This window comes from Gobius niger, assembly GCF_951799975.1.
Source record: "Gobius niger genome assembly, chromosome: 7".
NCBI lineage: Eukaryota > Metazoa > Chordata > Actinopteri > Gobiiformes > Gobiidae > Gobius > Gobius niger.
Genome location: NC_136858.1, coordinates 16,144,369 through 16,279,102, shown reverse-complemented (window position 1 = coordinate 16,279,102; position 134,734 = coordinate 16,144,369). Strand labels below are relative to the sequence as shown.

General features: G+C 41.1%; 1 protein-coding gene across 1 annotated transcript; it reads left to right on the top strand.

Moving 5' to 3' along the window:
- Positions 1-26,299: 26,299 nt before the first annotated feature.
- LOC306965778 (VPS10 domain-containing receptor SorCS1-like) lies at positions 26,300-121,477 on the top strand. The gene is made up of 27 exons (XM_079560329.1): positions 26,300-27,226; positions 55,940-56,007; positions 57,670-57,769; positions 61,442-61,600; positions 65,058-65,131; positions 75,584-75,648; positions 76,216-76,334; positions 76,640-76,729; positions 82,712-82,891; positions 89,046-89,192; positions 90,614-90,716; positions 90,896-90,972; positions 93,991-94,082; positions 94,222-94,329; positions 96,229-96,346; positions 96,508-96,641; positions 98,334-98,447; positions 99,399-99,570; positions 100,997-101,183; positions 102,340-102,473; positions 102,556-102,679; positions 105,622-105,734; positions 108,220-108,354; positions 113,714-113,813; positions 115,140-115,248; positions 117,776-117,930; positions 121,206-121,477. Exons 1-27 carry the CDS (start codon positions 26,465-26,467, stop codon positions 121,262-121,264), a joined length of 3,798 nt encoding a protein of 1,265 aa, XP_079416455.1. The 5' UTR covers positions 26,300-26,464; the 3' UTR covers positions 121,265-121,477.
- The last annotated feature ends 13,257 nt before the right edge of the window (positions 121,478-134,734 follow it).

The window sequence follows — 134,734 nt, the reverse complement described above, 5'->3', positions numbered from 1 at the left end:
TTAGATTTTTAACATGGTTTCCCACCCACTATATGTTTTTGTTGTCTTTGCAAAGGCTGATAAAACATTCATTTCCTGAGCCTCGGGCAATAGTTGAACCACGCCCCGGCGGACCATCCGTGGTCAAAAAGCACACGCGGCGAGGTCAGGAGTCATGCTTCACTGAGGAGCAGTTAGCAGAGTAAACACTTCTAACATTGAGTGTCTGGAAGTATTCCCTCAACAGCTATAACTTTCGCTTATTGATTTTTTGTTGTTGTTGTTACCACTTTGCCACACACAGTGGAAAAAAAAGCGAAAGGGTATTATAACACAGAACAGGAGAGGCTTAGAAAATTATGGTCAAATAATATTCAAGCTCATCAAACCAAAAAAAAAACCTGCGCTACACTGCCATCTAGTGAGGCCTTTATGGCATGGGCGATGACAGTGAAAGATGTCGCCTCTCCTCATGTCACAAGCCCGTGCTCCGTGTTGTGTATTCTGTTTTTAGACCAGGCTCAGCTAGCTATCAGTAAATGAGGGAAATAAGGAGCTCAGGGCAGAGGAGGCACATCATGTCATAGTATGGCGGGTAGCTGTGGGCTGGAGGTCTGGTGATTCAGAACAGGCCATAATAAGATGTCAGTGGGCAACAATATACAGGGGACAGTGGAAAGCCATTCGTAGCTTTGTTAATAGATCACGAAAACAGGGGTGGGGAGGGGGGATGTATTAGTTGCGCAGTAGGTTCTGTTAGGATTTGTTGACGTGATGCCTCTTGAAAAACAACTCATCAAATGTCATTTATATGTCAGGTTGGTGTAACAGTCAGAAACAAAATATCACACCTAAAATGTTACATAAGCTGCCAGAATGTTGTTTCCCTCTCCAAATGCAGTGGAGGATGTCAGTCAATCAAATCTAACTGTTTTTGAACCCTCTCCAACTATATACCAAAGTAGGTTGTGCTATGAATGCTGCTTTTCGTTTCTGCAAAAGAAAAAAAAAGAAAGAAACATGGCGTACAGATTCTGCAGTGCAGGCAAGACATTCCGCTGTTAGATGTGATAGAATATGATATGATTGTTACGGGAATTCAAGGTACAATGAGTCAAGTGCGGGGTACGTAGAAATGGGAAGGATTAGTAAAAGTGGCGTGTCCTATCAGCCCAAACTTGAAGAACTTCCATATGTGCTGTAACGCATCTATCTGTAAGCAGCCAAGCAATAATTTTTTCTCCTGATAGTATCTCTGTAGCAAGGCAAACGGCCCGATTAGGAGCCAGTTGTTGCAGAAACCCTGACTGTCTACTTCCAAGAGCTGTATCTACTTAGACACTCACCAGCACAAGCACCGCTATAGTGTTGGACTGTGTTCTTGTTACTTAGCGCAAACCCCAACAGTTTGTAAATAAATCAAAGCCTTTCCCAGAGGGTTGCAAAGGGCTACGGTCTTTGTATTCAGGAGCCATTGCAGTGCGCCGTTGGTGTGTTGTGCACTTGTCACTCAAAGACTTGCCAGAACATTTGCTTTGGTCATTTAGCCCCCTGTCTCCCAGCACAGATAGGATGAAATCATTAGTGGCTGGACTATTCTCTGTTCCCAGCACCTTCTTAAAGAAACTTGCCCCATGCCCTGATCACAGTGGAGGGAAAAGAGTCTGGGGTTGTGATGTAAAAAGAAAGACAGAACGAAAGCCCGAATGGGGTTTCACTCCATGCGGGATAAAGGACACATATACTGTCAGAGCGTATTTCCAAGCACTCGGAGAGGCTGTCTCGGGCGCAGAGCAATTAACTCTTGTTGTGGTCTATACTGGAGCCAAGTGGGATGCACTACGCTCTTAATTATAGATAGCCCTTCCTGTTCTTTACTGATATTATACTAAGTTATGAAATATTACTTGCCCTTCATTCTATTTTGTTTTTGCTACATGTATCACTTTAAGTCGCACAATGTCACTATCTTGTTTGCCTGATTTCATTAGCTGTCTATTTCGTGTAATATGACGGCAGATGGCTTTTCGAAATCAATAATTGTTTGCTAGAGGACACTAAAATCATCTTAATGGCAGCTATTTACTGCCACTTTGTTGCTATATAATGAAGATGAAAATAGCCTGCAATTCTTGAAAGAATTATGCCGCTGTCATTGTGAGCCATTGCAATGTACTAAGACTGTGTTCATTCGTAAGGGCACATGGCACTTTTAGTCACTCCAGCTTGCCTTTGAACTCAATAAAATAAAAAAAAACACTTCAATTTGATCGCCCACTCCACATGAGGAAAAGCCCTCAGACTCCTCTATTTCAAAGCGGACCCCACAATGCACGCTCCTAAACAAAGCAGCCCACCTCCATCTGTCTAACAGTGCCAGAGTTTCTGACTAGGGTGATGAGCCTCAATGTCTCCTGAGGTAACTCGAATGTCTTAATTACCCCTGGAAGGAGAAGCACAGGTATATCGAAGACATCTTTTCACCCGGTGACGAGCGGTTTTGCAATCCCGGTCAGGCAATTACTTCTTCTGCAAAGACCCTACGAGGCACGGCAATGGCAAGGGAAAGCAACCCTTATTAAAATGAAAAGCATTAGAAGTATATCCCCCTCCTGTGATCATCATTTTCTTGTCCTGCTGTTTCTTAAACCTGGCTGAAGCCCAGACTAGAGTTAGAGGTTGGAGACTTTTTTGAAGTATCAAACGGAGAAAGGACTTTAGAGTGTGCCAAAAAGTGTCTGCCAACAATAATATGCTCAGGCATCACTCCTATCATTTCGATGTTAATTTAATTCCACAACCCTGCAAACAGACTCACGGGGTTTGGATTCCAGCCTTTACTTTCCTCAGATAGATAAAGATTAGAAACAATAACTGGCTAATGTTAGAAATACCAATTTTGGAGCACTACCAAAATGTAATCAATTGTACTTTGGCTGATAGCCTACCTGGCTAATTCTACGGAGGTCCGCTATCGAATTTAAAAGGGTAATTTGGAAAAGAAAAAAAATCCTATTGTTGTTGATCTGAATATTTTAAAAGGTCAGAAACTTTTCTACGTCACTAAATGGTTTTTCAAGTAAATTCCATTTGAATAGTTATGTCTCGCTAAAACAAGAGAATGTTATTAAAAGTTTTAGGCTGACTTTTAATGACTGAGAGTCAGTCGTCTTGATAATCACTCTTTTGTGATCTGGGACACTTTGAAACTTAATCCCAGCAAGTAATTGCAAAAAAGTGGCACACCAAAAGAGAATAAAATATCGACGCATAAATATACATTCTGTCCCTTGGGTGTTTGGCTTGTTTGTTTGGGGCTATACTTGTGTCTGTATTATTTCAGTTACACATTAGCATGTTTATACATTCTTACAAACATCCAAATGTGTGTTTTTTTATTGAAAACAAAACAATCTGCTTATTATTTAGAATTTAATTGTAACCCTCATCATATGTCAAATCTTGATGCCTTTTTTGAACGAGTAGCCACCTGAGTTTGTGGAGTGATATCCACTCAGGCACACGCGTGTCCTTTTGGATGCACATGCCCGGCTCTCTTGCTGGTTGACTACTTGAGTCTTTTCTCTGAAGACAATGTCATTGGAGTACAAGCCTTCGGCTCTGCATTAAGTGAAGGGGGCACAGATGGCTTCGCAAAACCTCATTTAATGTTGCGTTTTGTCTTTTTTTCATCAGACAGATACTTACCAGTGAAATATGACCACATTGTGTTTGGGCGAGTTCTATCCAAGGGCAAACAATGGTGAACAAAGAATTCCATTCTTTGATCATTTTTGCAGCTTTCAGCCAAGCGATACGATACAATCTACGGTACTTTATTGATCCAGAAGGAAATTCAGTGAAGTTTGCAAAGTCAGATATGCAACATTTAGTTCTATTTATACTAATGTACATTTTGTAGCGAACTCAGTTGCTATAAATAAAGTTGCCTTGCCTTGCGGACCATGTCTTTTATGTGGTTGCTGTTAATTCTTACCCAAATCTTCAATCTCATATTATAGTGCGTGTGTTGTTTATTTATCTATTTATCATTATTTTGTCTCCTGAGAGAAATTTGACTTGGAGGACATTTCAAACGTAAATACAAATATAAAGACATGAACACATTACATTACATGAACGCTTCCTGCGTGATTAGATTAGTGTGAAGTTAGCCCCCCATAGTGTCCCATTTGCTTCAAAATGGTGTCATTCGTTTGTGCATGTTTGTACACACAAAATTAGTGTTTGTGTGCACTTTATTTTTGAGTTATTGTTGATTGGTAATTGATAAGAGATTAAAAACAGTACAAGATAAAAACATAATTTTAGGTTTTTTTAGACTTTTTTGAAAACTTGACTTTTTCATCATCAAAATATGTCCCTGGTCAGCTGCCATCTTGTTTTGTGTTTACAGAACACATTGTAGGCAAATGTGCCATTTGTGCCAACATTGATGATGATGATGATCATTTTTATTCAAGCAACTTACAAACCAGTACATTTTTCCATATGACATTATGTTTACATATGAAAAAAATCATAAATACAAGGGATTCATAATCAAACTTATTGTCTTGCTCGAATGGAAGTGGGATGAAGTACCACTTATTTATCCCCACCCCCATTTACAACATTGAGCAAATGTATGGAGAAACATCGGTGCGAATATATTTTTACTTTTTTTTTTTCAAAGAAAATGTCATCCTATGGAGAGTAAAGATGTCAGATTTTAAAGCCTTTTATGTCCAAAGAAGCATATTTTAGTGTGAAAAGGGGGGAAAATGAACACCTGGAGTATTGGTGTGATTATGATAAAAAAAATAAAAACATTTCCACAGTATCTACTTCGTCTTTATTTTCCATCTCTTGGACCAACTGGACCAACTGGATTTGTAAAACATCTGCTACGATAAACTAAATTGTTTACTTAGGGGAAGCATATTCTTTGAGAATAGCAAAAAAGACTATGAGTGAATCGGACACTATGGATGGGCTGATCAATTACCAATCAATGACAAATAAATCAAAAACGATGTACGCACAAATGCTGATGATGTGTGCACAAACGAAGCACAAACAAATGACACCATTTTGAAGCAAATCGGACACTATGGGGGCTAACTTCACACAGGTAAATGGCTGGCCATGTTATTTCTTTTGGCTTCTATAAAAGCGATTCCTCTGTGTGTTTTGACCATGGTTTTGACTGACACAGGTCCTTAAGTTAAATGTCTTTCTCATGATTGCTGATGTATCAGAAAACATTACACCTGTCTTTCTTTTCTTAGTCTTTTTGGTCCTCATTTCGTCTTTCAAACTGTAAAGCCGAAACAGTAAATAATATGGTCTGGAATGCATAATGGAGAATTTGGTCTCTTTGACTTACAAACCGCCTTGTACCGACCTGACTTCTGTTGTTGTGCCGCTTCAGTAAAAGCTTGTGTTATTTAAGTGGCATGCATTTGTTTTCATTAACACTTAATGAAATGACAGTTGTGTGACTAAAACTTATCATGGTGCACAGCAGTTTCTCAATGATTGCCCAAGTATGAAAAAATGTGGCTGGGTAAATTTTTTCTCACCAGCGCCTAAGTTCAGGGCAATACTATTGCAATACTATGCAATTGTAATCTAGATTTGAATTTTGAAAAAATGAAAACAGATGAGACAGAGTTCTGTGCATTTGTGAAGATACAGTGCCACACATGCAGTCTCTCAGGTTCAACCTTCATTTATCTGGACACTCAGCTGACAGTTCCTCTCTGGCAGCCACAGTGCACCTTCTCAAGAGGAAATGTGAGAAACGCCCTAAAGATTTTACTTTACTTTGAAAACATTGGCAAACCAAGTGTGTATCAATATCTGGAGGGTTTTCATTATTTCAAGGTGATGTTGATGATGTTAAATTGTCCATTATGGAGAAGAGCAGCTGTTAAACACACGATAAAAGGCTGGATGTGAGGTTATATCACTGCAATCGAATGGTGCTGTGTTTTACAGGACAGAGAAATAGTTGGATAATAGATCTGCAGCTTCTCAGTAAAAGAAGATGTTGCATTATGAAACAATGCTCAGTCGTCCTTTAGAGACAATCTGTCTGCCTTCTGGGACATTAGCAGGTTATTTGTATTCATCTGTGTGAGAGATGGGGTACAACAGCAGGATGCAAACTTTTACAAAGCCATTTTCTCAACTTAAAATACAATTCTGCCAAAACTATTTTCACTTTCGCTGTCAGGATCTGAATAAATATACAAATGTTTATTGGTTTGAGATGTACAAAGGCTGCAGAAAAATAGCCACACTCAAATATAGATTGGACAATTAAGCATAGTGACAAACCCATGTAAGGACAAACAGTCAGGTGAAGAAAGCAACACCTTTGTGTTTACACTCTTGCTATGTTTTTATTCTGAATAATAAGGTAGGTATGTAGTCGTCACCTGTAAGCCGATTGGAATATTTGAATTTCCTGTGGCTTTTCTCTACTTTTGTGTTACCTGTGGTTCTTTACACAAATACTGTTTGAAGGAACGTTGGAGTCACGACTTATCTGACCAATTCACTGTAAGCTCAGGAAGCACAATAACATGATAATTTCATAAACAGTGGACACTATAGAAACAAAACAAGCTCTTCATACTTTTTATTTGTTCAGTGTCTCCTGCTGCGACCTCCTTTATTTCTCTCAAGAAAGAAGTCTTGTTAAAGTGGCTGTAACCTCAGCTGATCTCCCACTAATTCAAAGTAATAAATGTTAAATATAAATTTTAAAAGACATTTTGGGCTTTTGAAATATGACCAGGGGTTGAGTGTAGTACCTGGTACTTGTCATTGTCATTATCACAGACGAGCATGGCTAAATGAAAGAATTAGGGTCGTAGCTTTGGCTCTGATTCACGTTAGCTGCTGTCCTGGGATTTGAACAGTAGCTCTTTGAAGACCAGCTTCAATCATTATAATGGCTTCATGCTATGGCTGCTGACGGAGACATCCCTGATGTCACTGCTGGGTTCGCTGGTGGAATATATTCCATTGTTGTAAGCATCGATTTTTTGATGCATTTATTTTTAATGAGTCAAGTCGGCTCTTTGCTCCAGAGTGACTTCAAATGACTCAAACAGTGGGGTCCCAATTGGAGCTCTAACACCCCATTGGGATGCGAAGGTCAAAGGAAAGGACACTCTACACCTGAATTGATCCTAAAAGAGGATTTGCTCTTTCTATATCCAATAAAAGTTCCAATAAAAGTTCTTAAAACCTTTGTGCACCCAGAAAAGTAACACCCAATCAATCTAGACTAACTGTTTAAATTATAGGCCTAAACATGTTGAATCAAGGCACATAGAATAGAGCCAAAGAATCTGTGGTTGCCATTTGTCTATATGCCGTCGATAATGTACCTTTGTTATGTTGCACATATTTTTGAAACGTGCAACAAAATTGTCTGTGTGTTTTTGGTTACATTTCCAACAGAGCAATCAAAAGACGAGTAGTTAGCATGTTGAAACTTGACTTTTGACATGGCAGCAAATCAAAGCCACTAGAAGCAATATGGTGCTGATTGTGCAAAATGGGAGAAAAAAACATATGCTACCTTAATTAAACAGAGCTATCTTAATCCCAGATGAGCCAAATTAAGTTACTGTAATTAATTAGAAAAACAGTAAGGTCATAACGTTCTTGTATTTATAATTGAAAAAAAAATAATCATGAAGAAATAGGTTGCGTTCACAAGACTTTCTTATTAGTTGCCTCTGAGGTGGAGGGGAGTACAGTCGAATCGTTTTGACTGTCAATTTGGTTTATGGTTAGTTATGGTTACTGGGCCTATCCACATTAAACTGAAACTAGCCTAGAGTTCATCATCTACACTGTTAGCACAAATCAACTATGGTTCAACTAATTGTCCATTGTCAATATTCAGCCACAGGTGCTGCTGTTTGCTGAAAGGACTTAAGATACACTGTGTATGGCAAGTTTGAGAACCCAATAAATGATGAAGTTCAGCATTTGTGGATTATATTATTTACATTAGACAAAAAGTTATTTTTGCATTTGCCTTCCACCTGATATTAGGACATATTCCAATCCCAGGATATGAACACAACGAACAAGAAGCTATGAAAAGAAAAAGAAAGATAAAGCATTGCTTGTATTTCAGGCTACGCAAGATTGCAAAAATGATCGTTATTGCACTATACAGTAAGCGGCGCAATACCTATATTGCAAGATGCCTCAATATATTGCTAAATGCCTGAGGTCTGCAGTCTGACTGAGACTGGCACAGGTTTGACTCAAACAAAACAAACTTTTAAATGTGTGCAAAGGTTGTGTGTATGTCCTGATTTTCCTAATTCTTGTTTAGGTTCCTATTTGTTCATTTGTGTAAGACATTTTCCCCTCATATCGCACTAGTTAGATAAAATATTATAAATTGAAAGAGTCACATGGTCGTATTAAAATAGAATCCTGTTTTGCACAAGCATGCAGCATATTTGCATTAGCCTTTTTAATCATCCTTCCAATATTTACTGTACAAAGTGACATCTGCTGTGAATGATAGTTTTATGAGAACAATTAATGAATGAGCCATGTTTTAATGACTTTAACAAAACCACCACAGGTCTTGAATCTAGCAAACAAATGAATCCATTTTCCGCGTGCCACAAAGCAATTAAACCATCGTTAGGGCTCTAATTTGCAGAAATAATGAGATCAGAACCCTAAGAAACTTCACTTTTGATGGATCTCTTGATGTCAGGGCATGCATATTATTACTTTGATTTTTTTGACAGCAACACCGTGTTTTGTTTTCTGTTTTCATAAAAGGCATGTCTGAAGTGATAGTAAGAACAAGGGTTTCTTTTTGTTGCTTAAACACATCCATGTGAAAGCCATCTTTTATTTATAAAACCTGAAAGTATGCCACAGAGAAGACTCGGCTCCCTACACCACGCACCAAAATACTGGATGGTTCTCATCAAAGTTTTAACTCCTTCTGAATGGAGACTTCAGACATGTTGCTTTTAATTATTTTATGTCACTTAAAAAAGATTCAACATCCTGCAATCATCAGCAAAATCAGGAATACCTTCAATGCTTTCCAATGATTGCAGAATACAACACAAATCAGATCTAGTAATACAAATGTCCAAAGCACAATTTCAAGTTCATGCTGATTTTTTTAAGGGGAAGGAAAATGTTTTATAGCACAGTATCTCCTACGTGGAGGATTGAATCTGTGTCTACCGTAAAACTGCCAAAATAAACGACAAAATTGAGAGCAAAGTAACAAATGATCAGTTTAGCGGAGACTTTGACTGAGAAATACTTAAAAGGCAGAGTTCGTCGTTCAGTGAAGTCAAGCCTAATGCACCGGAATGTTTTATTGGGGAACTGGGACACCGCGTATGAGTAGCAGATACGATAACTGGGCCAAACCAGGAACTGAACCAGATCCACTCTAACAAGGTTTATGCCCTAACAGCTTATGAATTGTTTAATAACTCATGTTTGTCTGGGCGCGCATGGTTCTATGCACACCGTAGCAAATGTTCTTTGAGGACTACAGAAATATTTGGAAACTATCAAAAGGCATAATGCTGACGCTCACTGTGGCAGTTAAATGCTGACATTTGTATGAAATTTGATTTCAGTTTAGCGCAATCATTCAGAACGTGGGTAACTGCTCTGTTCTCAGTAGATTAGGTGTTGCAAACGTACACCGCGTGGTTGTTGTTTCTGGACATTTGTTCTAATTATTTCCCTTCAATTCCTGATTTGTGAGTTTGCTCCAAAATGTGAGGCTTTGATGCCCATGGATCTTGCAAATGCTGTCACATCACAAATGTTCAGAGAAACTGCTGTGCTCTGATGGCTTCCCCTGTGAAATGCTTGTAGCCCTTTTGTGACATGTTTCCTGTTTCACTCTCCGACGATACAACTGCAAAGGATGAGGTCAAATAAAATGTTAGGGTTTTTGCACTCAACATGGAGGCTTCTATAAATATCTAGAGTATTGACGTCATTTCTCAGTTTCTCACCGCAATTAATTTGAACCTACATATGGATTGTGAATAGGTTCCTGATGGCTCTGACAAGCCAATCTTTTTTTCCTCACACCTTTGATGCAAACTCAGCTGAGAAGTCGTTCTGTGTGCTTCTTATTGAGGCAAATCTCAGAGGAGATGCTGTATCCCGCACTATGATAGTCAAGTCTGGGACATCCAAGTGTCACACTCTTTCTTTCTTTCTCTTGCCTTGTCTCCATTTCTTTGCTACAGAGAACCAGCAGCGCAATTCCAATTAACAGATTTGAGTCAAGGTGTTGTGACAGCCTCCAAATACAATTTACAGTTGTTGTAGCTCATTTAAAATCACTGTCAGGGACGGATAACCAAAATGGAGCTTAGGAATAATAATAATAATAATCTGAAAACAATGCGTGTGTGGAATAGTGACTGATAGAATATTTTAGGATCAAAGGTTCTCTAATCCTGGAGGCACATCTGTGCAAGCTGCTTAAATACCAGTCTTCAGATCTCCTCTGTTGCCATAGCTGTCCCTTGTCACACCTGCGTATTGTGATCTACAAGGACACTGCAGTTGGAGCTTAGCAGGAACAAGGCAAAATAAGACAGCATAAATTCGGCTTTGTTCTTCCAGAAACACTATGACACCATTTGTTATTAGGAAAATAGTGAAAGTACATGATCATTTTACTGAATAGGCTCGTCTCTATATCGCCTTCACTACAACACACGATAGCTGTTTACTAGAGAAATGATTTCATATTAAATGAACCCCAAACAAATGAAACAAAACCCACATTAACATAGCTTTTTAAATGTGGCAACAGATCTCAGAAATGTTTCATCTTAAAGTATTTTTTTGCATTTTACTGTCCCATCTCTTATGGGATGGTCACAATTTCCGTTGATGCACAATTGAATGATCTCAAATTCTCCAATCCACAGTAAACGCTTTCTTTCTTCCTAAGAGCTGTCGCGGACCCTGCCTGACACTATTACATATGAGATTGATCCTTGGCTTTATGGAGTGCGCTGTGGCTCAGAAAGCATCGGGTCCAGCCGGCGGAACCACAAGAGAAAAGATGTAGAAGTATCGATATCTAATGGCAACTTTAATCTTAAACGGCAGCTCTCAGTAAGTGCCATTATGTGAAAGCCGCTCAAATAACTCCATTGATTAAATTCGTCTTTTCATACAGCAGCCCTCCCTCCATCATGTACGTATATTTCTTTCATACTGAAAGGGAAGAAGTCAATATGTAGCGCTCTGTTCTGTTGTTCTCACTTCATGCTTCAACTTTTTCTTGCTCTCTGCCCGTGGGCAGAGAGTGCCTGTCAATAGAATGCACTCTGACATATTTCAATAGAGGTATGGCCTCTGCCACTCAGCTGAATAGATCCATTTCATTTTGTTTTTGTACCAGTGCCATTCGTCTCACTTACCTGCGTTCATAGACTTCCGGAGATTGGTAGCGTACAAAACGTAGATGCCAAAATATTGTGAACATGACGAGAGGTGTCGGCCGTGAGAAACACAGGCTTCCTTCATGGTTTATAAAAGTGGAAATGAGCAACTGACCTATATGGACATAAGTGAAGATTGACTGGACACTTGCCCTTAGTGCTTTGGGATTCTCGGAAAAGTGCTGCCAAACGCTGTACTCTTGTCCCACAGCGCGGTGCAGGGGCAGCTCCAGAGGTGGCCACATCAGCTGGATATAAAACGGCCAGTAAATCAGCCATGATCTGGGACGGTGGCTGTGTGCGAGCAGAAATGAGGAGACAGCCTCGTACATTTCAGTGCAGCCCTCCTGGATCTCATGACAGAACAAAGCATGCATGAGCAAGCAGGGCCTGTGCTGCCGGGCGTCTGGTGCTCTGTGGAGGGGTGGAAGTTGATGCTTGCGTGGTGCCAGCATTTGAATGTGGGAGCGTGTAGTGCGCTCAGGTCACCCTGAAGCTGCCAGGCCAGATGTGCAGGAGACTGGATTGTGTGGAGTGATGAGTGACTCCCTTGCTGACTCTGCAGACTTGGAACAATGCACACAGGTCTCTCCAACTAATGAGCTCTCTATATAGAGAGCACACTGTGAGCTCCACTCTGCTTACTGTTTCAATCAGGGCTCCATATCTGGGGAGGGAGCTTTTTATGCTTGCACTGGCGCTGGACCAAAGAACTTGATACAGTATGCAAATCAGCATCGAATACCTGAGGTGCCTCTCGTTTGTTTGTGTCACAAGGTGGAGAGTGACAGGTTCTTTGGATCAGGAATGCAGAGGCAGCAGGGCTATTTTTGCTGGGAACTTTTGTATGCTACAGGCCTTTTCCAGATTCTTACATGGGTGCTTCTTTTATTAATGCATCTGTATACAGCACACATGCTTTTATAGTTGTGCATCAACAAAAATAGAGCTCTTTTTCTGGTTTACAAGTTTGTTGTGCTGGAAAAGCTGTTCTTCCCAGTGCGCTTCTCAAATCCATGTCTGAAAAATATAGGATATGGGGGATGGAGAGTGACACAGTCTCCCTCGAGGCAAGGGTCCAGACTTTTTGCAGAGACATGACTCTACATTATTCATTTCACCTCTGCTGTTTTTGTTGAACAAAAATGCTTTAAGCAGAATACAATAGCCTTTTCTCAATGTCAAAATGCAACAGGTGTTAAAATATGAGATAAAGCATTCAGTCCAGTGGAAGATCCAAAAATAGCTGTACTGCAACGATGCTCTCACAGTTTTGTATCATCATAACAAGCTCCCAGAAGCATGACATCTTTCAATTGTCTCTGGTACTGCATAAAAGCATTGCTGTATTGAATCTGTCTCTAATGGGTCAGGGAACTCTAGTGTCCATCCAGTGTTAGCTGGCACACCTCAAAGGACACCATAGAAGCCATCATAGGTTTTGAACCTCTGGCTCCATTAGGAATTAGACACAGTTGTTAATGATGTGAATTCTGCACACTGGACAGATTGGAATGCAAATACACTTTCATGCAACCAATCATAGCCTGGTAGCAATTTCATAAAATATTCATTTTCACAGGAACCTTATTCTGTGGTGGTGCAAAATCCTCAGCCTCTGATGGAGAAGTACAAAGATAGACTCACATAGCCTACAGTGTTGCTCTGCCACATCGTGTACCTGTCAGGGAAATTACAAAGACTCATGAGTTCCTATCACATTTCAAACGCCTAACCTTTCTGTCTTCGGTTTGTGTTTCTCTGCGAGCACTAAATATAAGAGATGCCCTCTAGTGTCTTACAAGCCTGCTGTTTTGATCTACCAGCTTGTGATATAAGCTTTTGTTAATAATTGATGTCTGGAAGGATGTCTCTCCCTAACTCCTTCACAGGACTCAAAAAATGACATTCCTGAAAATAAGAGGGGTCTAGTGTGCTGAGATGAAATGCTCGACTTTGTGAATTACTGATGCTCCATGTGGGAGTTCCCACCTCCCGCCTTGCTTGTTATTGCGCAAAGTTCAGTGTTTTTAAGTTGGCCGTGGCCTTTGGAGTCGGACAGAGAGGCTGCGCTGACCTCATTAGTGGCTCCTGGCTTGCACATGAAGCTGCTGATCTGCGTCTTCAAGTTTCTGTCGTGATGCTAAACAACCGAGATGACCTTCAGTATTTCTCATGTGTGCCTATACTCATGGCTCATTAAGACTGAGGAAGAGGCACTGTGATACAAATGCTGAGTAGGTGAGACATGCAAATGCGTTTATTTTTTCCCCTAAAGCCAAAAATACCGTGGGCTTCGAGACCTGCCTTCCCTGTGTATCTGCTGTTTAACACCACAGAAAACATGAAAACGGATCGAAGCATGTTCTTTCTGTGAGCCAAACCTCTCAACTCATTAGATCAAATGGCACATCTTAGGAAAACTCTATTGTAGCTGTCAGTCAAAATCAAATATGTGATGCGCAGATGCCATACGTTAGGCAAATTTGATGGTGAACTCTCTTTTGGACTTGGACTAAACTTTCTGAACTGTCTAGGTGGAGTTCGGGGCATTGTGATGAGAACAATTCAACAATTTAATAACCTTCCTAGATATTAATGTTTACTGCTGTGGTGCTGCTGCAGAGTGCTTGCTCTGATCTAAAACCCTCCCAGGAAATTCAAATTTTTAAGAAGGCCATTGATGTTATGAAGGCCGTTTTGTGTACTGGTAAGGCAGACACAGTTTGTTCCTAGATTAACCTGTACAGTTCTGTATGTCTACTCTTGTCTATTGTGATTTAAAACTTGAGGTGCAATTGTGGTGACTTAAAAACTCAGCTGTCGCTATAACTTTGCGTGATGTCTGCTATATAGCCCTGTTCTGAATATGGATATATGAATTTGATCCTATTATTATTCCAACTGGCTTTTCCTGGTCTTACAATCCCAACAAATGAGCTAGTTGTTGCATATTTTCAATAGTTTAATTAGGCCTGAGTGAGCCACTTGAAAATCCTGGCTGATTTGTAGTGCAACAAGTATCGTTCCTGTAAATAATGAATGTCCACAATATGGGGCCATTTGGAGGCTGTTGTTGTCTGGGGTAAGTGCTTATTAGGAGCGACATTACCTGTGACTGCTCCGTGGTTCTTTAATCTTATGGGGTCTCTAATTTGGACATGTAGTGTGAGATGTAAACTTTGAGCAAAGTAAGTGTTCGATTAAACTTGGAAATATAAAAGGATTGTGTTTTCTCAGATCAACATGCTGCTTTTTAGTTCAGCGTTTCGTAACTCAAAAAGGTTGCAGTCGAATCAAAAAGGAAGAAGACTGTTATGTGGATTATTTCCTTGAGTGATGGCCATCCAGACATGAACAAACTCAGTATGGGCATTCACTCACAGCTTGATGGTTTGATGCCAGCTCCCACCAGTGAATACTGTCCATGTGTCCCAGTTTGCCACAGAGTCTACATATACGCTGAGGTACGAATATCTGTGTGAATCTGTCAGTGGCTTTATGATGTAAAAGGCTTTGATTTCTCAGCCCTGAGTTATGAGTTCAAAACTGATCTGTCTCTTCTTAACTCTTGGTTTTAGATTTCTTTTTCTTTTCTTATTCCTACATCATTTACTGTATATTTTTTTGTGTAGTACTTTGCCCCACTTTGTCTTGCAGTAGATTGCTGTACTTCTGTCACAAAAGAGAATATTTATTTATTCTCTATCCAGTTCCTACACCAGTTTTTATAGATAAGGTGGCATGGTGTTTGCATTCTCACCTGACGTCAGTATAATCCTAAAGGTTATTGTTGGAGCATTCTTGCTGTTGTTTTTCTCCTTGAAATCTAAGGCAGGGTTTCTTAAGCTTTTTAGAACAGGGGACCCTTACCAAACAAAGTTGGTAAGGTCAAAATTGTCTGTGAGAGTAAATACTACGCTGATAGAAAAGACAAAGGGAGAGAGGGATATTGTACATCCAATTACACAATGGAGTTAATTTTTTTCACTCAAACTTGGCTGTAAATACTGTTTAAGTGGCACTAGCTCCTAGTTAGCTTTGCCTGTTAGCCTGTTAGCTTCTTCTTCATGACTCCATGTGTATTGGGGCCTCCGACCCAGTGCAGGGAAAGCTGTAATTGTGGTTTTCTGGCCAGAGGCACCAGGGGGAGATGAAAAAAACCCCAATCATAACATTAACACTTGTTACCAGAGGGACAACGAAAAGGATTTATTAAGATAAACAAGTTACTTAGTACTGCTTTAGATGAAAGAAAATGTAAGACGTGTACTTATTTCTGTAACATATCTCTACTGAACCAGTTCATCAGTAACTTGTAAGAGACTGATGCAGTAATCAGCAACATGTTTAAAGGGATATTTCAGGATTTTTGACATGAGGCCTCATTTCCTAGTTATCCAGTGTGGTGTTGATTTCTGGAGATATTTTTTTTTTTTTATTCATGCAGTCCTTCTATTTGAAGAGTTTAGTGGTGCTAGGCTAGTGCTAGGCTAGTGCATATCTATGGTAACTAGTAGCCTGCATTAAAAACCTCTTCAAAATCATCGGGTAGTCCTCCAAACGTTGTCATATCTGATTTGTAGAAAGCTCCTTTGTGAATTCCACGTGTAATAATGCCGGCCACAGGTAAACAAACTACTGTAGATCCGGTAACCTGATCACTCCACTGCTGTGTAGCTTACTGCAGGCTACTAGTTACCATCATAGATATATACACTGCTCCCAAAAACTTAGGGCACACTCAAAAAACACAATGTAACTCCAAGTCAGTCAAATTTCTGGGATATCAGACTGTCCAGTTAGGAAGCCACGCTTATTGTGAATCAATTTCACTTGGTGTTGTGGAAATTAAACAGACAACAGGTGGAAATGAGAGGCAATTAGCAAGATCACTCCAAAAGAGGAATGGTTTTGCAGGTGGGGACCACAGACCATTTCCCTGTCTTCATCCTTTGTACCGTATTTTTGGAACACTTTTGCATTTGTCCAGTGTTCTCACCACTAGAGGTATCATGAGGAGCATCTACAACCCACAGAAGTCGCTCAGTGAGTGATGTTCATCCAAAATGGCACGTCCATTCGTGCTGTGGCAAGAAGGTTTGCTGTGTCTCCCAGCGCAGTGTCCAGAGCATGGAGGAGATACCAGGAGACAGGCCAGTACACCAGGAGACCTGGGGGGGTCTGACCGAGGTCAACAACCCAGCAGCAGGACCGCTATCTGCTCATTTGTGCACGGAGAAACAGGAGAAGCACTGCCCAAGCCCTACAAAATGACCTCCAGAGGGCCACAAATGTGCATGTTGGTCCTCAAACGGTCAGAAACCGACTCCATGAGGGTGGTATGAGGGCCCGACGTCCACAAGTTGGGCCGGTGCTTACTGCCCAACACCGTGCAGCCCGATTGGCATTTGCCCGAGAACACCGCGATTGGCAGATTGGCCAATGGTGCCCTGTGCTCTTCACGGATGAGGGCAGGTTCACCCTGAGCACATGTGACAGACGTGACAGAGTCTGGAGACGCCCTGGAGAACGTTCTGCTGCTGCAACATCATCCAGCATGACCGGTTTGATGGTGGGTCAGTGATGGTCTGGGGAGGCATTTCATTTGAGGGCCGCACAGCCCTCCATGTGCGAGCCAGAGGTTCCCTGACTGGCATTGGGGACCGGGATGAGATCCTCAGACCTATTGTAAGACCATATGCTGGTGCTGTGGGCCCTGGGTTCCTTCTGATGCCTGATAATGCCAGGCCACATGTGGCAAGAGTGTGTCAGCAGTTCCTGCATGATGAAGGTATTGATGTTCTGGATTGGCCTGCCCGTTCCCCAGACTTAAATCCAATAGAGCACATCTGGGACATCATGTCTCGGTCCATCCATCAACGCCACGTCGCACCACAGACTGTCCAGGACCTGACTGATGCTCTAATCCAGGTCTGGGAGGAGATCCTTCAGGAGGACATCCGTGGTCTCATCAGGAGCATGCCCAGGCGTTGTAGGGAGTGCATTCAGGCACGTGGAGGCCACACACACTACTGAGGATGATACAGACTCGTTTTGAGGAATTTCTACAGAATTTGGATCAACCAGTGACCTGATTTGTCACTTTGATTTTGACTATAATTTTGGATCCAGACCTCCAGAGGCTGAGAATTTGATTTCCATTTATCATTCTTATGTTATTTTGTTCTCAACACATTGCCCTACACCATGAATAAAGATTTTCATCCGAAAAATCGAATTGATTGACATCTAGGATGTGTTTTTTGAGTGTGCCCTAAGTTTTTGTGAGCAGTGTATATAAAGGCTAGATGTCTTAAGGCAGAGTCACTTCCGGCACGTATGAGACATCTAGCCTTTATATATATATATATATATATATATATCTATGATCTATGGTCATAGGCATGTGCTAGCCTAGCACTAGCCTAGCACCACTAAACTCTTCAAATATAGGGACTGCATGAATTAAATATATATACAGTATATATCTCCAGAAATCAACAACACTCAGGATGACCAGGAAATGAGGCCCTATGTCAAAAATCCTGAAATATCCCTTCAACACCAAAGCAACATCTCTGCTTTCTTCCCCGTTACAATGAACACAATTTAAACAAAAAAAGAGTCCTTTAACTGTATAAATGTTCAAGGCACACTGCATAACATTTTGGATTATACTGTGGTCTTCAATCCAAAACAGAATCCAAATGACCAGTATATCATATTATTAAATGACTAGTAATGTATATTATAAAAAAATGTCAGTGGGTAATCAAAGAGTGGATTTGGATGAGGACTGAACCTATTTAAATCTCTCATTTGGCTGCCTTTAGGCATCATCTCCATAGAGACGAGCTGGAGAGGTCAGGTCAAGGTTAGTTCTCAGGAGAAGCGAGCCGCTCACAGCTAAGATCATTTTATTCATTTTTTTGGGTGAAATGTTACGTGGTTTGGCTTTAAAGTGATTTTTGATTATGTTTGTGAATTAATTTTGCACCAGCTTGTTCCCAAGATTATCAAACTCCGCCTAAACCCGCCACTGTTAAGGTTATCTGAAAAACCTCAGTTTAGACAGGCATGTACCCCTTCCCCTTAGCCCTATGCCTCGCTGTAAAACAGAATCGAGAAACCCCTTCATCTGCCGTAAAACACACAGGGGAAGGGTATAAAAGCAAAGGCTAAGAGAATTCAGATTGGGCCTTAACCTGCATATTGATTGTTATCTCATTTTTCTAACTAGGAGGATTAGGAGTATATCATTACAAACATTGTTATTTAATAAATACAACTTCACAGCCTTCACAGAACCTGTGTATGCATTAGGTATAAATAAACTTTTCAAACTAATTAAACCCAAAATAAACATAGTTTTTCTGTTTTTGCAGCAAGGATCACGGACCAGGTCAGACTGTTAATGAGCCCGGACAGTCTGTACAGAAGCCATTTCTTATAGCAACAAGAAATGTAGATGGTGGTGTTACCAACCCTTTGCCTGTATGTGCACTTAATTAATTCAATAACGTACTGTAACTTAAGTCTATTCTCAAACTAGTACCCTCCAACAACTTAACACTCTATAAAGGTTGGTCAATTTATTTTTTAAGGCTGAGCAAATTGAGAAAAGCGAGTAAATTACATATTAGTCTGAATTCTTTTGGCAAAACACATCTAATTTAATTCATGTAACATGAGGACAGAGATTGGTGAAATGGAGTGGAATTTCACAGATCGATTGAAAGTTGAAATCTTCATTTATGTCAAATCTGGTGATGAAGCCTTAGATTTAGTATGCAGCAGAGCGTGTACAAGATCCCAGGGACCAAATGGATACAGCCCGCTATGCTTCACCAGGGTCACAGCACTCAACCCAGCCGCCTGTACCATCTCCCAATAATGTAATTGAAATCATTATTTGAAAAGGCGATTTTTCCTTCATGTTACCGTTAGAGGTATGTTTTGCACTAATTGAAGTGGATGATTCAGATTTAGCAGAAAATTGAGCTACACTACTGTAACCTCCAAAGCATGAGTAATCCAGAGACACATGATGTACAAATAATAAGCATCCATCTATTGCTTTCAGTGAGAAGATGCGCGGATTTGTATTCAAAGGCAAGCTGAAAGGAAACTGTCTTTTGGTGAAATTAATGTGGCATTTTCAGCTTGCTACAGAATTAAAGGAAGACATTGGTTTTTCAGTCACATAATAAACTTCAAAACTAATAGTATAAAGCATCTTTGGTCCTTTTTCACAGCGTTAATAAACAGGGTTGTTATACAAGAGTACCTGAAGGTGGTTCAAAATTATTTTGAGGCCGTATGCTTTTTTCTTCTCTTAAATTTAAATAGATAGTGTGATCAAACACATTGGTTGTATTTCCTTGATGAGTTAATTGTATAATAAGTTTATATGTTGGGCTAGCTTGGTCTCTAAAACTTTGAAAAAGCCTCACAGTTGGAATCCTAGTTTCTATGGGCTAGTTTGTTCGACTAAAAGGACTTGTAGCGCTGATGTAAGTGGCTTATTATAATTTTATCTGCAGCACTCAAATGCCACCCTCGCAAACCTAAACATTATGTCAATGACATTAAAGGCACACTGCGTAACATTTTGGATTATACTGTACCAGTACAATACAAAAGATTCTTTTAATGACCAGCTCGACACAGAAAATGCCATATTTGCATTGTGGGTAATCAAAGAATGGATTTGGATGAGGACATTACCCATTTAAGTCAACATCTCCATGGACACGAGCTGGAGACGTCCCGCTCTGAAGTTATACAGTCAGGTCTGAGGAGAGGCGAGCCGCACTCACAATTTTCAAGGATTAAAATATCTGTAATTAAATAAATGTGCTTTGTGGCTTTAAAAAGAACAATCAGTACAGGAATAAAATAGCTTATTTTAAAAAGTCTGGACTTAGACTGGAGCTTACAGTGAGCTACCTGTGTGCTGTGAACATTTGCCAGCACATATTGCATGAATATGAAGCAGTAGAAAATAGGTACGTGCTTTACATGTCATTGCGTAGATCAGATGTTTGGGTTAGTCCTGAGCCATTGCGACTGAGTCAACCTGAGCAGCCTGTTTTTGGAGTTACGGGACAGCGGAGTACCCAGAGTAAACCTTCAGTGCTCCTCTGATAAGACGCACAGCCTCCTGGGTTTGTCCCTGTTTCAGAGCGTGGTGACCCGCTCCTCCACCTCCTCCTTCCTCTTCCCCCCACTGTGCCGACTCCTCTCAATCCTTCTCATCTTCATATTCCTCCTCCTCCTAATTCACTTTTTTTTTTTTTATTCAGTTCATACTTTTTGATGTCATGCACATACTGTATCCAACACTGCAAGAATATACTTTATTTATAAACACTAAAAACAAATTTTGAATTAGTAATGTGCTCTTTTCACATTCAAAGTGTAAATGGTTTTGAATGGTCAATGCTTTATATTGCAATATTCCACCTAAATTGGGCACTCAAAGCAATAAAAAGTGTAGCCCGACTTTTTATATTTCTATTAATTGTATATGGTGCTTTGAAGTGGGAGGAGTCAGAAATGCATCCAACATCTGCTCCTCGTAGAACCAGAACACCCCACACCCCTTGACTCGCCCTCCAGGTCCTCCAGGTGCTGCTCTTTTGGCCAGTGGATGTGGGCAACGTTTTACTGATATCACTTTTTACCCTTGCATTTCCCCGTTATCCTTATTGTTCTCTTTTCCAGGTTTAATGTGAAAAAAAACTAAAAAAAATACAAACAGTAGCAGTAGTTGGAGAAGTACATCATTGAACTGTGCAAGTTCTTTTTTATTTTTCATCTTTTGACCCTTTTTTGGCAGCACAGCTAATTAAATCTCATGCAACCTAATGTGGTAGTGTCCAAGAACTTTCTCTCTCCTCAGTCTTAATATTTCCAATTTCAACAGAAATATAGCAGCCTTCTTTTGTGTGCAGAAAAACCTGACTGTATGCCATCTTTATTGGTCACAGCTGCATATCTATATCTTAATAGTGGCAGCCTTTTGAGCCGTTGCCATCATCCTAATAATCAGGGCAGTTGTGAAAGGGAACTGGGATCGAGGAAGGTCTCATTTCTGCTGTCCCGCTTTCCTCTTTTTCCTCAGTATTTTAATTAAAAAAAAGCCATTGAAGAATCCAACAGTGGCTGAAGTGAATCCACTGTGCTGTGTGCCTTTCATAGAGTCTGTTCACAAGTTCCCACCATAAAACTATGAGCTTAGGGAGCGTAATACAGTTTGTACGCGGCATGCATGACAGCCAGCAAAGCAGCAATCTCGTCTATGGAAAAAGATAATAATTCCGCTCGGCCCGCCACGTCGCACACACAGATGTTGCTATATGACACATCAGCTCGAAGTTCGTCACCTTGGAACGGGAAAATTAAAAAGGTGCAAAAAGAAAAAAAAAAAGAGGAGCAGCTCCAATCTTTTCAACTTTTCAGTAATCTTGTAGTCTCTTTGTTCTTTTCTTATAATGTGTTTTGCAATATTGATTTAGACATGTGATTCTGAAAACCAGTAAAAAAAAAAAGAAAAAGAAAATCTATAGTTCTTGGCAGAATCTTTGAAGATAAAACAGTGCTTCCTCTTCTCTCTATTGGTTTAAATATGTATAATGCTGTTCAATAAAAACAAAGGCAATATTCTTTTTCCACCTTAGAGGTTTGAAGAGGAGTCAAATAAAACAGAATCAAACTGGAGGTTTTGTCTAAAAGGACTATGTACATGAATATAAAATTGCACATAGGCATACAATGATAAGTGGCTGTTCTTACTGTATTGTGGCAGATGAACCGCCGCAAAGCGATGTTCAGCCTCTGCTTTTCACCGGTACATTATTATGAAGTCAGACTAAAATAGTCTATAATGAAAACATAATACTGTTCTGAAACATTTGTAATAGCATGCCTTAGCCGCAGATAGAAGTTTGGATGTGAACACTTAGCTGACCAACCTCCCGATTTACTAAGACACTTAATTCTCATAGAAATTCCATTTCCTCATGCTCCCCAGCCCACATTAACAGCACTGAAACCTGTCTACTTTCATTTTAAAAGGTTTATTAGACTCAAATTGCCGCAAGACTGCGGTCTCCTTTATTGGGGTAAACAAAAATTTAGAGCTCACCTTAAATTTGCATTGTTTTTGTTTAGGTGGGCCATTATTGTTGCAAGTTGAAATGTTGCGTCCTCTGTCCCAGTTTAAACACAGGAACAATGAGATGTCATGTTTTTGTTTTGCATCTTTCATTGTCTTCAGTGATCAAAAGCCTCACTAAGCACAGAGCATGTCAGACCCTGTGTTTTCTCTAAATCACAGCTTTTAAAGGTGGGACTTATTATGAACTATTGTTACAATGTTCTCTCATCAAAAAGCATACCTGGAGTATGTTTCGAGCCTCTAACATATCTTTGAGCAATCTGTGCATCTTCACCGGTGGCTATTCTTAGCAGCAAGGCGGCAGTTTCCAAAAAGCATCACCTAAAGTCCTGCATAATGTGTCTCCAGGAAATGCTTTCCTCACCTTGATCTCTTGCTAAGCTTAATCCTCTCATCGCGGAGTAAAAAATCTTGCCATAGTTTCACTACAGCCTCTCACATTTATTTTTGTACTTTATCTTATTCTCTTTATTGAAACATCTGTGCAGCGAAGGGGAGCAGAGGAGGAAATCGGAAATCACATGGAAAGCAAGATGTGAAACTATTGGATATTTTGTTTCAGCTTAGATCAATGTTGCATTTTATAACGAACAAAGTGCAAGATAGTGATAAAGATTGTTAACTATAATAATCAAATACCTGCAGAAACCACGATGATTATTATCTGATACATTTTTGCGATCTGAAGCTTTTCTTAATGTGTTTTTTAAGTGAAAATGGCTAGTGAAAATTATGTATTATACCAAAACTAAAACATTCTACTCACATTTCAAAAGGATGTGTTTGTTGTTTCTCACTAATAAAACTTATTGCACTTTTGACTTTGTCTTTTTAGTTAGACGGGCATTGCTCTTGTTTATGTCTCCAAACTTTACGCCTCAAGTAAATGACATCGTCTGACCCAAACAGGATCACATAAATCAAGGCCAGTCCAGTTACTTTGAGCCACTCATGTCTCACAGAGCGCGTATGCCGAGACATTTTGATTCTATCCCAGCTGCGCTTGTAAAAGTTCTGCAGGTGTGCGACGCATGCCACACTTTGTTTAAGGAGCACTCTGCCTTCTTAATGAAGCCACTGCTCTTTAGCTTCACATTACAGTCAAGACTGGAGCTTTTTAGCCAACGTTCCCTGTGATTGAAATTCTCAGTCAGCCATCAATCTGCATTATAGACTGGTTTCCCCTTGTCTGGTGGGGGCTAACTGAAACAGATTGAGACAGCTCTTGCTCACTGCATCACTAATGGCTGCCAATGAAAGACGTCTCTGTGCCGTTGACCCGTACGTGAAACAGGAGCAATGGGGAGAATGCAGCTCGATACAGGGAGTCTCTTCGGCATCAGTCACCAGTCAACAGCATCGTCATCCTATTGACTAAACGCTGCCCAGAAATAGAATCTAATCACAGGGTTTGGACAGGCTCTGGTTCCCCTAATGGTTTACCATTAACTGACTGGAACAAAGCCCAAAGTGTGGTGAAATATCACAATGTATTCCAGGGCGCGTGGCAATAATGGCTTCTCGATTATTGCCATGGCGATGCGGACACCTGCGGGCTTGTATTGTATGAATCATTTTGGAGATAGAGGACTTACTTTCACTTTAAATGCATCCCATTCATCTAGTGTCCAGCGGCTCCATTACTATCCAGTGGAGAGGACGGGCTCAAAGTTTGGAATGTGAATTTGCTACGCTCGGCTGCAACGGATTGATAAAACAGACTCCACGGACACAGGTACGCTTTTATCCTTTCACAAACAAACATGGAAATAAACACCCCGGGTACGAAATATAGATCACAAAGTCAGGGAATGTGTAGTGCCAATATATTTCGTCCGAATTTTATAAATCTATTACTAAAGCTAATAAATTTTTTCTAAAATTTGTATTAAATAATTGAAAGCACAGCATTTCATAAGCTAGCACAGTATAGTTTGTCTGAATAAGCTTATACTTAAAATGTGTTTCCAAAGCATACAAAATAATTACTTAACATGGTTTTCTACATTGAATCACACTGAAGCTGATAAGCTCATTAACTGAGGTCTTTACACATAAGATTAAGGTTGTCCAGGTGTTTAGTTTGTTTGCTGTTTTTTGATTATGATGTGACAATGTGACCATGGATCAATCATGAGCATGTTTTGGGTTAACTGTGCATTGTTTAAAATAGAAAATGATTAAAAATAGAATGAATAATGATAATCCTAATAATATTTGGGTGCAGCGGTACCTGGACAGGGCCTTTCTGTGTGGAGTTTGCTCGAGTTTGCAAGTTCTTCCCATGTCGTAGGTTTCCTCTGGGTACTCCGGTTTCCCCTGCCACTAAAAACATGTTAATCCTCCAGCCAGGTGTTTTGATAAATGGTAAATGGACTCAACTTATATAGCCCTTTATCAGGCCCAAAGCGCTTTCCAGTAAGGAACCAGTCACCCATTCACTCTCTCATTCATACACCAATGTACACAAACACAAGGTGGGTGAAGTGTCTTGCCCAAGGACAAAAAGACAGTGTGCATTTGTGGGAGCTGGTATTCAAACCCACGACCTTCCGACCACGAAACGACTTGCTCTGCCAACAGCCCGTCCCTCCCGACGCTGTTTGATCCTTAGCCTGGCTCCACATCTGGAGATGAGTCCCCGTGCTCCTACAGGATGCCCCAGCAGCATTGAGGATGGGTTAAATTTACCTACGGGGATAACTACTCAGTGCTTGGATTCTGCAGAGTCTTATTCTTGCCAAGCTATACATTCCTCTACATACTGTACAGTGCTCTTATGTTCACACAGAACGACAACAGATCACAAGTCACGGGGAAATTATTTTCGTAAACCATGGTGCCTATGTGTAAACCCAGCATAGACTATAGACAATTTGTTTTTACCAGACTTATTCAAACGTTACAGAATTGTTAGAGTTAAGTGCAGTATAGGCCTTCAGTGATTTAGTGATATAGTGACATTCAGCTGAGAGTGAACAAAGTCAATATAGGCTACTATATTAAAATGCGTCTGTGCCTGTGCTTTTTACACTTGGCTTGAAGTTTAGGTTTTACCGACATAAATTAACAGTTTCTGCAGAAGTCAAAGCCGGTGTTTTGGCTGAAAATCCCATTACTTCATGGCCTTCCTGATGAATGGAATATCTCCGTGACTTGAGGTGAGTCGGTCGGCTGTGAAGCCCACTCCTAGCCATCCCTCAGGTCGGCCGCAACAAAGCCATTACCTGCGTGCCATAATTGACAGTGAACACAGGCAATCCTGTTAATTGATTACCCAGGCCCCCGCTAATGGAAAATGCAAAGGCTCATTGTGCCTCCCATAAAGGCCCTGTCAGGAATATTTCTACTGGAAGACAACCAACGGGCTGCACCTTTAATGTTTCTGGAGGTCTCCCCGGTGGCCACCCTGACGAGCAGACTTCTCTAATTCGATGCATAATTACCCTCAAGATTATGATAGATTCAAATCTGTCATAATCTGTCGCGCATCACGAGTGGCTGATCAAAAAGTACTATAAGGAGCCCCAAGGGGACCACGTGTGCTCAGAAATATAAGCAGAACTTAATTAAGAGCGCGGTCAGTCGCCTTTTGATCCGCGTTGCGCTGAGGATGCGAGGGGGGCAGACTCGGGCCCCTCTCCCCCCCTCACGGGCAGGATTCAGCCTCCAGCTCCTCCTCTCGTTTGCATCAGTTCTTGGGAGCACTTGTCCGCGCGCTGCTGCCTCTTCGTTCTGCTCGCTGTTATCTTCTGCGCCACAGCGCGTTCACTTTCGCCGTGCCATGAGTGACTGACAGATGCTCCACGCGTCGAAAGATGTGCTTTTATCGCCTGTGAAGTGGGGAAGATATCGGAGAATGGAGACGCGTCCAAGTCCCTGGTTTATCTTCGTTTTTTCCGAGTGGATTTGGCTCTTCACCCTAACTTCATCCCTGGGCGTAACAAAGGCAGAAGTGAGGTGCATTCCCTCGTGTCAATCACCGTTAACCACGGCGCCACCGCAAGAGCTGTCCGCGTTGGATTTGGTTAGTTTGGACGAGTTACAAAGGGATGAAATCGATGGATCTCTGGAAGCGCGTCGCGGTGGAAGCGTGTGCGCGAACACGGGGGACGTAAACGACATCGGTGCCGATTCGAGCGGAGAAAGTTTATCCAAAGTACCTGGAGAGCTGGAGGAAAACAACTGCGCGCAAAGCGGTGTGCGAAGCAAAGAGGATACACTTCTGAAAAAAGTGGACACTGTGCTAAATGGAAGCAACTTAACCCGAAATAGCAGCGGGGACGACCGGGAAAGTAACGTGGGAGATCTGGAGCAGAGCGATGCGACTGGAAACGAGGACAAGGTTGCGGCCAGCGCGGGCCAGAGCCAGAGCCGTGGACGCGGTGCCAGGAGCGCAGAGACTTGGTCCGATTTCCGTGGAGAGGACACAGGGGGTGATGCCGGTGCAGCTGCGTCCGAGGAGCCAGAGGAGTTCCAGCTCCCTCACAGTACATTCGCGCTGACAGGAGACACGGCTCACAACCAGGCGATGGTGCACTGGTCTGGACAGAACAGTAGCGTGAGTAGTTCAGAAGATATTTTCACCTTTCATCTACAGAGCCCAGATTTACGCACGGACTTTGTTTGACGCAGTGTGGCCTCTGGAGTGATTGGGGGGGTAAATTGAACGATCCCCCGGGATTTGAGTCATTAGTAGCCCCCTCAAAGATGTCTTGACTTAATGAGATGTATAATGGAGATTGAATGTGAAAGGGCTCAAAGGTTGCTGATGAGTTAAAGGGCTGCAGTGGTGGGTCTTTGCTTTCGTTCCCCCCTCACATCTCCTCCCTCGCTTCACTCTTTCACATGCACAAGAATCAAATCTGTCCCTAACCTTGGAACAGCGCTGCAGTTTACATAAATAATAGAAACTCTCAACAACCAATATACTTCTGACCGTACCCCACTAACCCCAAAACCCAAGAATAAGGTTATCCCCAAACTGAAAAAAATAAATAGAAATTGTTTGTTAATTCTAGAATTTAAGGAAAGGCAATCATTTGTGAAGTGCCTTTCCCTGACATTGTCACAAAGCGCTTTACAAAAGTCTTTTGTTTTTTCATTCACTCCATAACCAGTTGTGGTAAGCAATATATAGCCACAGCTGTCCTTGTTGCCTACTCCCTCATGGACCCCCATCCAGATACTAACTTGGCCCATAGCTACTGAGATATAATGAGATCGGGCATTCACAAGGTGGCGTTACCACCTGCAGACCTGTAATGAAACATTTATTATTGTTATTGTTCTGCCATATTTATCCCCCTTCCAATGTGCTGAAGACCACTCATAATCCTACATTTTTGTGTTTGAGTTTAATTAAACACTTTTTCAAGTCTTGTCATGAATATTGGTCTAAATAGTAAAACGCAATACAAAGAACGCAACACTACTTATAGTATTTATGACACAAGTAAAGCTATGCCAAGAGCAGTTGGATGTTTATGAGTGTTTATTATTGCAACACTCTGACATCCTGAATGCATAATGTAGTGTATTAACATGGCCACCACAAGCACTGGATCCTCTCAACTTTAACCTCTGCTTCTCTAACCTCATCTGAACTTTAACCTGCATCTAACTCTGCAACATCTCAGTACTTTCAATTAATATTTTAGCACAGGAGGACCCACCAAGTCCCCAAGAATTCTCAGACACTTTTGAACCCACAAGAAATACATTTATTTCTAGTTAATATTTATACATATCTTTGAGGTATCCACTTGACTTTGTGTACAGTGCAACTGTATGTGCAGAGCAACACACCAGCACTAATGAACCTGGCTGTTGGCTTTCTGAACCTTACCTTGACATAACCTTACACCCTCCATACCTTCATAATTAATACATTCCATAATAAATGCACGGATATGCATACCAATATGAGGCATGAAGTCCACAACATTATAATATCCATAACCACACACTCAAATAAATATTAAGCTAATCCCAACCCTTCAATTAGTCACATTTTTCAAACCGCCAAGTTCTCACATTTTTGCTGTGTAGCCTGAGGTCCCCATTATGTATTAAAACCACACCGCACACACCAACACCACCACACAAAGTGCACTGTCCATCAATCCATCTGCAATATCTATTGGTATTCACACCAGAGGCTTTGGTTTGTGTGCATTGCTTAGAAACAGGATAGCGATGCTGAAAAGGTTAGCCCACTGTCTGCACTTTACTTTTTGACTCGCAAAAGTTTTCCCCCGATGAAAAGCGAACATACATCAAATGATCATAATTATAACTTCTAACAGCGGGAATTGAAAGCAGTAGAAGACCATAAAAGGTAGTGATTGACATTTGAAATAAAGTCAAGGTCAGTAAGAGCCAACCCACAAGTTGCAAACATATAACATACAATCTGTGGAGCATCGGATTAAATAACATTATTCATCAAAAACGTCCTGGTTTTGCAGCTTAGTGTGAACACAAAATAAATTATCTTGTTGCTACTTAAAGATACCTCTACTTTTCTATTGTTAGTTGAACTCCTCAGCTCACACCCACATCCATTGAGTTTGTTCAAAGACAAATCATCCAGGATGTCCAGCCGTCTTAATTGTTTTTCCTATCCTATATACAAAGAATTAGTCTAGGCCTTGTCGATTCAATTTGATTTCCTGCAGTTGGAACAAATAGACACAAGTTAAACACAATTACCCGTAGACTGAAAAGAAAACAAGGGGTACTACCAGCTTTCTGAGAACAAATAGTTTCCAACAACTTATTTTCTATGCACAAATGAGGCGGAAAAGCATCACCTATAACCGGGTCCATTACTTTTTGAATAGGTCTTTTTGGCCCTATTTAGCAAGAAAAACAATCCTTACAATTGCAAAAAAGAAGCGGTCAGATTTGTACAAGTCTTTTCTAAAACATTTTGTCCAATTTTAAAATAATGTCTGTCTTACATACTTCTCTTATACCACCAATTTTGTATAAGGAACAGAATGTGCCCTGACAAGTCAAATAGTCCAATTCTGATATGGGAAATGCTCAACATGATCCCAAACAGAAACTGGTGATTCATTTGAGCAAAGGTTAAAGTACGAGTTGAAGCAAAATCCGTGACCCTACTTGTGAGCGGTTCTTTTTGTCGGATATAAACCCGCTAGCCACAAAATTTTGTATCACCCGGGATTTCTCATTGGACCTGTCTGGCCGGGTGCATTAACTGTGTGAAACTGTTAAAAGCAGCATTTTTGTTACTTCAACTTAGAGTGCAGACACATTTCTTGAATGTTTGCGAGTTAGAACGGATGTAGCAGCTGAGTGATGTGTCAAAAAGTAGAAGTCGTGGTGGAGAATAACACATTTCAACTGGCGGTGTTGCCCTTTTATCCGTCACTTCTTCCAAGCATTTTAACTGCTGTAAACTCCATTGTATAAAGTCTTGCATTGCAGATATTTAACCTAAAAACTAGAAAATCATATTCACATCTATGTGGATGTGCTGTTTACTGTTGCCATTCTTAAAGGAATAGGCCACCGTTTTTACATCTATTATAGAAAACGCTATCTCAATGGCCGCCGCCTGGGCGCCGCCATGTTTATTTCCCATACCGACTTTGAAGCTAAGCAGGGACGGGCCTGGTTAGAACTGGGATGGGAGACCGTTCCTCCGAAGCTAAGCAGGGAAGGGCCTGGTTAGGACTGGGATGGGAGACCGTTTGGGAACATCAGGAAGCCTGCTGACAGTAGTGAGTTTGTGCGTGGTGCCGGCCCCCACGTTGCGGTCCCGCCGCCCGAGGGCATTGACCACGGGTCCATATGGACCGCGGTGCTGCTGTCCGAGGACAACCCGCCGTCACAACAACGCGAATGCACGCGATCTGACTGCCGTGCGTGTGCGCGCATCCAAACAGGGCGCTGTGTGTGTGTGCGCGTGTGCGCGCGTTTGTGTGTGCGTCGGTGCGTGTATGTGTGCGCGCGTGCATCAAAACAGGGCGGTGTGTGCGTGCGTGTGCGCGTGCGCGCGTGCGTGCGTGTGCGCGTGCGTGCGTGTGCGCGCGCGTATGTGTGCGCGCGCGCATCGACACCGGGCGATGTGTGTCATTTGCTTTCACGTATTGTGAGCCCAGAGGTACATTTTATTCTAAAGCAGCTTTGAACGCATTGCCAATTTCATTGTAAGGTTATAAATACTCTCTAACAACGATCATTAGGCTATTTCATTTCAAAACCAACTTCTTTTTTTTAACATTGCACACTACCGTGATGCACCAAACCACGGGTCCTGCACCGTGAACCGACCCGTTAGAGCTGAACCCCTCATATTTATCCATACTTATTCCACTGTCTCTTGAATTCTATTCCCTTTTAACGAACATATTGTCGTTGTAGTTTATAAGAAAGGAGTACGGGTGCATCAAACACTCAAATTGCAGTTTGTTTGAAATTATTTTTAGCATTAATTATTTTAAACATTTGTAGTGGCCATAGTTTTTCGAATGGGTTGGGAACCACTGGTCTACAGCTGACCTGTGTGACGGGTTGGACATTTCTTTGTAATAACTCATAATCTCAGACTATCAAATGTGCACACTAGCGAGGCCCGGCCGAAGGCCGGGTCTCAGCTAGTACTAAGATATGTTCTTACCTCACTTTAGACGTGTTAATATATCCCCATCTGGTCTTTGTCCGCGCGCTCTGTCACGCAAACGGAGCACATACGCAGCCTCTCCCACATGTCACATAGCTCCGAAAAAGCTCACGATAGAAGCTACCAAGCTCTTCCACGTGTTCCCTATTTAAATAAAGTTACGTGAAGTGTTTTCATGCGAAGTATATTTACCCAGAAATGTAGCATGTCGATTTTATAAGCAAATAAAAAGGGGGACTATATTGTGAGGCGTAATGATACGAGGAGCAAAACGTCCGCGCAGTAACTCCTAAAGACTTCCCCCGCTCACTTCCGTCAATAACCTTTAGGAGTTACTGCGCGGACGTTTTACTCCTCGTATCATTACGCCTCACAATATAGTCCCCCTTTTTATTTGCTTATAAAATCGACATGCTACATTTCTGGGTAAATATACTTCGCATGAAAACACTTCACGTAACTTTATTTAAATAGGGAACACGTGGAAGAGCTTGGTAGCTTCTATCGTGAGCTTTTTTGGAGCTATATGACATGTGGGAGAGGCTGCGTATGTGCTCCGTTTGCGTGACAGAGCGCACGGACAAAGACCAAACGGGGATATATTAACACGTCTAAACTGAGGTAAGAACATATCTTAGTATGTAAAAACGGTGGCCTATTCCTTTAAAGGGGCTAGGTGCAAGTTTGTCATTTTATGCTCGCTACTGCCACCTCAGGTCTTATGCGTAACTGCAGCTTCTATATTAAGCTTGTGCATGATGGCACTTTGACCCGAATTAACACCTTTTTGAGTGACAGTGCAGGATTTTAGAGGCAGTTGTGGTGAACAGGTCTGAGCTCATTCTACATATTAGGACATGGCTGGAACATGTAGGGGGATGAAAATACTTACTTTTAACATTTTTGAACCCTGTATAGTCCCTTTAAGTATTGTCTAATTTTGAAATCTTAATACAATCATAGCATTTACTAGAAATGGAGTACAGTGCTTTTTTTTCTATTTTTAGGGACTAGATGCAAGTTGGACATTTTTGGACTCACTACTGCCACTTCAGGTCTTTCGCGTAACTGCAGGTTCTATATTAAGCTCGTGCATGACAGCACTTCGGACCGGATTTTAGAGGCAGTTGTGGTGAATATGACTCATTCTACACATTAGGACAGTGCTGGAACATGTTGGGGGAAGAAAATACTTAATTTTAAAATTTAAACTTTGTATAGTCCCTTTAAGGCAGTTTACAAAGATGGCTGTCCACACGCAGCTAGGGTTTTGAAGGTGCTCTCTGCAACGCTCTAGGATCAATTGTTTTGTACGTTTTCTAGTATGAGGGTCCGTCAGCGGTGACAACTTTCCAAACATTTAATCCTGGAGCGTCCTAGAGCCCACCGTGATGGAAAGAAAAGGTGCCATATTGACCACTCATACAGCCACTGGGGTACTACAAGGTAAAATACTCAAAAATATCAACTTTTATTTTGCATTAAAAGTTGCATAATGCACCTTTAACCTCCAACATTTCTTGCGCCCTGTTTCTTATGCTATAGCATTGTTCAGTATGTTGCATTAATACATCTCAAAGTCAACGTCCATACACTCTTAGCACAGTGCTGTGAATAGAGCATTTAACCCTGAGCTGCAAGACCCATGACCTATATTGTTACCATTATCCTATACAGGTTAATACATAATGCAAATGTCACCTACGGATGACTGATGAAAGCACGGCGATTGTCAATAATCCATATAGCCTGCCAAATCTGTTTTCTGCTTCACCGCTCCGTGTAATACCCCTGTGATTTGTCATCGCATTTACTAACAACATGTCAACTGTTGTAATCCCACATTGTTACATTCTGCCTGATTGTACAGTTTCATCTCAGCAAAACAGAGAAAGGCATGTTGTGCTCCTGCTTCCTCCTCATGGCACGTCTCTGTCGGTGTAGGTGCCTGCCAGGTGGCTATTAAGAATCCTTGTCGCTTTTCCAGCTGGTCTACTTTCTTTAAATAGGAATATGTTTTCAAAGTTGTTTGTCAAATCCTCCTTTTTGTTCCTTTCCTATTAGAATGAACATTGCGAGCTTGTTCTGGGGAGATTTGCAGACGGCACCAGACAGTCACGCATCATTAGGCAACATTATCTTACATTGATACCAGACTGAATGATGGCGCTGAGACAATTTTGTATAATCTATAAAAGACGGATTGTTTGTGAAATAAAGTGCTAATGCGTCATGCCCCTATTGCTCTAAAAAGTCTTCCCTGACTTGTTAGAATGACTCATTGCATGTGTGAGGGGGAAAAAAACTCAGCTTTTCTCACTTTCAGAACATGTTGTGTACGTCATGGATGCATATATATAAATGTGGCCAAAGACTTGACAGCATTTAACACTAATTGTTGTTAGGAAAAGATGATCTAATGCCTTGTAACCAATTTGTCCGGAAAAGCCTGGGCTTATTGAGCACTATTGGCATTCAGTCTTCCCCAAGTCTTTTGTGAAAGGCCTGTCGGTGGATGTAACTTCCCCACTCAATCCTCTTCTTAATTGTCTTGGCCTAAAACAAAGTTGCACTGTCATTCCCGCATTGACTCATGAATAACATCTAGGAGAATGCAAAAGATGGCTCCATCAATCTGTTGCTTCAGAACTGATTTATTTACATTGGCTCTGCTACTTTTAAACAGCTCAACATTATGTCGTACTGTACTATATTAGGCTGCTTTGAAACTTAGTTATTACCCTGCCCTGCAACCTAAAGCTAAAAAAAAACTAATTTGAATAAAAATACAAAGTAGATAGATGTTTCTTCAGCGTAGCACAGCCTATAGTTGGATACTTTGCATATTCCCTTAGAATTATTGATTAAATGACTTGTTGAAATGCAACCTTTCCCACTACACAGAATCAGGGAAGAGTCACAAACTAATTTGCACAAATGTTAATTGTTGCTGGAAGACCTCCTTTTCAGCTAAACGTCAATAGTTATTTATAGATTGCGGTTCTGTACTGTTACTTTCCGTCTAATCAATTTACAGTTAAGATAATTGCTCCGTCTTTACTGAGCCAATATACATATTCAAGCAGACTCGTGTAACTCACACATGATTACTTTCATATGGAGCTTCCTCTTCATTTTGGGGTATACTGGTTATACTGTTTCAATAAAAGGGACAGTATTGTGCTATTTTAGCCATTCAAAAGTAGACTATAGAGATTTATATAATATGTTAGCTGAGACCCGGCCTCCACTAGTTTCCACATTTGATGTTCTGAAATTATGAGTTATTAAAGTTATTAAATGTCCACCCAAGTCCCTATAACCCGTCACTCACTATAGCTGTAGACCCGCACTAAGTAGACCAGTGGTTCCCAAACCTTTTACTTGAAGCCCTCCCTGCACATGCAGTAGTCATTTTAAAAACTATGGCCACATGTCAAACAAACTGCAATTGGAGTGTTTTATGCACCCGTACTCCTTTCTCAGTCATATTTGATGATTTTTACTCATGACCTGACCCTTTGACCAGACAAAGCTCTGAGCCTCTGCAATCCACTGTAATGACTATATAGCAGGGGTGGGCAATTCATTTTCATAAGGGGCCACATGAGGAGCCTGAATTGAGTCGGAGGGCCGCACCAACAATAACACAAACTTATATCGGGATATAAGTATAATATATCGGGAGTGTATCGCCGGGGTCCATGAACAAAAGCTCCAAAATAAAAAAAATGTTTTGATTGGGAAAATACATTGAGGACTTTTTTTCAATAAATCTATAATGATGAGCCTGGCAGGACTGTGGCCTCATAAAAACGGCTTACACTTATTGCACTTCACAAGCCTGTGTCACAAGTCTCTGCTACATTGTAGTCAATATTCATTCACTCCGCACTCCGTGGTAGTAAGCTACTATTGTAGCCACAGCTGCCCAGGGGCAGACTGTCCATATCCCACTTGCAAGTCACACAATGTGTTGTTTATATCCTTATATCTTATTATGCCAGTGCCCTTTGCTGGACACCTGTGGAATTCTTTACTTTTATTCTTATTTAATCTGCCCCCTAGTGGCTGGAGTGAGCATTCTGGTAATAAAAAAAAAAAAATCATAACTCCGCACAGGAATGAGCTAGAGACTTACTTTTTTTTTTTACATGCTTATGAATTTATGCCCTACAAGTTATGGGCCGGACTGAATCATCTCGCGGGCCGGATGTGGCCCGCGGGCCGTACTTTGCCCAGGTCTGCTATATAGTCTAGTGCAAAGTTGCCCACTCGCTGCAGTGTGCAGAAAGGAGTGAGGCCGTTGTCCAGAGCACCAGCAGAGTGAGCGACTACATCTACAATATGTTCGCTAAACTCAGGGAATAGAATTCAAGAGACAGTGGAGTAGCTCTCACGGTTCGGTTCACGGTGCAGGACCCGCGGTTTGGTGCATCACGGTGCAAGTACAATATAAAAAATAAGACGTTGGTTTGAAATAAAATAGCCTAATGATCGTTATTAGACAGTATTTATAATCTTACAATAAAATGGGCAATGCTTTCAAAGCTGATCTCACACTACGTGAAAGCAAATGGTAGCGCACCAAAGTAAAAAAAAAAAAAGCGCAGTGCAGGCTATGCACTCGTTAAGTGGTAGTTTCATTTTCGCTTTCCTCACACGGAGACTAAAGCACTCGGAGCAGCGTGTTTGATTAGAGGCTCGTGTTTGGACTGTTCTTTCTGCTTGTCCTTTTTTTTGGAGACAAAGCTTTTGAGACGGAATATGGCCTGGATTGGAACTTACGCATTTGTATGCGCCTCTGACATTACACAGTGCACTGGATCTATAATTAACAACAGCCACGGTCATCTGCAGGAGAAACTTAAACAAAGACGTGCAGATGTCATTTGTTTTGGAGGATGTCACTGTACAGGTGTGGAGCCTCTACAGCAGGGGTGGCCAACTAGTCAGAGACCAAGAGCCGAAATTTTCAACCTTGATCCTGTGAAGAGCCACAAAGGCACCAACCATTAGCGAGATTCCGGGGCGGTAGTTTATTGTGATTAAATAGAATGTGACCGTTTTATTTAATCACAATAAACTATAATTTTATGCCTGGCCTTTTTCTTTTTTTTTAAATAATTGTGTTAGATTGAATGGTTTTACTCCTCAACAAGATTGAAATACATGTATATTAACTGAAATTTAGTGCTTTCTGCTCTGACTGAGACAGAATAAGATTATTATTATTATTATTATTATTATTTTTTAATGCTGGGGTGTGTTTGTATGTGGGGCCCTGCCCACTGAGCCCCCTTATCTGATTCGCCCCTGGCCTGTGCGCTCAGTGCCTGCAGCTTCGTCCTGACTGGACTGTGCAGAGAACGCACTCTCGGCTGCACAAAGTTTATGAACATTAAGCAGGAGCCTCTGGAGGACGTCTCAGAGTCTGTTTTAAGTTGCATCTGTTACAGTTACTGTCACATGTGAAAGAAAAGTCATGATTTTGCGTATTTCCACGTTGCGATGTCGCGCTTCGCATCATATCCTTCAAAAGAGCTCCGCTTTTTTCCATTTCCTAATTTTGATCTTTTTCTGTGAATATGAGGCCAAATTACATCAAATAAAAGGTAGCTGATCAGAAACCTGAAAAGCACAGAAGCTAATCCTAGTGCCACGATCTGCCTGCCTGTTGTTTAACCTACATCCCGCTTTGACTGAGGCCGCACGGGCACCTTTTACACGGCGCCTCGAAAAGGAGGGAGATACAGACTCTCATTCATGTGTGTAGAGAGGAAACAGTGTCTGTAGGACGATGGTTGGATTTTTGGTCAAAGACTGTTACAGTTTATGGGAAATATTTACCAATTATTTTGCAAAGAGCCGCATTGTATTAAACATATCCAATCATGCAAAGAGCCGCACTCTGATTGGCCAAGAGCCGCATGCGGCTCCAGAGCCGCGGGTTGGCCACCCCTGCTCTACAGCCTGCAGTTTAGTGGTAAGTGACGATGACACACATCGGCCTGTTTGGATGCACGCACACACACACACGGCAGTCAGACCTCATTCACTTATATTGTTGTGACGCCGGGTTTTCCTCGGACAGCAGTACCGCAATGCACTCTGGTCTGTATTGACCCGTGGCCAATGCCCGCGGCCGGTGTAACAATCACGTAGGGTCCGCCCGCGGAGTTCTGGGAAATAAAAATGCCGGCGCCCTATGGACCATAAGCCCCGCCCACTCCGCGATTGCGGTTTATATTATATATTATTATATATTGTACCTCTAGGACTACGGAGTACTCATTTTTGTGAGAAATATACGTGTTTTTTTTTTTTTTTTTTTCCAACCCGGAAGACAAGCCGCTTGGATTCAGTTAACTCCGCCCCTCTCTCCGAGTTGATGCCGCCCATGCAACATTAGCAGTAGTAGAAATATAAATATCGCAGCAATAAGTGAAGTTTCTTCACAAAGCAGTTATAAGGAGTTGACATACAAAACACAGCTTCATAAATGGCCAACACACCCACTAACGAACGTTTTGATTTACTTCCTGCTCTGGCCGCTCCATCGGGTATTTTTCTTATAGGGAATCAAGCCGATCATAAGAGTTAATCCACTTTGGTTCTGGCCAAGGTTCGCCAAGCATCCATTGGTGAAGTGACAAACATATTCTGGCTGGTTAGTCACTGAAACCTGGAGAGAAATTCCAACTTTTGGCGAGACATTATGGTAAGAAAAAAAAAAAAGGTCCAGAGTAGGTTAGAAAGGAGCCTCTTATTCACAACTTTGGGGCAAAAATAACTTTGTTCGGACTGCAGGGGCAGCGCAGACATGTCAGGCACTTCCTTTTTATGTATTTATTTAGTTTTTCTTTCTTACTTTCATTCAACAGAAATAATGAAAAAGCTGTTTTATAAATTAAAATCAGGCCATAAGTGCCCAACGTACATTACAGACGTTGGGCACTTCCTGTTCACTTCCTGGACAATCATACGTAAAATAAGTAACATGGGCACAAGTCAGTTGTTTACCAAGAGAGGGCGGAGCAGGATTCAGGAGAATTACACAGACATGCGTGAATGAAGCCCAAAACAACTCTGGGTGTGTTTTTGATAAGGAAAGAGCATTACAGCATGGTTAAAAGCTCCAAAAAGTTGATTTTGCATGAAATAGGACCTTTAATGCTTAGAAGCTTCCCTTATTAGGTTTTCTACTCGTTTCCCCTTCTGTTGTACAAAGTTCCCTGCCATTTGGGAACCCTGCCATGACAGCTTGTTGTTTGGGTCAGCGTAATATGAGACGCTGGTATTACACTTTTGCAACAACCTATTCAGTGCATGCAGGTTATTGAAGGTAGGTAAACCTGACGAATTGCATAAGACTTACTGTATTCAAGCATTTCTAAAAGTTTCAACTTGGGTAACTTTTTTTCCCACAGGAAGTTTCAGCAAGATTTTCCACTTTTCCAAGTCCTCCTAAGACATGCATAGAAATTGCCTGCTGGTCAAAAATGCCATTGTAACGATGCATTGTACTGGCAGGGGTGTTGAACTGTTTTGCGCTTGTCACCCAAATGCTCCGCAGATAGACATCAGTCCCCTGTGACCTTGAACACATCTGTTATATTATAATGTTTCTGCCCCATCTAGCACATTTAAATGCATTGCATACTGGGCCCCAGACTTAAAACTGTCCACTGCACAAGAATATATATGCAGCCAGTGGTTTATGATGCACTGCTAGAATTATGCCGGAAAAAGATATAGTGGCTGGTTTTAGGAAGCCCAATAATAGTTTGAATTATTAAGTGAATTCATTTTTCTTTTTAGTCAGTTTAATACAAAGAATCAGACCTTGGAGGTAATGGCAGAGTTTAGGCTAAAATACATGTGGTTTCATAAAGTTTTAAGACAGTAATGTCGCTGTCTAGAAATCATACATACTCAGACATGCACCAGACAAAGGATCCGTAGTAAACAAAACAATCACACAAACATTTCAATGATTTTGTGAGGTTGGAGGTAGCAATTGGGGCCAAAAAACAAACAAATATACAGCAAAAAGCAACAGTTGAGCTGTCTGTCCAACAAACCAACACAAGTAAGAAAAACACATGACTTGTAATGAATCAAAATGTACTGTGTACTGTAGATCTCTGGTGTTTCCTTTTTTTTTGCCTCTAGCCTAGATCGGTGTATTGTTTCAGGACTTTTGTAACGCGCAAAGAGCACAATCATCCAAGACTTATCCATAAGAAATAATGTTATTCACTGTATAAATATATGTATAAATATAGAACAATATAGAACACATGTATCGTCAAACTTGAGATGAACATGACAACCTACTGTGAAAATGTCACCAGCAAGACGGTGACTTCATCTATAACTGATGAACTCTGAACGTGTGAGCTACAATGTGTCACGCATGATATTTTGAGCAGAAACCTGCGTCAAAGATGAAGCACTCACTAGGAACTGTAGTCCAATCGTATGGGAACAGATGGGATTCAATGTACAGTGTATTAATGTTAGAACTGAAGCTAATTTCTTTCAATGAGCTCAACTTTTTATTTTTCAATTGCCTAATGACTATTGAGATTAGTTGCTTTTGATGAAAGAGTATTGCACAAGTACGGGCTGGGTTTTATATACGTATAAGACTGAATATGGCTGTGGAAACTTTTCTTTTATGTTGGCTGCACTGCACTTTGTATTTTTGGGCCCATTAATGGGTAAGGAGGTTGGATTTCTAATATAAAGAACACAAATGCACACAAGATCTGGAAACTATTGTCTTGCTATTGGAGAAAATACACAAATATAGTCTGATACGCACTTGAAGGCAGCATTATATGTGCACTTTTCCGACTGATGCGTCTTGCTTTGACAGCCTTACGTGCAGGAATTTAGGTAGACCATGCACTCCCGATGAGCAGCTCGGTGCCGGTTGGTAATGGCTCTCATCTAAGCTGGAGCCAGGCCATGTACGCAGTCAGGGGATCCATCCCATGCAAAGCTGCCTCTATGACTCACCAGCTGCGCAGTGCATCAGTACTTCTTCTAGGCATTTGCCTTTGTGCACTTTTCTCTCTCCTCCGGGAATCAAACACAATCTGAGTGTTCGCAAAAGGACTTGTCACATTGTATATCGAGCAGCAGTTCTTTCAGCAAGTATCTTCTTTAAATTGAGTTTGGTCTCGAGGACAATTCATAAAGACTTTAGCGGCATATACTTATACTTCAGCCTGTCCTTTGCATCTCAGAACAACTCAATTAAAAGCAGCCGTATGCAATCATTAACAAGCAGCATCTAGTTAGCAGCACTTAAGAAGAGAAAACATAATTGGTCCTTTGAGAATGACAAGGCCATTGAGTATGGATACAGGGTGTCAAGCTGGACTAAAGATTTGGACATCTCAAAGAAGCACTGTGTGGACAAATCGGCTGCCAATAGTGTTGCAATATTTGATTTGGTGGATTTGTTTATTGATTTGGTGTTGTTTGTATAAGCTCTCAGTCGTATAGGAGTTGTACATTGTAGATTAAGGTTCATGGGCTGTCATCTGCACGCTGTAGCTTAACTCTGATGCCAAAACAATACGAGTGCAATATGAACTAAAGACCTTAGGTGACCTTGCCTACAGAGTGTTAGTATCTGTGCAGAAATATATACGTGTTTTTTTTCTTTTAGAAAGAAAAACTTATATTAAAACCAGATTAAAAGTCAAGCTTCAACACATAAAGCTTGAACTCAAATATAATGGCAACATTTTTTGCTCTATGCACAACTTCCAAAGATCAAAGATTTAATGGACTATAATGAGCTGCAAGCTTTTTACTTTTAATGCACCTTCAAAGATTGAAAAGTTGATCAGTCAGATTTCCTTTAAAACGAGATGTGTCCTTGAAATGTACTTTTTCTAAATGTACACAGTGAACTCAATGTAGCTACTGCAGTGATCACATGTGCTAATTGCTTTTGCATAATGCATTGAACTCTTTGAAGACCACATAAAATAAGAACGTTTCATAGATTCTGTGTATAAGCCTTGACCGGGCCGCCCCGCACTTTCAATAGCCTGTGCTCAATGGCTCATGTTGCTGTTTTTGTTTTTCTTTCTCCGTCGAGGCTGTCATCTTGCACACATACACCTGCAGGGCCAGTGCCTGTAGCCAGTGGCTAGAGGGCGTCACTCGACTGAGGTGTGGTGAGCCACTGTTGCAGCTTCTCCTCATCTCTTCCTCCCTCATCGCCCTTTGCATCACGCTACAGCCTCATGTACTTCATTCATCATTTAGACTACATCCTTTTGAAGCTCTCACAGGACAAACTACAAACATTATCTACAAACATTATTGATCTCACTGTGAGTTAAACACTGTCTGTATCCCGGGAGAAAAAGAATATTATGGTCCTGTTTTGGGGCTGGCATCACCGAAACGTTATCTAAACACCCGGGCACGTGTTCAGCCCCAGTCCTCGGAAAATATTCAAGTGTGGTGTGGGCTGTTGGATTTCACAGAGCGCCCCCTGGGCCCTGTCAGCGCTAAGGTTTAGTCTACAACCTGCGTTTAGAAACACAAGATCGGGCCCTACAAGTTTATTACATTACATTACATGTTTATTACATATAACATTAGCACATTGGTTTTTGCATCCAGGTCAATGGAAGACGTGTATGAAGACAAAGTAAAAGAAAGAAAGGAAAAAAAGTTTGTAAGGTCTAAAGTCTGCACAACAATAAAATGTAATGACACATTATTGATCAAGGATAAAACAGTGACCTAATCTGCTTCATCAGGAAATAAAACAGATAAATTGATGATCCAGCAACAAGTACCAACATTTTCGACAAGGACACACGAAACAGTCAAGAAGATACAAACCATGCAAAAAGTAGGATTTTTATACTGCATTCATTCATCTCAGCGGCTTATACCTATAATATTTCACATACTGTATACTTGGGGCAAGTGTATAAAATTCCAGGTCCACAGTGTTCAATAATAAAGAAGGATTAACCGTAGAAAGTCCTGCTCTACAACATTTTGCTTATGTGGGCATGCCCCCCGGTTGTAAATCTGATAGTCTGTTGGTTCGCACCCTCTGTAGCCGGAGCTGTCTGCGCACCCTCGCCTTTGGGTGCCTGTGATGGGCAGAGTAGAGACGGCTGCCCCAAGGATAGTCTCCTATAGAGCCAACCTTAAGCCTCACACATAAGAATTATAAATAAATTCATGAAATACATCGCAGTGAGAATGGTGCCACCTCGACGGGCGCTAAGACAAAGAGAGAACATGTTTTTTTTTGTTCATAGCACGTGCGTAAATGTGGATTCGCCTACATTAGGTGGATAAACCAGAGTCGGAAAGCTAAGCCGTATTCACAAACTGTGCCAAGCCATCCTGTGGTGAGGCTGTGTCGCCCGGTAGATCCTGCAGCGCTTCGTGTTTTATCAGTAAGTCGCCGGTCCCTCCTGGCTTTTTCTATTCTCTTTTTTCCCCCTCGATCTTCTGAGACGCCATGAAGTAAAAATCCTGCCGCAGATGTTGTTCCAGGATAAAGTTAATTTGGACAGAACAATGCATAATGAGGGCTCATTTTCATCCTCGACACACACGCAGCCCCCGTGTTTCCTCAATTATATGTTCAAACCCAAGTTATGTTTGGGACTAGAATTGTGTTTTTTAATTTATTTATTTTTGTACATGTGTGTATATTGTCTGCATGTCTGTAATTATTGTTGCCAGACCACCAGAAGAATGCACAAATGCAAAAGAGGAATTTTAAAATGACATCTTTCCATGTAGAATGTACTCATATAATGAACGTCTTTCTTGTGCCTCCAGTGCTGTCTCTGAAAATCTGATTCACATCCCTCCCGTTTTCAGATTCCTTTTCGGTTTCCATTTTTGAAATTATTTGTATTGTTAAAAGTAGTCATTATTTTTTTAACATGCACTTTTTGTTGCTCAAGGGATTGTCCAACAGGCTGTAATTACAAAGTGTATCATTGTTGTTGTCTTCTTCTGATATTTCTGTTTTGTGATTTCAATATTTTCTGCCAAATTGGACACTTTTTCTGTGTAGTTAATGCTACGAATGATACCAAAGCCAAACTGCGCTAAGAGATTTATGTGTCAGCAAAAACAAAACAAAAACTTGCTTACAAACAGCCACTTCATGTTTTTATTCAAGTGGAAACGTAATTTATAATATAATATATTCCAATTCAATTAATTACATGCATTCTACACTACAACAAGCGTTAGATGACAAATATGGAAAGCAATGCAAATGAGATGACTTCAGCCTTGTGTGACTGTGGCACTTCTTTGCTCTCTGCAAATGAGGGGCTACCCTTATATAAGGACAGCAAATTATCAAGCAGCAAATGACTGACCCCACCTGAACCCAGCACATTTTCTCCAGTTTGGCTTAACCCAAATCTAAAAGCCTCTTGAAGTGTCAAAATAGCAACAAAAATGAGACAAAAACGAGGAGGAAAATGCAACAAAAGACTAGCAGAAAAATGACCAAAAAAAGTGAGGAAATTGCAACAAAAATAGCACAGAAGAGCAACAAAGGAGTGACTGAAAAGTGACAAAAATGCAAAATAAAAGCAACAAATTAGTGACAAAAAGTGACGAGAATGTGGCTAAAATATGACGAAAACTAGCCAAAAAAACAAAGAAAAGAAACGATCAGTGACGACAACACGGCAACAACATAAGGAAAAAGATACGTTTAGATGAGTTTTGTAGGTCTTAGCTTTCAAATGAGGCGCTGCATTGGCATATAGGTTGTAAAGAGCTTTAAGATTTGGGTAAAGCTAAACTGGAGAAATGCACTTGTTTAAGGCGGGGTAAAGAGGTTTAGGTCCTATCTCCGTTGAAGTGATAGTCTGTTAATTGCTTTTACAACTAATAATTAATAAGAATGTGTGAGGCAAAACAAGAAGCAATGAAACCTTTCAGCAGTTTTTTTAATGAATATCTTTGTGGATGAAATACTAATTTTAGGTAGGTAGGTGTATTTTATTTGTCCTCTTCATTTGACCCGTCCTTTGATGCCGCTGGGGCGACCTGTAAGGCGCAGTGGTCGGCGGCAGTGCCACGCCAGGGGACCCATCTCCTGATGTGGAGCCAGACTGATGGTCAGAATCACCTGGCTGGAGGATTCACCTATTCTACATGTTTTTAGTGATAGGGGAAACCGGAGTACCCGAAGGAAACCGACGCAGACACGGGGAGAACATGCAAACTCCACACAGAAAGACCCAGGTGGGAAACGAACCCGGACCTTCTTGCTGTGAAGCACAAATGCTAAACGCTGTGCCAACGTGCCGCTCATTTAACAACTGTCATTTTCAAACCTGGGACCTGTTATAAGAAAGCCAGGTCAGAACATTTGTCCTCAGATCCAAAACAGTTTGTGTCCCTAGGAAAGAACTAACTTGGAAAACATCTTTGAGTTGGCGGGTCCATTGTTAGCTATATAAAAAACAATGCATTATTATTATGATTATTATAAAGTGTCTTTGAGCTTCCAAGAAAGTGCTATATAAAAACCATCCCCATATTATCACATGTCACTGACCCTCATTAAAATCCGCTTATTCTTTCCAACAAGCATATCAAAAACCCTCACACTGTTACTTGTTTGTTTAAGTCTGGTTTTGGACTTTGCAGTGAACCATTATGGGACTTTACTTTCTTGGCCTTCAAGAAAAAGAAAAAACCTCCCCACTAGCTGTCTAATCTGACCACATTGATCAGACCCCCTCCTCGTGCACGCTACAGCTTCTCTGCTCAGCGGGCGAGACACCCAGAGTAGCCTGGCTTTCATTTATCCTCAAAAAGTAAGCGATACAACAACATAAGCCCTCAAGGAAAAGGGAGATGTTTCAGATGACTTCTCAACCAAACTCTTTTTTCCCCTGTGCGGACCGTTGTGTCTGACATGAGCATCCCAATAAGTCAGACTCTCGCCGTTCTGCTTGGAAGCTGCAGCCGCTATTATGAAGTGTGTGCTTACCATCCATTTAAAAAATTCTCGCTATTTGATGTTCACAGATCAATGGTGTTAGACGCTCACCGAGGTAACAGATGTTGCTACCGCTGACACCATATCCCGGTACTTTTGCTATTATACGTCTGGCTGAATCATTTAACACAGTCGAGTGCTAAAAGAAGCAACTAGCGACACAGTCCAAAGCATTTTTCTTTACAATCTCACTTATAGATGAATGGCTGGTTATATAAGGACGGCTTGTCGCGCTTTTGTGAAGTTTCTTTTATTATTTATGATTGCAGTGACCTGTTATCCGTAGAGGAGCCAACCGGGCTGACTTCAAACATCCACTGCCTGGGCGCAACATCTGGCCCACGAGGAAATATTGCCTTTGTTAATAAGCAGATGGAAATTGATGTGGCAGACAAAAGCCCGTGTACGTTAGGGTTCTGCTGCAGCAGTATTGAAGTGCATCAGGATATGGCCCATACCTGCAGGCGCCCGAAACCGGAACAGTAAACACTTTGATTGGAATAGACTGGGGGTCTATACTAAAGACTGGAGGTGTTAAACAATGCTCTTTAATGTGTTGATGTGAGGGTTCGTATTCATAAAGCGCTCTGGCACACTAACAACATCATTTAGTGGGCTTTCAGGGATTTTGTTTTATTCTGGGAATTAAATGGCAGACTAATTGTCAATCATTTTACATCACTAGTATAGCAAATGTCCTGTTTCAAATACAAAAGCTCAGCGTAAAAGTGTCTGAGGGACCAGGGATGTGGTGCTATATGACTTCCATTGTCTATTTTCAGCTCAAAATAGCATTATAACTATCAGAGAGTCTTTGGAGTTACTTACAGTGTTGTGAGTAATTTTGAGCTTTGACAAACTGTTGCTTTTCATATAAATGTAAAGGTAAAAGAGAAAGTTAATTTGACCTGTTTTCCTCAGCGCTGAAGTAGAGTACCTCTAAGTACTAAGACTAGCAACTAATCCTTAACCTTTCATGGGGTCAACTGTTGGATCTCTATGCAGTTAGTGAACTAGAGCTTCAGCAGCATATGTCCAATTCGACAATACTTCCTCCCACGAGAGCCGAGACTTCATTACCCATATACCCTTGTGTTATATGAGTGGAGAGTGGAGCAAACTCAACGTGATGTTGTGCTGCTCTGGTAAAGATGATTTGTTCCAGTTGTGAAGTGGAAATTACGAGTGCATTGTGTGTTCAAGTGCCTTTGTGTCGTAGCAAAGCCAAAAATAAAAAAAAAAACACACACAATACAATTCACAGGAGGAAGTCATCTACAAACTTACTTACTGCTTCTGTGTATCTGCTTTGATCGATCAAACAAGCTCTGATTTTTTTTACATGGTGATAAATGGAAAAAGAAACAATGTTAAAACTACCCTCCTACTTCTCCATTTGGCTGGACAGGCATGGTTGCATTCCCACATTGCATCCCCAGATGGGCCACTTTCAGAAACAGCGAGCTCACTTTGTACCATAGAAGTACAAGCGCCGCACGTCCCTCCCCTCACAGGACACCCCCAACTCACCCCTTACCCTCACCATGTAAACACGTGCAGCAAATGTTTGAAGCAGCAGAAGCCGCAACAGTTACCGGTTTACTAAGCAGAAATGTACAAAAAATGGTGGACTGACAAACATCTGACCGATCTGCTCTGATGCAGCTGAAATCATGAAATGTCCGTTTGTTTAATAATCCAATATCTACAGGGAGCCGTCAGATCTTTTTCCTCTTTATGATCACAAAGCAGCACCGAGAGAGGCGTTCAAGGGTAGAGCTAAGTATTATGTTCTAAATGCAAAAAAGAAAAGACGTGGGTGACAGGGGGAAGCCAGGGAGGCAGACTACTGACGCCTACTGACAAAATAAATTCAAAAAGACATAGCTGAGGGCAGCTTTAAGATGTTGTTGCTAAATAGCTAAATGCATAGTTTGAGCTTCATAACAATCAGCTTCAAGGCCTAAAAAGAAAGCATATTTTCACTGCTTTCTGTTGTGTTGAAATGCCAAAGGTTATCTTGTTTCAGGAAATCAGGCATCAAAAGTATTTCCCAGTTTTCCAGTGGAAAATAAGAGATGAGGTGGCGCTCATGTGCACTTTTCTACTCGGTTTGTGGAATTTACCATAACTACGAGACCACACGAAGGCAGCATTAGTCCACAAACAAACAAGCGCAACCGGAGCTGCTAGAAAATACAATGAAGCCGTATGTTCTCTTGGCGTCAGAATCAGAGGTGGACTTGTTGGCTGACACTCAGGTTACTGTAATGTTATGTAGGAGATTTTAGGTGAGCTGCCTCCCATTTGACGACTTAAAACCACAAGTTCCAAGTTTAGATTCCCCCAAAAAACGTCTCTACTACAGATGTCAGACCGACTCACCATCAAGTTTTCTTATGTTGGGAGAGATAAGATTGAACGAATTGTCATGCTTTTCCGCTCACCAAATCACCGTGAAAACCCATCATTTGTTCTTCCCTCAAGTTCCCTTTGAGAAACTTGAATTCTCCACAAATCATGCCGTAATCATCATGGGACAAGGCTGGACAAATCACCAGCGCTGCGGTTGTCGAATTTGTCATTATTATTAATATTCCTCTGTGTAACTGTTGCAACAATTGCTTTCATGGAATCATCCATCTGTTTAATTGCCCTGGCTAAATGTGGCGACAGCTTTATTGATGAGGCAACTTCACTCCAGCAGCTGATTTGGCCCGATCTACGTCTTAGCCAGGGCAGGAACCAATCGCACAAATGTCTTCCATTTCATTCGTCACAAGTGTTTTCCCTGATTTTTTTTTTTTTTGTCAGCACAATGCTCACTTTTTTTATTCGTCTTCCGCACACCTTTGGCAGTAATCGCTTGACTCTAAGCTCTTTAAGTCCCTATTAAGCCCCCATCCTTTCTTACATAATGATCAAATTCACCCCAGTCCATTTACCTTCAAGGTTTAAGATTTACACAGGATTAGAGGTTAAAAAATCAATTTGCTTGCTCTTGGATGTCAAGTAATCCACTTTGCGAGACGCGCTGTTGCTACTCCTGTTTTAAACACCCCATAGTTGCTGACACGGGGCGCAAAGAAGAGAAGAATATGCTAATACATGTAGCATTTTTAATTACAATTCACAAGGGAAGTCACACCTCATATCAGGTTCAATGGATAATCATTTAAGAATTATTTGTCCATTGGTTTTAATTGCGGCGTAATGGCTTCGGTGACATGTTGAACTTCAAACGGCAATTTAAAAGCGTCAAAAACGGTACAGAGTGAATACGGTGTTAGCATATCGCTGCGTTAATTGCAGCTGCAGTGCTTCACCTCACTCTCCAAATGCATAAAAGTATCCTAGCCAGCAAATTGGTGGATGCAAATGATATCCGACTGTGTGGTCTTGGAGTGTTACCAAGTAAATGCATAAAGTTAATTGCCACACAGACCAAGGGATATAATTTGTTCTAATTTTCTGGCCGCTGGGGCTTGTTTTATTGTCCATGACGGTGTCCATAAGGGTACGACATTTGGAAGGTATAAAATGCCGTTTTATTGGAAGAGCATAAATCTTTTGGATGTCGAGACGCTTTGGCTTCGGCTGTTTAAGAAGTGCCCGGGATATTTTTAGATCCCCTATTACGGATTCCATATATTCAGCACAAAGCGGCAGAGGTGAGCAATCCTTAGTCAGCCTGTTTACTGAAGCGCCAAATAATTAGTAAATAAATGACAAGTGTAAAAATGTGTTTATTGCTGAATTCCTTTATGGGGAGATGAACTGCACGCCGTCATTATTGTTACATTTATTTCATGTCATATTTCTATACAAGGTTAACGGTGAACTCGAGAAGCGTAACGCAGCAGGGCCAGCTGCAGTGTCATGCTTTCAGTAAAGAACACATGCACTTCAGCTTGATGAGTGCTCGTACGTGCTCTCAAAGTGCTTGAAAGTGGAAAGCAAAAACAAAAAAAGATCTGTTTTTTTATTGCCATTATTTTCCGCATGTTTTTCTTCATGTTTCACATTTAGTTTTGCCACTTCTGATGCTTGATAACTGTGTTGATAAGACAGTGTTGTGCTTGACCAACCAACCCATACGGTGCATCGCGGCACCATCAAACATGTATTCAATATTCTGTACGAGTTTGTCCCTCTGCTCTAGCTCTATTTACTGTCTACACTTTAAGTATCACTTGAGGTCATAGCATTACATTGTATTTCGTTGAGAAAAAGCATAAACTTTAATCATCTTTGAAAAGTGAAATCTACCAACCATAGAATGACCCAGCTCAAGTGCCACTTTATTGGCACTTTACGAGCCCTGCAACAGTAGTGATATTGAAGTGGAGGAAACATCCACCTCAGGAGCTAAGCGTCAATTGGTTCCAGACAACAATTAAAAACATCACATACAGTTCTCCATCAGGAACAGAGGAAAGCTATGGTTTCCAGAGGAGTGCTGAACCTAAATCCAAAGAGATCAAGCAGCATAAACTTTTAAAAAGCTTTAAAAATGCATCGGCACTAATGCATTGCATATGATGAAGTAGAGCAGCAAGAAAATATCTTCGCTTCAGGGGAAGATTGACCTTCTTCTTCAGAAAGAAAATGCTAAAAAGTTAATGTATCAGAGCAGTTCTACTATTAGGCCGATATACTTAAGGGTGACAGCCTTATTAGAAAAGGACTTTGAGAACTGGGCAATGCATATAGCCTCACAAGACTCCGATGTAAAAGGATACTCAAAAATGCACAGAGCTATTGAAAGTTTTAGTCATCATTGGTATTTTAAAGTTTTAATATCTGCCTATGTTAGGGCTCTATCAAACTTTTGCCGCTATAATGTTTTATGGTGGCAAGAGTTTTCAAAAAGCAGTCATCTGGATTCTGGACATCAGCAGTGGCATCTTACATGGCAGTATGTTTGCTCTCATTCGTCCAGGAAGTATTCATCGCAGTGATGCTTAAATCGTTGACCGGAAGCGAAACGTCCTCAACTCAACCTAACCCGGTCCAGTCGACGATTTAAGCCTCACTACGATGGGAGGCAGACTGTTTCCAACTCAAAAATATGTGTTTATGTGATGGCAGGTGAGTAATTGAAAAGTGTAACTCAAAAACACTCAGGGTAATGAACAACTGTAGGTTGGAGATCTTGCAAAACTCCAAATGTATCAAAGAGATTGGATTGGCTATTTACTGTTTATATATTAGAACAAACTACATGTTCGACTGTAACCCTGCTGTCTGGGCTGACTCTTGTGTTGCGGGCACTTGCAGTTGCTGAAGTAGATCGGGAGTTAATCATAGCCAGTACATGTATTGATGTAGTGATTGCCTGTACTTATAAAAGGCGCTGTTGTTTCTGTGTCGCCCAGAGTGCTGGCCTGCCAACCCAGTGAAAAGAGCAGAACATCATCACAAGTGCACTGTCTACGTCCACCATTTTGGGACAATGATTTAGTACATTTCTGCTGTCTCATCTGTCCATGCCGTCTTTAGGAGCCAAGACATTTAAAACTGCTTAATGGACGTCATTGATTTTGAGGCCAGTGCCCAGTGACAACCATGACCAGGAGCATTTCTTTTAGACTCTCCATTTCAGTGTTCAGACGATAATATCTAAGGAACAACCTTGAGGGTATTTCTGTCGATTTGGCACAAACAAACAAAGGCGCTTAGAGCATTTATTGTGTGTTTGACAGAGATTAAAGCCGCTTCAGACACCATATTCATTGTTTTACATGACAAAAAAAATCTAATCTTTACCTTTAGAGTCCATAATGAAAGTGGATACATATTCAACTGCACTTTATATTCTGTCCATCAAATCAATAGTGGTCAAAATCAGTGTTGGGCAAGTTACTTCAAAATTGTAGCATATTCTAGATGAGTTGTTACAGCTTTAAACATGTAATATCTTTGTATTACATATTACTGTTTCATAAATGTAGCTGGGTTACACTAGTTTGAGTTGCTTTTGGCAAAACATAAACTAAAAATAATAATAATCCCAATTTATTTTCCCTTCTTCATCCCCATTCTCTCGTATATTTTGTCTTGACGACATGTAGGCGCGACTGCAGATCTGGTGTTGCTTTCTGTTTGTGGGCATATTTTGTTCATACATTGAAGTGCACTTGTAACTTGAGTTACTTGAATTGTAATGACTAATATATTCCCATATTTTCTTTCAGTAATATGTTATATTCCTTAGTTACTGAAAAAAGTGCAATATTTTTGTAACTCGCTACTTTTGTAATACGTTGCCTCCAACACTGGTCAAAATTCAGTGGGGAAAGTCAAAGGCACTGATTTTGAGGCTTTCTGACTTATATTTGTAAATTCATGATTTATTTCATGCCTTGAAGGTTAGTGAAATAATTTTAAACTTGCATCGTGTTCTGTATGATGAAGAAATAGGGTAATTACCTGTGACTTACGCAGTAATACAGCTCTAATGGTACAGGGGGGTAAGCAGCCATAGAATAGACAGTCCACAAAACTGGTCTCTTCGAAGACTAACGTTATTTTTATTCTGGTCTCCCCTTGGGGAAATGGTTGTCTGGAGACTTCCATGTCTATGTCTTTTCAACACCCTTCTACACCGGAGCTTGTCAATTTAGGGAGAACGTACATTTTACCCACAATGCTACGCGGCTTTCTTTCTAAAAGTCAGTGCAGAAACTACAAACTTTCACTAATGATTTACAACCCCAAGGCATCATTCGGTACTGTTTGCTGTGTTAAATCAATTGAATATGTGTTTTGGTCGCACAATAGTAATAAAGTTTAAAAAAGAAAGTAATTGTTTCAAGATTATAGATAGCTTTGCCTTCATTTAGCGTAGAAATTCGGACACACAAGCGCCAGCATTACGCCTGTCATTCCAGTCTTTCCAATGCACTTCATCAACTCTCTGTCTCTTCACTGATTTGTCTCTTAGAGCGGCTGTCTCCGAATATGTTGTTTTTCAGCGCGCTATTCAACATCAATCACTCCTTTTGCATTTAGCGGCGATGACCTCCACTGTGGTAATTTGTCGACAGCTGGTGCGCGCTAATTTGTCATTCAGAGCCACATTTTGATTGCCTGTGCGTTCAATGATGTCTTATTTAACAACCAAGCGCTCTCCGTTGACCCAAATACCACCACCCCCTTCAGTTTTTTTTTTTGTATATAACGCAAGTTCTACTCTGCTGAAGCAATTACGTCCAAGAATAGCTTTTATGTCGCCAGAAAGACTGTTCAATTTGAGCAAAAGCTTTGAATTGAATAACTAGGAATTTTCTAAAAGCGAAAGCTCGAAAAGTTTCAAGCCCTTGTTTACATGATTGAGTTCTGACTCGTTACTGGCTATGCTCCCCCCAACGCTCGTAAGGCGCTGTAATGAGAAGATGGGCTGCTTTGGTGTAGCCTCCCAGGAGACGTATATGATCTGCAAGTTTTATGATTGCAGAGTGCAGGCCGGGTATTGCTTTCGACAATTAATTTGTGGTAAGGGTGAGGGGGAACGACGAGAGCAGCGCCACACCAGGACTCTCGCTCGGCCCGTCCGCATTGGTTTTCAAAGTTTATTTTGTCATGAATGGATAAGAAAACACTAAGTGGGTCTGAGCGCAGCTATGGGGGGTTAGAGCCACACGCACAACATTCCTTTCTCAGTGTCGCGGGTTTCAGTCCCGACAGTCTGCTGAATGTCTAAGCTCCGGTCACGCTTCTTAAAGAGGGGGTATTATGCTTTTTTCAATCACATAGCACCAGCACACTACAATGATGACGAAACCTTCTGTTAGTCTGTAAATGCAGTAAATTAAAATAACTGCCTTGTATAAAATTGCTCTCTCAAAATGGCTGTAGTGAATGTCTTGAAATAGGCCTCTGTCTCTTTAAGAACCTCTGACCCTTTCCGACACGCCCCCTCCACACACTGTCTGTGGCATCAGGGGGAGGGGGTTCTGCTGAGGAGCAGTGGTTGGTTACTCGGCTGGTGAGGAAAGCTCGGAGGCGTCTCCAGGAGGTGGGGGCGTTCCTAGGAGGATTCAGGCAAACCTATCCCTAAAATGGCTGCCATCAGAGTTTACGTGAATGTGCCAAGGCAACACTTCAGGCATGTTTTTTAATGAATGACATAATAACATGATGTAAAGCTTGAAAAAGTCGATTTTGCATAATACCCCCCCTTTAACTGTCCTCTCTAAAGCAAGAGAAACTGTGCAAACCGTAATTATTTAAATCTCTTAACCCCCACCTAAACCGAGCACATTTTCTCCAGTTTGTCTTTGCTCAAGTCTCAAAGCTTCTTGAAAAAAGCGACAAAAACGAGAATGAAAATGCAGCCAAAAAAAAAAGCCACACAAGAGCAAAGAAAGGTAGCAAAATGCAAAATCCATGAAAGAGCAAGTGACAAAAGTGCATCAAAAGAGCAACAAGAAACGGAGATGGAAACATGAGATGGAAAAAGAATGTGAAAAAAGAGGCAACAACGCGAAGGAAAAGATCTGTTTAGATCAGTTTTGTAGGTCTTAGCTGTCAAAGGAGCCGTCACCTTTAGACAGTAAACTGCTTTAGATTTGGGTAAAGCCGAACTGGAGAAAATCTACCCGGTTAAGGCGGGGATTAACTAAATAAATAGTTATTTAAGTGCATGAATATAGTAGACTGACTATTTCCACATTTATGTCAAACTAAACTGTATACAGTATAGAGCAGAAAGGATTATGAGAGCACTTTTTCCGTTTTTAGATCGGAACATTTACCTTACCAGAGGAATGACTGCTACGTTCACACAAAAGGCTAATTGCCTTTTCCGCTCTTGTGGCACGGCGCTGCAATTCTTAGCAATTGGAAGGCAAAAGGATCTCCCTCTTTTAGCCAATGGGTGAAAGATTGTATCTATTATCATAAGCATGGAAAAAAATGAGATACGATTTGCAAGGTACTATACATCTGACTTTGTGCAATATGTAACGGACCTTCCAATAGAATATCTACCTTGATTCAACATCATGGGTATGCCCTCTGTGATACATACAATCTGAAAAAAAATATCAATATGTGTTTGTGTTTGAGTTTTTAACCGACAGAGTAGGACATGTTTGTAAAGTGAGGACATTTTTGGTGGTCCTCACTTATTTGAAGGACTGTTTGAGGGTCAAGATGTGGTTTTAGGGTTTGGGTTAGAATTGGGTTTAGATTAGGGTTAGGATTAAGGTTAGGGTTAGGGGCCCTAACTTTAGGGATAGGGTCTAATAGATTATGTCTATGAGTGTCCTCACTAAGTACAAGATTGTGTGTGCGTGCGTGTGTAGGTGTGTGTGTGTGTGTGTGTGTGTGTGTGTGCGTGCGTGCGCGTGCGTGAGAGTGTGTGGATGTGCAGGTGATTGGATGTTGTTTGTTTTTGTTGTTTTATTGTATTTATTTACTAATTTTGTTTTTGACTTTCTGTTTTTATGCTGTTTCTGTAAATTTTGTTTCTTACAAAACAGGAGTGGAAGTGGGATGGGTGGGTGGGCGCTGTTTGATGGGGCTTCCCACCCTTTTGTAATGAAGATACTGCTACTGTTTGTGAACCATAGTGGAAATATTCCTCAATAAATAAACCAAAGCACTAAAAGGCATCTGACATGCAATGTAATAGATTTTGCCCAATGTAGCCTTAATATTTTGTTAACCGCCACCTGAACTGAGCACATTTTCTCCAGTTTGGCTGTACCCAAATCTAAAAGCTTCTTGAACAACGCTTCAAAACAGTGACAGAAACCAAATGAAAATGAGGATGAAAACGCGAAACAAAAGAGCGACAAGAATGTGACACAAAAGTGACAAGCCAACAAGCTATGAGGTTAAAGTTAGACTGGTCACTATATACATATATATATACAGTATATATATATATATATATTTTAATCTAAATACTGCCAATTACTTATTCTACTCTGTGAAGCTACTATATGCCTGATACATCCACGCATCGTCTAACGAAAAACCCCGTTTGAAACTTTCATACTGTAGTGCCATATGTTTCGGAGTTGATGAATAAATTATGAGTGTATAAATGTGCATACACTGCTGGGTTAGATATACAGTGCTCTTACATTTCAATGAAATTAAAAACTAGCAAGGCGATATGCGTCAGCTCTGACAGACTTATAATATTGAGAATAATTTAAAGGACAAACAGCTTTCGAGAAGTAAATGAATGACTTCCGCTCGTATGGATTTTTACATACACATTATTTATAAAGATAGCTTTCCCGAGCGTGATATGAATGATGGATCAGCTTGTTTATTTATCGTGTGTTGCCTGTGTAACGAAATTAATAGCGTTATACAAATGTACTCAGTTTTGCCCCATGAAAATATGCACATTGCTCGCAGCGAAGTACAAACAAGTCGACACTGCTGTTTTTGACAAGTGCGGTTAGGACTTTAATATCTCAGTGTCTGACAGCGAGTTGAAAAGACATCACGGTTTGGCGCTCGCATTGTTTGTTTCTCCAAGTGACATTTTTATGCTGCAGAAATTTCACACAGTAATAAATACATCCTAATCTTTTTTTGATCTCGTTTCATAGGTGATCCTCATGTTGACAAAATACTACGACTTCAACACTGGCAGAGTGACTGAAAGCTCTTTATGGAGGTAAGGATTTTGGTTCTGAAGACGTAAGGGTATCATTATTGTATGGGTATGGTGAAATGAGAGCTAGCTAATGTAATGGTAATGCTGAGTGGCTGTGCATTTCCCAAATGCCATTAACGAAGTGAGAAGAAAAGAAGCCACAAAAAGGGCTCAGGCTTTCAGAATATGAATGTTTCAATGCATGGTATAAATATATTCATACCAAGGACAAAATGATCGCCTTCAACAAGGCGGCTTTTGTCTTTTGCTATCCTTGCTTTTCTTCCACTATGTTTTGGGAAAAGACGACTCGAGTAATGAGTCAGTGTTTCAGTACAAAAGTTTGCGCAAAAAAGTTGCCTAAAAAATAAATGTAACTAGTTAATATCTGCTTCTGCTCACTGCAAATTTTGAGTGATTTTGAGCAGTTGTGAAAGTTTGGGCTGTGGTTCATGGTGAGTTTGATTCCAGGTCAGTCTCGCTGATGAGTTCTTTATCTACCTGAATGCTTCATTATGGGTCCTGCCTTTTAGAAACCCTGCCTGAATTTACAAAGACCATAGAAATAATTATAATGACAGTTTGAGGGGTATGATGAGTATGTCTCGATTATAGTAGTAATTGAGGGGTTATGCTAAAACAATGTAAAATGTTGAGTACCGTACATTCTGGACTATTAAGCGCACCTGAATATTAGCCCACCAACTAAATTCATAAAGAAAAAAAAAAACGTACATATATAAATGCCGCACTTGTCTATAAGCCGCAGGTGTCTGTCCATGCTGTAACATGGGAGCGCACACACACTGCACCACAGCCAAGAGGTGAGCGCGATGCGGGACAGGTTACGTGCACAACGTGCGAGCAACAACACAGACAAGAATCCCTCCTCTGCTGTTTCATTTCCATCTCCTCCTCACTCATTTTTCACAAACATCGTGCTGCATTTTCCATACTTTTATGCACTAAATGGACAAACTACTTATTTAGCCTACTGTGAGTTAAAACTGTTATAAGAGAAAGAGCGTTCTCAGTGGTCTGGCCTCGCCATGCTTTAGAAACGTGACCGACCCTCCACACGTGCTTTCAATAAGCCGCATTGTGGAATAGGCCACATGGTTCTGGGTGTGTGAAAAAATTAGCTGCTTATAGTCCGAAGATTACGGTAATTGGTTAATTATTGAAGAACTTGTGTTTGTGTACACTTCCATGAGAAATGACCACATTGAACTATTTTTTTCCAAGTTCCAAGTACAATTTCCCATTTCACTAAAGTTTGATGCTCACTATGTGTTTTTAAATTCAGAAAATTGTAATGCACAAAAAACTATTTGAATGAGTTCCAACGTCTTATTGTTTTTGCCAACTCCAATGATCTTTTTCTAGCTGAAAATTACAACTATTAAAATTAGCATATTTTCATTACCTCGAAGCATGACTAAAAATAATAGCAACTTTAATAACATCCTATCTTCTCGCCAAGCAGCCCACATGTGATATCCCTGTTTATTCTGATAATTAAAAAAACACCCATTCATCTAGCAAATTGCTTCATGACTTTTGCCGTCGCAATTTTCTGCTTGCTTGAAATGCCTAATGATACTATCACAATCGTAAGTAGTAGGTGTCGCTCTCCTTTGATGTTGTTCTCAAAGTCTTTAATGTCCTGTAATTGAATTTTAGGTCGACCGATTACGGCACCACGTATGAGAAGCTGAACGAGAGAGTTGGACTGAAGACTGTCCTCAGCTATTTGTATGTGAGCCCCAACAACAAGAGGAAGGTAGGTGTCATATTGCGGCGAGGATTTCCATAATTATTCCCCCCCCCCAGAAAGCTGTGACAATTCCCATGTTTTGGTGGCGGTGACAGTATCCGCATAGTTTAAGCATTTGTTCCTACACAGTTGCTCAACGGGGACCAGTTCTGCTTTATGGAAGTCTTGTTTTGCATGCGTCTGGGATGTCAGGATTGATCGATTTTATGATTGGCTTTGATTAGAGATGTCACAATGTGATTACAGTATGAATTTTAAAAAGAAAAATGATCACAATCGTTAATCCAGCCACATACTGCAGGCATTCTAGAGTGTAATAGATAGATGGGGCAAAGATAGTTTATTTTTACAGATAATCTTGTATTTTCAGACATTGGCTATCCAAAGGAACATGTAAACAAATGTTTAACTTATACTTTATATTAGTGACTTCCCCACTATATAAAAAGCCTTTTCACAATAGGAATTTTGCTTACATTTTCATTCAAATAGAATGTTATAATGTATCCAGCATACTGTGACTGGAGCGAGTATATGTGGGTGAAGTGTATTGCTAAAGGTCCTATCTCACTGAAGAAAGTCACGGCAGTCTCCGCAACGGCTCTGCAACTCGGACTGATTGCACACATACAAAGGTCCCGGCCTGGAGACTAGTTGGAGACTACTGTCGCCGCTGGTCAGGGAGATGTCTCCGATACGTCCCCCAATAAGGCTCCAGGTAGTCTCGGTGAAAACTAACAGGGTCTACTCTATTTCAGTGGAGTCTCCGCATGGTCTCCGAGAGGTCTACGTGGTCTCAAGCAGCTGTGGCAATGATGCAAACACTATTTCTTGTCCTCAACCTCTCAGAGACCATACGGAGACCTTTCAGAGACCATGCGGAGACCTCTCAGAGTCCATGCGGAGACCTCTAAGAGACCATGCACATGCCATTCAGAGACCATGGGGAGACCTTTCAGAGACCATGCGGAGACCTCTCAGAGGCCAATGTGGAGACCTCTAAGAGACCATGCACATACCATTCAGAGACCATGCGGAGACCTTTCGGAGACCATGTGGAGACCTCTCAGAGAGACCATGCGGAGACCTCTAAGAGACCATGCAGAGACCTTTCAGAGACCATGCGGAGACCTTTCAGAGACCATGCACATACCATTCAGAGACCATGTGGAGACCTTTCAGAGACCATGTGGAGACCTCTCAGAGAGACCATGCGGAGACCTCTAAGAGACCATGCAGAGACCTTTCAGAGACCATGCGGAGACCTTTCAGAGACCATGCGGAGACTTCACAGAGACCATGCGGAGACCTTTCAAAGACCATGCGGAGACCTCACAGAGACCATGCAGAGACGTTTCAGAGACCATGCGGAGACCTTTCAGAGACCATGCGGAGACCTCTCAGAGACCATGCGGAGACTTCACAGAGACCATGCGGAGACCTCACAGAGACCATGCGGAGACCTTTCAGAGACCACGCGGAGACCTCTCAGAGACCATGTGGAGACTTCACAGAGACCATGCGGAGACCTCTCAGAGACCACGCGGAGACCTCTCAGAGACCATGCGGAGACTTCACAGAGACCATGCGGAGACCTCACAGAGACCATGCGGAGACCTCACAGAGACCATGCGGAGACCTTTCAGAGACCACGCGGAGACCTCTCAGAGACCATGTGGAGACTTCACAGAGACCATGCGGAGACCTTTCAGAGACCATGCGGAGACCTCACAGAGACCATGCGGAGACCTTTCAGAGACCATGCGGAGACCTTTCAGAGACCATGCAGAGACTTTTCAGAGACCATGCAGAGACGTTTCAGAGACCATGCGGAGACTTGACAGAGACCATGCAGAGACTTTTCAGAGACCATAAGGAGACCTTTCAGAGACCATGCGGAGACCTCACAGAGACCATGCAGAGACGTTTCAGAGACCATGCGGAGACTTCACAGAGACCATGCAGAGACTTTTCAGAGACCATGCAGAGACTTTTCAGAGACCATGCAGAGACCTTTCAGAGATCATGCAGAGACCTTTCAGAGACCATGCGGAGACCTTTCAGAGACCACGTGACCTTTCAAAGACCATGCGGAGACCTCACAGAGACCATGCGGAGACCTCTCAGAGACCATGCGGAGACCTCACAGAGACCATGCAGAGACCTTTCAGAGACCATGCGGAGACCTTTCAGAGACCATGCGAAGACCTCTCAGAGACCATGCGGAGACTTCACAGAGACCATGCGGAGACCTCACAGAGACCATGCAGGGACTTTTCAGAGACCATGCAGAGACGTTTCAGAGACCATGCGGAGACTTCACAGAGACCATGCAGAGACTTTTCAGAGACCATGCAGAGATGTTTCAGAGACCATGCGGAGACCTCACAGAGACCATGCAGAGACTTTTCAGAGACCATGCAGAGACGTTTCAGAGACCATGCAGAGACCTTTCAGAGATCATGCAGAGACCTTTCAGAGACCAGGCGGAGACCTCTCAGAGACCATGCGGAGACCTTTCAGAGACCACGTGGAGACCTCTCAGAGACCATGCGGAGACCTCTCAGAGACCATGCGGAGACCTCACAGAGACCATGCAGAGACATTTCAGAGACCATTCGGAGACCCCTCAGAGACAATGCGGAGACCTCTCAGAGAGCATGCGGAGACCTATTAGAGACCATGCGGAGACCTCTCAGAGACCATGCGGAGACCACAGTCTCAGCGAGACTACCGAGAGACTCGACTTATCTACAGGGGAAGACTCAGAGACATCTCCATGACCAGCAGCAACTCGATTCTCCAACTAGTCTCCAGGCCGGTAAGATAGGCCCTTAAAGGAAACACAGCAACTGCATGTGCTTGAGCATGGCACTCCCAAGTGAAAGTAAATGTTCCCAAGTGACAGTCTTCAAAGTCCTGACTTTGACACCCACGCTAAAGCTTGCTTTTCAGGCCAGTTATCATTAAGTAAGTTATTGTTCCTGCACTGTTTGAAAATGTCTCCAAATTCTCAGGCGTTCTTTGTGCATGTTCTCCTCAGAAAGAACTAACTCTGAAACACAAGTGAGCTGATGCGCTGATTTGTATAAGCCCCTCTGAAGTCATTTATACCTCACAGGCACAAATTTATAATAGAAACTTGAGATAGCACGTTGCCATGGTAATCCATTGGAACAAATGTCCAGCTCTGGTGGCCATGAACCTTTTTCCCAGTCAACTCTTACTTAATGAGACTGTGATTTTTCTTTTAATTTGAGTTGTATAGCTATATCTCTACCAAGGTGGAAAAAAAATATCTTTCTAAAAAAATTACTTTGACTTGCTCATAAATGTGTGGATTTTACTGGTTTAAAGTAAATACCCTGTGATATTCTAATGATTCCTGTTATTCCCCCAGTCCCGTCGCCCCCCCACCCCTCCATTATGTGATTATTTGCACTTTGAAACCATAATGTTATTTTTCGGATTATTCTATGCCTCAGTGATTGTACCTATTAAAAGTCCCATTGTGACAAGTACCAGGCTTTACTAGACACTCGTTTCCACGCAGTGTCTCAACAGGCGCCGATTCCGTTTGGTCTACCCCTCAGCAGCATGTCGCACTATCACACTTAAGCCCCGAGGAATAAGCGCTGTCAAGGTGTGCCACTGATTCTCGCCGCTCTCTCCTCTCAGATCATGCTACTGACCGACCCGGAGGTGGAGAACAGCCTGCTCATTAGCCTGGACGAGGGGGCGTCCTATCAGAAACACAGCTTAGCCTTTGATATCCTCAGCCTCCTTTTCCACCCCGAGCAGGAAGACTGGATCCTGGCCTACAGTCACGACCAGAAGGTAACGTGTAGCCGTCAGCAGGAGTTAGGGGACAGAGTGCTACTGTGTGCTTGCTTTGTCTGGGAGATTAAGGAGCTGTCCGTGGTGCTGATGCTCCGAGAAGCCGTGACTTCCAGTTGGAATCGAGGGGGCGTTGTGTCTCCTTGACAAACCGGGGAAATGTTTGGTTGTCATAAACACTCATTTGGATTGACTGCAATTGGCTGCCTCACTATTGTTATTTTACTGTGTGTAGAAGCGCCAACCAGATGGCCGCCCTGTGCCTTGGTCAGGAACGGCACTGGTAGTTTAAAAAGCCAGGGGTCTACAACCTTTTTTACCTCCTGTGAGTTATTTTTTGCTGGTTAAATAGCTAAGGATACTTGTGTAACTATGACACACCCTGCGGTTTGTTACCAAGCTGATATTTCAACCCAAAGAAAGGAACTTGCTTAGTTTACTTTTGATTTCTGACTGTTTGTTTACAGATGATGTTGTTGTTACTCAATCACTTTAAGTTACAAAGAGAAAATGCCTCATAAATGTGACTTGATAATTTGGTAATTAAGTTTCAGCAAGAAATTCAGTTGAAATGATCAAAGCCTTTGGGGAACTACTTTGAATTGAGTAAAGAGCTGATTTGTAGATTTTAAGTCTGAATAAAGCTGTGGTGACAGAACACTATTAGAATGATTCACTGCCTAGACTTCTGCCAATTCTGACTTCTTGTTTTTTTAATCCGCACCCCACCTCATATATTTTTCATAAGTCCACAATCAAAGTGAAGTTGTGCTGTGTCTAAATCATTAAAGAATATGTGACTTTGGCTATTTTTCACCCCCTTACAATTTATTTCACCTTTGCTTCACGACTTCTCGCTGTACTTTATGAACCGTTTGTATTACAAAGCTCCACTCTGTGCAACTTTGTGCCCGCCTCCTAACTTTGTTAACGTATCACAAACTCCCCTTTCCAAAAATGGTAATAACCTCTTATGCGTTAAACTCGTTTTGCTGACTCTTTCACCTTCTCCCACGGCTTCTATATTACAAGTCACATTGAACGACGTTAAAACGAGCCAGTGTTTATCCTTGAAAACGCATCCTCTTTCCGATTCCCAAAGACATATGCCATTTAAGGTAAGGCTGAAATTGCGAAACAGGTTTATAAGCCCCGACTGACTGTACATGCTGAAATAGAAGTACCTCAGACAGCATTGGAGAAAGTTACCAATGCTCGCAAATTCTGAGGAATAGCTCGGCGCCTCCATTACTCTCCCCTGTAACCCCGCTGTCTGCTTTACTCAACACCCAGGACATCGAACCTGGCCTCCCTCACTGCGCGCTATTGGAAGACTTTATTTTATTTTTTTCTGGAGAGAGAGAGAGAGAGAGAGAAGCATTCAAGGTCTCCGTAGTGAGATAAATGTTCCAGGGAGGAAGATGAAAGCCAGCGCCAGATAGCCTTGGACGGGTCAAAATAAAGACGGTTGAGTGGGGAAGTTTGCCTCTGGGTCATTTTCTTGCAAAGCTTCAATCCACATTTGCTCTTGCCTTTTCATCCCTTTTATCGTGGCCTGATTGAAATTAATCATAGCTGGCTTTCATTTTCCAGTGTATTGATTGTCTGTCATGACTGTTTTTTTTTTATTTTTACCCACAAAGTCATGGGCTCTTAAGAGGAGTCTAAATGATGCTGCTAATCCTTGTAAAGCTACTGGGCTTATGACAATCGTTATTGTGAGATGACAGGCTTTTGGTATTGTTTGAATACGGGGACACTAAAAGCTTTGCGGGAAAGAAGCAGCAGCACAATGCTAGTTAAGGGAGTGATTGAAAACTGTGTTACTGTAATAGTAGCTTTGACTTTATTTACAAGTGCTTCTTTCTATAATGGAATTCTACATTTCTACACTGATAGAAACTGCAAGCATAATAATAATAATAATAATAATAATAATAATAATAATAATAATAATAATAATAATATATAACATTCACAAGAAAATCTCAAAGTGCTGTAAAACACTAAAAAACAATCAGGAGGGAGTGCAGTAAAGCTGATATTAATTCTAGGCTTTGGTGAACAGAAAGTTGTCTTTTGAAGCTGCCCACAGTTTGTAGCCCCCGCAGGTCCTCAGGCAGGCATTCCAGAGGTGTGCCGTAGCAGCTGAGTAAGCTCTGTCCCCCATGGTGCGGAGCTTGGTCTTGGGGGGTACAGAGACGGTAAGTGTTTGTGGAGCGGCGGGATCTCGTAGGGAGCTCAAGTGCGAGCAGTTCTTTGCGGAGGGTTACCACGGATGCACTGATGTGTGAGCGCAAATTTTTTGGATTGTGCCTGGAGGTCGATGAGGAGCCGGTGGAGGGTGCAGAGCATGGGCCCCCGTCAGGACCCTAGCAGCGCTGTGTTGAGCCCCAGTGAGGAATTCATTTCAGCAGTGGTGTTGCTAGAGCTTCTCGGTATCTCATTTGAAATATATTTGTAAAGCATTGGCAAATACGTCAGATTCAGTTTTACAAATCATTTGTGCATCATTTAAAAATAGAAGCTGTATGTCATGAGTAAGGCTGGGTACCGTAAAACTATACCAGTGTGGCATTGGAAAATAAAGTTTAGGTACTACCGGTATCGAAATAACAAAAGTATCGAAAGCAGGTACAGAAAAAATATATTTTTTTCCAACTTGTGATGCCGTTGGTCCAGGGACAGCATTACAAGAAGTGATTTGGTTGGTTTCCCATTTATTTTTATTTTTTGCCTATTTTCCTCATTTTTTTAGATATTTTCCCTATTTTCCACCCAATTTCCTCCAATGTTTTCCAAATTTTTCTTATTTTTATCACAATTTCTTCCAATTTTCTCCCATTTTTCCCCCAAATTATTTCCCATTTTTTGCATATTTCTTGACATATTACATGATATCGTCGATATTGTAAATTGGCAGATCTTCCGCACATTATTGCTGTTTTCTGGTCCTAGTTGACAAATATTTTAGTATAGGTATCGGAAATGTATAGTTCGGGTATCGATATCGAAAACCAAGTATCGTTAAAGTATCGAAAGGTATCGAAAAATATGTAACGGTACCCAGCCCTAGTCATGAGTAGGCAACATCAGGACTGTCAAATCCGGCCCACAAGCATATATATCAGTTTGAGAAATGTGATTACACCCAACAGTGGTAAACATTTGTTAAAGCACTAAAAAAAAAACTGAAATACTGTGAATTCCTTTGAACAATATCTGTTGGGGAATGCTTTGTAAACGTTGTATCAATGATGAACTTCGTATAATTATGAAAAGTAATCATCCATGTTTTACAAATGCCACAGTAAGTCCATGAAGTGTTGCTAAGTATTTTTCCCTCCTGTGGTCTTGTTCATTCTATACTATTCGCGGATTACATTCTCCCACTCACTGAAACCAATGTACTCGCGGCATTTGCACTTTAATTTGACATCTTATTTGTCTCCTACAGCTCTATGTCTCGGTGGAGTTTGGGAGAAGATGGCAGCTTGTGCATGATAATGTGGTCCCCAACCGATTCTACTGGTAAGTGACGGATTTATTATTCCTTTGGGTAGAAAGAAAAAAAAAAATGCTACGCTGCTATATTTTAACATGCCCCTCAAAATGCGATGCGTTATTGGAGCAAGGAGAATGATATGACATTAATAAAGCAACTATATTTGTTTTTGGAACCACTCTAGTTACTCCGAGCACATATACCGGAGTGCACTTGTATATGTGGGCCTACTTTAAGATCAGCCCCACGAGTGAGTTTCCTTTCTTGGTTTTATACACTTTCCAGGCATTTTCTTTCAGAGTTATAGGTCAATACTGTCTTTGACTTTGCACTGGAATACATTACCATTTTGCCCGCTTCCCACGGCCAAACGTGTAACCAAGTACAACAGCGGATAGTGCGCATCAGACTTTGAGAAGAGCAATTACCGATGTAAAAATATGTGAGTCTGTTTCGTATCGAATTAAGGGATATTCAGAGCTAGTTATGTGCCTAATGCAGAGGAAAGCGCAGCGATGTGGTGACCCGCTGTCCAGTGATTTAAAAGCTCTAATAGCGTAACCTTTCTCAGAGTTGTTTATTCGCTGGATGCTTTAGGTGCTTATTTGAACCATCCTTCGATTAAAAGATGTAAAACATTAGCCACACGCAGCTAGACTATCAATTATTCTTTTTATAAGTCATTAAAGTAGTTTTGCATCTGTCCTCTGGATTGTTCTCAGATTTGTTCCAAAATTGTGGACATAAATAAATGTGTGTGCCGTCATACCCATGGTCAATACAATAAAGGATGAATTATTCACTGATATATTTACATTTAGAAGTTGTCAAGTGTGCATATATATTCTGTCCTGGGGCATTTCTAGCAATAAGTCAGACTAAGCACACCAACCCCCAGCCCCTCCCCCCCCCCTCCGCCCACGTTTTGATTGCTGTAGGGTATCTTGTGGTTAATACTTTCTTTTATTTATTTTTATATTCTTTTTTACTTCTTCTTTTATGCTTGTTTCCCTATTTCTTGCCACCTAAATAGAGCATCTAACATAAGGCCCTGTGTGCTGTGACTGAAGTAAGCAATGTGACTGATGTGTCATGCCCAAGAGCAAAACATGCAGCGTGAACATCAAACTGTCAACCTTTGCACCAGCGGTTTTTGGGATTAATCTCACAAATGCGACTAACACTTGATTTATTTTATTCTGCAAAAAACAAAATGATAGAGAGCGAGAGAAAGAGTGAGGGAGGGAGAGTGAGAATAAGAGAGAGAGAGAGAGAGAAAGAGAGAGAGAGGGGGGGGAGACAGAGAGAAAGAGAGTGAGAGAGCGGGAGGGAGGGAGAGAGAGGGAGAAAGAGAGAGAGAGGGCGGGAGAGAGAAAGAGAGACAGGGAGACAGAGATAAAGTGAGGGAAAGAGCGAAAGAAAGAGAGAGAGTGAGTGAGGGGGAGACAGAGAGGGACAAAGAGAGGGAGAGAGAGAGGAGGAGTCAGAGAGGGAGAGAGGGAGAGGGTTGGGAGAGGGAGAAAGAGACAGAGAAAGAGTAAGAAAGGGAGAGAGAGCGAGAGAGATAGAGAGGGTAGGGAGAGGGAGAGAGAGGGGGAGAAAGAGAGAGAGAGAGGGTAGGGGGAGGGAGAGAGAGAGGAGGAGGGATAGAGAGAGGGTAGGGAGATGGAGAAAGAGACAAAGAAAGAGGAAGAAAGGGAGAGAGAGCGAGAGAGATAGAGAGGGTAGGGAGAGGGAGAGAGAGGGGGGAGAAAGAGAGAGAGAGAGGGTAGGGAGAGGGAGAAAGAGGGGGGGAGAAAGAGAGAGAGAGTGGGTAGGGAGAGGGAGAGAGAGGGGAGGAGGGAGAGAGGGTAGGGAGAGGGAGAAAGAGACAGAGAAAGAGGAAGAAAGGGAGAGAGAGCGAGAGAGATAGAGAGGGTAGGGAGAGGGAGAGAGAGGGGGGAGAAAGAGAGATAGAGAGGGTAGGGAGAGGGAGAGAGAGGGGGAGAGAGAGAGAGAGGGTAGGGAGAGGGAGAAAGAGAGAGAGGGAGAAAGGGAGAGGGAGAGAGAGAGGGAGAATGCAGTTAAAGAAGAAGAACAAGGTAATGCACAAAGTGTAAATAAATATATATATGAAATATTTGTCAAAATATTTGACAGTACAAAAATGTTGACGTAAAACTTGATGCAACGGTTTACGAAAGCAGAAATGTAAGAGAACTAAACATTATTTTTAAACCTTGCCACTTTTTGCCAACTTTATGTTTCATGTATTTTCCATTTTTCTGACCACTTATTTATCTGCACAAAACTTACGCTCTCATCACGGAATGAACAGTGAAAGTTTTAATCTGCATTGATTGTGTAGTTAATTTGCAACATTGATCAGGAACAACATTTGGAAATGAGCTATTTATTTATTCACTTTTACTAAATCCCACATAAATCTGCATTAGACTGTTGGAGCGATGCTATCTTTCTGCCACAGGACCAGAAAGCACCCGGTTTGACCATCTTGGACACTATTTCCTCACCGTTGCAAGACAGTTTGATGAAACGGACTCGACTTCAGCCCTCTCTTCGAAGCGTTTGATTCATATTCCTGAGCACAGAATTTCCCCCGTCTTGGATGGTGCACATTGATATGGATGGAACATACTGTAATGCTGCAGTAATGTTGCTCTTCCTCGCGGATTGCTTCTTTTTTTAATGTCTCCGATGAATATACACTGGAAGATAAGAAGACAGCTTGTGAGCAGGTGCAGCAGAAGAGGCAAAGAGAATAGACAACGGCGTAGTTGTTGACGTGTGTTTCCAAAAAGCGTAATAAGACATTGTTATTCGACCTTCAAAGAGCGGGGCGACTTTTGGTGCTTCGAACTTTTTTAATGGAAAATCATACACTGTCTTTGATGCATAATGCATTTTGACAGTGACACAATGCAGGAGTGATTCAATCTTCTGTAGGAGTCATATTTTCTTGTTAGTATACATAAGGCACCTTCTAAATCTTTCATTTCCTCGTGCGCACGGCACTTACCATCTAGTTTACACACACCGGTTAATAATTGATCGGCGCTTTCTTGAGAAATATTGTTGGCAAAACACACATCAAAACCCAACATTATGTACTGTAATACCTATTTTAGATGAAACGACTCACGGTGTTTTAGCGTTATTAGCTGTCTGCCGAGGCTAAAGGGAATACTGCGGGGGGAAATGTTTAATTTATCATGCTTTTTATTGCAGTTGGCTTCAAAAACGACAAAAGCCTCCAAAATTTTAATCAAGAATCTCGGCGTGCGATTTGGTAGCGATGCATGTGGACTCGGGATACATTTCTCCGGGACAATGCTAATATGATTGCGGTAAATAAAAGCCGGTAGAGTGGAGAGGCGATGACTAAGTGGATCTCTGTTGAACTGCGGTTAATGAGCCCGATATTTTTATCCTCAAAGGAAGGTTTGGAAGCACAAGTAGCGCGCAGCGTGCCACGAGGGTTAAGTACCGAGCTTGTTGTAATTTGTTTTTAAATGTGTATAATTCTGTGTTATGAATTGGATGGTAACCTTAAGTGATATGTGGCCCAGATCATGCACTTGCGATTGGACCGGCGTTCCTGTCCTATTTGACGAGAACAATCAAAGCAATCGAGTTCTTAATTGTTACGTGTATTTTGAGGATTTTGTTTTTGTCTGTATACTTTGGTTGCCTCAATGGCCAAGCATTGGACCACCGATTGAATGAGTGGCGGTTCAGTTCCAGCTAAAGGACACTTCACTTCTCCCTATGTCTAGGTATTGACACATAAAGAAAAACGTATAAAAAGCAGCCTTGGAAATCATTACAATATGCCGAATAGGTCTCCTTGAAACAAATAGATATTTCTACAATGCCATGCTCTAATTGCACCTGCCAACAAACTTAACAATGCTCAAAGGATAGAATAGATATTGTAATGGGGGACGTGGCTTTTGCTTAGATGTTAATGCTTCAGTGCATTTTGACTCACAAGATAGCTCTAATTGCAAAACTTTTATCGGAAGCACAAAAGTTAAATTGAGTGTAATGCGTGAGAATGCTTTGGTTTTCTCCTCCATGAAAAGCAGGCAAGGTCACAGCTTTGAACCAAAAGCGTCTTAATGAAGAACTCAATTTTTAATGCCTTTGAGGACTCTTTTCAAGTAAAAGATTTCATGAAGAAAAAGTACAGTTAAACTTCACAATTTCAGCATCATTATCGGCAGCTTCGTTACAAAAAAAAAAAAAACACACACAAAAAAACGCTCACATAACACTTGCTGCCAGTCATATTGGCCACTGGCTTTACGTGGTCATGTCATTGTGAATTAATGCCAGAGATCATTCCGAAGCGACAAACAATCAATGAGTGATATGACCTCAAAAAATAACAGCCTTTACAATTTCTGTTTTTTAATAACAATTCCTGTCGTGTGCAACAATTCCTGTAGGTTTAATGCGATTGAAAATATCAAAATTAATCACACTTTACTGACACTTTTTCAGTTTCCTTTTCCCCGCAAAACGTTGCTTAAGGACGAACCCCGAGTAAAGCCAAAAACAATTTTATTGTCAAACTTCTTTATTCATGCAGTTATGCCACCGTAAACTCATTTAAAAAGATAATTCTACAAAATAAATCAAACTGCTATTGCCTTTGAAGTGTTTGAAATGATCACACAGGCCTCACATCTCCACTTGAAATAAGTTAAAATATCTCAAAATACAAAGAAATAGACAATAAATGCAACACCTAAATAAATTATGCTTAAATGGAATTAATTGCGATTAATTAATTCCAATGGCCATAATTAACCTCCATATATTTTTTTTTATCAAGCCATCACTAAATTTAAGACTTAAAGAAGAACTAAGTAACTTGTTTACCTTAATAAATCCTCTTCATAGATCCTCTGGGGTTAATACAATGTTAAAGGGATGATTGGGGGGTCTTTCATCTCCCCCTGGTGTCTCTGGCCAGAAAACCACCCTTGCAGCTTCCCTGCCTCCGGATCAGAGACCCAATACACACCAATAGAATCACGAAGAAGGAGCAACATGCTAACGGAAAAAATGAAAAATGATCTCCATTGTGTAATTGGGTCGTAGCACAATGTACAATATCCCTTTGTCTTTTCTGTCAGCGTAGTATTTACTCTCATGGACAATCAATGAACTAAAAAAGCGCAACATGCTACGACACCTGCAGTGGAGCTTATGACCTCTAGGGGCATGAGTTAAGGGCCTGTCACAATTGGCGCATTGACCGCAGCGATTTTGTCCACCATTAGTTCTGCGCCGAAATTGCCATCAGCCGCAAAGATCACAAAGTAGACTTTTAAGAAATCGCAGTCACGGTCACAATAGAGAACGGGCTGCGACTGGATGCGGTTGATTTGGATAGTGTCCAAATGCGGCTGGTGAGAGGCTGGTGAGAGGCTGGTGAGAGAGTGTTTCACGGGCCAAGGAGCGTCACCTGCTGCAGTACGCAGCGCACAGGCCACGGTCAAATTGGGGATGGAAACTAGCAGGAAACAGCTCAGCTGCTGGATGTTAGTTCGAGGACTGTGAGGTTTTTATCATGGACTCTTCAAAAGCAGAGGATATTGATCCAGTAGGAGGAGTACACGCACGCACTTTGGAGACGCGCGCAGGGATGAGCGGGTGAACAGCGAACATACGGCTCGTGTCTCCTCATGTAACCATCATCAACACGCCGTCCCCGCGGATTTCGTAAGGATTATGGACTTTAAGAGGACGGACGTGGGACAGACTCGTGGAGCCTTTTTAATTTGTGGAGCCTTTTGTTTGGACTGTTCCGAGCCAAGAAAACAAAGTCGCAGGTAACGTGTACTTTCTTAATACACTGCGTTCCAAATTATTATGCAAATTACATTTTTCTATGATTTTCTAAATTGTCAACTGAAATGAGAGTCAGCATAATTTTCAAATCTTTAACTGGTAGAGCATCATTTAAATGTGGTGGAAAAAATCTCCCTGTGATAACAGTATTTTTTTCAAAAATAAATATAGTAAAAACCTCAAAATCCACTATTCCAAATTATTATGCAACTCATCGTTTCAATACATTTTAAAGCTTGTAGTTAACTGAAAATCATTTGTTGAATTTGTAGCATTAGGAGGTCATAATTGCTGAAATCAGAAGCTATTTCAATCAAAAAAATATTAACAGGTCAAGTTATATTTTACCATAGGAGCCCCTGTGTGATAGCAGCTTAAAAATCTTAAATCCATTGAAATTGTGAGTTTTTGGACAGTTTCTGCTTGAATTTCTTTGCAGGATGTTAGAATAGCCTCCCAGAGCTGCCGTTTGGATGAAAACTGCCTCCCACCCTCATAGAAGTTTTTTTTGTTGAGGCTCCAAATGTTCTCGACAGGGTTGAGGTCAGGAAAGGATGGGGTCCACATCATGAGTTTCTCTCCTTTTATGCTCATAGCAGCCAGTGATGCAGAGGTATTCTTTACAGCAGGACATGGTGTGTTGTCATGCACAAAGAGGATTTTGTTCGGGAAAGCACAGCTCTTCTTTTTGTAGCATAGAAGACAGTGGTCAGTCAGAAATATATTTTATATATATATATTTTTTTTTTTCAAAGGTCATTTTCACAACTTCAGGGAGCCTAAAAGGGCCTAATGGGGCCGACCAGCTCTCTCCCCATGATTCTGGCCCAAAACAGGACTCCGCCACCTCTTTACTGATGTCACAGCCTTGTTGGGACATTGTGGCCATTCACCAACCATCCACTACTCCATTGATTTGACCATCCAGGGTTACACGGCACTCATCAGTGAAAAAGACTGTTTGAAAATGAGTCCTCATGCATTTCTGAGCCACTGCAGCCGTTTCTGTTCTTCAGCATTCAATTAACAGTTTAGGGGAGGCCCGGATAGAAGGTTTATGCACAACTGCAGCCTCTGGAGGGTCCTACACCTTGATGTTCGGGAGACTCCAGGGGCACCAGCAGCTTCAAATACCTGTCTGCTGCTTTGTAGCATCTGTTCTAATAATCTGATGTGTTTGTCTGGCAGAAACCGTCCATATTGTGCCTTTATTTGCACAAACCCGAGTGTGCTCTGAATCGTCCACAAATCTCTTATCTGTATGATGATTACGCCTAATATTTCATGAAATATCGGAGGTTTTCATACCTAGACCAAGGCATTCAACTATTTCACGCTTTTCATCAGCAGAGAGGCCCTTTTTCTTGACCATATAGCTTGAAAATGATGATCTGCATAATAAAGTGGAACACCTTTTTTCAGTAGTTTTTCCCTTAACTGGGCTTAACCTGACAACTAATCATCCCAGGTCTCTGAGATTAATGTCAGTGATTCATAGAGCCCTGAGACACGATACCATCCATGAGTTTCATTATTATTATTTTTTTTTTACCTTTTTGACACAGAAGTACAATTTGCATAATAATTTGGAACGCAGTGTAAACCCGCACATCATTAAAACAACCCAATTATTATTTAATCTTTGTAAATGAGCCAGATACAAACTTTTGTAAACGTTTAGACCACCACAGTGGTTCACAAACTGCATTATATTGTTCTGCGTGAAGGTTTACACCTGCTTCTCCCGCGTATTCATTTCTTACGCCGTTTTACTTCACACAGTCGAAATAAATACTCAATTTCTTTGCCTCAGATTTTGCGCACTGTGGCAAAATTACCTTCGTTTGCATATTCATGAGGACCCGTGCGCTAAGTTTGCTCCGCGCTCTAGACCAAACTGGGGAAGAGGAAACAGCGTCTAGCCATATATCTACAGCAGAAATCGCACGAGACTGATAGTGGCGCTCACCAGTGTCTCACCAGTATCTCACCGTCTGCGCGACTAAGACGATTTATCTCTCATCATTCTCACGACCGTAGCGGCCTGCTGCGGCTTTTTTCAGTCGCAATCGACCGCCACTGAATTTTGTGCATGCATGACATTCAGCTGCGCCACATAGTCCAACTGCGATTCACACCTTTTCATGTGGTCAATAGCGGTCGCTCGTGCAGACGCCCGTGCGCCAAAAGAGAGTGTTTGCGCGACCTTCATATTTTGAGGCTGCAAATGATCGCATTGTGCCCGTACGCCAATTGTGACAGGCCCCTTCCGTAGTTCTGCTTTAAGTGAGATCACAGTATCGTGGGTTACACTTTTGGCTTTTATGCGATAAACAGTTACAGTATTCAAGCTGCTTTTTCCACCTATAAGCACTGAGCCGTATCTTGTCGTATTCCAAACTTGATTTACAAAAACCTTGTTAAGCCCTGGCCCTTCTCTCTCTCTCTCTCGCTCTCTCTCCCTCTTTTAGCGTGATATGTGTTACTTATTGGAGAACACTGTGGAACATTGCCGGGGTTTATTTAAGAGCAAGGGGCTGCTGTTGGCTGATAGAATTGGATGAAGTATTTGACAGAAAGTCCATTAAAAGAGATGGAGCTGTGAGGCAATTACAGAGTGCTGAGGAAAGCAGGATCAGGGGGTTTGCATGGGTTGGGGCAAGGGGGGGGCTTTTTATATTATACTTCAGACGCGGCGGACAGAAAATTAGAAGAAAGCCATCTTCTGTCACAACAGTAGATACTAAGTACAACAAGTGGCCACTCCTGTCACTCCACACTTTGCCGCATGTATGAAGGATCTCTGTCGGTCTGCTGTTTATGAGAAAGGCTGTGATATGATGGCCCTTAGGAGGACACTTATGAGATCATAGCGGTACACCCATTATGCCTTGTAGAATCGTATGTGGATATTGGACCACGTTATATTGTGAAATGTCTTGCCTGGTAAAAAACGTAAATTGTGCTTGACTTTCAGAACATCATTCACCGACTTGCTCATACTAAATGTCCATACTATGAATTATTCCAATCATTGCAAAAATGTAAATGCACAGTCAAGCCCCTCACATTGTGCCCAGATGCAGATATAATACACTAAAGATCTTTTTTTATCCCCACAATTTGCCTTTTCAAAAATTGCTACCGATGTGGGTCGACCCCCTGGCAGACCATGTGGGAGAGAAAGCCAGATAAACAAAGAAAGTTGTAATGTCGCTCGGAAGTAACCACTCCACGGGGAAGCAAGTGTTAATGACATGCGTGCTCAATGTTGTGTGGATGTAAATGCTGAGTGCTTACACATTCTCCCCTCCTGTGCGTGGTCGAGCCGTGATTGCGAATTAATCCGCTTATCAGATTGCAGTGTGGTCGTGACATGGGGGGGGAGGCACACTACACTACAAATGGTGCAAAATGGACTCATATCTACAGTTTATCAGCAGAAAAAGTGGATATGGCATTTCTTAACATTGTGTATTGTTCACCTTTGTTTATTTAGTTTTATATGTTTTGTGGAATTGTTTGGAAAAACTGGTATGTTTTAACTGCTGGCTGCACACTACATTATAACAGCTAGCTTATGAGCTAAAGATATTTAACACCAATACATTTCTTCTTCTGAAACACTGAAGAGGCACCAAGAGCCCCCACACCTGCAGCACAGTGTAGGCATCACAAGAGGTGCTACAGGAAACAAAAGACGTTTGTGGGGCGGAGGGAGCTGTGCAGGAGGAAGAGGAAAGAGGAGGTAGAGGAGCTGACCAGTGCAGGACACCACGCTCTGAAACAGGGACAAACCCACTCGGCGCTGCATCGTTTCAGAGCATCAGAGGAGCACTGAGGGTCAGGTTTCCTCCGGGTGCTCCAGTTTCCCCAACCTCCAAAAACATGCTGGTCAGGTTGACCTACAGTGGCGGCTCAGTCGCAGCGGCTCAGGACTAACACCTGAACACTATTTCGTTGTACGGTTGTACAATGACAAATAAAGCAGATCTTGCTTACTTACATCAATTTTCCCTCTAATAAAAACAATATTCTTCACTATTAGAATTGTCAATTGCCATTCTCCTGGTCTATCATATCTAATGTTGCTCATAATAAAAGAAAAAAAAACGTTGAAGGCCTGGGGAAAGATCAGTTTAAAATGGAAAGAAATAAAGATAATAATTGAAAAAAAAAGGGGATTTTTTTTTTAGTAGTGGCGATTATACTCTATACGCACAATAATGGGAATTTAATAGTTGTTATGATGACTTTTCCAGAGAGATATACCTCAACAACACTGGGGACAAACCTTTTGACAAATCTACTATTAATGTTTCATTTGTTGTTTGATTTCAATCCCTTCAATCATGCATTGAACTATTGTTGACACATACAATTGTCAAATTAAACAATGCGAGTCATCCATTTGGTTAATTGGTTCTATTCAGCTGAGGACAAAGCTGATGATACCTGAAGATGCAGCATTGTTTAGTCAGTAAAAAAATCACAAGGAGGGTAATGATCTCTGAAGCATGCATTCACCAGGAATACTTACACGTTGGCCTGTGTTTGTCGCCCATTTTGGAGTTTTCCTATGGTCCTAAATAGAAAGGTGCTTTTTGTGATTACAGGTCCAAGCTGGGCTTAGATAAAGAACAGGGAATGATCCACCTGGAGATCAGCGTCTCGGAAGGAAGTGAGTATAATAATAGAGTTCCCATGGCAACGTCATAAAGGATATATGAATTGAATGAGGCGGGCTAACCTTTTTGTTTCGTATAAGTTGCTCTCCAGCACAACTTAGAACACTCCAATTACGGTGCCCTATCTCTGACGAACTAAATTGTAATCTTCAAAATGAGTGAAATGCTGCAGTTTTTCCCCCCATCCTTACAAAGCCTTTAATCCCTGTCTGATCTGGCCACATGGAGATTTGTCATATGATTAAGCTAATTCATTTTTCAAGGGCCTGGCCTGCCACTTGGCTCTTTTCTTGGCCCACAGTGGCAGCAGAGGAGCCCCGTGTGTTAATGCCCTCTCCCTGGGGGATGCTCTCATTTGGCTGATGTTAACGCACTGGGACAGCTCCTTCTTACTTTTACTGTTAGTGGGAATCAGAATTGGCCTCCAAAAAGCGATGCCTCTATGCCTCACATAATACCATCTGTACGCTCTCAGTGCCAAACCTTGATTGTAAACCACAGAAAGCTTCTTTTTTTTTTGTCGTCGTATTTTGAGTACTTGTTTCTTGCTTTCTTTACAGGATCGCAGTACATAACTTGTAAACTCCAGAACTGCACCGATGGAAACAAGGGCAAGCCTTTCCCTGGATTTATCATCCCCAATTCACTGGTGGTTCAGGATGAGTACGTTTTCATCCAGGTGGGTTTTACAGCGTGGCCTGGCTTCATTAAAAGACAATTAAAAGCTGTAAAAGTACCACATTCAATCGCGTCTTAATCTACTCATGTTTTTCATTAAGTAAAAGGGCTTCATTATCCAGAGGGGAAAGGGATACGATCCAATTGGAAGCCTCACGTTGTGTATTGCACTTCTCTGCGATGCACCTAAATCCTAATTAGCAGTGTTTTGATAGAGGCTCGATTCGTCCTGCCAACACGCTGTGTGCGGAGTCACTAAATATTTATCCGTGATGAACTACAAATTGAACTTAATTGTCTTCCTAGGTGCCGATAGGGATCCAATCTGTCCATTACGTGTCCTATAAAAGGAATGCTTTCTACCCAATGAAGCTTCCCAAGTACACACAGCCAAAGGTAAGACCCTGGGATGAAGTGGGAGAATAAAAGTGGGAACTGCATCAAGGCTCCAAACAAAAAAACTCTCTTTTGTGGCTAATTTCTGCAGGCGATTCTGTTGGGGTTATGATGACTTACTGGAGATGATTTTAGAAGGGGTGTAATATAGGATTGTTCTTGCCACATGTCCCTTAGTCATTTATTAGTCATAAAGATGTTGACAAATATAAAACTACATTTGCTCATGCACTTAAGGCAAATCTATATGGCAATTCTGGTTCCTAATAGAAGTGGATGTAAAAGCTGTGTATCTTTGTAATGGCTGTATGCCTCATCTATGTTATATCTCGTAGATTTTATTCCTACAGAACATAGAAAGCATTCTATTTTGCACACAGAGGAAAGATTTGCAGACATGTGGAGGACAAGAAAACACCCCACGTTAAATGGTATAAAATCAGTGTGTGTAGCTCTTTGTTATTTAATGGATTTGTGAGGTTATTTTGACCCTAAAGCCATTTGCATACACTCATCTAAACTCCACTGTAGGTACTAAAAGCGCAGCAGGGGCTGGGTGTCCTCATGTCATAACAAGAGAGAGATTTAAAGCCAGCCGCGCCAGTCAATCAATTTCCACACATCCGTCTGCTCGGCCATCCATCCATGTGTAGTGTCAACGTTCTCTCGTGAAGGACACTCTTCCGCTACTTCCTGTCATTCTGGATGAGACGTCGGGTGAAACTATGCTGAGCCTGTCTTTATTTTTAGTGAGTGGCATGAAACGCCTCAGGTCTAATTGCGGCTGATCCTGACTGAATTATGTCAAGACGAAGTGACAACTCTCTACTCCCATTTCTGTTTTGGAGTCTCGGATCACACTTCTGTTATTACTGACATCAGCCGGCTTGCCATCACCTGTAGTTTGATGCAAAATATCGCATGAGGACAACACCAGGGTTATATCTTTCCTTTTTGTTTTTTCGGAATTTATGTGCAAATTGAGGAAACTTCAATTTTGCCACATAAGGATAAGGTTATAGGTATTGACCTCTTAAAAACAATTTGGAGCTGTCTCTGCCAATTGGACAATGCTTGACTTTATAACACATCCACTGCTTGTATCCACATTTTAAATTTCCCAATTTAGAGATATTTCTCTCCACGTTTTAGCATTCAGATCGTCAATATTATTCTGTATGCTATTGAAAAACTACCAGTTTGTTCTCTTCTTACCTTTTTAGAAATAGGTTACACAAAACACACTTATTGCTTGAGCAATTTGATGCTTCCCTTTTTTTGTATTTTTATTTAAACCATGTGAATAGTGATGAACAGACTACAAATAAAATAAATATTGTATCATAATTACAAATACAAAGTAAATGCAGTAAGGAGAGCTAGAGGATTGGGCTCAGTGTACCGTACTTCCAACAGCAGTCTTCCTCCTAAGGCAGCTTTGCTTTAGGCTGTGGGTTAGAGCTTTACCTATCTGACCTGAGCATAAGCTGATTCCGACAGGTGCGAAATAAAGAGCTGCATAGCATTGAAAAAGGCATTTCACATATTACATACTTTACATCACAAAACAGGGAGATTCATACAGGAACGGACTTTAAGATGCAGTTATTATTGCACCCTGCCTTAAGCCCCAAAATAACTATTGGTTTGGCCTAACTTGATAGGACTTTGTAATTGTTAAACTGTCTCTACCAGGACCTAACCTGGCTAACGCCATGCTGCTGTGTGCGCTCGAATTATTTCGAACTGCACAACAGCCTGGGGACCATGGCCGAAATCTCCGGTGGATTTGGGAACCAATCACAGAGCGAGGAGGGACGGCAAGACGATGACACGCTATTCGATATATGGAAGCTTGTAGTTTATTTACGGATAATAAAAAAAAAGTTTATTTACGGATCCAACGTGACAGCAGCAGACACGGTGGTATTTTTTGATCAAGCTTTAGACCTTGTTCTAAATAATTTAGCTCAAAAGTTTACAGCGGGTACGTCATACGTCATCTCATACGATGATACGATTGGCCATGGCTACGTGCAGACGCATGAGACTTTTTTTTTTTTTTTTTCGTATCGCCCAATAAACGAGTATGGACGATCGTAAACCACACCTCTCCTACGAGAAAATGAATTGGTGGTCCCCAGACTAAATATCACTTGTGGTTTTAGTCTGGTGTTAGCCAGGCTAACCAGGACCTGCAAATGGCGTTTTATATTTTAACCATGTTTAATTGTAAACATGCAAATTAATGAATGTGACAATCCGATACTGATGATACTGTGACCCTCACTGTCACATCATCCACCCACAGCGAAGTGAATCAAAACAAGAAGAACAGCGTCTCATCTGAAACACATGTATTCCACATCTTTTAAACCCCTGACGTTATGATAGATCAGACAAACACTATTCTGCTTTGATACAAGCAGCTAGCTATCTGCGCCGTGTGAAAGTCATGGTCCCAATGCTACAGTCACCTGTGTGGCGATTAGATGCGACTATGTTTTTATGGCACATTGTCACATGTAGTTCTTGTTAATTTAGCAGTATCTCTCCCTTAGAAATGTCTATTGATGTTCACGCTGCGACCCTCTCGATCCAATCCAAACCCAAACCAAAACACGGAACAAAATCTCCCCTGAAAAAACGGGTGCATGCCACATCTTTGAACACAACAGTTTACTTGAGTGGAGATCAGGTGTGACTCTTTTCCATAAGGGCGCATTCACATTTGGTCCATGAAGCGAGTCCTGGTGCGGTGGTGGGAACAACCTGCTCAAAAGAAGCAGACGTTTCTGGGAAGTACATCAGGGTTCACTTGCAAGTGGACCAAGTGCGAACGTACTATTAGACGCGCTTCTTTCCTCCTGGAACCCAGATGAGAACTCAAGCAACAACTCCAGACTGATGCAATGATAAGAGCCACCTGACAGAGACAGTGTTACACCTCACAAATACCACAACCAAGTCCAATACTCTCTGAACTCCTCTGTGAACCACTACAGCTCTGCTCATAGGGTCAACATCCACTTGTCTGTCCCACTTTTCTCTGAGGGCTGGACATCAGGACTGTATCTTGCTTTTCTAATTGTGGAGCCCTGTAATCTAGCGCGATCACACTGCCTGGTTGGATTAATGCTGCCATTTTAGCTGTAATGCTAGGGCCGCATTTTCCTAAAGAAATATTTGGTTTCAATTGGTTTAAATTCTTTCACTATTGCGGCCCAAGGCTCTTGAACCATAGCCCTCTTTAATGTCATGAGACTTGATCTGCTCCATGACAGAGGTCCAGTCACCAAGAAGAAGCCCTTCGCCTGAGGAGACATCCATGATGTGTGAATCTCCACCCCGGGACCTGGCATCCTGGCCCTCGACAGGCGGACTTTGGAGAGCTGAGATCTTTGATTCCCCACGGCTGTTTCATTTCTCTTGGAGGCTATACCCTGGATCTGACATGTATATATTGTTTATTAGAGATGGAACAACACTGGTTGGTCTATTGTCATCTAAAGTTGGACTCTGTGGATGTTGACCCCAAGACCTGAATCCACATCATCCTTATTGAGAGGTAAACCAACTGCATTTAAGTCTTTGACAAATGACGACATGTAGCAGTCTCCCAAGTTCTACATTAATTAACCTCTCATTGAGTAAGACATCTCAGTAAGCACCAAAGTCTGCATCTTCAACATCTGGAGGCATGCGCCATGTGGTATATGTATTTGGGACTTCCATCCATTCATCCATTTTCTTCCACTTTTCCGTTTCCGGGTCGTGTGGGCAGCTGTTGGAGCTGCTCAAATCACATTGCACCAGCCCCTTATGGCTCCTCCTGCAGGTGGTGGGTCCACAGAAGGACGGCCTCATGATTTTAACCAGGCCTGTTGGTCTCTCATATGGGGCTTCTGAACCGCTCTTTGTCTGACCCGTCACCTAGGACCTGTTTGCCATGGGAGACCCTACCAGGGGCACGAAGCCCCCGACAACAGAGCTCCCAGGATCATTCGGGTGCTCAAACCCCTCCACCACGTTAAGGTGGCGGTTCCAGGAGGGGTGTACTTGGGACTTCCCTCTTAAAAACACCTGAACTGTCCACATCAGCAGCATGAGGCAGCTGAGGTTAAGTCCTTATCCCAATGTTTGGGAATGTCCAGTATGTCCCTTCTCTGATGAACGGCTTGGTCAAAGTTCGTTCTCCGCTGGCTTAAATTTAGTTTTTCTGGGCTGGCAGAATCAGTCTGAGTCTGGGGTCGACGGACAGCAGCTTCTTGAGGAGGTCCATGCACATCCTGAGGGCTTCAGCCTGCTCTTTGTCCTGGCATATGAAAGACTGCAACAAGAAGAGACGAGTAACTGTGATCCTGGCTTAGAGCACTTACATTGAGCAAATTGTCGAACGTTGTCATGTAGTTCTAAGGTGGAGCGGGTTCACCTTCTCAACGGGTGCCTCCTGATTCAGGAGTCAGGAGTCTCCATGTTGGATTTAGTTGACCATCTTATTCTTTGGTAAAATAGAACTCTGTGTACCTTCCGTTATTAAGCATGTCCTCAGGAGGCATCCATATTGATTGATATCCAGAGCAAGGAAAGAGGTTTTTCCCTACAAGTAGATCGGCCATTACAGCCCAGTCAATGGGGAAGTCGTACACACATCCCAAAGTCACCTCTGGAGCCATGTATGCTGCATGATAACTCCCTGCTCTACCTCCGAGCTGGTGAGGGCCAGGCCGGAGTCGATGAGTTTGACCCTGTTAGGTTCCAGCCTCATGTCGGTCAACATGACGTTATCTGGCTTTAGGTCAGCGTGGAACACATCAATATCTTTCAAGGCGTGGAAGGCAACCTGCAGCTGCTGGGCGATCGGCCGGAGCTCACTGATAGTTAGCACAATGGTTAGTTAATGGTCTTGGTCCTTCTTATCTTTCAGAACTGCTTTTACCTTACGAACCTTCACGGCCCCTTCGCTCCTCTGGCAGGGGTCTCCTAGTTATTCCTAAAGTCAACAAAAAGACTCACGGTGAGGCGTCTTTCCAATATTACGGCCCTCGCCTCTGGAACGACCTGCCGGAGGAGCTCAGGGCTGCAGAGAACGTTCATGTTTTTAAGAGCAGGCTCAAGACCAACCTTTGTAGCTTAGCTTTTAACTGACTAATCTATTTATAATCTAATCTATTTATAATTAGCTTTTAACTGACTAATCTATTTATAATCCTAATATATAAAATATATATATGGGAGGTTGTGCCAGGCGTATTGTTTTAAATGTTAATCTGTAAAGCACTTTGTGATACCTTTCGGTATGAAAAGCGCTTTATAAATAAAGTTTCATTGATTGATAAAAGAACCTTCGCAAAGAAACCTTAGAGCAGTGTAAGTAGCAGTTTGTCCGTGAAGGATGTCACCCTCGGATTATTCAGTAAAAAGAGAAAAAATGTCAACAACCAAACAAACTTTGTACACAGAAAAAACTGTAATATCTAAACTCAGAACAACATTTGAACCTGGCGGCAAATTCAAGTTAAAAAAGAAAATAGCTGATACTTAACAACTTTCTGCTTTGAAAATACAAGATATTTTAGAAGTCCATGTGCATTAGGACCTCCAGATACTCAGCAATTAATTATTTTGTAGAATTTGCTTTTCAAGACATGTAGCTATTGCAGATTGATACCTGTATTATCTCACCATAAAATAACTGACCTTAGATTGAATATATTTCTTACAGTAGTATTCATAAGATATATTGGCCCTCGTCCTCCATCGGAAATATTTACCACTTATTAAATCTCATTCTGGATCTTGAACCCGACCTAATCACTGATTTCAAGTGGTTGAAATCGGGCCTGTTGCCATGGCACTAAAAAGTATGTTTTTCCACTGAATATGTGCTTGAAAACAGTAATAATGAAACCCGTGAGTTCTTTAACATTTGCCTCTGTTGCTCCATGTTTTTAATTCTAAAAAATGACCTTGTGCCTGTAGGACCTGCAGATAATCAGCACGGATGATAACCAGGTGGTAGCGGCGATCCAGGACTGGCAGCAGAATGACTCTTACCACTTGTACATGTCGGAGTCCAGGGGGCTGTTCTTCACTCTCATGCTGGAGAACGTGGTGAGCAGCGGAGGACCCGAGGGCAACATCATGATCGACCTGTATGAGGTGAGCACACGCTGAGCTGTCGAGCCATGCGCACTGTCAGGCTGAAATCTATTCATGCATCCCATTTCCATGACCTGGGGAAGGGCAGGTTTGCCGGTGGCTTTCAGCTGTGTTTCATGAAGGATGATGTGCAAAAGCATTTGAGGGGAGAGGTAAAGGGGCATAGGGATAGAGCGCTTGTTTTAGGAAGAATACAGAAATGTGTTTTCAATAAATGTAGCGTTTTCCAACCCTAATCTAAACTAATGGACCCACAGAATAGTTGATTAATTTATCAGAGCTCTCATAAAGACATTCTGGTCTGATTTAGGTTCATACTCCAAAGTTATGGAGTTCCAATTAAAGTTACTGGTTATTAGTGAACCAAAGCTGCACATCACAGGTTAGTCAATTATCAACAAAAATTAAAGTCATAAATCTACAAGGTACAGATTACAGCGCACAAATAATGGTGCGTTCATGTGGTCCTTCCCCAGTTGGGGAATACATGTGAACGCTCGCTAAGCTGGGGAAAACGACTGGGGAACTCGGGTCAAAACGAGCTTCCCGACTTCCGCACCTGACTGCAGAAATCAGCTGATTCTTTCTTTTATCGTCTAATGTGAGCTTTTTAGTTAAAGCCACACCACGTAGAATTTTACCCAATAACTAAAATTGAAATACAAGCATTTATTTTCTGACAGATGTTTTCATCATTGAAAAATGCCTCATAAATTTACAAACGTTTATGAGGCTCACCCCCTCCTAAGATATGACTGTAAACTTTACCGGGAGTGGGTACGTCTCCAGCTCGTTTCCATGGAGATGTGACGAAAGGCAGTAGAATTTGAGATTTAAACAAGTTAGGTCCTCATCCAAATCCATTCTTTTATTACACACTGCAGTAATAGCATTTTCTGTGTTCGAGCTGGTCATTAGGAGCATGTTTTGTTTTGTCGGCAACAGTGTAGTTCAAAATGTTACGCAGTGTACCTTTAAACAATACTACTTTTTTTGTTTAGTTTGAGCTGAACACAATTGCGAGTGAATGCCTGACATCATGCTAGGAAAACTAACAAACTAACGTTTAGCTTTTGAGATACTAACAACACATTTAAATGATTACCTCAGCCCTCAGCTAAGCGCTAATCGGTGATAGAAGACGGTTTTTATTTGATGACATTAAAATCCCCACTTTCCCATGTAAAAACCACATGAGCACAAACCAACTGGGGACAATGATGTCAGGAAAATGAGATCCCCAGTCCACAGGAATGCACCCTAAAGCAGACAACTTGAACTTAACATAAAACATTAGAGAACACATCTGTTATTGAACAAAACAGATTTGTCATATGTTTTATCTATAGTGTTGTTTTATGTTACCTAACTTTCCTTGTAGAGAAAATGAACGATTTCTGAAAGCAATTTGATATAACTGTAAATTCACAGCTCGGTAAAACTTGCACCGTGGTATATTACCCTCCTCTCATTTGCTGTATTTTATAAATTTGACACAGCGTTGGGCAAGGTTGTCCCCATACGTATCATCAAGGGAGAAAAGTGATATACAGGCAGCGCGCTTTGTGCTGCTGTGGAGTGGAGGCCATTATTTTACTTTTAATGGAAAGCCCACGCATGCCTTCAACCACTCCACGATGGTTCTATTATTGAGATATAACTTCTAGGAGCGGGAATAATTGGATGCTGCATGGAACGCATTGTTTCCTGACAAATACATTATGAAGTGTTTCTAAATATACTAAGTGGTGCTTAAACAATTCATTTGGAGGGTGGTGCCGCTTAAGGTTAAAGCAGATTATTTTCTGTAACTTGATTAATATTGACGTCAAAGAGCTTGATTGTTGTTTTATTAATTAACTGAGCGGGTTATTTTTTCTATTGGACTCCAGATAATGTGCTACTCCAGAACACAACTCAAGTTTATTTATAGAGCAACTTTCATGCACAAGTACAGCTCAAAGTGCTTCAGGGATAGAGTTAAAAAGTAAAGCAGATCATAATAATCAGTAAATGAGTCACTGTGCTATTCTCTTGCTTGCAGGGTGTCACATGGTTTTCTAAATGTGTTGCCGTTAACCCCAATCATCATGTTTTGCAAACACACTAGCATTGTACAATATGTCTTTATGCCTTTTTTCCCCCGAGTAACAATAAGGTGAATATTCTTAAAACATGTTGGTTGCAAGCTGCTAAAACTGTCCTGATGTTCAATAAGTGAGATTACAGTAATGTCAATTTTACATCAGACTGCCTCATCTATTTACAAACACGAAATCGGCCTCTTCCATCTCTTGCAGGCCATATGGAATTTTCTGTCATTACTTGAGTGTTTGGGAAATTACATCAGCCTGAGCTTTGTCATTTATATCAATAGAGGGCTTGTTTCGCCCCTTACAAATCATCTATGCAAAAAGTACAACGTTAATTCACTTTGACTTTACTTTCATGCAATGCCTTCTGTCGGAGTTGCATCCGCCAAACAAACCACCGACTTTAAACACGTACAAAGCCCTTTCTGAAATGACACAGCGCTGTAATGCGTTCAATGTGAGGGAGCATATGCCGAAACTGCTTTTTGTTTAGCCATCCCTAAGTGTTTCCCGTATCACTTTTCCTCCTGGCCTTATTCTACCTTTTTTATATGTGACATTGAATGAGGACAACGCGGATGTCTTTTTACAACACAAAAAAGCAATTGCGTCGTATCTGGCACCTGACGGTGTATCCTGCATAAACATGTGCCCGGGACATGTACTCTAATGTGTTACGCACAGCAGTTCGGTTTAAATCACCTTCACGCGGTAGTAAAAGCCCAATGTTGTTATCCGGGATATAGCCATCAGCGGCGCTTCTCCAGGAATGTTTTCGTGCATGCTCTGGTCCGCCTTGACAGCTGACCAGTTTAACAGAAAGTTAGTCCACCATTAAGGGCCTTATGCCTTATTGAGGCTTAGCATGTCATGTTTTGTTACTTAAACTATTAAAGTGGCTGTATATTTGAATGTTTTTCAAATTTATTAGATTACATATAAACTCATTGACCGTCTGGGCCTGAAATCTGACTTAACTTAAAACCACGCTGTGTAGAATTTTACCCATTCAATAAAATTGAAATACAAGCATAATTTCATCATTGACAAATGCCTCATAAATGTACAGACAAACAAGAGCCTTTAGTGTGAGCGGCTCAACTCTCCTAAAGGCCAGCACACAATACATGACTTTTATGCCAGATTTTTCTCAAATTCTCAGTCGTACCCCGAGTCTTCTCATGTTCGAATCGTGTAGTGTGGGCAGCAGAAAGACGCGACTAGACTACAATCGTAGGAAATCAAACATTTGATGTTTGATTTTTAAGCCTGATTTCGGACGCACAGAAGAAACGTGGGTGATTTTACCGTCCCCAAAGCAAATAAACAGAATGCAGCGGCCAATGCCAAAAGACAGAAAAACACCACAGCGCCTCCCTTTTCATTTGTCTGTTAAAACAGTGGCACAAACAATTTCATTTCATGGCCACAGCCCAACACAAAACAGCACAACTTTATATCACCAAAGGTTCACGAGAAACAGATTTTAATGGCAACACTTTCTGAGTTTGGAAACAAACTTTCCAGCTACTTTTCTCCGTTAGCTTCTTTCAACTTTCTCCGATCTCCGCTGTCCCCTCCGTCTCGTGGCTTATGGTCCATCTCCTTTTCTTATTAAATCCAAAGAAATACGTCCCGCATCTTTGTGTCACCGACGTTTATCTCCATTTTGCCAAGTTAAGGCTGGTAGTAGCAGTAGCAGCAGCAGTATTGAACTGCGTTGTTGTGACAGCGATCACATGACACTGTTGACACTGTTGACCAATCCGGAGACGCACATGTTTCCCATGAATGCTTTGGAATTTCTCACATTTCTGCCTAAGTTGGTCATAAAGTCTGATCTTCATCAAAATCATAAGAATGAATAAATGGTGCCTGCTTAAACTAATACCACCCAGACGCATACATTTTATCATATTTGTATTGGCCATAACATGTAAACATTCACAATACAGCGTGGAAAAAATAAGTGAACCCAGAAATCTTGCTGAACTGCAGCAGTTTTGTAAAGAGGAATAATCCAAGATTCATCCTGATTGTTTTGAGCGTTTAATCATCTGCAACTACAGAAAAGCAGTTATAGCTCAGGGTCAGCCAGTTATTTAATACAAGGGATTCCATGCTGTTGTGGATGTCTCAGGTTTTTCTGCAAAATATCTTCATAAACTTGAACGTGAATAAATTCTTCTATTGATGATAGCAAGTTGTCCAGGCCCTGAGGCAACAAAACAGCCCCAAACCATATTTTTTTGCACCATACTTCACAGTGAGCATAGTGTAAAGATGTTGGTGTGCTGTTGCATTTCTTCTCCTCACATGACGTTGTGTGTTCCTCCCAAAATATTCAATTGTTGTTGTTTTTTTCTAAATTCCCTCCCTTTGATGATCTGGTCCAATCCAGTTGGGAGGGGGTGGGACTTGATAGTTTACTTTTGAAATGTGTCTCTCACTCAATTTTTTAGACTTCACTTCAGGTCAGCACACACTTCACGACTTTTATGCACGATTTTGCTCTAATTCTCAGTCGCGCAGAGTCTTCTCGAGTCGTGGCTAATCGAAGGCAGTCTCACAGAGTCGTGTCTCGCGTGGGCGGCATTCAGATGCAACTAAACCTCAGTCGCAGGAAATCAAACATGATTGATTTTTAAGCCCAATTTTGGACGCACAGGAGAAACGTGTGTGATTTTACTGTCCCCAAAGCGAAAACACAGAAACCCACACCAATGAGTGAAATAAAGACAGAAAAACATTTCATGGCCACCGCGAGCCCCCTGCAAATAGAAAGAAAGAAAGAAAGAAATCGTAGTGTAGGCAATATAAGTGCTGAAATGATCAGAACAAATCTTGGGAAGTTGTCTAAACTTAGACACAGAGGAGCACCACCTCATGACATCAGCACAGGAGGGGCAAGCATTTGAGCAGTTGAGAAGGAAAGCAACTGAATAGGAAGGATTGCTCAAACACGCATGTTTGGATCTGGATCTGGATGTTTGTTCGGCAAACTGCGCGGCGCCAGTGGGAAGGGGGAGAGTGCTATAGTTTTTTCTACTTACTTTTCAAAGTATCCACTGTCAGGCTCAAAACTACCTCTATTGGTCGGCTATACCATTCAGGAAGTTGCAATAAATGGGTGATTAGATCTAGTTCTGCGGTCAGTGGGGATGTGGTGGGAGGGTGACTCTGCTGCCAGCTGAGTTTATATGTCAGGGTGAGTCAGAGATGTTTTCTCTACTCTGTCAGAGTTCTCCATCTCAGATTGTGAAGAAATGTTGCTTTGGACTGTAGTTGAACATTTCAATGCGTCATGGTTGCCAGGTATCAGCGACGAAACACGCCCAAAAGTGTCTGAAAACCGATCCAAACTTGTGGACACGCACGGCTGAAATTTCGAAACTGTTTTGCTAGGGTACCCCCCTGTTGATGCGACCCCGTTTCCCCTTCCTACTGAAAGAACAGCCCTGTGCGCCGTCGATTTGATGTTTTGTTGCTCAAGATCATTTTATTTTCAGGATAAGCTAAATAAAGCCAGTTTTACATGAAAAACAGCTACGAAAAAGCTTAAAAATCCACCCAGTTCCATAGCATTACTGCAGACCTGGCAACCCTGCAAAGCATTCTGCCCATCGCTGAACTCACATTTACTCTTGTCCTGTGCCCGATGGTGGCGCAATAGTCAAGAATCTACAATGGCCCGGTCGGTCACTTAAAGACTTTGAGTTGAGTGACTTGAACAATACTTGATCACAGAGTGTGTGTGTGAGTGAAACATGCTTTTCTTCTAAAAAGGGGTGGAGTTAAGGGGGGAGTTGAGGTGAGCGCTACTTGTGAGTCCATTTTAGGTGCACAAAGAAGTAAAAAATGTCTCTGGGCACTGCCATATGTTGTTTTGATACCGCAGAGTCCTCCACAGATGGTCCAAAATAGCTTTCACTGTCAGATATCACTTCCCCTCTCTGCGAACTAGGCCCTCAGCTTAACTTTAGTCTGAATAATTTAGATTATTTTTTCACCCTTTGGTTGCATCTCCTCAGCACTTCTCCCTGCGCCTCTCATATCTGCAGGTAGCCGGGATTAAAGGGGTGTTCCTGTCTAATAAAATCGTTGAGAACCAAGTGAAAACATATATCACCTACAACAAGGGGAGAGACTGGCGGCTTCTGCAGGCGCCAACCACCGATCTCCAGGGAAACAAGGTCTATTGTGAACAGGTAAGTGGGCCACTGGCAGAAGCAGACATTGGTAATAATAACATGAAGCTGTAAAAAGGCTGTTCCTAATCACTTTAAGGACATGTCTCCTCGTGTTCATGAAATAACATAGAGCAGAGAAGAGAATATTCAGGCTGGACATGGTGAGCAGCCTGAATCAAGCAAAACCTCATGAAAACATATCTTTTGTCATCTACTGATAACTTTAAATGAAACGGGATAAAGTAACATTCGTGTTTTTAGTTGGAATGGAATTTAGTTTGTTGTAGTGGAGAGTCAGTAAAAGTATATATCTATGATTATAGTATTGCATTACATCATAATGTAAAAGAAATCTTAAAACATGTGAAACTTTGATATGTTTTAAGACTATTGTAAGGAGTCAGGGACATAGGAATAACAAACACTCTGGAAATACTTGCACAAGATTTAGGGTAATATAAAAACATGACTTTGGAAGATTCAACATATTCCCCATTGTTGTTAAAATCTATAGCTTGGAACTGAAGCTGCTGAAACGGAGAGATGTGACTTGGCCAGAGTTGACAGCACTGAGGCCTCTCAGCAGTGCACTGCAGCTGAAATATAACTATATTTTTACCCCAAAGACGGAGCTTTAACATTGTCACACGTCCACAGTGCAATTTTTAAACTGCTGTTTAAATAGCAATTCTGTACATTGCTTTGTGTCATTCTAGCTATATTTTTGTAGCTAGAATGACACGTTTTTTCATCTGGTTGCATGCTTTTCCATGTCCATGCCTGTATGCACAAAATGAATGTGTAAATTGAGTGCTGCGGCTTGGACCTGAACAGTGACCTGTAAAGGACAAGCAGCAGATTATTTGGTAGGAACAAAGCAGGCCTGCATTTTGAAATGTGGCTGTGCGCGATTGACCGGTCTTCATTACTGTTTCAGTGACTTGTTCATATGGTGACTTTGAATCCAAGTGCTTCCAATAATTATTAAGGTCAATGTTGTACTAAACTATAAATTTGTCCTTCGAATTTGAATTTGACTCATCCTCCACTGGGGCATAAGAATGGTGATATAGTCCTCACCTTTCACATGTTCCTTCAAACCCAGGTAGCAGATATTCATAATGTTTGTTTAATGGACCTGTCTATCAGCTAAAACAGTCCCTTAAGGATTACACTGATATTACTTGCATTTAATAAACGCAATTAACACAGAACACCTGCGACAGACGCTGCGGTCTAAATATAAAAAGGTGTGAATCCATGTGACTAGTGATGTGACTTATGAAAAAGCATTGTATGTTTGCATGGAAATCTTCCTCTCTGAGTGCCACAGAATGAGAGAAAACTCTATTTTTGCTACGAATTTGCTTCTTTTGTGTGTCGGCGGCGTTGCCTCTCTGATTCCTTTGTCTAATCTCCTTTGTGCCATTGTTCCTCAGCCGTACTGCTCTCTACATCTGCACCTTCACGTCTCGGAGAATCCTTACACCTCGGGAAACATTGTCAGCAAAGACTCTGCTCCAGGAATTATCATAGCATCAGGTGAAACAGCGTTAGCGAGTCGATGATCTTGTTTTTCTCCAAATGCAAGTTACTGTTAGAGATTAGGATTTAGCTGCACTTGGTTCATGGCGAAAATCAGCCTTGAATTTTGGCCTCTTGGTTTATTCATGTTTTGTGATATGTTGGTTGAATTACTTTTTTCTCATTTCTTGTTGTAGGAGTGATTGGACCTGAGCTGACCAGTACTAATGTCAGTATATTTATTACGTCTGATGCTGGAAACACCTGGAGAGAGGTAAAAACAAACTGAATTCTTGTTTTGTACTTTAAAACATTTAAAAAAGAGATTTTTAATGGTAGTGCTGTGGAGTGCAATACAGCAGGCTTCCTCAATCTACGACCTACTGACTTGTAGAGCATGAATTTAAAAAAAAGTAAGTCTATCGCCCATTCCTGTGCGGAGTTATGATATATATATTTTTAACTAAATAACCAGTGTACTCATTCCAGCCACTAGAGAGCAAATTAAATAATTAAAAAAGAATTCCACACGTGTCCAGCAGGGCCACTGACATAAGAAATCAGAATATAAACAACACATTATAGCCACGTGGTAAATGAAGCGTGTGGAGTGAACGAATAATGACTACAGTACTTTGAGAAACTTGTGACACAGGCTGGTAAAACACAATACAAGTGTAAGCATTCATTACTTTGGTAGGGTAGTAATTTCTACTTCACAATGAGGCCTTTTGGTCTGGGTCATACAAGTCTATGTTATAGCCAACCCGGCCCGGCCCCCCATCCCAGTCAGGAACAATAATGTGGCCCCCAGAGAAAAAGTTTGAGGACCCCTGTGGTACAGAGATCCGTCCCGGGCTGCTTTATGGTTTTTCATTTCAGTTACAACTTCAACACCCACATTTAAATATGATGCATAATTATAGAAAAAAATATTAATAATAATAATGAAAAAGTTGAAGTGGAGAACCTTTACCTTTGAAACAGGGGGTTGGAGCAGATGGCGCATGCTTTAAATTCCATAGTGATAGTCAATTATTTTGGTTCTTTTCGGCCAAAAGGTAAACAAACTACATTGTTATGCATCCACATAGGCATCAGTCGGACTTCAATAGTCAACCCCATAAAGAAACAAGTATTCTCTGTAAATTGTTGTATAAATTATGAACTGTGAAAAAGTTTTCCTGATCAACCACAAACATGGCTTTGTCAGGTAAATATTCAACACCAAACCCAAGGGCAAAGGTTGGCAACATTTGTCCCTCCAGCATAGAACCTCTGTGCCCTAAGGTAATTTTGAGAAATATTATTGCACACAATTATATATTTAAATATTTCCTAGGGATGACCTCCCAAACCCCTAGCCTACCTCTGCCGTAGAGCCACGAGATAATCATTTGAGCAACACAAATAGGTGCAATTAACAAATCGCAAAGGCTTCTAAACATAGCAAACATCTCTGCAAGGTCTACCTGGCTTAGTAGGGCTGAACGATATCGAAATAACTTGGAATAGTCTATACGGTGTTGCAATATTGCAATAACGTTATTGCGATAACGATATTGCGAAACCATTTCAACATGATCTGTTCCAATATAATTAAACAGTAAGTAATTGTAAGCAATTAATTTTTTTTTAGCAAATTGTGTTAAAACAAGACTGAAAAAAAAACACTACATCAGCACCACAACAAGATTAAAATTGAACCAAACTAGGAAATGTTTAACGAAGCCGTAACTTTTACACATTTTAGTTCAATGCATTGTTTGTTTTTGACTGAGTTTGCAAAAAAATGTGTCTATCTCAGTCAGATGAAGACTTTTGCGATATATTGTGCAGCCCTGCTTTAGAGCTCTTCACACATGTGCAGGTGATTCTTCATTGGCTTAGTAATTAATGTGTCCTGCTTCTCTCAATACTCCAGGACATGTTCAAATGTGCTCTATGAACTGAATCTTGGTTTTAAAATTCAAATCCCAAATATAATCACAATTGCAAAAAAAAAAAAATCCAATTGTGTCAGTCCTACAGAACCTTCTTCTCTCCTGTGACTTTAAGAAATGGCAGACGCTTGTACAAATATAGCCTCGCATTCAGCGACAATTTGTATTTCTCAGTTTCAAAGTGTCGCTGCCGCGAACACATTGCGGTTGACACAGAAAAAGCACTGAGACTTGACACCTTGCTTACGTGTGAGACATTTAGCCTATGTGCATTGTGATATGCACGGAAGCCAAACAAAGAAACCATACCATCTCAGTGCCTCCGGCTTCAGAACACAACAAAGGGAGAAGGTTTTGGAGGAGGCGATTGATGTCTTCACACTCCAGTTGTTTACCCTACATCCACAAATAGACCTTTTTGCTTAAATGTAGATTCTACTCCTAAGGCAGATAATATTTCAACTTTTTTATTACAGCAAAAAAATGAAAAAACAACTTCAAAGGCTGCCCACTCAAAAGACTCTCACTTAAGGCTTAGAAAATACTTGTGGATACCTTGCAATGCGTTGGAGTGTAAATCCCGTGGTGGCAGTGCTAAAAGTGCTCCAGCAATTAGTAGGAAAATGGTTTGTAGCGTAGGCAATTTGAGAGCTGAAATGATCGACGCAAGTCCAGTGAAGGTGTCTGGACTTCATAAAAACGCAGATGAGCGCCACACGACAAAAAAGCAACAAATAAACCAATGAAAAAAACCCCGATAAAAACATGACAAAAACTCTGAATCAAAGTGACGTAAAAATGTGACCAAAACATGACAAAAAAACGACAAAAGAGCAACAAAAACCGTGCCGGAAAATAAAATAAAAAAAAGGTGACAAAACGTGGCATAAACACACTCAAAAAAAGCAAGGAAAAAGCAACAAAAAGCAACAAAAACATGGCAAAAAATCAAGACGAAAACACAACAAAAATGTGACAAAAAAGGTTACGATCACTTTTGTTGGTCTTAGCTTTCAAATGAGGCATTGCACTGTTGCTCTCTGCGACTGAGAGGCTTTTAGATTTGGGTAAATCCGAACTGGAGAAAATTATCTCGGGTCAGACGGGGGGATAAGAGGTTAAATGTGTTTCCTATTCTTCACAAAAGCATGAGGAGGATATAGGATTTGTGAAAGTCTTCCTCATTTGAGTGACGTGTTACAGAAAAAGAAAAACTAGTGAGAAATGATTGGCCGCAAGGAGAGTCCCAGACACTCCTGCTTTTCAAAAATGTAGCATATTGAAGCAAACATTCATAGCAATCCAAAGTGTGCCATAGAATTACCACATGTGCTGTGTGCTGTGTTCAGGTCTTTCAAGAAGAGTACAGCGTGTTTTTCTTGAATCAAGGCGGTTCTCTGGTGGCCATCCGACACACACCTCTCCCAATTAGACACATTTGGTGAGGCTCTCCAAGGATTTTCACAACATACTCAATCTTCTGAACTAAAAAAAGAAAAAAATGTCTCTTTCTACTGAGCGCTCATGACTGTATTTCTTTCTTTCTCTTTGTGCGATCCGACCATTGTTCTCTCCCCCAGGCTGAGTTTTGATGAGGGCAGAAACTGGGACAAATATAGCTTCACCTCGTCTCTGCTCTATGTTGATGGGGTGCTAGGGGAGCCCGGAGAGGACACCCTTATAATGACGTAAGACGTGAAGAGACTGCAAATGGAAATGTGTGTAGATGTGTTTTAAAAGTCGGTGGACAGTTGCATTATTTATGATCCATTCCACTGATGAGGAACTGAAAGGCCGTGAAAAGAAATAGGGGTTGAAAGTTTGAAATGTGATGATCGCAGTAGGCTAGGAAAATATCAAAAAAATGTTGAGGCGAAGCCAAAAGTAGGACAAGTCCAATAAATAAAAATGCTAGAGAAGCATTCATAACACATTTAATATACAGTAGCCAATACCAGTACTTTAAAAGGCAACATTTGGGCTTGAACAGAGGTAAATCAAAAAGATGTTCCCTGGTCAAATAGGTTTTCAAATGTTGAAACAAACATCTATCTTTTGCTTCTTGGTCAGGTTTGGCCATGAAAAGGCATAGGTTTAATTTAACTTAATGATTTTTGGAAGGGTTTCTCTCGTTGATGTAGCCAATTAAGAGACTCATGATTACTTTTTAATATATTTATCATTAATGGAGACTAACCTGCTCTGTAAAGCTTTGGAAAATTGTCAAATCTTTCCTGTCATTAGCCTAAGCTACAGCATTTGCTTCTTCTACATTTTTGAACTGTATCGTTACTAGGGATACACCGAGTCAATACTGGTATTGAATATTGGAGCCGATACTTAAAAATATACAATATCGGGTATCGGCTACAAATATCTGATCCTGAACCCGATAACTGTTTTGGCTCTCACCGCTTTAAAGCACTAAGTAACTAAGTAACTTGTTTACCTTAATAAATCCTTTCTGTAGTCCCTCTGGGGGTAATACAAGTGTTAATGAGATGATTGGGGCGTCTTTCATCTCACCCTGGTGTCTCTGGCCAGAAAACCAGAGCCACCAATACACACAAATGGAATCCCGAAGAAGAAGCTAGCAGGCTAACGGGCAAAGTTAACTGCGGGCTAGTGCCACTTTAACAGTGTTTAGAGACAAGTTTGAGTAATCAAAAAAAAATTGGATGTGCAATATCCCTCTCTCCCTTTGTCTTTTCTATCAGCGTAGTATTTACTCTCACGGACAATTAATGAGTAAAAAAACAGCAACATGCTACGACACCTGCAGTGGCGTTTATGGCCTCTCGGGGCGTGAGTTACTTAATTATGCTTTAAAAACACAACTTTCACCATTTCAATCTAAGTGAATATGGTCATGCTGTATATCATTTTGAAGCCAAGAACCTGGAGAATCCATTCGCTTTGTTTTAATCTCTGCAAATGTATTTTGATCGCCACGCAAAATGCCGCGGCTAGCAACAGCATGCTAAAGCTAGCGGGAGAATGCTAATGACACTGTGCTTGTATTTTAGTTTATGAAATGTTGCTAGAGAATAACTGAAGATATTTCTAATGCTCAGGTTGCAATGATCAGATCACTTTATGTGAGTTGTTTATATTAATTTAAAATAGTTTCAAGGAGAGTGTTGAAAATCCATTGATCCTTGAAAATGTTTTTCTGTTAGTTTATTGATAGATATAATTGTAAATTAATCTGCAACATCATGACAATAAAATAAGACATTATTGATCTCTTAATGGAGATAAGAGAAGCATTCACTATTTCACTCGGAGAAAGCTGTTTTTAAGAAAGTCTCATGGTATCGGTTAATATTGGCAGCTACCCAAACCCCCAGTGTCGATATCGGTATCGGAAGCAAAAAAGCTGTATTGGTGCATCTCTAATTGTTACCATCAAACAATACATTAGAAGTGATTATTTTTGTGTGATTCATTTGACTTTTCATTTCAACAATTCTTTTTTATTTATTTATTTTTTATTTATTTTTTCACATTTCTCCACCATTGGGATTTTATTTGGATGCAGGTGCCATGTGTCAAAGTCAAAGTTTTGTATTATCTATGCTGTGCAGAATCTTCGGTCATTTCAGTCATCGATCTGAGTGGCAGCTTGTCAAAGTGGACTTCCGGTCCATTTTTCAGCACCGCTGCACTCTTGACGACTACACCATGTGGCAAGTACACGACCAAGTAAGGGATGCCTCTCTCCTCCTGCCGTTTTGAAACAGAAACTTTAAGTGCATGATTAGGCTTAGCCGAAACTCTCAAATTCTGTCACACAATGAGGCAAAACAAGCTGCGAGAGGAGATACAGAGGCTTTGAAATGCTTCTGATGGATTATTCATTACAGGGCGAAGCATGCATCATGGGAATGAAGAGGGTTTTCCAAAAACTGAGAGCAAACGCACGATGTGTCAAGACCAGAGATCAGTACGTGCCTCAGAAGTCGGACTCCTGCCCGTGCACTGAGGCCGACTTTGAGTGGTGAGTTCCCTGCTCTGAGGCAAGCCTTTTCCCTTCATTAAACCTAATACCCAAACACTTTAGCGCCATGATCTCCAGGGGCCAAATGTGAAGCCAGTGAGGACACAATGAGGGCATGTCCGAAATCTCTGCATCTCTCTCCTCGCTGTCCTCCTGTAAGATTGTGTTATTCTCTTGAACTACACCAAGTAAAGTGCTATAAGATGAAAAGGAATAGATTATTACTGTGGAATCCTTAAAAAGAAGGTCATCATAAGCCATACAAATGTGCTGTTTGATAAAGCACATTTAACATTGCTGTTAGTTGGAGGTTTTTTCTGTTGTTTGACGCATGGTACCACAAACTCATACTGCTGTTGTGCTTAATCTATCTGGCCTTGAGTGGAATTGTATAGCCACTTGTTTAGAAGAGCGCTATTTGAGACGATTCACGCATACTGTAGCTACTCCTTTATTGTATCTGTAAGACAGTCTGTAAGACTGTTTCTGCTATCCTTATCTTTCATCTTTAACGATCCACTTATTCAGTCCATCTTTGAGTGATGCATTGAGAGAGTACAGCAAAAGCCTCTGTAACCCTGGAAGAGTGCACAGAGAAACTGTTGGTCAACTGTCCTGAGGTCTTCTTCACATAAAAATACATTGGAGTATAGTTTTGTGTGGAACCTTTCGTGCACGATGTACATTTACTGTACATGCCCGCACTCTCCTTGCTCTTCATACTTGGTTACTTCTGAACATTTCTATAGGGCTAAGGTCAGCACATGTCCACACAAAAAAACACATTCCAGTCTTCTTCCATTTAAGTGACCGCTGCCACGGTCACTTAAATGGCCCAGCGAGGGAAAAGAGAAATCTACCATTACCATCTGCCATACCAGGAGGAGTTACGCTCTTGCAGCATGAGCCACATTCTGAGGGGAAGGTGATGGACACCTTGACATTTTCCTGTAGGGTTTTAATAATTCAAACCTCACACTTCCTTCAGCGATGGCAGGCTGCTATGGTCCAGAGGCAGCGGAGCATCTCTCAGCCACTGCCACGATTCACAGATGGGGTAGACTCTTGTGTAGCGCAGATCTGTTTGGTCAATGCCAAACTAACTTCTTTTCCCATTTTGGGCCCTTCTTCCACCCACAGAACAGTCGTCTCGCAGCCGTCCACATGGCATTTAGCAAAGACCAGCATCTCTGTTTCGGAGAAGAATAGCGCCGGACTTCTTGCAACTCAGCAATCTGCACTGTTGATGTGGAAAGTTTCAAATTTTGAGTTCGCAAACTTTCACAACTTTGTTATATGCGTGTCTGTGGACTTGAGGATCTCGTTCAACTATGTGTAGTCTTTTGTAACTCATTTTGGTGTGTTTTATTGGATCTATACAACGCAGATTGGATTAAAACTCCTTCCTTTCATCAAGTAGGCTCCAGGTTAAATTCTTTCAATTACTATTGTTGAAATTGCCTCCACATATGTTACATTTTCATTTTGATTTCACAGTTTTCAATATATTTGGACAGAATATGTCCAATATATATAGCATACAGTATTTAGTAAACATACATTGGAATTAGCAAGAACATTTTTTGAAGTGAGAAGATGTATTAATGTTGTTACGGTTGTTTAATATACAACCCCATCTTGACTTATACATATGTATAACAAATTTCACTGTGTATTTTTCATCTAAAACAGTGACTACGGTTTTGAGCGGCACACGGATGGCAGCTGCAGTCCATCGTTCTGGTTCATTCCTTCAGCCACGTCCAGAGACTGCATCACTGGGGACACTTTCCTCAACACTACAGGGTATGACAGATCTGAGGGCAGCCATGTGGAAAAAGGCTCTTGGAGTCTGTAAAACAATCAACACCACAGCAAAAATACAGTATCTCTACTTTGATGGAATGCATCTTTATGTGGATTAAAATGATGAACAGTGAAATAAAAAAAAATAACAAGGGGTTGTGCAATGTAGCTTTTGAATACGCTTTAGTATAAATAGCTCAGTAATAATTGCAGTGAGTCAATATTGTTGTGGGAGCAGGAGTTTCTGACGGAGTAAGTTATTGAGCCCGATCTTCCACCTGGGGCAACAACAGCGACACCATGCTGTTGGTGTCTTGCTTACAAACAACGATGCGCCACTGCTTTCGCCGGTAGCCTCAGGGTGTCACTTAGAAAAAAAGGAGTCAGCTGAACCTCACTGTGAGTTAAACATTGTCCATGTCCTGAGAGAGAATTTATCGCTGTAGCACTAGTACGCTATTAAAGAGCGGGGCAAACTCCACGCAGCAGAAACGTCACCAAAACACCAGCACGTGCTACCCCCACACCCCCCGCCACCCACTGTAGCAGACAATATTCCAGTCTGGTACGGTCTGGAGGAAATGTGTCTGCCCAGCCACTTACCGCACAAGGTATGAAGCTGAAGGTTGCACAGAGCGCTCCCCATCTGCGCAAAATTCTAATCTACAGTGTTGCGCTTATAAACACAAGACTGGGCCCTATAAGTATCTATATATATTATACAGTATGTATGTTATTTAAAAAAAACTTCTAAGATAGAACAAGTAGCAATATACACATAATAGAAGTATAGTATATGTAGAATTCATGGTTGAAATTAACACATTCATTTAATCGATGCTTTATTATGGCTTATTCCCACCCCCAAAAAACACTTTTACTGCTTTTCATTATTATTTCTAGCCTGCTCAAACTTTTGTCCCCCCCCCCCCCTTATATTATGCATTCCAGGTATCGCAGGGCTATGTCGAACAACTGCACTGAGGGAAGCGCATTGAAGTACAGCCCCAGGCGCCAAAGGTGTCCCAGTCAATCCCCCAGGGGCCTGCAACTCTTCACCAGCGAGGGGACACCTGTGGCTGCCCTGGATAAGAATGTCACCTTTCTGGTCTTTCTCGAGGAGGTATGACTCGTTACTTTACACTGTTGCTGTATTTTTTCTTTTGGTGATCATGCAGCCAACTTTGCTCTCTATCGTCATCGTAACATTGTAAGAGTCTGTTACTCAAAAGATCCTACAGCAAAATCTGCCTCATATTCAATTTTAATATGATGATCTGGTTTATGGTTGATATCCCTCTATTTACTCTAGCTGCTTAGAGTGTAAGGAGTGTTGTGGCTAACTTACTGTTTTAAGATTGTGCTGCTTTTCAACATGTAGGCTATGCATCAAATTCAAAGGCCTTAAGTGTCAAGATTGAAACACCTAGCTAAAAAGACAAAGGTTTCCCCCAGTATTTCTATTGAAGGTAAAGCGTTCTACATGTTGAAAGTGTTTACCCGCTAGCTGCATGTAGTCTTTAAAGGTGCATTATGGAACTTTTTATGTGAGCTTTCCATTACAGTGGCCTCTATGATGCTCCAGGATCAATTGTTTCTGGAGTTTCTTGTAGGTTTTCACTGCTGTTGAACCCTCTCGTCAGAAAAGCTACATAACAATTGATCCTGGGGCGCTTTAGAGACCGCCGTGATTGAAAGTAAAGGCGCCATGCTAACTAAATGTATCCTCTGTTGCATAATGCGCCTTTAGAACATTTCTTTGTAGTTTGTAGATATATCTTAAATTCACCAAAGCATGGTTAACTCCTCTAGGAATAAAATATGGACAGGACACAATTGTGAGTACAGGAAGTTAGCCAAAGCTAGCGTTGTGTTGCCGTAACATTGCATGCACGGAGCATATTGGCCTCATTCTGTGATAAATGAGCAATTGACTCTGCATAACAAATCTTAACAATGCTGCCCAAGAAGTGCCTTCCTGTTTCGATCCAGCACGCCAAAATAAAAGCACCACCTTATTCATTAGTTCAGCAGTTCATTAGTTCATCTTTCTTTCTGCCTACCTATTAACAGACAAAACACTTAAAATGTGTGTATTTAATTATATTCTTGTAATATTGTACCTGCTGAACTAATCAATGAGACGAGCTGTGTGCTTTTATTTTGGCGTGCTGGATCGAAACAGGAAGTCAATTCTTGGGCGCCGTTGTTGTGATTTGAAGTCATGCACAGAGTCAATATAACACGAAGCCAATAGTTTAAAATGGAAAAACAAAAACTTTGATATATAGAGCTTCAGTTTGGTTATTTTTCTCAAACACAATAAGTGTCGAATAGTTTCCTGTCCCCACCTGAAATTATGAAATCAAACTGTAGAACATTGTAAACACAGTCTATTGAGATGCTGTCAGAAAGCAGCACAATGGCTCCAACACTGGAATTTCAAGTAAAAATGCATGACCTAAAATTACTTGTGAGCTGTGATGGCGGACGCAGGGGGACTCAGAGTGACTGACAGGAGTGTGTTTACTTCCCCCGTTCTTCTAAAGGGTCTCAGCTCCACCACGAGTATCACAGTGGACTTTGGGGACGGGACTGCTATATCGTATGTAAACATTAGCTCCATAGAAGACGGCGTCAAGCACGTCTACGGAAAAGTTGGCATCTATCAAGTCTCGGCAACAGCCAGCAACTCTTTGGGGTCCGACAAGGCAACGCTATACCTCCATGTCACCTGTAAGTTTAACAGTTTACTAAAAGTTGCATAAACATTTCAGTGAATAGGCAGGCAAATCTTTTCATCCTGGCACCTGGTTTAACATTTCGCTGAACATTGGGCAAGTGCAAAGAACAATTGATTTCGACTGCATAACTGGTCTTGTATCTCAAAAACGGCACCTCTTGAGGGCTTTTTCTGGTTTGCAAAGGTCAACAAGTTGTGCTTGGATCTATTCATCCGCACATTTTCAACTAAGAGTTCTCAAACAGGAACCATTTTATCACTGTTACATAAGCACTGTAACATGAGAATTGTGTAACAGAAACTACTAAGCAGCAAAATCAATTTGCCTTTATGCCCGGTTATCAAAGGTTTTCACTCTTCAAAAACACCTGGAGTGGTGACGCTCTTTTGCTTAATGTTCACATCATATTGAATCCATCCCTTCCACTTTCAAAACACGGCTTATGCCAAAGTGTTGCAATCGCTTATTTTAAAGTCCAAACACCTTCACCAAACTGGTTGGGACTGTGGCAGTGCTCAAATTGCCTCCACTATAACTTGGCCACTTTTGCAACTCAGCAGTCTCTGTTTTAGCTTGTTTTCGCTTTCCACTCTTTTTTGCAGAGAGACATTATGTTGATATTTTGTACATAAGAAATTCTTAGGCTAAGAGTCCAAAGTATAAGTCAGAATAAAGCACAATATTGGATCTATGTATATGTGGGTAGTCATAATGTTTTGCCTGTTTTTTTTTATTTGGACTTATTCCTAGAAATGACTGTATCAGGTTCAGACAACTTCTATATAATACGGAATGAGAACAATTCCATTTTGGGAGGGACATTAGCGGTTCTAATGGCCAATCACTGTCAACATTCATCTGTTGTATGCACATTTTGTGTACTTCTGAAATTACGATCCTCATTTTGCCTTTCAGTCCTCCCATAATAAATGTGGCATCCCAGACAATGCAAAACACTGTGAGATTCAGTTTATGTAATTTTGTGTGGAACAGAGGAGGGGTGTTTAGAATTCATCCTGCAGACTTAATGTTTTTAATGTCCACCCATAATCACTGTTTTGTAAATGCATAATGCCTCTTTTAGTGAAATGCTCTGAGTATTCTGTGCATAGTAAAAAAGACGTTATTTGGATTTTTTTTTCTTTTAGGTCAACTTGAACAGGTGCAGCTCTCAGCTCCTTCTGTCGCAGTCAAGAATAAAGCAGTAAACCTCACTACAGCGCTACGTCCCAGCCAAGTGGGGACGGTCACTTACTACTGGTGGTTTGATAACAAAACGGAGGTACATCCCGTCTGATGGCTCTTTCTCCTGTCCCACATGCTGAGCTGCAGGGGTCATCTTTCCTCTTTGTGTCTCTTTGCAGCCGTTGGTGACTTTAAACGGAGCCATGACCTACACTTTCTCGAAAGTTGGAAGCCACACTGTCACCGTGCAGGCATCACTGGGCAGCACTGTGCATCAGGATCAGATGGCGATCGCTGTCTATGGTAAAGCCTCATTGTTAGTTGTGTGTTAGTGAAGCAAAGCAACTCAGAAATGTGTTGATCAGAAAGTAGAGAAATCAGCAGGTTCTCTCTATATTAAGTGGATTTTCTATTAACTATTCATGAAAGCCCTTACAGATGAAAGGGAAAGTCATTTGCTCATAATAAATTAATAGTTAGATAGAATCTGATTATTTTAAGCATCACAAAAAATAGAATGACTTTAGTTATATGCATTAACTGTTTAGGTTGGAAAATTCAAGGTCTGTAACAGTACAAAAAGATGGGAAAAAGGATGACAAAGCACCGAAGTTACACATGAGGCCTTCGCATAACATTAAAAGAAAAGTCTTTTAAGTTTTATTTTCATTGTTTACATTTTCAAAATAACATAAAAGGAAAAAAGGCCTCAGCAAAAGTTTGGGTTCCTGCACCGCCTCCAGCTGTTCTGGGGAGATCGGGGGCTCAGAGACATGGTACCTCCAGGGGCAACCAGGAGGCATCTGAAACAGCAGCATCTCTACTCCGAGCTCCTCCTGGGTGACTGAGCTCCTCACCCTAACTCTGAGTTTGCACCCAGCCACCCTCTGAAGGAAACTCATTTCGGCGACTTTATCTGCGATCTTGTCATTTTGGTCATTACCCAGATCTCACGACCATAAGTGAGGGTAGAAACATAGATTAACCAGTAAATCGAGAACTTTGCCCCGACTCTACTCTACTCACCACAACAATCCGTTACAGTGATCACATCCACGCCGAGAGACTTGAGCTCCTCCTACCAATCCTCATCCCAGGCACTTCACACTCGGCCACAAACCGCCCCAGAGCACATCATCTGCAAACAGCAGAGATGAGATCCTGAGATTCCCAAACCGGTCACCCTCCGACCCCTGGCTGCACCTGGAAAATCTGTCCATAAAGGTAATGAACAGAATCGGTGACAAAGGGCAGCCCTGGCTGAGACCAACACGCACTGGGAACAGGTCTGACTTACTGCCGGCAATGCGAACCATGCACCTTCTGTGGTCATACAGGGAACAGAGGGCCCCGGACCCCATACTCCTGGAGCACCCCCCGCAGGGCACCACAAAGCACATGTGGACGGGTTGAGCGAACTCCCAGGAACCCTCATTTCCTTACAAAAATATTCCAGAGCTGAGAGATTTGTGGGCTGTCTTGCACACACTGCTCTTTGGAGACTTATCCACAGATCTTTAATGATGAAAAGAAGACTTCTTAAATGTTTTGGGAATGTCTCATCTGTAACTTCATGCCTTGTGGAGATAATTCTTCTTCCCTTTCTGCATTGTTCACATTATTACAAATGTGGTTGGGAGGTGCGTAAACGTTCACACTAGTTTTTCAACCTCAGTGTTGAATGCTTGATGGAAGTAGATTACATAATGTATAATTGATTAAAGTTTGTGTTTCTTATTTTCCATCTTTGCATATAATCTTATATAGGATCATAATTATTTGGGACCTCCTTTTTTATTCCGAAGAAAAACAATAATAATTCCATCCCTCCCACCAGAGGGCCAGCACTAAGTAAATGAATGACAGGGTCTGTTTCTATCTCTTGAGAGCACTTTTCCCCATAGACCATTGCAAGTATATACTTTTACAAGTATTCTGGGTATGTGTCCCATGATAATTCAGTAGCACACATTTTTAGTGGTGCAAACATCCACAAAAAACTGATCATTTATTGACTATGAAGAGAGTGAATAGACCTTATTCCTCCATGTCTGTTTATATTCTCATCTCCTCTCTATTTTAAATCACTTCATCTCAGTTAAAAGCACGGGTTTCTGGCTTTTCAGCAGAGCTCTTTTTAATAGACTATTGTTTTCCGGTTTAATGGCCTAATACACTTGATTTTCCGGCAAATGTGTTCACAAAACCAAGGCATTGTGCCCACACATTGTGCCTCTCTTGCCTATTACTTACTGAAATGAATATCCAAGTTTATTTGTGGGTTTTGGATGAACAGTTCTGCTGGATGTGAGATGAGTGAATTGTATCCGGTTGAACGTTAAACTGACTGAGAGTCCTCCTGCACACTACTAGTAATGTGCTAGCAAACAGGCAGAGGGCAGTGTGCCCCAAAGGCATTCACCTTGTATTTGCATGGAATATGTGATCTCAGGTCAGTGCATTTTGCCCTATTAACCTGTGAACTTTGACCCTAATTTACTGCATATATTATGCTAAATATATTCTATAGACTAGTGCTTGTAATTTAAAAAAAAAGTGTTTATTGCAATGCTTTCTATCCACTGACCAAAACCTTTTGAATGCAGCGTTACCCGAAGCAATGGGATCACGTTCTAAAATATAATGATGACATTTCAGATTGAGGGCATCAACCAATAGAGCTTTTTGGGATTGATCAGTTTTTGAAAGAAGCTGCCAAAAAAGAAATAATCTGTTTTGTTTTTTCTTTTTGGTATGTGTTCACAAACTGCCATTTTGTGCCTATATCGTTTTATTAATAATTGAGCATTTGTGTTTAAAACTATGCCACAACTTTTTCTTTTTTGGTACAATTAGGAGAACATTGTTTCCCTTAATTAATCATAGGTCCAGTTATTACACACAGGTCTACCATGAACTGGGCCAAAATATTGGCAATAAAACAGTCTCCAGTTCAGCCATAGAATTCTGCTGGTCAGGGCTTTACAGATTCTTTATTTTATTTTGTTTTTTTATCTTTGTAGTGTAGCAAAACAATTGTCGACTGTTGCAGCATATCACGTGTAAGCAGACATTTGTATGGAAAAAAGACACTGTTGTGTGTCTTATGGGTGAAAAAAGGTAAGAACATATCTCAGTATGCAAAAACGGTGGCCTATTCCTTTAAGGAGTAGTTAAATGTTTTTGTCCATATGAATAAGTGTTATCTTTTACTAAAATGAGTTTGTTTCTCCCCTGTGTTCCAGATTACTTTCGCTCCCATGTTTTAGCCTTCTCCTCCAATCTGGACGAGCTGAACCCAGGAGTGTCTGAGTGGAGAGAGGACATCGGCAGAGTGGTGAAGAACTCAATAGTCCAGGTGAATTCTGCTGCCAGCGAGTATTACATAAAAAACCTATTCAGATTAACAACTCTGCAGTCAAGCCCAGAAACCCTCTTTCAAACTTGGCAATTAACAGCTCCTCACTAGCCCAGAGTGAAATGTCCAAGGCTTCACTGAGCTAATATTTCCCAGACTGGGAGTGTGCAGCATTCGTCTTGTGACTATGCGGCTTTGTGCGAGCTTCACTCTGTCCATCTTTTTAACCTCACCGTGTAATCAGCCATTAACCTCTGCACACTGACATCGCACACTGACATAGAACACCGTTAAAATATGGCCTCTCAGAGAACTTGTCAAAATACTAAAGGGCAGAGCAGGCGCAGCAACGACAGCTGCTGCTTGACTCCAGAGAACACCAAAACCTCAAGTAAAAGGGGAGTTGCAGTGTGGTTAAGTGTCCGGTTTCGCCACTCGGAATCTACGGGGACGCCGAAAACACTGTGGCTTATGTAAAAGACCTGGATACTCGGGTCTAAATTTATCCCTTAGTAGCCCTCAGTATGAAACATTCAGTCTGACCCCATGTCGTGTCAGATATTACCGCGTTTGACACCGGGAAGATGACAGGAGACCTCTGCTCTTGGAGGGATTGCACTAAAAGCCCCGGTATTTGACCACAATCTGTCAAATTGAACTTGTGTGTTGTGGCTGATATGTGCATTATACAGCAGCAGGGACCGGTACTTAGGCAAATGATGTATGAAGCAGAAAGCCGAGCATGTTAGCTTTTAAAGTCAGTGGTTCTATGCTGGGTTAGCCTTGAGATCATCTATAACCCATCATGACAAGCTATGTTTGACACCCCTTGAAATAATTCATTTAATAAATACAAAAAAATCTATATAAACTATAACTTTTAACCCCCGCCTTAACCGATCACATTTTCTGCAGTTTGACTCTAAGCGAATCTAATAAAAGCTTCTTGAATAAAGTGTCATTATAGCGACGAAAACGCAGCAAAAAAGCATCAAAACAGTAACAATGCAGGTGACAAAAGTGAGGAAATTGACGAAATAGCACCAAAAATACGATGAAAAAGTGGGAACACATGGAAAAATCTTAGATCAGTTTTGTAGGTCTTTCAAATGAGACACTTTTCGATATGAGTAAAACTGAATTGGAGTAATGTGCTTGGTTAAGGCGGGGGTTAAGAGGTTAAATAACTGTATTTCTCACAATATCTGTCGCTTGATATGGCTGACTATCAAAAACTATTAAAATATTTTTTGGAGAGTCTGCATATAGTCAAACTTTATTTATAAAGTGCTTTTCATACACAGGTGCTTCACAAAGTGTTACAGAACCCCCAATATTTACAGATGTGGTTTTGGGCGGCACGGTGGCGTAGTGGTTAGCGCTTGTGCCTCACTGCAAGAAGGTCCTAAATTTGATTCCCACCTGGACGGGGGCCTTCCTAACCTTAATGGGACTTTCCTGGTTAAATAAAGTCATCACAATGGTCTCATAAACTCACACACCAACACCTACATTCCCCACCCTGTACACACACATCCCTCATGCACACACAAGAAAATAAACATGAGGTATATAAGGCAAACAAGGTGAGGAAACACCATCAGAGGCACCCATAGGACAGAAGCCAACCACCAGTCCCGAGGCCTCCTTCAGAGGAAACACTGGAAATTATTAAAATAAAAGAAACAGTCTTAAAATGTTAATGTTAAGTATAAAAGCCAGAAAGTAAAAAACAATCAAGATAAATAAAAGTCATAATATCAATAAATATCAACATATGTGTATTGTTTCTTACTGTATGTAAAATCAGATGTAGGGATTATTTACTCAGTTGGCTGCAGTAGCTAGTCACCCAGGAGGAGCTTGGCGTAGAGCCGCCACTTCCTCACGTTGAGAGGAGTCAGCTGAGGTGACCCGGTGTCTGCTCCCGATGCCTTCTGGTTGCCTCCCTGGGGAAGTGTTTTGGGCATGTCCCATTGGGAGGAGGCACCAGTGAAGACCCAGGGCACGCTGGAGGAACAGTGTCTCTAAACTGACCTGGTGCCGCCTCGGGATCCCCCCAGAAGAGCTGGAGAAAGTGTGCATGGAGAGAAAACTCGGGGCATATCCACTCAGGCAGCTGCCTCCGTGACCCGGCCCCCGGGTAAAGCGGAAAAAAACTGATGGATGGTTCAAACTTCTAAGCACAAAAAATGTCTAAACTCATCCCTTGCTATAATGCTGCCTGCTGTTAGTAAAGGTCATTTGAGCTCTGAAATGAACAGAACAAAGCTGAGCATATTCAGCCCAACTGAATATGCATCATAAAGTAACTCTGGATGTTTTTACAAAGAAACAACACTATAACAAGATCGAAAAGTCAGTTTAGCTTGATAGAAGCCCTTTGCCCTTTGAAGAATTACATCTGTTATCTTGTGTGTATGTAAAACGCCAGATCATGTCACTTTTAACCAAATGTTTACTCATGCATTGTTTTTAATTAAAGGTCACAGGAATCAGTGAAGATCAGCTCTTGGTGGCAGTGCTCCCCGGTTTGCCGACCACTGCGGAGCTTTACCTCGTGCCGGAGACGGGGTCGAGAGGCGACGCTGTGGATGAAAAATGGGCCAATCTTGACCAGGTACTCATTCTGTCAACTCACTCACATGAAAGTGGACAGACACAGGGTGCACTGTGATAATTAAATGTATGAACAACATTGTAACTGAAGACAGGGGGTCTCTAGGGGATACATCCCAGGAGAAATGTATACTGTCTCCTTGTGCACGTTTCAACCAACAGAGAGAAGCTGGAAAGTTTATATGAGAATAAGGCATTGTAAATTAATTTAGCAGGAGTCCCACAGTTCCTTTTAATGTTACCCCATCTCATCAATAATGGAGGTTTTATTGCTGGATATGACTCCTGCCTGCCACACAAATTAGAACATTACAAACTCATATTAAGTTGCATGACACTCGAGGGGAGCCTACAGGGTGTAAAATGACTTGATTGAATGTGATCAAATTGTTCTATTCCCCGTTGGGGTAACATTAAAGACTGATTGTTCCTGAAAAAACGTCCTGCCTCGTGAACAAAGCAATAGGTCTTAAAGGGACAATGAAAACAATGTGTAATGTATGTTATATATTGGGATTGGGACGATCCCCTTTTGTCACGATCCGACATGTATCACGATACCCATGGGCCGATCCGATACGTATCTCGATTCAATAAGTAATTATGATGAGTGATATGTTTATCTTAAAATGTATGGAAAGAAAACAGTCATGTGTCCAAAGTTTATCAACTTGTGTGTTAGTGTTAAGATTGAAAAATACATTAACACAAAATGTAACAAAGTGCTGCTACAGGAAAACAAAGGGGTTAATGATAAAAATGCGTCCAAGAACAAGTATTGAAAGTATTGCAATAAAGTATTGATACTTGGTATTGCAGCACATAGTATTGAGATCCAAATCCGATTCGATATTTTATCCCAGCCCTACTATATAGTGACTTTCAGGTATATTTTTATTATGTCTTATTAGTGAATAAGCATGCACTTTCTAATGGTAAAAAAATGTGAACCTACAATAATACTACTAACAATAATAATCTTAACCCCTACCCCAGCCGAGCATGTTTTATCCAGTTTGGCATTACCCAAACCTAAAAGCTTAAAAAAAGTGACACAAAAAAGTGACACAAAAAAGTGACACAAAAACGTGACGAAAACGCAATGAAAACATAACAAAACAGACCAAAAAAGTGACTAAAAAAAGAGACAAAAATGCAATGAAAAGAGAACCTCTTCAAAAATGTGACAAAAAACACGGCGACAATGTGACCATGATCAATTTACGATCAATTTTGTAGGTCTTTCAAATGAGGCATTGCACTGTTACTCTCCAGTCAAGCGGCTTTTTAGATTTGGGTAATGCCGAACTGGGGAAAATGTGCTTGGTTCAGGCTAAGACAAGAGGTTAGAAATAGAAATCCAGCGCTTTATTTTTTTTGGCAACCAAACTTTTGGCAGCAAACATTTTGATGCCCACCCAAGAGACAGAACTCCGGATCTAAGGTGACTCGGCCCTTTTTCCATTTTCCCAATTCTTGGCAAAAGACATCGTTGTAATTGACTTATTCCCCTCCAATTACCATTTTTTTGCGGTGTAAAGCCACACCGCGTAACATTTTACCCCATAAATAGAGCATTTATTTCTCCACAGTTGTATTGGTGAAAAATACCCCTGGTAGTCAAACATTAGCTTCAGACATTAGGGATAAACACAATAGGTTACCATTATTACTCATATGCAGGAGCTTTTGTAACACTGTCCACGACCTGTGTGTGGTCTGTTATACAGTCACAGCTTTCAATTCGTTCCCGTAATATTAGCTATTCCTCACCAAAGCCATGCATCTCAATGAGCACCGCACTGCCTGCTTCTATCTTTGTCAAAGTTCGGTAACAGCCACATATAAAGAAAACAATTTTTAAGTGCAGCCCGGTTCGAAGGCTCCGCTCTGCGCCGCAACACCACCGACAGACCCAGCTTTGACGAGAATAAAGGCAGACATCACGCTCATTGTGATGGATTACCAAACCGTGGGAAGTTTGAAGTCCGAAAAGTATTTTCCCGAGCACAGCGAATTGAATTGAAGCCACGGCTGCTTGGTATGTAGGAAAAAGTGTTATGATTTTGAAAAGGTCAGGAGTGATGAAGAGTACACCGGCCTGCCAGTAATTGGGCTAAAATATGGAAAACAGTGGCATTATCACAGACAGACAAGAAGGATGTTATTTATGCCATCCTCACACCCCTGAATCTCCCGCTCTCTCCTCATCTGCCTGTCAGCTCCATCCACTTGGGCACTTTTTGTTAAACTTTGCGAACTTTCTCGCAACTTTAAATTGTTCATCGAGGTTTTTTTGTATTTTGCATAAATAGCCTCCCAAACTGCCCTCATTATCGCACACGGCAAATCTGAGCTTTTATTACTGAGATTTAATGTCCCTGCTGCTGGCCTTTTTGAGATTGTAATACAGCGCAGCGCCACTAGAGAGCAATGTCTTCCCGTGTATCTAACCGGGTGAGAGCTTATTAAAAATTCAGAGTGTAGTAAACTCTCTTCTTTGCCTATAGCGAGACATAAATAGAATAAATATTGTCTGTCATATCACTTAAACTTCACAACTTGAGGATTATGTTTTATATTTGGGTTGCCTTAAAATGATGAACCGATTCTGAAAGATCGGTTCCCTTTCTTACAGGGCTGAACAATTCTGTATATGTTTTTTGTACAGCTTAGAAGAAATTCAATCCAATATGCCAATCCAATCGCCTCTCAGCTCCTCATGTGGAGTTTGCCCTTCGAATAGGGTGACCAGATTTTACAACTTCAAAACTGGGACAAAATTCTGGAATACGCGAAAGAGGTGCCGAATCTTGATTGTCTTGTCCCGTGCTGAATGGTAAAACGGTTAATATCTCATGACATGCACCAATCCGCATTGAGCTGCTATAATTTAGGTTTTTAATTGGTTATACTTGGTATCTGGCATTCACATGGGGCCAAAAACATTAATTTTCAAGTGTTTCAAGTGTTATGTTGAGGACTACATTGACCAAAAATCAGGACAAGTGGGACAGACATGGGGGAAAACTGGGACAAAGCAGTGGTTTTGGAGAAATCTATTGGGACGTGGGACAAAAGACTCGGGACATCTGGTCACTCACCCTACATTTGAACCTATTTCTGCATAGGTCTTCTCTGGGTGCCTGTTTCCTTATCGCTACAAACAAACATGTACAAAAAGGTTCTTGTCATTTCTTAACATTTTATTTGTCAGCGGTAATATTTCCATTCCAACGCATTTTTAAAGAGTTCGCTAAATGTCTTAATTAAAGCCAGAACCTGTGCTGTTGTTGTGCACTGGGTCAAGCCGGGCTGTGACTCCTTTGACTGTTTTTTTTTTTTTTTACAAAAAGACACTCTGGCTTCAGTTCAACCGTTTTTAGATGTAAACAACAATATGCTAAGCAGTTCTTTATGGACAGGCCTGTGTGTTCATCACTAGTTCTGGGACATTGTTTCCTGAGCAAATATCGTTTTGCTGGCTCACAGTCGCTCCCTGTTAATAGGTATTTAATTACGTTGATGCATCACATAATTGGCACCAGCGTGGAGGGGAGACAAACTGGGGCAGGCGCTGCTGGATTGGGAATTAAAGAGATGTATTTATCTAAAGCCTGTCTGATTACCTGGCAGAATCGCACCGATAATAGGGCAATAAATCTTCACTTGCGCTCTCCACCTCATCTCATCTCCAGCGAGTCGGCGGTGCCACACGGAGGAGATATGCCGTCGGACGGACTGACTGACGGGCGGACTGACTGACTGACTGAGTGAGAGCCACACGCCGACATGCGCAATGCGTTGGTGCGGCTTATTAAAACGTGTAATAGATTTACTGACCCTGATATGCCACTGGAACAAAAAGTAATTATTCATACTGCGCTGGAGCCGTCTAATTTTAACCAGTGGAAAGATTTTTTTTTCCCCTTTTTTTTTTAAGAGCGAGATGGAATTAGTGAGGCATGGCTAAGGACTCAAATGGGAAGGCATTTTGGCTGCGTGCTAAATGACTGCTTCATCTTCCTAGGTGTGAAAAAGCAAGAGAGAACACAGAGCACTTCACGGAGGCAAAATTAAAACAGCCATTGTATTGTATTAGACACACTTTGATTTACAATGGCTCTGCTTGGCTGAACTTTCAAGAGAGTCGGGGTGGAAATTGACGGCGTACCTCCGCTGAAGTCATTTGCATACTTTTGTGTGAGTAAGTACGCGCTGAAGAATAACCTCAGTGGAATACTGCAGTGGCTGATAATGGTACCAGTTATAGTAACAGTAACGCTACTCTTAGTTGTCCAGGAGTGGTCCATCGTTGTTGTCCGTCGTTGAGCTCCTTTAGTTGTAGTAGTAGTAAAAGCAGTAGTGATGGCGATATTAATACCTTGGCTACTATGTCTCCATGTTACTTCAGTTACTTTCCAAATGCCTGTATGTTTATGTTCTCTTTACGCAAAATGTTATAATCAGAATGATGAAGCCTAGGCGTAAATTCAACCTCGGAGACTAATTTCTGCATCATGTACCTCCAGCCAATGATCGCTTCTTTGAGGGTCACGCCACCTTAGCCCATCAGCGTAAGAGCCGCACCTCCGTAGCAGCCAATCATGGCCCTCGGTCTTGCTTTTAACCCTCCAGCAATTATGGCTTGTTCGCTTCCCAGCTGTGCTGCGACCCACCTCCACCCCATCCATCCATCGCCTCTTCTGTCCGTGGCTTCACCCTGCTTCATCCTTTGCTGGTCTCCCATACCACAACCAGTGTCCAGGCCTGCTCATCCACACTGACTTTAATTCATATTTTGATGTCTACTGCCGGGGTCTGATCGCTAAAAATTAATATGCACCTGTCAATAAATCTTAATAATTGCTGCTTTTGTCTGTCTGAGTCTATCCAGTTTGAAATAGTTGCTGTAGTTGTAGTAGTTACCTCTAATAGTAGTAACTGTAGTTCCTGGATGACTCTATATTTTGAAAATATTATCTCTCCAAGTGAATGTTTTTGGAGGTACACGTGTGTGGCCTTCGGTTCCTTTAGGTTAACCAGTCCTCAGTGAGACAGAAATAGCAAAGGGATTAATTTTGTGAAATGTCACTGCCACTGCTACATCGCTAACCACCTGCCCTTTTACACCTGATGGGATTCTCCGTCACATCCAGCCTGGCTTTAGCGACGTTGGGTTTGGCTTCACGTGTCGACATCAACATTTGCTCCTCTTTAGAAGGGAATTTCAATTCTGCTTCATAATTCAGGCTGTCAGACGGAATGACTGCGACTGAAATATTGATGCCGGTGGTGGGATATTGCAGTGCAGCCGGGCGCTAACTGACTCTTCTCTGCTCTGTCACTCTCCCTCATAGCTTTCTCAGGTCCTGCTAAGTGCTCTGAATCAGGATCTGGTGCAGTTCGCACTCAAGCCGGGGGTGCAGGTGAACGTCTACGCCACGCGCCTCTCTCCAGGTCAGTTCGGCACACATAGGCGCTTGGGCAAACACTTTTCACGGAATATTTTTTTTAGGGAACAAGACACAGCTTGAGTGTCATGTAAACTACTCACTTTAAATAGCAGAGTAGGGGTAGACCAAAACAACACTGGACATTTCCCAGTGTGGTTTTCTGAGTGTACATTATATATAGTTTATATTTATATTTTGCAAGGGTGAGTATGTTTTATTCACTGATACTTAAATACATTTTTTAAAACTCAGAGCAGGAGATAGTCGCTCTGTTGAAGTTTTAGGGGCCAATATCTATCTTAACAATAGCAATTAGTGAATAATAAAAAAAAATGTCTAAACCAGAAAAACACCTAGATTAGAAGAATTACCAAAGCATAAATTAAATTTTCTCTAATAATGGGGTTTCCAAACTTTTTTATTGTTTTATTCATAATATGCATATTGAAATGTTCATAGATCAGTGGCCGACGCAGTAAAAGCTTTTAACGGGATGCATTTATCAGAGGTTTTCCGGTTCTCCAGACCTTTAACAAAAATGGCTGCTTGCATTTTTTTGTAGCAATTTAATAAGAAGCCTTAGGGCCACCAGAATTGTGTCTGGGGCCCGCATTTGGCCCCCGGGCCGTACGTTGGGCACCACTGAATGAATATGTCCCTGAGTACCACCTGCCAGATGCCCAAGTACTCATACTACAGTTTGAGAACCAATGCCAGAGCCTTTTGTCAAGAATGTATTGGCCTTTTCTTATTCTTGTGACCAAGAATAAGACTAATAGGTGATTGCAAATAATGGGCCCAATAGATCAGCTGAACACATATTGTTTGTCATGTTTGCAGAATTATAATAGTGATTATCATCATCAAATACATGAATACAACTATTTATAGTATTGGAAGTATTGGGCCTTCTGCATTGCTTTGATCCTTTTTATAACAACAACAACAACAACAACAACAACAACAACAACAACAACAACAACAACTTGCTAATAACATTCCTAGATTTATGGATGTGGTGGGAGATATAAAGTTCTGTGAGAAAAGGCAGGAGAAGATATGGTTAGAATGAGGCAATGTCCAAAACGAGGAGAAGGAGAGAGGACTTGTTTTATTTTAGCTTTATCTCTAGCTGTCATAGTCAGCATTTTCTAACTTGATGTGTGCCTATTTACAACACATCTGATTATCACTCTCATCAAATCCCTGCAATGTTTTAGTTTTATAAATGTGTACATTTATACATCTGTACATAAATGGTAACTATTTTCAGATCGCTAATAAACAAATCCTGCAACTACACTTCCCTTTGTTTTTCTGTATCTTGCAGCCCCCCTGGTGGACAACAGCGAAATTGTCCACAGCAGCACGGCCATCATCATGCTGGTGTCTGTCGTTCTGATGGTCTTGGCTATTTTCGTCATATATAAATTTAAAAGGTAATGCACCGTGTGCGCATAAACATATCTTTACATGCATGCTGTAGTAGTAGGTGGCCTAGTAACTTGAATAATCCATCCCCCCCAACCCACATCAATGATAGATACTGCTCTATTTCCCCTTTGTGATTTTGTAAATGCGTTTGCATAATGGCCTTATTTAGAGCCGGCCCCATTACCTACTGGTAAGCGTCGCACTCCCTGAGCTTCTGAAAGTTTCCCAGAGTATTTAGACTCCCTATATATCTGAGTTATGGACAGAGGCGGCACAATAATAGCCAGAGGGGATAAGACAATTCCCCTCTGTCTCAATCTGCGGAATATTACAGGGAATGACAGTCTAATCAGTTCTCCTGGAGAGCTGAATGGGTGTCACAGTCCTGCAGTTATCAATATTCATCTATCTGACAATGTGAGGGTTGACCTTTCGCAAATGCTAAACACAGCCATCCAAGGTGAGGCGCGGACTGCACAGGAATGGCAAGAAAGGTTGAGGAGATAAGTCCAGAGACAACATATATTATACAGTGAGGGACGTACAGTAAATAGCATCCCCTGCAGCCACTAATCCCACGCCACTCACAGGGAATTGCCTTCAATGCATTTTCTGGCATGAAACAAAAAGTTGTTGTCCCCAAAGCCATAGAAGTGTTTAAAAATACATCACACGTTGTTATTAAAAGTAGCTGCCAAACCACTGCTTGTGCACGATATATAATTGTTTCATTTCTTTCTATTGCCACTTTTACTTTACAGAGAGTTGAAATGATGTTACTGGGTCACTATGCTGAAAGCTGTGAAACGGAATTGGGATGTTAGGAATGCATCAGGAAAGTTTGGACCAGCCAGTTTTTAATTATTTCACACATTCACAACAAAAAGCTTGTTCTGTGAGAAATACTGTATAACTGGTAACTAAAATCTCCCTTTTTACCTGTTGAACGTGGGTTTGGCATTTTACTTTATTATCAATGGCATTCAAAAGGTTCTAAAAGTTTGCATTTTTTGCCTGCCTGTACCCTGTTTTAAAGACATTAACTTTCAGAAAAGTGTTCCAAATGTCGCTACGGCAGATGGAAAATCTCACCACATGGGGAGAATCTGAAATTAGAAATGCAAGATGTTAGTGTTAAGTAGAATCGAGGGGGTTGCATCTGAGGGGGATGAAAAATTGATTGAAAACTGAGGTGAACAATATGAGAGTGATGTGCAATACGCAGTGGAATGCTAAAAATGCCCACATTTCCCCCTTTGCTTTAGACTCAATCAGCTGCCGTCAACGGTTCAAAACAGGGAGGAATAGGGAGTATTGCAATTGGGACTAGATTACAAGATTCGGTTCACAGTTAATGCTTTAAGCGGTGGAAAGTACCGGAGTAAAAGTAAAAGTACAAGAAAAAATGGTTAAAGTATTTTGAATAATGTATTGTATTTATTTTTGTATATTTATTTCCACTGTGACCTCTTTGTGTCTAAAGCGGCAGTATATCTGATCAAAAACATCCCACTAATATAGTTAGAAAATACCAGTGACTCATTCAGTCTCTGACGTTTAATCTGGTTTCAATTTCTCATAAAAAATTTTTTTTCAAATATTGGAGTTTAAAAAAAATCAGTGAGAAATACTGGTAACGCTTTATAATAAGTTACATGAATTCATCCATAATTCATCATGAATTCATTAACTAATTGATCATGAATTATGCATGAATTCATGTAACCTTACGATTTCATGTGAGGTCACAAGCCTTTATGTTGAAATACTCATGAATTAACAGTTAATTCAGGCAATGAACTCATTAATGATAATAATGAATTCATCGTGATCATGATGGATTCTTTGTGTAGAAGAAAGATTTTATTTAGGAAAGCTTCTAGGTGTTAATCTGGTGTAGTTTTATTGTGTTTTTAAATGTAGCACTTTGAGATTCATTCAAATGAAAAGTGCATTTTAAATTAAATCTATTATTATTATTATATTATTATTATTATTATTAATAAACTTAAATGTAATATAGCATATAAACTTGAATCTGAAAATGATCTCATGATTAGTTCATCATGAGTTCATTGTGAATATGCGCCTTAAACTGAATTGCATGAATGCAACGCATGAATTCATGGACCTTTAATATCAAGTACATTATCAAAAGTAGGTACTTTTACACTGCTGCGTGTTGCTCCTGTATCTGTACTTTTACCTGAATTACAAAATGTAGTACGGCTTCCACCTCTGCACATTTTAAGGCATATTAACATTTGAGAGAATACTGCAACATGAATTGCTTGACTAACAAAAGAATCACATATGTTTCAGAACCTCAGGATGAGCAGGTTGTAGACATAATCCCAATGGAGACACTTTTCACAACAACTTTTCAAATTGTGATTTCAATACATTTATCTCAAAGTCCGGTTGAAAAATGCTGACAGTATGTGGGAGCTTGAGTGAAACAGAGCTGCTGGCAGCTCTCGATTCTACTTGACTATTTTTTTGTATTTTTATTTACCCTTGTGCACCCTACAGGAAGATCCCGGGCATCAACACTTACGCAGCAGAGCAGCCTGACAAAGAACAAGAGGTCATTCCGACTGTAACCTCCATAGCAGACCCAAACCCGCAGGGAGACAAGCTGACCTCGCTGGACCGTGTGGATGTACACTTAGACTCCAAAAGCAGAGGTACTATCATGTCTGCTGCTTCCTGAAGGCACCGTATAATCCATTCCACAGAGATGTTTTCTGCCCGTAAACAAATACAAGTTATAATTTAGCCCAGTAGTTTTCTATTACTGACCAAAAATTTAACAAAAAAAACATGTTGCTGTCAGTAGCCATAAAGTCCAAGAATAAAAGTTGGATTTGAGGAGGTTTATCGTCCCACATGTTATTTGGCCTGATACAATTGCACACAACCAAAGCTAGATTAAGAATTTGTATTGATTTTATGTTGTTGTTTTTTTTAGATCAACTTTATAGTCTCCTTAAAATGTGTTGTATTCTGCTGACCCCGTGCATATACATTACCATAGTTTACTATCGGTTTTACTACTTCTGGCTGCGTTTCCAGGCAATGGTTGATGGCTATAGGTCGAGGTTTATTGTTGAATACATTGTTCTCCAGAGACTCAATTAATTAGACGTGAAAGTGAGGAATCCACTGAGACAAATACGGAATCTTGAAAGCACGCAAGATATTTAAGATACAGAAGATGGACTATAAAATATAACGGATGCACTGACTTTTGCAGCAACACCTAATGATTATTAAAAACCTCTTCACCGAGCACATTTTCTCCAGTTCAGTTTTACCCAAATCTGAAAGCATCTCGACTGGAGCTTACAGCCTATAGGCCAGTGTTGCACGAAATCAATGGCTAAGACCACCTTTTTGTCACATTTTTTTCTTCTTTTTGGACTTGTTTTTGTCGCTTTTTTGTAGTGTTTTCTTTTTTTTTCTCTTGTGTTTTTGTTGCTTTGTATCGCTTTTTTGTCACTTTTTTAATGTCTTATTGTTGCTTTTGCAGTACGTTTTCGTCGCTATTTTGACCCTTTTTTTTTTTTCAAGAAGCTTTTAGATTTGGGTAATGCCAAACTGGAGAAAATGTGCTCGGTTCAGGTGGGCGCTAAGAGGTTAACGAAAATACTAACAGCCATTTAACATGTTAACCATCCCATATCATTCATAAAGTCCTAGATGATAATAGTTTTCTTAAAGGAGACATGTGAAGTAGCAACATAGTTATTGTGTTGCTAAACTTACACATCAAGTCGCGTCACAAAGGTACTTAAAGGGACACTGCATAGCATTTTGGACTATACTGTTGCCATCAGTGCAAAACATGCTCCTATTGACCAGCTCAACACAGAAAATGCTATTACTGCAAAGAATGGATCCGGATGAGGATCTTACCTATTTAAATCTCAAATTATATGGACTTTAGTCAACATCTCCATGGAGACGAGCTGGAAATGCACACTCCCGGTAAAGTTACAGTCATGTCTTAGGAGAGCTGAGCCGCTCACAGCAATAACATATGTTTGTACATTTATGAGGTATTTTTCCAATGATGAAATGATCGATCATAAATAAATGCTAGTATTTCAATTTTAGTGAAGTGAAAATCCTACGCGGTGTGGCTTTAAACTTGGTAAAATGTTTTTGCAGTATTCAATGAGTATTTTGAGCTGATAAATGATTCTATTCTTAACAATGACTTCTTGACTTACCACCAAATCTGAATTTAGTGCTCTAGTAAACACTGAAACACTGTTATCCCTATACTGTAACTGCAGATTTTCTCAAAACAAAACCTGAAACTATTCTTTGTTACTGCCGAGGTGAAAACTTCCTTTTGTTTGCTATTTGTCACACTTTTCAAATGTGTTTAACAGCAGCGTCCTTCCCTGAACCAGTGTTCCTGTTCCCTCCGCTCGCTGACACTCTGTCACTGGCTTTTTACAGGGACTGTTTCATCTTCTGAAAGTATTTCTTCCAATTAAGTCTGCTCAGGCATAAATGTTAGACCAGTATCTCAAACCCGCGGCACATGTAACCAAAACTCAACAATTAGGCCCCACTAGAGGTAGAACAGTGCTGTTTTAATTGGGATGAAGTGGCCATCTAATACGGCGATGGAAAGTAACCGCACAAGTCATGACAGCCAGTCTGAAATGAAGATTCAGCACAGGAAAAGATACCTAACATGCTCCCTGCACTGGGGAAGTTTTCGTGCCGTTTCGAACCATTCATGACACAAGTTAAAGCCACACTGCTTACCAATTCACCCAGTAAATCCCATCGAATTGGGTGTTTTTAGTGGTGAAAAATACCTCCACCAACATTTGTCTCGTTGACTTGTGTTACTTCATTCATCCAGCATACGTAACACACTGTCCCCTTTATCTTATAAGGCTCTATCTGTGTTCTGAGTAATGCATGTTTAAAGTTTTGACGATTCACAGAACAAAATGGAAATGGGTTTATGGTTTTGCAAATGAAAAACTCCAAAAAGCACCCAAATCTACAAAACTGTAGATGCGAAAGTGTGCAGAATGTGTCCAGGAACAAGAATGTGTGAATTAGGGATGCACTGATCTGACACTGGTATCGGATATCGGAGCCGATACCTGTTTTGGCTCCAACTTAAAAACACAACTTTCACCAACTAAATAAATATAGTATTAATTGTGAATATACAGTAGGCATGCTGTGTCATTTTGAAGCTTAGAACACAGAGATGAGTTAGTTTTAACCTCCATGAATACATTTTTGATCACTGCACACAAAAAAATGCTGTTAAAGATGAACTCAGTTGTAATGATCGGATCACTTTAGTAACATCATACGAAAAGATAAGGCTTTATTGATCTTAAAATAGAGAAAAGAGAAATATAAACTTTTTCACTCACAGGTATCGGATATCGGCACTCAAAACCCCCAGTATTGGTATTGGTATCGGAACCAAAAAAGCTGGATTGGTGCAACTCAAAAATGTCAGATAGAGCCTTATAATTCTAAGAGGACGACGTGGGAGCATGTGAATGTTCGAATGTTAGTTTTTTTCTTTCGTTATTTTCACATATTTTTCACACATGGCCTATTCATTGCGTTGCTGCACTTTGCACAGTTTTGTCAGGCCGCGTTTGTGACTGCATTGTGTTAGTATTCATGTGTGAGTAAAACACAATCAAGCGCCAAGTAAGGGGAATGCCTGTGTGAATTATTTGACCCAATAAAATAATTAGTGCATCAGGAAGGAAGGCAGCGCGGTGAAAGCATTTTCATCAAGAAATATCTACACGGTTCCAGTTGATTTACCTCCAGCGGCGGCTAAACAATCGACCCATCCAAGATAAATGCGTTTGCTTGCAAAAAAAAATACACTCTTATGCAAATAGCAACATAAAACTTCTTTCTCTGTGTGTGTGTGTGTCTGTGCCTTCTCCCCTGCCAGGCTACCTGCCATCGCGCGCTGACATCAAGCTCTCTGATGAAGCGCCCCATGTGTTTTAATGGTGAGAGTCCATGACCGCCTCGAAAGCAATACATCTTCTTTGGCAGTTACTTCCAGCAAGCTACGGAACCGCGGTCGCAATGAACGGTCTCGGGTGTTTTGCTAACCCATGCATGGACGGACCAGCTCACACTGTGCTGCCTAATCCCTCCGAGGAGACTGTACAGATTTATACTCGCTTCTGAGAGAGAGAGGGGGACCAAAAAAAATAATAATCAAAAATCAAAACTAGAACACTTTTTGACTGGGAAATACTTTTTTGCAAAGACGCTTGATCTTTTTAATGTAAATATTGTACATTCGTAATGGACTTGGGTTGAGGTTATTTGTCTCAGCTAGTTGTGGCCGTGTTGCGTTGATGTAAAAATATCCAGCAGTGCATATGTTGAATATTATCTGTACGAAGAATACTGTGCAAAAGTCTTAAGGAAATTCATAACAGTAGAAGGAGAGGAGGGAGAAGATTCATTTTCAACCCAATAAGGTATGACACAAACACACTGGTCTCGTCTGTCTACAAGAACATGCATCATCAAAAGACCTAATGAACCTAATCAGACTATTATGAGGCCGTGAGGAAAATGTGATTCAGTGTGGAAAAACACAATGACACAGTAAGTGGTGCCACCTTCGCTTGTATGAATGTTTTCAAAACCTGGAGATAGAAATGTGAAGAGACGTCAAGTAACACTAGTACGCTGGATGCACACTTTAAGGGGGGGTGATGCAACTTTTACCCTGTACAATGTTCTCTCATCAAAAAACATACCCGAAGTAGTGTTTTTCGAGCCACTCGCAGCGCAGCTTTGAGTAATCTTTGAATCTTCTCCAGTGGCTTTTTTCAGACAGCTCCCAGTGAGCTCCACCTACATTTGAACGTGGATAGAGACAAAAGCAGCGATTAGAAAGATTTATTGACATAAATATGTTGCCGATCAGATCTCGGCAGTAGACATCGATATCAGGATTAAAGTTAGTATGGATGGGTAGGTTAGAGTTAGGGATGTCTCTCCCCAGAGCCTGGACACTGGAGGTGGTATGGGAGACGGGCGGAGGATGTAGCAGGATGAAGGAAGGGGTGGAGGTGGGTCGCAGCACAGCTGGGAAGCTGATGAACGCTGGAGCTTAAACGCAGGACCGCGAGTCGCGACGAGTGCGTGGCTTTGCGCTGATTGGCTGAGGTGGAGGTGTGACCCTGATCATTAGCTGGAGGTAGGTGATGCTGAAATTAGTCTTATGGGGGCTTATGGGGATTTTGTAAGCATACCAGGGAGTCAAACTACTGAATAATTTAGTTTCAGCTGTTTTAGATCAATATTGCATTTTCTAACCAACAAAGTGAAAGATAGTGATGAAGATGTGCAAGCAAATTAATACCAAATACCTGCAAAAGCATGATACCCCCTTAGGTTAATGTACTTTCATATCTTGCCATTCTCTTTCCTGGACTGAAGCTCTTCTAGTTTGGAGCAAAATGCTGGTTTCATCGTTTTCTTCACAATTTGCGTTGAGCTCCTCCGTTGGTCTGGGAACGCCTCAGATTCCATCCCCAGGAAGAGCGACAGGCATAGTGTGTTTGTGGATAGAGAAGTCCGGGCAGATCATGAAAGGGTAGATGTGTTTTTTTTAACTTTGTTTGTAACTGTACAGAACCCTTCCAAATCTCTATCTCTATCTTTGTTAGTTTCTGACCTTTCCTGAAATCGGCAAAACAAAAAAAAACAAAAAAAAAAAAAAAATCAAATGTCACCGGTATCCGCTGAAGCATTTTCCTTACACGCCTCCCTAAAACTTTTGCACAGTTCTATAGCGCCTCTGTTTTTCTTTTTGTTCTCCTGTGTTGTGCCGCGGTTTACTTTGTTTAACTATGTGGAAATGGCTTATCGGAGTTACAGCGGAGACAGTGAGCGGCGCGCGGATTCATTAAGCCTTGTGCAATCAGCAAATCTTATCGGCCCATTCTCATCAAATGAAAGCCCGCAATATCCAGGAGAAGATGAAGGCCTCCCAGCCCCACATCTGTGTATTCCATCAAGACTTGTCTCCCCCACACCCTCCACAATGTTATATATGTCACAACAAAAAAGCCTCGCAGATGATTGAAGAAGATAGGCTTTCAATAGGTAGAAGCGGCACTAAGCAATCCCTCTTGTTTAGGAGACCCAAATAAGTCAGTCTATCGCAAAACTTCACTCCATAACTGTCAAAAACATATGCATACATCCAGTTGCTGCTTCGAATTGTTATCTTCTCCACAAGTCTAGACCGGCTTCAGGAATCAATCTGACTTTTTGAACTCTTTTTTTTGTCGCCGGGAGCATCCACTGTACCGTTTTCTCCAGTAAATCCAAATGTAAATGTTGTGAATTTAATTAGTTTCCGAGCGAAAGGGATAGAGAGGAGGCAGCTATAGTTGACAGAATGCCTGCTGTGCGGCAGAGGCAAGCTGGGAAAGTGTTTGTGTCTGATTTTATTTTAGGTGGAGGCAATTGGCAGACAAGACGGCGGTCACGGGGTCTAAGGAGAACACAAAGTAAAGTCCTACTTTGAATTTACAAAAGTGGATGGAGTCTTGTTTTTTATCTGTTTTCTTACTTTTTCATCCACAGTCCTTCTGAAATAATCTGAAGACGTTTTGATTTGGGGAGGTGTCGTGTGGTTCGAGACAGTCTGTAGGTGTTTCCACTATCCAAAGAGAACCAATCCTCCCCCATAAAGTTGGTTCAAAGTGAGCAGATCAGGGTCCCCCTACGCAGTTGTGTCTGGAGCAGTTTGGTAAAGGAGGAGCTACGCATCGCTGCACAGTAATTGGACATGAGAGATTGCACACTCGGGCAAAAACAACAAGACAAAAAGCAGAAATGAACAGAAAATAATTTTGTTTTAAACAAAAGCGCGCTTGTTCTTGTGATAAGCAGACATATTCCATAAGATATTGCAATTTAAATGTTGCACTACCAAAACGAACAACTTCAGCTGCTGTTTTCTGTTGAGAATAGAAATGTATTTCAACTTTAGATGCATTCATGAAGTTTCTAGCACTCGTTTTTATCATTTATTTGAGCTGGAAAAAGAAAGTTACTCTCTTTAGTGCCGTCTCAGGACCCACCAGGTATCTAAAGAAATCTATTTTCAACTAACTAACTACTGTATCTTCAGTTTTTGGGACTCAACTGTTCCCGGCCCTAGTTTGACCTGGTCCTGACAGTGCCCAAAGACCCGTTGATTACTCCCATAACCCCTGTACTACGGCCCCTGTTGAAATGCCTTATGTGTGTTATTTTTGCAAAGGATACAGTGTATTTAGTGTTTTTCTGATTTCCTTTTTGTCTCTTTCCGTGCGGGCCGAAAGAGACATTTTTAAACCGTGTCTATGTGTGAACCTCTGGTTTCAAATGCATAGGCCTACAGTTCTATTGACTTACTTATTTTATATGTATATTTCATTTATGTTTTTTTTTTGGTGTTTCAGCGTAATGTAGTTGTGTTCACAGTAATTCAATGCCCATTTACAGAATTATGTGAGTGATTACAGTCTTGTTGCTAAATGCTCTGTCTGTGTTGCATTCATGTGGTACTTAGTTTCTTGAAGTTTCCAAGTGAGAAAGCAATGACTTATTTTTGGCATTTACAGCAGGTTCTCTCCACTTGAGAAACCTCCAGGTGTTTTCTCTCTCCGTAGATCGGCACATTAATCAATTTGCTTTGCATGTTTTTTACATTCATTAAAACCAAAATGCCAATAATGATTAAAATCCAGCTGCAACCAACTTACCTTTCGACCAAAGTGTAAATGCCACATTAACAGCAGTCGATATCATCTCCAGCCTACATGCTTCGTAATTATAGGTCACAATGAAATCGTAACAATTTTAGAAGGTTAATTACAACAAGTTGATTTTTATTTATTTATTTTTCCCTCGTCAAAAACATACCTGCAGTTGTTTCAGTAATCCTGCATATTCAGTTCACCTCATATATTTGCTCTCTTCACTACATCAGCCTCATAATGTTCATTGTTCATATATACCAGGTTTGATTAGGTCAGTACTCAAATTGCCTTCACTATGCGGCGCAAATACTTAAACTGCTGTTGTTTTCAGCATTTGTTTCAAATATTCTTCAAGGAATACCTAAGCATGTCACTATGGGTCTTTTTTCCATATGATACGGGGTGGGACGAAGCGGTTTGGGGGTATTTCCACTGCCTAAACTGAACAGAACCTGGCCCAGAGGGGGGTCTACGCTGCTCCAGGTTAGGGCACAGCTTTAATAGGATTAGGTAGAACACACTTCAGCAACTATAACAGAAATCTATTATTTAAATGACCAAGTACCTATTTTATTTGCGTTTGTCATATTAGATAGCACTCACTTCAAGAATTAAACCTGTATTTATTGAATGGAAAGCATTTTCAAAGAATCCAACACTAGTTAAAGGCCCTAAACCTGATTTCCGGATTACAAACAACGAAATTAATCACTAAATTAAAATGGTAGTTGTGGTCCATTCCTAGCTAACCGGCAAGTTCATGAAATTGATACAAATGTGATATAAATCGATACAAATGCTTTATAGGGTGTTTCTCCCACTAATTTCGGAATTTACAGTGTCCATTACGAGAACAAAAATCAGGTATTGGGCCTTTAAAGCAGTACTAAGTAACTCATGCCCCTAGAGGCCATAAGCGCCACTGCAGGTGTCGTAGTATATTGCGTTTTTTTACTCATTAATTGTCCATGAGAGTAAATACTACGCTGATAGAAAAGACAAAGGGAGAGAGGGATATTGTACATCCTATTACACAATGGAGATCATTTTTTCATTCAAACTTAGATCTAAATACTGTTTAAGTGGCGCTAGCCCGCAGTTAGCTTTGCCCGTTAGCTTCTACTTCGTGATTCCATTAGTGTGTATTGGGGCCTCCGAACCGTAGGCAGCAAAGTTGCAATTGTGGTTTTCTGGCCAGAGACCCCAGGGGGAGATGAAAGACCCCCCCCCCAATCCTCCCATTAGCACTTGTATTACTCCCAGAGGGATTACGAAACTTTATTAAGGTAAACAAGTTACTTCGTACTGCTTTAAATGTATTGCATTTTAGTAAAGTGGCGAAGAGAATAAAAATTGATGTTGAAAAGTTGGCTGTGTCTTGATTGATCACCCCCTGCAGCGCGGCATAGTGGTCTGGGCCAGTTTTATTCCAAAACTCCCTGAAACACAAACCCGTGGATTTTAAAACCGCTCCTCAGTGACCCGCTGTTCCACTCCCATTGAAAGACGCTCCATTACAGTATTTCGTTTAGGGCATCAGTATTTGAGACCCCAATTTTTCCGCATTTCCGAGTGCCACATAAATGCACCCTCTGTCTTTTATCGATTGTATTGTGTTGTTTTCCTCTTCTCTGTGGGTGAAAAAAAAAAAGCGCTGGACCATGCCCCGATTCTCTCCTATTTTCACTGTGGTGGGACTGACACAACTGAACCAACTGCATCTAAACATGGCACATGTCGGCTTTTTCTTTCTTTTCTTTTTTTCTCCTTTCTTTCTGTACAGTAACACAATGCGAATCCTGCTCCTCAGCCCCACTCTAGTTTGTCCCCCCCCGGAGGACCACGGACATAAGGCTTTGCGGATCGTACCGTCTTCAGCGCCTCCCAGGGACACGCGGCTATACAGAGAAGACATATTTGTGTTGTCAACAGCAGCCTACGCACGCCGCTTTGGTCAGCCGCCGTCTCTTTGGGATACATAGCAGGACTCTTCTTCATCCAACTTTCTTTTTTTTCTTTCCCTTTCTAAGTGTTGTCAGCTTCATGCGTCAGAAAGACAAATGGACTGGAGGCTTCTCTCTCTTTGTTTTTCCAGGCCCCCCCCTCCCTTTTTCCACTCTTCAAATCTGGCATACAATAAACTGATTTGTTCTAAGAAGACGCCACACCAGGAAGCTTGTTATACTCCTCTTAACACCATTTTTGGGCCAATAATCAAACTTGTGAATAAGACTGTGAACATATTTGCATGGGATTTTTTTTTGTGTGTTTTTGTTATTTTTTAAAAAGCTATTTCCGTTGCGATAAAAATGTAAAAACCCCCAAAAAATTGTGAACCGCTATGTTTTGTTTATTTTCTGTTGCTTAAGAAGAGACTGGACAGCTCATTCATTACAAGTGATGTGATTATTAAGTGGGTTGTTTTGGTCATGTTTTTTCCCCCCCTTTTTTTTCATCTCAGCAGGAGTTACCGTAGTTGCCGAAATAAAGCAGCAAAGTGGACGCAGCGTGCATGGTTGATGGCGCGAGCGTTGGAGAAAGCCTTTGATCGACTGGGGGAAATCAATGGTGTTGATTGGGGGCTTTTAGTTTGCCGTTGACCTTTTGATGTTGTCAATCAGAACGCTTCATTAAAAGGGGGGCTTCACCTCAGAACACAGCCGTCAAAGACACAAAAAGTCCAGGAGCGAGAGCCGTACACACAACTTTGGCTTTGACTTTGAGTCTGGTAGTGCTTATGCAGCATGACTTTAGATCCACTGGCTAATTAAATCCTTCGAAAACTGGACCGCTATTCTTGTCCGAGCTCAGGAAAGGCAATCCAAATATCAGAGAATTGAGTCCGCATGAGTCAATGGATTTTCCTTCCAGCATTGATACAGTGTATACATGTTTGTTGACTCTACACGCTGGTATTCGATTCGCCTCTCTAGCCGTAACCAGACGAAACAGCCTCTGAAGGACATGCCAATGCGGAATAATATTATGGAAAAGCTCATTTACATCATATTTAAAGATTGTTTTATTTATTTTATAACAGCGGTTGCGTATTTATGTTTTATTGAGGGATTTGGGGAATTTTTGAAAACGTGTGCAATTGTTGTACAATCTAAATTAATTGAGCCACAAGCAAAGTCAGTGTCCTTGTTTGTGCCAGTTCCAAATGACAACAGACTTCTATTTGTAGGGATCTTAAATTCAAAACATAAAGGTCAAATGAATATGTTGACAGGATATGATGACAGTGGAGAATCTGGAGACACACTAATAATGTTGGTCCTCCTTATGCTTTAGTTTTTGTTCTTTCATGGCTGCAACTGCATCTGTTTTTTGTTTTTTTTTGGTATATACTGATTTTTGTCTTTCAAACAAGCTCCCTCTGAAGTACCTAACATGAATGTCCTGAATAAATCAGCCCTATGCCCCTCATATAGCAGCGGCTTCTCATATAGTTCAACACTGAAGAAGCATCATTCACAGGATTATAGATGAGGCATTTTTTTTAAATTGACCCAAAATATCAGCGGTGCATCGGCATTGGCTTTAGACAAACCCACGTCGGTCGACCTCTATTGGATATATTTCTATGATTGGAACCTTTACTATAATAATAAATGTTTAGTGACTGCTTTTGGTAATTTCTGCACACTTTACATATGGCCTCCCTGCTGCACATCAGTAAGACAAAGAAGCACGTAGTCCTCACTCAGCCAATCAGAAGAGATCACAATACATCAACAGATCCCACTTTGACCAATCAGCAGAGATTGGTCGCGCTCTAAACTTCCTGTTTTCTCTAAAGTCTGAAAAAGACTCAAGTCTGCCTAAATTCATGGTACCATCCTTTACATAACTTCAAAACTAACAATGGTAAGTTGATGAAACTCACACATTTTATTGGTTAATAATTGTGCTAAGGGATGATATGTGTTGGTTTTGGAGGACGTAGTGCAATAAGTGAAATTACAGCATGAAAAAGGCAGGCACCATATTTGATCATATGCCCTGTTCACTTAAACCTTAAGTAAGCTAACTAGTGTTGTCCATATTTGGACATGGCCCATTAGTCATACTTACAGTATTTTCTTGACAAAAGAAAAACTTAGGACTATGTTTTTATGTTGCCAAAGGTTATTTTTAGTCACATTTTTAGTCAGATAATATTGGAGGTGACTGACCCCGCCCACTGCACGTAAAGCACAATCACATTACAAAAGCTCTTCCTATAACTGGTGTGATCATTCAAACATCAATATCACAAAACACAACGCCTCCTGAATACCAGCATCCCCGAGACCTGAAAGTACTTTTTGTATGCTTTAATGTACACCTTTTGTATTTGTTTTACCATTTAAAGGGCAATGAACTAAATATGGTAATTTTGTTTACACAGTTATTTTTTACCTCTTGAGGGCAAGGAACCAATTATGGTTTCTTCGCTCAAATTGATTTTCTGCCTGATTTTGAAAATTTTTGAAAAATGTTAAAACAGAACAAAATTTGCGTTATGTCCCCCAATAACACTCTTAAGTTAAAGGGTTAACTTAAGTTAAAACACAAAAAACCCATCAATAAAAATATCGGCCTATGTATCGGCTCTCGGCTATGCCAACCCCCTTCATAATGGTATCGGACACGAAAAAATCCTTACTTTTAACCGCATCATAATGCAATGTCAGCTTTACAAACATACCTGGAGACAGTGTTGGGCTTCCCTCATATTTAGTCCATCTCCCTCTAATCAGTGGAAATTTCCTTTACGTTTCTCTGAATTTATGGTTCCAGATGAATTGTTCTATATCTATACCTGCTGACTAGCGTGTTTGCCAGCGCATATCTTTTTTAAAGTTTCAGTTTTGCTTTGCTGCCTTGATCGCCAGTGCACAACTCGAGGAAGTGCACCATCTGCTGGTGTTTAGCACAACTTAATATTGTAATTTTACATACTATCAAACAGGACGTTTTCAAGACACTCATGTTATTTTAAGGTAGGTTGCAAAAAACCAAAGTAGCACTAAGTAGCTGTAATAGCCCTTATAAAGTATAAGACGGGACCATTAAACCTCTTTATTATGCAAGAATGACAAAGCATAATCGAGTGTGGCTTTGGAAAAGCAGCACTGTGTTCTGTGGATGCCCTCTGTAAAACCCTCTGGAATGTGAAATTTGAGTTTTGACCTTTTGAGGCTGCAGTAGTTGTGGAATAATGGCCACACATTAACTCTGCATATAATACACATCATTATCTTTGGCCATTTAAAATTTTACGGTCATATAAAAAATTAAAAAAAAGAAATCCATGGAAATTAATTCATTCTATATAGCTTATTGCTGATATGAGTTAGAGAGAGACTTTGAAAGCCTTTCTTGGCTACTTTGGATATGAGACGGTGTAAATCCTTGACAATAGCCAGTTAATTGCTAGCCTGACCCGAGCAGGAACTATTCACATTCATATTTTCCGATTCCCCCTACAAGCCTGTCTTATACACAGAAAGGATAGACATGCAGACTCCCCACCCTTCAACCCTTTAAGACTAATTTATTAACAGGGGCCTCCTCTCAGTGTCAGTTTATCCCCAAAGCCTCAAAGTCTATTTCCGCGTTGTTTCAAAACAGGTGTTTGCTTTCTCTCCGCGTTCAACACTGCATCCATTTAAGGGACCTAACGAAGGGACAATGAAGTCGCCCAGGGTGATTCTAATGGGCTGGTCTTTTTCACTCTCCCGCTGAGCTACAAATTAATTATCCTCTCTCCAGGAAATCGACGCGAGGCACACTACGGCGCAATCACGGAAGATTTTCCCCAAGTGGCTGCGTATAGCACCTGGAATGAAAAATATCCCCCGCGACAATAACCCAAAGCTATATTGTGTTAGCCTCGCTGTGAAATTGATGAGCATGTTTCCTTTCATTGAGTGCTACATTATAGTGTCGGACGCCGGCGGATCGTCCATTAGTGATTGTCACCGCCTTGATTTGATTGTGCCGGAGACTGTCCCAGGGCAGTTAGGGAGGGGGGGGTGCGCGGGGGTTAATATGGGGCTGAGGAAGACGCGGCGCACATTAAGGCTCTCGGGGCGCCCATGGATGCTCCGTCACGAAGATTGGTGCGTGATGGAAGGCGGCTCGACGACATGCAAAACAATGGGTTTGTTTTCATTAGGGGGAGCGGTGTCTCCCAGTGGCCGCCACCTCATAGACACAACAGATGGGAATGCTTTCTTTCGTTTGATGCAATGACCAGAATGAAGAGAGGGTTTCTCTGAAGTCACGACAAGCTATATGCGGGCATGAGCTGTGGTTTCAATGTGTTTTCATTCCCATTCCCCTATGTTGTCCCGTTAAAGGTACACTGTGTAACATTTTGGACTATACTGTTGCCATCAATACAAAACATGATCTTGCTCAACACAGAACATGCTATTTTTGCAGTGGGTAATCAAAGAATGGATTTGGACGAGGACCAAACCTATTTAAATCTCAAATTCTGCTGCCTTTGGTCAACATCTCCATGGCGACGAGCTGGAGACGCACCCACTCCCGGTAAAGTTACAGTCATGTCTTAGGAGAGCTGAGCCGCTCACAGCAAAGGCACATGTTTGTTTGTACATTTATGAGGTATTTTACAATGATGAAAATATCTGTCATGAAATAAATGCTTGTATTTCAATATTTTTTGTTTGGTAAAATGTTGCGAGGTGTAGCTTTAAGAAATACTGTAATGTTACACATCATTTAAGATATATTGTGGAATACTGATCTAAGATATCAACATGATTTTCAAAAGCCTGAAAATGCCAAAGGGATACTGGCTTGTTCACCACTTGCCCCAAGCCCATATAAATCAGTTCCATTTTTATGCCAGTGCCAGTTGTGTCAGTGCAAACAAGGCAGGCAGTGCACTTTGACTAAATACAGGGGGGATTTTTTTTCAAGTGAAGATTTTTGGGATCATGTTAGTGAGTGTAGGGCCCTTTATAAGTTCAAAATTGATGACGTTGAACACATTTACTATTCGTAAGATTCTCATTGAAGCTGGATGCTTGGCTCTCTGTAATGAAAAACAAAAAAAACAAAAAAAACATTTCAAGGTTGATACCTTCAAGCCGCTTGGGAATTTACACATAATGGAACACAAATTCAAGCAATTTGAATTCCCCAAATTAAAAATATAATAATAATGGTAACACGCAGAGGATACCAATTACATTTTCTGAACTACACCCATTTGAGCAACTCTATGAACAAATTGTACTTCTAGCAGTAGTTGGTATCGCTTTAGATTAAGGTGTTCTCATTAAGTATTAATAAGCACTAGTAATCATTTTAGGGTTGGGGTAAGGGTTAAGGCCAGTGCTAGGTTTAGGTTGGCTATGAATAAGTGTACTATTAATGGCCTATTAATATGTTAACAGATAAAAGTATAATAAGCAGTGTGTTAAAACTTTACAAGCATATTATTAATGCGTATTAATACCTTATTCATACTTAACAAGCACAACTTAGTAGTTTAATCCAGTACTTTATTTAATACTCCTGCATGGTCTTTATTACAAATATAGACAACTCGACCTGCTCGGGTGAACAAAGCCAGGGGACAGTGTGTGTGCCCCTGTTCCACTGTGGGCTCTAATCACGTCTGGTGGAGGATCCATGTGTGAAGAAGAGATGGAGCGATTGGACCACAGTGAGAGGCAGCAAGTGTCAGGTGGGATCAAGACATGGCTGTTATCACACTTGTGCCCATTAAAGCAGACTTCAGAGCCACCGCGGGTCATTAAAACGACTCTGCAGAGAGGTGCACACTTACACTGCTATAACACCACTGTCAATAGTATAAAAAAAAAATGAAAAAACTGTTCCGAAACGCCAATTGGTATTGCATGTGAGCAGCAATATCCAATGGTCAAATGAAGTCTATAAATGGTCTTGGCTATAGCTCGTTGCACTCTTCTTTGCATTTTTCCTTTTTTTTATTTATTTTGCAAAACAATAGACGAGAGACCACACCTGTTGTAAAGGCACTGAAACGGTGTTGCTACACAACAGCACATTTAAATGGATCAAGTGTAGCAGAACTGGCAACTAAGTAATTTCTTTTGTTGAACATAGTTTAACATTGTGAAATAGACTGTAACATGTCCTAATGAAAACATAATTGCATAATTACTGAGCTCATCTCGCCTAAAGCAAATACATCGCAAGTTGACTCTTGATTCAACTCAAGCTGCGAGTTAGCTATAAATTAAATGTTAAATGAAAACAGCCTACTGTCTCAAACTCACAATAATAGAACTATACTTCTGCGAGAAAACAAACGAAAACAAAAGTCCACTGTTAGGCTATTGAGAAATCACTCAGATAGCTCTCATGAATGCACTTCAATTTGAATGAGCTTTCAGTTTCTTTTGGCCCTTGGGATAGGTCAAAGATTGGCAGCTATTATTGTTATTTATTACATTTTTATTTCATTGAAAAGCTTTAACTTGAGTAAACAGTGCTTCAGACAGCGCAGGAACATTGGCACTTGCTAGTAGTGTTTTGACCACGAAAAACGACCCATTACAGTGAGTTACAATTTCAATGAAGCCCATGGCCGTCAAACTTAACTAGGTCCGAGCGGATAGACAGAACCAACCCATACTTCGATATAAAAATACATTTATTTTAAACATTGTCAAAATGGCAAGAAGTTGTTCACAGTAGGAAATGTGGTCCAGGTGACTTGTATCAGCAACAGAAAAAGTGACCAACATCGTAGAGCATGCACGGATGGAGGCAATTGCACGACTAGACTAAATATTACTTGAATAATCCTTTTAATGTCTTCAAAACCACCATGTTATGTACAGCATGTGCCCTCTCGAACAGTATTCTATTGTCTGCCATCGCATACAGGTCGGGCATGCCACTGTAGAAAATTGGTGAAAAAGAGGACAGTATACATTTGAAGAATACACTTTTGTGATCGTACTTTACAATGGACATGAGGCTATTGTATAGATTTACATTCTGTGATGGTCTATGTACAGTCTTCACATTCTTCATATGAGAGTCTTTCAAAGCGTATCTTATAATAATATCTTCCTTATGAACAGTCCAAAGATGAGATACCGATAGCACTATATTGGTTTTAGTGTGCACCACGCCGCCTCTAGTCGCAGGGCAGTGAATGTCAATGTTATCCAAAGGCTTAACTTTCCGTTGAGAAGTTGGAATGGCCTATATAACAAATCCCATTTCTTTCAGCGAACAGAATGATAATTAAGAGCCTGGGATGAGTTATTAATCACATTACTTTTCTTAATTTTGTGATATAAATCGACTTTTGTGTTTCTATGTGGTGTGTGCATTATTGGACTCATCATTTTACAGGCTTCTTTCAAACATGATCATTTGGGTAGTATTAATGAAATGTGCGAGAAGCCAGATGTTTAAGCAATAAAGATGTCTATATACGGTAATAGACAGTAGGACGTGGGGGAAATGTATTATACAACCCCAGTGACAAAAATGCTGGGACATTGAGGAAAATGTGAAAAAATCATCACAAAAATCATCATTTATTGTACTTTCAAACCATATGTCAACAGTAAAGTATTTTCTTTGTTCAAAATGTCATATGTTATGTTGTAATAAATAACCTTTCATTTTGATTTGACAGCAACACATCTCAAAGAGGTAGGGTCAGTGC

What these genes read in the sequence shown, in the direction of transcription:
- LOC306965778 (XM_079560329.1), top strand. Translation starts at nt 26,465, where the DNA reads ATGCTCCACGCGTCGAAAGATGTGCTTTTATCGCCTGTGAAGTGGGGA. An exon ending in GATGGCGATCGCTGTCTATG is followed by an intron (nt 102,680 to 105,621) that starts GTAAAGCCTCAT and finishes CCTGTGTTCCAG; the next exon opens with ATTACTTTCGCTCCCATGTT. An exon ending in AATGGGCCAATCTTGACCAG is followed by an intron (nt 108,355 to 113,713) that starts GTACTCATTCTG and finishes TCTCCCTCATAG; the next exon opens with CTTTCTCAGGTCCTGCTAAG.